Source organism: Thermobia domestica, chromosome 2 (genome assembly GCF_964235325.1).
Source record: "Thermobia domestica chromosome 2, izTheDome1.hap1.1, whole genome shotgun sequence".
Classification (NCBI taxonomy): domain Eukaryota; kingdom Metazoa; phylum Arthropoda; class Insecta; order Zygentoma; family Lepismatidae; genus Thermobia; species Thermobia domestica.
The window spans coordinates 308,029,828-308,174,006 of record NC_137455.1 but is presented as its reverse complement, the minus strand read 5'-3'; positions in this window follow the sequence as shown (position 1 = coordinate 308,174,006).

Here is a 144,179-nt window from a genome sequence, read left to right as displayed (position 1 = left end):
ATTAACTAACTGGAATTAATCACAATAAACTCTTTTGTTTAGTAAAAAAGACATGCTTTTTCCTCCCAGAAAGCAGTTTATTGTGGGCATAAAAAAAAAAAAAAAAAATCAAGTTCAGCTTGAAGCTGTTCTATTTGATGGTGTCCTCATAGATACACTTTTCTGTCTACTGTAATATATCGCAGAACCGAGAATAATTCCTGTCCATTATGAAGAGGTTATTGAAACGTTTGGAGCAAAAATTACTATCCGCGTCCGTTTCTGAGATTGTCCGTAAAAGGGAGAGATTTGTTCCCGTAAGAGAACATATATATTGCCACTAGGGAATCTTGAGGCGGACAACTTACGACAAAACAATAAATAATAAAAAAAGAAAGTATACTCATAATCTAATAAAATTTAGCGAAAGACAAACTGTAGTTTATCATATATCGCTTCATAAAATAGGAAAAGAAAAGAAACAGATGAAAAGATATATTACAGTGAAAAGAACGGTATCTATAGAACATGTCCAATATGGTGCCCAGTTATTTCAATATATACGTCCTTTCTAACAATGCACGAACTTGGACACTTCGCAGCTTTTTCTTTCCTTTCCTTCTTACTTTTCCAATCCCTGTCTGATGAATAAAGACTTTTAGCGAAAGTACTTTCAGTGTACTTGTGACTGGTTATGTTCTCTCTGGTCTCTAATAATAGCTAATATATATATATATAAGTGGTCGAAATGAGACGGTATGCGGTGGTATGCCATACCGCCTCTGGTTTTTCCATGATGAAGGCATACCACCTCTGTTTTTCAGTGATAAAGACATACCGTTACTGGAGAGTAGATGCTAAATATCTTTAATAAAACCAGTTTTATACACAGTAATTGACGAATACCTTTGTACTTAGAAAGATTTAATTTCTTATATAGAAATAATTTCTAAGTTGACAATACAAACATTTTTCTTATTTTTTTCCTATCTTTTGTTTTTTAAATGAGGCGTCTTCAAAGAAGTTCATCTAGTTAATAGTTTGATGTGCCATATTGAATTGTTTCTTTTTTATGTATGTGTGTATCTTCTTGTCTTAATGCATATAAATGTCGTAGTTTGAGCATGGATGGATCTTCCGGAGGTTTGAAATACCCCTCATTCGAGTGAAAGGTCCGGCAATTTTCCCGCAGGAAATAGTGTAAAAACTCATTTTTTTAAGCATTTTTTTTTGGAATAATTCTCTATAATGCAACATAAGGGAATATTTGTAATATTTTTTCAGAGAGTTGTTGACAAGAAATCAAAGCTTTTCCATGTCCCTCCCTCCCCGTAACTACAGAAAAATCTCTTCAATGGTTTTTAGTCACTATGTAAATAGAAATGCAATATTTTAGCCAACATGCCATCACTGTATTTCAACATTTAGATAGCCGGTATGTCGCGTCAAAATCGAAATAAAACATACCGCCTCTGCTTTTTTCCCACTTCGAACAATATATATATATATATATATATATATATATATATATATATATATATATATATATATATATATATATATATATATATATATATATATATATATATATATATATATATATATATATATATATATATATGTATATATAGATTTGTAAACGAAATCAAAAAACGAAATTAAGTATTTGCGTCATTCTTTATGAAATATAAAAATACCAACCAAATTGCACTATCATTCGAACGAACTAAAATAAATAAATAGATAAACTTCACAAATCATCAAGCAGTTTGGACAAAATAAGACTTGTACTTCTCCATAACTTAACTCCCTGGAATCTGTTTCTGAAAAAATATAAGTGACAAGTGCTTTTTTTATTAATCTTAAGATATTGTAAAAGGTAAATACTATAATAATAATAGAAATAATTTATAAGTATCAATGCTGTTGCTTGTAGTTTGTCGTGCACACTTGCAATATAATCACAAAAGTCTTGCGAATTGAACAGATCTACTCATTCGGTCAGTAAACTTGGCTTATATTCCTTTCCTTAGTATTTTAGTTACTTTTACAAAAATTACCTATTCAAAAACTTAAAGCATTTAGTAAATCGATTCAAGCAGTTTGAAAAAAGTAATTTAATTTTTGTGCTAAAATTTTTATTAGATAAAACTAGTTCCAAAAATACTTCATAGGTACTATTGTATTTTGCATCAAAGTGGTTACGTATAAAACCACCAGCAACTTCACCTGAGTGATTTACTCACATTTATGACCGAAGTTATGAGAAGAATAATACCTTATTTGGTGTATTAGGGGATTTTATTTAATTTATTTAAAAAAAATTGTACTTCCTTCATACAGTAGCGTAGCTAGAAATTTTTTCAGGGGGGGGCAATGAAGGGCCCAAGAAAACTTTGAGGGGGCCACCTCCAATGAATGAAAAATTTTATTCACACACACACACACACACACATATATATATATATATATATTTGTGTGTATGTGTGTGTCCAAGGTGAATGTTTCATCTTTGTTATTCATGATTTTACTCTTTCTCTTTCCAAAACAGTGAAAATGTTAATTGTCTTTCCAAAACTTAGAATTTATTACCTGAAACAACTGGGATATATTAATACAATGATTTCTAATATAAGTAAGTAATTATTTAATCACAGCGTTTAAAATATGTGTGGTTGATTGATTTAAGTGGAAGCAGGGAAATACACTTTTACACGTAAAGAAAATAGCTTTATAGGTTTATACCTCTACTTAAAAGAGAATTATCTTTCTATTCTTTTGAGCAGCAGCAAACTTATCAACAACTTCTTCAAGATCTAACGATTTAGCAGTTTTCTTCTCAATATAAAGTAATCCTAAGTTTTTCAACCTATTATCAGTCGTTGAATTGTGTATCTCTTTAAGCATTTCAAACATGAGAATGGCCTTTCACACGAAGCACTAGAAACTGGTATAGTCACAAGGTAGATACCTAGCTTGGATGCAGGTTTCTCAGAAAGCGTTTTTTGTAAAAAAAAAAAAAAAAAAAAAAAAAAAAAAAAAAAAAAAAAAAAAAAAACCGAAATTCATCAAAGAATCAACTTTGGTTTTCTCTCGTCTTGGCAGGTAGTCGAGAGGGAGAACCAGTATCACCAGCAAATAGTAGGTGTTGGTAGTATTCAGTATCTTAATCTTCTCAAACGATCGGAATACGAACAACAGAGAGAATGATTATTTCAGAAATAATAAAAATTTTACTCCCTTCTTTTACTGTATATTAAACAAGACGGCTCGATATTAAGATTTTTGATAATAATTATATTTAATAATAATAATAATAATAATAATAATAATAATAATAATAATAATAATAATAATAATAATAATAATAATAATAATAATAATAATACAAAATTATTTAATGGATGTTATGTATTTATTCTATGTCGCCATAATCAATGGAAATTAATTATTTAGTGTACGAATTATAATAAGTAGTTTACGAAGACTTCTTTCGTTCAACGCAAGTTTCATGTTTACTGCAGTATATGCTATTTGTAACTAAACATCCCATATTTTAGTATGGCTTTCAGCATTCAAGAGAATGAGTAGCTGACTGATTTTGCCTTTTTTTTCTGGTTCTTTGTCGAAAACAATGGACATAACCAGATAAGGAACAGAGGTTAAAAGGAACGTTCAGATGGTGGGATCAATGCAGATGGTGGAGTCAATGCACCTTACAGATTTCGATGAATTTGATCTTGCTGTATTACAAACAAAAACGAGCCTGGAGCTATTTTACCCGGAACACAGGCTATTGCAACACACGTTATTCTGCAGTTGGTAACTGTTATTGAGAGATGTTTCGATAGAGCCTTTCGATCTCAACTATGCCCCTTCTGGTGCTGCTGTCGATATGTGATTTCCTGTACCTCCGTCAAAAGAGGAGGGACAAGTGGTTGCGGCCGAGATCTTTCAATTGTTAGAAGCGGAAGCGTTGCCAGAATGGATTATTTCATGGACTTCACTGTCCTCTGTCTTGTTATCCATTCTAAGTAGCCTACGATCTTCACTCGTCAAGATCAAACGATTGAATGACAAATTGGTAACACAGTGGAGGTAATTCACTTCTCTTCCGTAAGCAAAGGGAGGATTTCCTCTGTTGGATGTCGGAGGCGGTGGGCCGAAGTATAGTTCACATAGTTTCCGAGGGCACAAGTGGAATAGACAGGCTCTAGTAATTTCACTTTTGGCCACTACCAACTCAACGTTTGTCGACTCATAGCAGTATCATTCTGTATGAGGGGGCCACTAGGGGGGCCAAGAATTTGAGCAAGGGGGCCTGCTCTCCGGCCCTCCCTTGGCTCCGCCACTGACTTCATATGCCAAATCAGTATGAGAGTAATTCTCTACTCTCGTTACCATTACAATCCGTCATTTCTTTGAATTCATTCATAATATTTTGTGTTACTTTTTATCCTATTTTAATTATGGCTGATGCAGTCTTTTACATGTTTAACAAAGTTGCTGTTGTATTTTTAATTTGGAAACATGAAACATATAACAGAATTGGGGATATGCATGTAAATTGGTGCCACAAATACTAGACACACACACAAAAAAGAAGTAAATACAATCCATTGATTTTAATTGTTACAAATTGAATGAAAAGTTAAAAATAAACATTAATAAAACGAAGAGAACAATAGTGTAAGAATAATTTTCTAAAAGTATCAGGTAACTCACTAGTGGGCGACTCGATTTCTGCAAGCTATGAAAACAGAAATTATGGAAGGTTAATATTATATATATATATATATATATATCCGGCAGGGTTGCCTGCCGCAGCTATTAATCTTCCGATAATGACATAAAAGCGTGACATACAGCATGTCATGTCTACAGCATGACATAAAGACTAAATTTTAAATTTAATATTAAATTTTAGTCTGTCTTATCTTTCCAAAATATTTTAATTTCGTAGAGGCAAATAACATGTCCATCGGAAATCGATAAGACTAAACATCAGACTTATTATGTGTTTGAATGTGTTTATTCTAATTATATTGTAAAATTCTCTATTTATGTAAGATAGAACAAAACATGGCACACGGGAGTTTGAACTTTCCCATCACCTTTTTATTATAAAAGATCCTCTTGAGTACAGAAATATATTACAATAAGTAGTTTCCTCTAATATTTTAGATAAGAAAGTGGAAGGAACCCAATGACCAAGCGTCGTTGGACTTTTGTGGGTGAGGTTACTCTCTTTGACCAGGCGTCGTGAGAGGGAATGAGAGTTTGTTTGATTAAGTGTCTCTCTGTGACTGGGCGTCATTAGAGAGAAAAAGGAACTCAATGACCAGGCGTCTTAGGACTTATAGGAAAGGTTCCTCTCTATTGACCAGGCGTCGTGAGAGGGATAAGGTGTTTCCATGGCCAGGCGCCTTAGGGTTTTTGGTAGTTTGATCAACCGGGAAAGATTCATGCTGTTTGAGGTGTGCTGTCGTCTTTTATCCTAAAATGCCGGCTACCTTCGTTGATCTCCGTCCTGCCGACTGTTAGCGATGGTGGGCGACTCCTCTTCGTTACTGTCGTCTGCGTTGTGTTTATTTACTGTAAGCACGTGTAGCAGACATCTGGTTACAGCATGTGTGAAGTCATACGGAATCTTACAATATATTTCTGTAGTTATGATTGATTTGCGGCATTTTGCTTTACTGTATGGCATTTAATAATAATGACGAATATGTTATTATCATACTCGTATATAAATACGGTTTAATTGTAATAAAGAAAATTGTAGGATGTTGTTTTCTATCGCATAAGCTGAGTTATAACATCTGATTTACTTTACTACATGACATTTGGTAATAGTGATAAATATGTTATTATCATCCTGGTATATAAATATAGTTTAATTGCAATGGAGAAAACAATATATTTGTAGGATGTTGTCTTATATCGCATAAACTTGGTTTCCATAACACAACATTAAAAATAAATAAATAAAAGGTTTCGTCCTATCTGTCACACAGTAAGTTACAGGTTTTTCTCTTGGTTGTATATAATTAAATATTTTACCAGCAAACTCAGAACATCTCTAATTTCGGAGATCTTAGCCATTGCGCCAACATTAAATAAGTAATTATTGCAGTAGATATTCGATTAGAAGCATTTTAAAACAAAACATGTTTGTGTCATAAGGGACAAAATCAAAACTACTCACATTTAAAAATAGCTACTTACGTTATGTGTATCTTGCTGTAAATGTTAAAGTTTTCATTATTTATTGCACGCATTCGTACATAATTATATAATGAAATGTTTTATTTACATTTAGCGTCTTTTATTTATTTATTAACCAATATTTCCGATTTTAATGGTATTGAAGCCTTCATCTCGGCTATCTTTTTAACAAGAAAACTCAAACTGCTCATCTGATCACATACTTTAACTTTCTTCTTAGATTGCAGTTTTATCCTAAATTTATAGAATGGAGAAAATAAACTGAAATGTTGTATGTTTTCTTGGTATGTCTTAAATTTGCAGAATTTAAGACAATATAATGAGTAAAAGATAAATTTTTAAAATTGTAAATATTATTCCCAGCCTTGAAACAGCTCCATCATATTGATGAGTGTTTTCAGTTCCAAAGTAAATTATTTAGATATATAAAGAGAAGTCCGTTTATTTATTCTTATAGTAGATTTAGATACACAAATAAACTTGAAGATTTTTATTACTTTATGTTTATAGTTTATAATATTATCTCATTGTATGTCTAGAATACCTCTATTTAAGTTTAATTTGGAGAGAAAAAATAATAAAAGAAATTTCTTAAACACAACTATTAGTAGCACTGATAATAGATTCATTTGAATATATAAAGAAAACCGGACGTTTGTAGTTTTTATATCAATAAAAAATCAGTTTATTCATTCAGATTCAAGTCAAATGTCTAGACATTTTCTTCTTTAATAAAATTGTCACAAAAAGAAAATATGAAAAATAATAATAATCATAAAAATCATAATAATAATCATAAAAAATAGGGTTAAAAATGAAAAATGAAATGCAATTTTTTAAGTTTTACGCATCAAGATTATATTTTTTAAGTCAAAGGAGACGGGTGATTAATGGAAATAAATGATTGTGAAATTACATTTTTGTGCTTTCCCAACCAGGAATCGAATCCAGGACCACATGCATCAAAAGCACACACACTAGCCATTAGACCAGAGGGTAGGGTTACTATTAGGATTAGTATATACATTTGAATCAATGAAAAGTATACTAAATCCAAGCTAGATAGATGGAAAAAATGGGCTTTTACAATTTACAGGAACAGTCAAAGGAATTATTCAGATAAGAAAGATAACCAAACCGCTGATAATTTGATAGCTATACCATTATAGCCTGAAATATCGTTCACATTAAAGAAGATAGCACAAAGGCGCGGTTTCAAAGTGGCTTTAAAATCACCTACAAATTTAGAAAAAGACATAACTAAATACAAAATTTACTAAATTGGCGAAAACATTCATTCAAAAATTTACGAAGCAAGTTACCAATGCCACTTCACATAAATTGGTTTGACAAAAAGAAATGTGAGTGATAAAGAAGGTCATATAAGAGACTCCAAAGGTAATTAATAGCTGTATCAGGATTCTCTAAATGTTTAATGCAAAAAAGGCACACTATAAACAAGGTAAAATAGTACAGAAGCCTTCTTCTTCAATTGAAAGATTCACTTAGGAGTCTTATTTATCAGAACTAAAGAAACAAACAAACAAAAATAGAAACACTCTGGACAAACAATGGGATCATAAGGTATTGGACACATAATAATAATAATAATAATAATAATAATAATAATAATAATAATAATAATAATAATAATAATAATAATAATAATAATAATAATTTATTTATTTATTTATTTATTTATTATGAATGATTGCGACCACAGCCAGAGCCATAATGGTCATATATACAATTATGTACAGTAGAATATTACAAGAAGAATACAAGCAAAACAAAGAAATTAAAATACATAAAATCATCACAATCAAGTAAAGAAAAAAGAAAAAATAACACAAGTTGAATTCAAACTAAATTATAAAATAAAATTACAAACATATCCTCAATTCAGTAAAGATTCAATTAAGTAGGATATATTACTAAGAATTTACATATGTTGATCATAAAAATAAACAAATTTTAAAAAATTTAGTAATAAAACACATGAACAAATATAAACTATATAGATAAAAGAAAGAAATGAAAATTCAATAGACAATATACAAACAAAAGTTGAATTTGTATCTTAATTAAATATAACAATCCAAAAACTGTTTTCTAAGCACTGAAAAATTCGAATCAAAGAAATCAATTTTGAGTGACTTTTTGTTTATGTTGTGAACACAAATAAATAATGGCGAACCAACTAAATTACTATTGCACAATACAGAACGGTAAAGCCTAGATTTATACAAGGGAACTTTAATATACAAGTATTCAATTAAGTCAAGTTTCGCATGTATTATATCATGAATAAATTTAATTTGCTTTAAATTAAGTCGAACCTCAAGAGCAAGTAAATCCAATTTAGCAAGAATCTCCCTATTGATCAGATCGTATAGTTTAAATTTATATTTTAACCAGGCCAGGAAGGAAATCTGGACTGACTCCAAAACTTGAGTAATGCTAATGAGATTATGGTTCCAAATCAAGCAAGCAAATTCCAAATGGGAACGTACATATGCACAATATAAAATTTTGCAAGTTGTAATATCATTAAAATCTCTAGCAACCCATTTGATGAGTCCCAGATTCCTTCTAGTCTTGGAAACCATGGTTGAAACATGATGGTCAAAAAGTAATTTAGAATCAATCATAACACCTAAGTCTTTGTTAATTAAAACAGGTTGAATTCTATACTGATTTATTGAGTAAGAAAAATATGATATATTCGTTTTCCTGGAGAACGCTTTACTTTTTATTTTGTTCATGTTTAATGGAAGTAAATTTTGTACAGACCATTGGTAAACTGAGGTAATATCGGCTTGTAATTTAAGGTGATCCTGATTACTAGCTATTTCAGAAAATATCTTCAGATCATCAGCGTACAGTAAAAAAGGACATTTCAAATAATTACCAATATCATTCACATATATTAAAAATAATAATGGACCCAAGTTGGATCCTTGAGGAACACCCGAAGAAATCTTGTACACAGATGACTTAGAACCCATATATCTAACTACGAATTTACGATCAAACAAGTAGGAAGCGAACCAATGAATCAAGGATTTAGGAGTTTCAAAGAAATGAAGTTTATTAAGAAGCATATGATGGGATATTTTATTGAAGGATTTAGCAAAATCAAAATAGATAGCATCAACTTGACCACGATTATATACAACAGGAGCAACCAGTCAGAAATTTATTCAAATGTAGTTCAGTTGATACTACAGGTATGTTCAAAAAACCATACTGTTCAGGTATAATAGAATGTTCAACGGAACTATAAAGATAATTGTAAATAAGCTGATCAAAAATTTTTGGTATTACATCAAGAATAGAAATAGGTCTATAATCAGTTACAGACCTACCATCAGTTTTCGGAATTGGAGTAACAACAACAGTTTTCCATACACTAGGATAGAAATGAGATGCTAAACTCCAATTAAACAATGATGTCAAAATTGGTGCAATTATTTCGGATATACCTTTAATTATAAAAATCGGAATTAGATCAAGACCTACAGAAGCTTTAACATTTAAAGATTTAATAACATCAGTTACCTGTTTGGTAGAAAAGAATATTTGATCACTACAAAATTGACTGGCCATAAAAGTAACATTATTATCATTCACATTAATATCATCTTTATGATAAACAGCTGCAAATTGTTTGGCCATAGCTTCAGATATCAGTTGAGGGTCGGAAAGAAACTCATCATCAACTAATATTGCCTTATGTCCATCTTTACCGTTTATTTTATTACTCGTATACTTCCAAAATCTTTTAGGATTATTTTTAAACTATTCTCAATCTTATTATAATATTTAATTTTATCAATAGTAAGTTGCTTCTTAAAATCAGAACGAAGTTTAGAGAATACATTATAATCTTGAAAAGATTGAGCTCTTTTATACTTCTTATGAGCATTATTCTTTTTTTTTAAGCAAGTAAATTAAATTACGAGAATACCATCTCGGATACTTAGAAATTGATTTGGTTGCTAAAGGAATATTATTTCTGATTGCATTCAATATAACATCATTAATATTTTGAGCAACAAGATCAATATCTGTATTCAACAAAATATTGGCCCAGGGAAACCCTTGGATTTCTTTGTATAAAGAAAGATAATCACCCTTTTGATATAACAAAAAGCTATCTCTAGGTATTTCCCGTATAAGAGATAATAATTTAACAGTAATCTCAATCGGATCATGATACTGATCGGGTGGAACCAGAGATACTGCTGAATTATTAGATTGTACATAAGTGTTGTACAGAATTAAATCAAGACCAGATGTCCCTGAAACAACGTTCAAATTCATATCATCTAAAAAATTAAATAGGATTTTCGTCTTGGTTTTAGAATAATAGTTTATATCGTCTGATAGATTTCTATTCGTCCAGTCAACTTTGGATATATTAAAATCACCAATAATCACTACTTCATAGTTCAAAAAGTTCACTTTGGAAACAATATAATTAAGATAATTCATAAAACTTGTAACAGAATAAGTTGGATGAAAGTAACAACATGCCACTAATAATATTTTCCCATTAGACGTGTCAATCTCAATCCAAACACACTCAATTTCAGATTTCAAATCAAATCTCCTTTGACAATTTATATTTGTTTTAACTCCTAGCAAAACACCACCACCTCTACTACACTGATCAATAGTATAATTCCTATCAGAGCGAAAACATTTATAAGTTTCAGGAAAATAGTCATCAGTATGCTGTTTATAATTAAACCATGACTCAGTTACAGCTTTAATATCAAAAGAACAGTCAGCAACAGAAGAAAAGAATATATTACTTTTTGTTCTAAGTCCTCGAACATTTTGATACAAAATGTGGACTTCCATATTGAACTAGTTGTCGTTATTAACATTATTAATTTGGTTTTCAGGATTAGTTGTTAAAAGTTTGCTATAAAATGGACCAACTAATATGCCACTGGGCCAAATCATGGGATCATTTAATAATCCCAAAGTCAGATTCAAACACTTCAACATAAAAAGAGGCATAAGTATCGTACTTAGTTTTTAATCTAGTACATTTGACATAAGTAACATTTCTGTCACTCACAATAGACTCAACATCACTTTCTTTTACTGATGGATCAAATCTAGTAACAAATAATGCCTTCTTCCTACTTTTAGCAACCAAATCAATTTTATCAGAACCACTACCAGAAGTCAATTTACGTTGATTTTTATGCAAACCAGTACTAAAATTCCCTCTATTCTCTGTCTCTTTTGGTCTTTTGTTCTCTTATCTCCTTTTATTACGTGAAATAACTTGAACCCATTGATCTTTGTTCGCATCAAACTCAACTTCTTCCTGATTAGAGTCTACAAATTGTATATTCTCATTTCTAGTTAATTCAGGGAAATGATCAGGATCACTCAAATCTACAACCTTAGAATTTTTATGAGAAGGTTCAATTGATACCTTCCTCAAACAATTACAGGATTTATTCACAAGTAATTCATTAAGTTTTTCATTTTGAGACCTCAATTGCACTATCTCCTCTTTCAAACTCTCAAATTCCCTTAGAAATATTCTCTTCAGATCATTCAGTTTATTTTCAAAAATTTTCTCCAGAGAAACTTCAAAATTTGACTTTTCCAAATCTCCGAAGTTACCCTCTTTATGAGATGTTTCAGAAACATTTTCGCCATGAATACAATTATTACATAAAAATTCAGATAATTAAATGGAACTACTGTCCATTTTCGAATATGATTCAACGCATGCAAAATGGCACTTAATTAAGCAAATATTACATTTGATGGACTTTTGTCTACCATAGATGGGCTGACTACAAAAAGGACAATTCTCGCCAGTAGGAGCCATAATATATTGTCTATTGAATAGGTTATATAATTACATACATATATACAAGACAATTCTACACACTCCTGGCCCTAATGTGACAAGTAAAGGAAACTGAACAAATTAAACAAAATGAACTAAGAGAGATTAAACAAATTAAACAAAATTACACAAAATTACACAATATTCACAAAAGTTCGTTTCTCGACCTGCATTAGGATCTAAAAAAGAAGACCACACGACCCAGCCTACAAAGTGAGATGTCAATAGAGAAAAGATAGTAGTTCCCTTTTAGCAACTGGGAGCCCTTCTGCGACACACTTCCCACCGTAAAGGTTGGAAGGCCGACTTACTGCCCACAGTGTTACCAGCCCAACCACGAGGAGGCAGGGACAGTCACTCATAGATGAAATTTGGCCAGAAAAGAAAGGAAGACCTTAAAGAAAATGAGCGACCATGGGGCCAATTTAATAATAATAATAATAATAATAATAATAATAATAATAATAATAATAATAATAATAATAATAATAATAATAATAATAACGTTTTTTCCATAGGTATGTAAATTCTTCATGTGCATTTACTGCAGTATTATACACGTATATATAAAATTCGTTTTACATGAAAGAAAACTTAGACTTAGGAATTGGTAACACTACTACCAATATGATGGATCTTCTTCAAAAAGACTTGAAATAATGTTAAGTTGGCAGATAGCTATGGAGAAACGTTTGCTTATAGATTCTATGCATGAATGTTACATAATGAACAATATTTGTTTTCATTTATTCACTTGTATTGAAAATTTTGCGGTTGAATTTCTATTGACCATCGCAACCTACCTGGACAATTCGACTTTAATTTTAATGTTCAAAACCTACAACAAAACCTACATAGTGTTTCATGAGTTTGGTCAATATTTTGTTGTTCTGCTTTTGGTAAAGTGAAGTTCTGTATTGTAATTTTTTTTATGTTTCATATAGTTCACCTTGTGTGAGTTTTGTTATTATTTTATACATGTTTTGTTGATACTTAAGAAGCCGCGTTTCTGATATATATATGTATAAACAAAAGTTTATTTGGCAAAAATTATTTGGAAGTTTTTGAAAGAAAATTAATTAAATAGTTTAAATACATTTGGTCACGAGAAGAGTTTTTTGTTTAAAAAAAGAAAAAATATCAAATCATTTATTTCATGGCTATGCTAAGTAGTCTAATGGTGACTAGAAACTAATCGAAAATTGACTCCATTATTTCTGAGCCCTCCCTGCTTGTCTAATAGCTAGTGCCTTTTGTGGACATGGCTCCGGGTATGATTCCCTGAGGAAGAGCACAAAAAAATCAATTTCACAATCGTTCACTTTAATTAACCATTCGTCTCGTTCGGTATAAAGAACATATTCTTCCAAAGTGAAACTTTTTTTTTTTTAAAAAAAAGAAAAAAAAACAGGATAAATATGAAATACTAGACAGTTATTGAATCATCAGTTTTTGAAAACTAACTTTTTAACTGGATCATTAGAGATCGACCCAGCTTTGATTTTTGCCAGGGACACAGAATTTTAATATTGACTCATCATTATAAGCAATTAGGGAACTACCTGAACTAAGAAATTACTAATTTCTGTCCAGAAAGCCAGAAAGAATGATATTTAGAGCCATGTACTGACCACATATATATATCATACAACTTACACACTGTCGAATCATCCAGGAGTGTCAGTGAACTGAAATTCCACGAAGTTTAGGTTTTTGAATGTTAACATATTTACCAACATGTAAAGGTCTGTGGAAATTTATACTTAAATTTTGTTATTTTAATTGTGTGCAAATGTTCTTTATGGTATGAAAGTAGTAAAGTGATTGTGAAGCAGTACCGTAGTATTTCATGTGTGAATTCTTACTTATTTAATGGGCCTACACCTTAACACAAGGAAACTAGTTAAAATTGTTTATCAGAGGAACCATATCTTTGCTGCTGACGGAGTCAACTCATCTTTAACTTACTTCTTCCGATACGAAGACTTTGAAGGACTCATCATTCGACCAACTTCACTGTTAAGCATTGCAACCTACCAGGTCAATTCGACTTTACATATATCTTCGAAACCTGCAACAAACAACAACCTCCATGAAAACGCCTCTAAAACATGAAATGTACATGTTATCACATCACTTTTAAGAATTTTACTTGCATTCATCATTTTCATAGAATATTATATCCATAACTGCGTTAATACTAGTGGCAATAGGAATATTTCACTATTTTTTGTTTAACCGTGAATACAGAATTCTGCTTAAGTGACATATTATATATACTGTATATATTTTCAGTACGTTATACGTATGAGTGTTCTGTGTGTGTGATCTTTTGCAGACTTTTAAAGAGATTGACACAACAGCGTCCTCTTTAAATATATCTTTGTCAATCAGAGAGAAAAATTCTATTTACACAACCATCATTGACACACCAACAGGAGATGGAAACCCTTTTGTTGATTTCCCAGTGTCAATCAGTGCTCTGTTTTTAAATATTAACTATCGTTAGTGAAACTGCAGCTTCAACCTTGAAGGAAATGACGGCGATAATATTTACCGATTCTGGTTGAATTGAGGACTAACGGCACAAATTCACCTCAAGTTGAGATATTCTCTCATTTTCATCACTCCAATGTAATGTCCTTTTCAGTGTTTTAGTGTTCAATGTTATTATTATTATTATTATTATTATTATTATTATTATTATTATTATTATTATTATTATTATTATTACTTTATTTTAGCGATAAGTGCTTGTGATCTACAGTGCCTATTTTCCGAATCTGACCAATCCGTAAAAGTGCCACTTACATCTCCGTTTTACGAAAGAATGAGCTTTCAGATTACTTTTCTACCTCCACTAGGAAGATGTAGTATCCTGACCGTGTATTAGATATAAACAATAGCAAAAGACCTCAATCATCAACAAGCGATCTCATGATCCCGAAGTATGAATACGTCAACGATAGTAGAAGCAGCAGCGAGGATGGACGAAGAACCCCGAATTTTCAAAGTAAAAACTGATGCATCAAACACCTCGAGGTCAGTATGCTTAAGGTTGACCACTCCACTCTTAGTGGCTTGGATTTTGAGAAACTCCCTCACCTTTATCTCCAACTGATTGGGCTGGAAGAATCCTATTCCAACTCCTTGAGTCAGAATATCCTATTAAAAACTATTTAGTCTTGTACGACTGCTTGAGTCGAAGAGTTATCCCATTTACGAACTTCAAAGATTGTCCAGGTCTGGAGTTCAACAGTACAAATACTTTCAGTACTCCAGTCTTTCTGATCGAGTTACAAGGAAGACCTATAGAAAGGGGCATAACTATGTCAACGGACTTAGTTATGTGAAGAAAAGATATTAGTATAGTGATATATAATAAAAGGTGAACGGTCTAGAGAAACAAATTCAGTGTGTTACTCTACCTTGGAAAATGTTACAATATACTTTAGTTGAGGGACATTTTTTGCATCTAATCGGTAAGCTTAATGGTTTCGAACGAAAAATTTGTTGTTACAAAACTGACAACACTGTATTATAGTTTTGTCATATCGTTTACTAACAGTGATTTTTCTGTAACAATTGTGATTTAACTGCTGCAGTTTAGTAGGACTTCATATTATTTTATTTTCTTTCACTTCTCGTATACATAAGTTTGGGAAGCTGATTTTTGTAGTAATAATCATGATAATAACAATAATAATAAACTTCAGTAAAAACAGTCACAGGGTGGAATGATTTAAATCACGATTTAAATCAAGATTTAAATCACTTGACTTTTTAAATAAAAATCGTTGATTTAAATCAAATTCCGAAATAATTTAAAGTGAAAATAAGTAAAGTCTCGTTTCTGTTCTGTTATTTCGATTATGGAAGATGATAATCATAATACAATGAGACTCAAATGTACAATATGTACAGCATAGTATGAAAACAAGTGTCATGTGGAGGATGATTAGGGAAAATCCCGTTTTGAACGGTAACAGGGCAATCCTGTTTTCCTCTTTTCGTAATATAGGATTTATATTGTAAATCGTTAACTATTCCAACGGGAAATCACCATCGACATTTAAGACGAAGATTCTTTTGTGTGCGCGTTTACATATTTGTTCCCAGATAATAGGGCGTATTTAGAAGTATCCTATTCCCTCTCCGAAATTTTTTTAGATTTTATAACTTTACGCAAAATTTATGCATTTCGTGCCGCAAGTTAGTTACAATTTCCTTAAAAATATGCCCCTGTCAAATCAGTAACTTTTGTGGAAAAAAGTGTCACTTTGTACTGTTTCTTTAACGCTTAACCTTTTAAATTATACCACCTATTTTTAGGTGATACGATAAAATATCATTATTCGATTAAAAAAGTGCCAATAAAGCTTTCTACTTCGTTTTTTCAGGACTGACGGCATTGTAGAGCATGTTACATGTGCTTTCACGCGTCTCTACGACGAGACATAGGATGTGAGAATGTCATAAATTAAAAAAAAAAAAGATATTTTTTGTTGTGCCTATTTTTATTATTTTTTGGCGGGCCTACATTTAGCATTCAGAAGACTGAAATTCTACACACTCGTTCAGTGCACCCTTAGTATTTTTCAGATGATTTCAGATCTCTGCGTGAAAACAGGGGGGTCCAAAGGGGCAAAAATGTAAAAAAAAAAAAAAAAAAAAATTATATTTTTAACAAAAAAGACTTTTCTTCGCGGTTTTCCCGCCTCAGATGGAGACATATGAATAGTACTATCGGAAAGTCTGTTCTATTCTGAAGAGAATTCTATTCTATTCGGATGTACGAACAATGATCTTAGGATAAATAGGGATGTCTCAGGAAACTGTTACCTGAGATCCTGTTTTATACAGGAATCTGGGGTATTTGGGGATATTATTTTCCGCGGGCTTACTTTTGCATCTAGAAGTTTGAAATTTTGGACACTCATTCACGGCACCCCTTAGTATTTTTTAGATTTGTTCAGATTTTTGCCTTTAAACAGAGGCAGTACAGAGGGGTATAAAGTAAAAAAGAGGATATTTCTTAACAGAAAATCCCTTTCTTCGTGATTTTCCAGCCCCAGATAGCCTACACGATGGAGACATTTGAATGGTACCGTTTGAAACTCTGTTTTATTCTGAAGAGAATAATGCACAAATCATGATTCTAGGATAAATAGGGATGTCTGAGGAAATTTTTATATTACATCCCGGTCATCTGGGGTATTCTGGGGATGTTCTTAGCTTATTGTTAAATATTTTTCCCGTCCTTACTACTCAAGATAGAAGCTTGAAATTTTGTACACACATTTAGTACACCCTTAGTATTTCGCAGTTGATTTTAAGATCTGTGCGTTAACACAGGGGAGTCCAGAGGGGATCAAAATTTGAAAAAAAAAAAAAATCAGAAAAAATCCCGACTTCTCTGAAACTTTTCCGCTTCAGGTACATGATAGAGAGAATGTGAATGTTACTGTTTTAAAGGTTGTTCTATTCTGAAGAGAATGAAGTATAAACCATGATCCTAGGATAAATGGGGATGATGCTTGACTGAAAGTCTATAATTTACCCCCAAGAAAAATAAATAAAATAAAAAAGCCATAATTTAAAATTAAGAAACATTGTTTGGGATTGATATACGTAGGTTAACGATTGGAGATTAATTCAAAATTCAACCCCAATACTTTCACTTAAATGGCATAATTGGCATTTGATACTAATTCGTAATGCTTTTTCTTCAGTTCGCGACTTGTATTATACGAGGAGATAGATTTGATTTAAATAAAAAAAATCATCAAAAATGATTTTTTTTTTAAATCATGATTTTTTTCCACCCTGGTCAGGAATATCATGTGAACTATTTCCATGTGTGAGATATGGATAGACAGCATTAGTCATAGTTATCCGTTAAGATGTTAATGGATTGACTCCATTATTGAATTCAGGGGACGCGGTTGCTCAATGGTAGAACGTTCACCTCCGGTGCTTGGGGTCCCTGGTTCGATCACAGCTCGCACCGTGTGGACTTTGTGGTGGACAAACATCGTGCTCGTGGGTTTTCTCGGGGTTCTCCCGTTTCCTCCCACTTTCTTCATTCCATCATTTCATTCATTTCTCATAATCACCGTCTCCTTTAGCCTAACCGGCATAATCGTAGGATGTAAAACTAAAAGATTTCATTTCATTTTTTCCATTATTGAATTCAAAATTTCCTTTCATGTATGGTATATAGATAGGTACGTTAAAGTCGCCGTTACCCATTAAGATGTTAACAGAAGACTCCATTAACGAAATCGGTCGAGGTAATTGCTCAAGTTAAAGTCTTTTCTATTGCAAAGAAAATAATTTAAAAAAAATAGTTTACATGTATGGGATAACAGCTATAGATAGCCATCGTTAAAGTGGCTGTTATCCATTAATATATTAAGGGGGCAGACTATTAAAGATTATACAAAAGCTAACCACTTTTCCTTTGCCCGTTTTTCGTAAGCGAAAAGAGATAATGAAATGTAACTTACCACAATAATAGATAATGCTATTTTACACCCGAAAATACGAATCGGAAGAATTTTCAATAATGCCATCCACAGAAATTTAGTGTGGCCAGAATATAAATTACCCAAAAATTTAGGTTAAGGCAGTGACTAGAGAAATGAACTCAACAGTAATAGATGACTTACCATGTTATATTGGCTCGTTGTTAACTACTTATTTTTTTTTTCATTTATTTTGTAATAAACAGAAAGTGTAATTTTAACTATTTATTTTAATTATTAAAATTACACTTTCAGTTTCGTTAACAAACTCAGAATATATACACGCTCTAGCTGTCTATTGCAAAAGACCAAATTCAAAAAATTTGCTTACATATATGAGATATGTACTATAGATAACTACATATAAAGTCATCGTTATCCGTTAATAATTAACAGATTAACTCCATTATCCAACTCTGTCTAGGTAATTGCTCTAGCTGTCTGTTGCAATAAACATTTCAATAATTTACTTACATATATGGGATATGAGCTATAGAGAGCCGCCGTTCTCCGTTATCCCTTAACACATTACAGGATTGATTTTATTAACAAACTCGACTGAGATATTTGTTCTAGCTATCTATTACAAAGAACAAAATTAAGAAAATTGCTTACATGTATGGGATATGGGCTATACAGAGTGTTCCAAAATATTGTGATTTTTGTAACTAAATTCCTCATATCAAAATAAGAAAAAAAAATTCATATGGACCTGTGCTCAAAAGTGGCGAAAACGTGAACTTTAAAAGTTCATAGCTCCACTACTATAGGACTTATTGTGGTCGGGTCAAGGTATCACTGAGGATCTGGTATGCGAACTATCCAAATATCCATGTTTAACAATTCTCCAGTACTTGCACACGGATTTTTAGAGAAATAGGTGAAGAGTGATCAAGTATTCTCAAACAACCTCTCTAAAATGACTGTGCAAGTACCGGAGATTCTGAAGGATGGATACTTGGATACTTCACATATACTAGTTCTTCAGTGATGTCTCGACCCGACTACGATTAGTCCTATAGTAGTGAAATTATTGACCTTTAAAGTTCATTTTTTTTTTTTTACATTTTCAGCTCCCTATAACTACGAAACTATGCACTTCCGACCACCGGTCCATATGAACTGATTTTCTTATTTTGATATGAAGAATCTACTTCCAAAATATTATGACAAATTTTGTAACATCCTGTATATAGCTACCGTTAAAGTCACCGTTATCCGTTAATATGTTAACGGATTGACTTCGTTGGGAAACTTCGTCGAGACAATTGCTTTAACTATGTGTTGCCAAGAAACGGAATTAAAACATTCGCTTACATGTACGGGATATGGGCTATAAATAGCCATCGTTAAAGTGACCGTTTTTGTGTATTATCCCCGCAGAACGTAAGTTAATATGAGTCGTGCGAGATTTCATTTTTTCTTTTTTAAATCCACTTTTGTTAGTCATTGATACTCAGCTGATAGGAATAATCAGTCACTGTCAGTCACTGACTATTAGTGAGTGTTGACCTATTACTTAATGAGTTATGACATTTCAACAAGAAGCAAGTCCATAACTATGACTATATTGTAAATTTTCATAAGATGTCCCAGTTTCTTAGTCATGCGAGTCCTAAAAGTGACATTAGTTTTCTATTAGTAATAGGAAATGAAATGATTTTTACAGTTATCCACTTACATATTATTATTAATGGTTAATATACATATAATTCAATGCGCAAATGCTGGAGGATTATGGAACACGGATACTTAAACAGAGCGTATACTAGTTTCTCGGGTGGTCAACTCTAAAAAATAAAATTACTGACACCCGTTCATAATTTCTTAAAACACATTAAAAATAATTGTATTTTAAGCCTTGAAATATATTGAATCTGATAAGAAATTCCAGTTAGTTGGGAACTTCACTGTTCCCAAGTAATTTCTTCAACCAATTGCGATAGGTCTCATAGTTCTCAAATTGTGTAGATTTAAAGTTTATTTTCTGTCGTTTTCGCCAGCTTGTAACTTTGGAAGACTTATGTTCTGCCTAATGTTTATTAGGCTTTTTTTTTTTTCGCTTCTTTCGAGATCCCTTACATAATGGCAACTCCGATGTTGCTATTATTGCAGCACCTGATATGTCATTAAGCTCAACAGATCTCTTTTACAGAATGAAAAGCCAATTTCAATAATAGCCCATAACTTGTTAACGAAAATATAGTAGGTCTAATCATATAAGAATAAAATTATTTAAAAAAATCACCTTACTGTTCGTCGTTTTATAAAACAGAAGATAAACTAAAGTAGCATTGAAAATAATTTACCTTTATGAGATAATTCAATGCACGAATCCATCTTCTACATTCAACAACACGAACAGACAGAAACATAACTTAAAATTCGCATCACTAACTTCGAATGATATCAATATGCTCTTTTAGTTTGATATTTGATTACAAAAGACAGCCATGGCGCCAGCGCAATAGATGTAATTTTTAGTTAACCTACTTTACATGCGCATTGAAAAGTTATTACCACGTTCACAACATACGCGAATTATTTCATTATTTGAATTATTTTGTGTATTATTACAGAAAAGTAATGTAAATATGTATTTTAGGAAATTAATTCAGTTTATTGTAGTTATTGCAGCACAAAAGACACTACGCACCAAGATTTACCTGGTTGCTCGGATGACAGTTTTTTCCTGGCCCCTTTGGATGAAAATAACACAACTCGTAAGACAATTGGCCACAGCACCAAGATAGCCCGTAAACTTTTGGATTAAACACTTCCTTCAAGCTTGCATTTCTGGTGGTGTCTATGTATGAGAAGTTTCAGCTCCTAAGTAAGAAGTTTAATAAATAAATAAATAAATAAATAAATAAATAAATAAATAAATAAATAAATAAATAAAAGCTAAAGGGCAGAGGACTACTGGAGTATTTTCTAATTTATCCCGTTTTTCCTTCTGCATTATTTTTCATTATTTAGAATACCCGTTATTCGTACGGGGAGAATAAATTTCACTTTGAACATAAAGGGGTGAATTTAGATATAAACGGCATCGAAAGTGTTACTGTTTATCTCAGCGACCCCGAAAACTATGGATTCGACATTAATATTGGTCATTTTAGATAATTTAAAATATCTCCTCCTTCCAGTCCCTGAAGTTGTACCGTTAAAGATAAAAATTATCCCAGGCCCAAACCTCATCTATGTTGAAAATCATCGTGTGCTTCAATAGTTATTAAGTTCTCTCTCTCTCTCCATATATATATATATATATACATAAATCCCTCCTCTTCTCCCAAGTTGCACCGTTAAAGTGAAATGATAAAAGTCATCCCAGGCCCGAACCTCACCTATGTTAAAACTCGGTCGATCGATCGGACTGATCAAGATCAGTCGAGTTCTTCAAGAGGTACGAAGTCTCAAACATAGTGACTTCCATTTATATATATATATGTTATATAAATATATGTATATATATTCTTTAAGTTTTTAATTATTATTTTTAATTTATTTATAAAATTTTATTCTTCAGTCCTTTCCGTTTACATTATATATTTTTCTTCATTTAATTCCTTCGCATATCTGCTTTGTTACGACCCATCATTCCATTAGCTTTATTTTCCTTCACTAACTCCCATCTAGTTTCAGCCTGGTAATATTATTACGCGACTACGTGATGTGCAATCCAAATTGGCGTCAACTTTGGCAATGCTTTTTCTTTCTACTTCTTCCCCAATTATCTAATGAAGTAGTATAGCGAAAACGCTTAGCGTCTTTTTTTCCTTTTCGTGATTATGTTCTCCCTATATACACAATAGCTTATTTAAGTTTTACTATCTATATTTGTGCCTTATGTGTTAAAAACACAATGGATACCTCATAGTAAGATCACTCACTTTTCTTGCATGTTTGCATGTTCAAAATATACTGATGACAACGGAGAAGTTGTAAATGGGTTAAGTGGCACGGACCGGATAGACAGACTTAATGTTAAGTTATGGTTGCAATGTTGTTCTTATAAACACCTGAAAATAAATTAATTAAATAAATTGTTGTTCTTAGAAGAGAATAGTTTCTTTAGATCTTTCGTCTCAGAATTCTTATAATTTAATTAGAGAATGTAATAATAGACTAAATTCGCATTTGAAATATTCAATAGTGTTTTCTATTGAGTGAAATAGAATTGATCAAGTGAAATTGAGTCCCTTTGGTTCGCTGAATTTTATGACAATCTACAGTTATTTTAAATGGCAGGCCAAATCTTCAACTTACAGATTTTAAAACGAAAATAAAATCTTACGCGAAGCATTTTCTAAGTAGTTGCCACAATTCTACGAAATGATTAACTAGACGTTCAGGTAGTAAATTGCCATATTAATCATGTTTATTTTATTATTGAAAAGACGTTTAAAATGCATCTGAAATCAGTGACCGTTTTTTGTGTAAGTGGCATGTGTGTAGAGAATCCCAAAACCATCTTCATCTAAGTACTGTACATTCGATTACACAAAGATTGAAAGTCAAGCAGATTATTAACATCACAATGAAATAGTTAAAGAAAATGTATAAAACAAACAGAAATAAAAAATGTCTAATTGGTGCCTGAGATTTTCTTTAGCGAAACAGGGATTGACCCATAGAAGATCTAGAGAGGATAGCGAATCAATGAGCAAGAGCAACTTCATTGAGCTTCTGAATTTGATTGTAAGATCTGATTACAAACAAATTGTTGAATGTAACTATGTTTGCTAAAACTTCCCGAAGATTTCAAAATTATCTAAGCTCTTGAAAGGAGGAAATGCTTAACGAAATAAGGCATGATATTTGAGTTCTCCATTTGTTGTAATATTACTTTACAAAATAGCAGGGGTAGCAACTTTGAACAATTTACTAGTGAAAAAAATTATTTTCATGATTCTTAGATGTACTGGAACTCGATCAGCTCAGCCCTGATTAGTATTGGTCGAGCATCTATAGAAACAGGATGAACGTTCCAAGATTAGTCATTTAGGTTAAAGAAGACGGATGAGTATGAAATAATTCGTGGAATGATAAAATAGGCGTAAACGGAAAAGCCTTGGGAAGACTCATGAACGTGCTGTTTCCAATAATAAGCGCATGCTTATATTAGCTTGTGTTTGACAATGTTGAAGGATGTATTACTATTCATGATCTGTTACCCGATCGGCAATAGCACCACATACCACTGATAAAAAAAAAAAAAAAAAAAAAAAAAAAAGAAAAAAAAGAAAAAAAAAACACTTTAAGTTTTACATCCTACGATTATGCCGGCTATGCTAAAGGAGACGGTGATGATGGGATATGGATGAAATTGTAGAATGAAGAAAGTAGGAGGAAACGGGAGAACCTCGAGAAAACCCACGTACACAGTGTTTGTCCACCACAAAGTTTACTTGGCGCGAGCTAGTGTCGTAGAAAGGACTTCATGCACCAGAGCTGAACACTTTACCATTAAACCACCGCGGCCTCAGCACTGATTCACACCAACATTTTAAATTAACTGTGTTACATCCTCTTTAGTATTTTGGAAGTATTTCATTCTTTTTGTCCACCAAGAGTAAGCCATCCTTTTTTTTTTTATTTTGCCCATGAAAATTACTCATACCGCACTACGGGGTGGCAATGAAATATTGAGATATGAAATATACACAAAATTGTTAAATAGCTTTCGAGAAAATAGTAATTTTTTGATTCTCACCCTAGACTAAACTATCATTAATTTCGGCGGGTTGGAAGAAAATTTGAACTCCCTACATAATTATTATTCTTTCTCTAACTGATCTTCGGTGGTTTGTTCTATATATAAAATTGTATATATATAATTGGGCAACTATTACTACCATGTTACAACATACATTATATATCATTATTTAATCGCTGAAAGCTTCAGTTTACGAAACATACCTTTATTTCTTAAGAATGGAATACAACCATGTTACTACCATGTTACAACATACATTATATATCATTATTTAATCGCTGAAAGCTTCAGTTTACGAAACATACCTTTATTTCTTATGAATGGAATACATTTCTACACTTCGGATGCGTAAGTTACACAACACTAAAACATTAGGTTTCTAAAGAGCTCAAATTAAAATGTTGTTTCTCTAAAGTTAGACATTATAAATCAGTAGCAAATGTATCCTTGTATGTGTGGCAGCAGCTAGTGTGTGCATGTGTTTGTAGGTGTGGACCCTTAATTTTACTTTTCACATGTTTCAGCTTTAATTTTAGCATTCATTTTTTAAAAATTCTTTTACAAACAGGTTACGTAATAACCATCGCAAATAACCAAAATTTAAGCTCTCACATACGTAGACATCTAAGGTACTGGTATATAAAGTACCAAATTATTATGTAAATTTTACAACGCTCTAAGAGTTGAATAGACCTGAAAAATATATTATTGTTACTTTACTTTAGTTAATACAATTTTTAAAGTATCTACAAGTGTTTCCTCTCCCTACTCTATGAAAGGATGCTTAGGTATACTTTAGAAAATGTATTACTGCATAAATATCTGCATACAACAAATAACATGATAATAAAATATTATGTATATTAGAACACAATTTGGCATACTTATTAATGCTTGGAATTGAAAAGAACCTTCTATCTAAGTTGATTCATCGCTAATTTAGCTATGAAAAGTTGTAAGAGCCTGTTTGGCTTTTCTTATGTAGGATAGCTGTTTAACATGAAAATTTCAGCTCAATTTTCATAGTAATATTGAAAATATTATCTCGATTTTGTTAAATTACTCAGTAAATATTTACTGAGGAATGCCTGATTGCTTAAAAATGTATAATATTTGTCAAGAACAAAGATTAGTAACTAGGGTTAGTAAACATATCTACTTATTCTACACAGAAATTCCAATATAACTCTTTAGAAACCTATGGTGTAACTGTATTTTTACAATGTACCAAAATATAATTATAATTACTAGCCAATAAATACTCAAGGACTACTATTTCCTTCAACTTTTTTGAACTAAACGGATTGCTTTCTGTATAAACATGTTCAAACAAATATGTAATGCTCCTTTTCAAGAAGTGTACGAACGTGACATGAAAACCTTAATCTATTAGAAGATTAACATATACAATGAATATGGGAATTTTCATGTTTCCAATTATATTATAGCTATGTACTGCACGAGAACCGCGTTGGTGGGCAATTACTATCAGGCATAAGTTTGGGAATGAAATGCGCAATCTAAAATAGTAAAGTAAAACGTATCAATCAAAATATTACATAATATCAGTTTTACAGATGAGAAATATATGAATGAATAATCTTTTCTGACTTGAGTCCAAAATATATTATTCCTTATCATCACAAGTTTCTGTGTAATACATTTAAGTACTGAAGTTAGAAGCGAATCGTAGTTCAGGATAACGTCTATTGACGTAGAAAGGTTTCTTCAATCATTTACATCTAGAAAAATTGTATAGTGTGATTGTGGAATCCTTTCTAGACTTTTAAATGCTCTTTATACTTTCACAATTTAATGGTATAATAATCATACTGTTAATGTTTATCCCTACAATAAAAATAAAGTAATGATGAATATTGAGAAAATTTAAAGTATATGTGAATCAGACTTTATGTAGAAAATCTAAGTCAAGCTGCTAGTAACTGCAAACATTAATGTTTCACCATTAGTATTTTAATTATCCAAACTCTTAAGAAACAGAGACTAATATTTCCACAAAAAACCACATCTTGGTATGAAAGCGTCATTATGCCATTAAATGTGCTAAAACACACTTCAGAATATTGTATGCTTCACACGGCATTTTTTTTTCGACATTTACTTTTGAAAATGTTAAAATAACTTTACTGACTATTTACAAATCTTTGCTTCACACTACATTTGAGATATAAAATGGAATTATGACCTTCATGAATCTTTTAGTGAATTCATTTCATGTAAGAAGTAATTGTGCGTTAAAATTCAGTAAATACTTGCAATTGTTACTGATATGTTAGGTATTTTTTATATTTATATTTCTTTTTAAAAGGTTGATGTTGCCCTTCATCTTTAAGTATAATATAAAATATTTAGAGACCAGGAAATAAAGCCCAATTACCAAAGTTGTAATAGAAAGAGACACAAAGTTTACATAGAGCCCTTAAGTATATGGAAAAGTTAACATCTTTTTAATTGCAGGTATTATTTATAATATCTAGAAATGAATATTTTAAGCTCTAAAAGGAGCTTCATGTGGATATATTGAAGGTGAAACTTGTTAAAAATGACTAAAATTGGACTTGATTTTTTTATGCACTGAACCAGCGATATGTTAAACATTTTACAAGAAAATACCACATTAACTTTAAATTGTCACTACTTGCAATGATTTATAAGCGTTACAAGTCCTTCTACCATTTTCTATACACTATTGGTTAAAGATAACTTATTCTAAACCACACGAGGACAAAATCTAAATGTGTCCATCACAAGGACTGAAATATTAATATTTACACCCATGTATTTACGATGGCTTTATTCAAAGAAACTAGTTCCTCAAACAAGAGTTACGCATTTTATTTTTTGGTCTTGCAATGAAGTATGTTCTCGTTTTTCTTTAATGAAAAAGATCTTGAGTTCGATTTAGGTGTTTAACTGATAAAAGAATGGAAGACAATTACCTCTTCAAAAATATGTGCCTTCATGCAATGTGATATATTGTATTAGTTTTCTCATAAAATGAAATATATTAAAACGTGTCAGACGATCTTCAAAGGGGCACTCATGTTAGCTACTTAGATACTAGTTGAAATTCTCACACAAACAAGCAAAATTTATTAAAACTTCTGTTGATTTGAATACTTCTGTTGATTCATATGTACACAGTTTTAGTTTTTTGAAATTAAATATTAATATTAAAACCTCATGTGCACGCACACATAGTTTTATCATGTTAGAATAACAATACTTAGGTGGTCTAAATACACACAATTTGTTTTCCTATTAGGGTCACCGGCATACAGAGTCTTCACAATGAAGTACTTTATTTTTGGTTGGTACGGAGGTTTGAATTGGTAGATATTATCCGTCAGTTTTGATATTGAATTGCTCAATAATTTGTTGTCTTTCTACATTGGACGGCAAATATCTGTTTAATATATAACTTGTATGACTTACGTTGATCACTCATATATGTATAGCTTTTGTTGATCACTCTTTGTAGCATATTTTAATTTATGTAACATAGTATGTTGTCTTGATATGATATGATGAAATGCTTCCTCGAAATTGAAAAGCTGTTAAGTAGCACAATAAAATTTATCACACTTTTGAAGAATATTAATACTATGCTTCTTATACATATTGCATCATACGATGGAATGAAATTTTAAATATATCGGAAAAGTGAGAAGATATTTGGTTATTTTACTATTTTTTCGCGGTGTATTGTGGTGGAAATGCGCCATATCTCAGAGAAAGTTTATTTTCTCAAATTGTACGAACACATAAATTCGTACCAAACTTGCTTGGGTCAATTGTCTTTTCTTTTTTTTTAATGCAACTATTACGAAATCGTAGAGATGTCTAACTATATGGATGAATTGGTCGATCATGCTTTGCTTTTCGATATCAATTTTGTTATGTTTACAACGGTGTGATATTTTATGAAAATAATATTGAAAGTTGAGTTAAACTTAACATGTGTTTCATTAATATATTATTGGAGAAGAATGTAAAACCTATGGTAATTTTTTTTTCAAAAAACGACAATGGTATTAACACGTCTAAAATGAGTACGACCTTGTTAATTGTCAATAAAATTCTAAATTACTAGGAAGCCAGATTTACAATACATCTTCAGTATGTTTTGAATAAGTGTGAAGTTTCCTACTATCAAATTTCGTTGGTGGCAGAATTTATATATGTAAGTTGCATATATTTTCATTCATCGTTTTAGAAATTTAGATATTAGAACTTACATCATTCTTGGTATTGAGACCTTCAATGCATCTCAAACGATTTAAAAGAAAGTTTGTTTATCACACTACTTTGATGTTGACTATCTTTGCTGATTCTTCTCCTTCATTATTCTCTTTCAAATCTCACACTACATTGTAAATTTCTCTATGATAAGAGTATGCAACTAGCGAACTGTCTAACTTTTACTTGTAGCGGAAATATATGAACAAAGGTCTTAATATAATAAAGTAGAAAAATTCTAGAACACTCATAAGGCTTGCTCCAAGGAACAGACCAAATACACCTCCAACATTAACTGAAAAGGAGAAAAAATTTACTTGTGACATAATTCAAGATTACTATTAATAGCATATTAATCTTTCAAGCATAAGATTTTGAAATATTAAATACTAAAATATTATTTTGAGTATACTGTTAGTAAACTCTAGTGAATAAAGTATAAAATTTTTCTCTTAATTTGTTATTACAGAAGATGTAATTTAATAATTCATATATAGTATAAACATATCTTAAGCAAACAATTAAATTGTTTCCAAGGTAACATTTTAGAAATGAACTCTAGAATGTCATAGTATTAATTTATACACATAGGAAGGTAAATGTAAATTAGTAACAACATTTAATTGACCTAAGCCAACTTCTAAATGTTAAAGATACGCTTTAATCTTTCCTGCATCATCATCATGGTTCAGCAGTGAAGCTATCATATGCAAGACATTTTTTATGTGGTCACCTAACATGTATTTTTGATGGGGAATAACTGTCCGAGTGTTCTTCTTGTGCTCTTTTTTAACCAATTTTCAAAGTAAAACAACTACATTATTTTCATCGATCCTAATTAAATATTATATTCCATAAGTAGGTCGGAATATTAGAAAATCACTTTTTGGTATCAAACTTACTGTTAATTGATAGTGTCACTAAAAGGATTCTAGATAGAAGTTATCATATTAAGGTATGATTAAGCTGTTCCTCCAAGAATGGGACTGTATGTTGTCAAGCAAGCTAGCCATAGTTCTCAAACATCCATAGTGGACGGAATGTCTCGTGGTTCTTGATGAATGAAACCTGGCTTTAAAGCACATCACGATCTAGTTCAAGGTAAGGTAGGTTTAATAGAATAGATGACGGAGACAAGCTTATACCAGTTACTTCAAAGTTAACTACTTTGGTCTTCATTCTACATTCCATTGCACCTATGTCGCCTCGTGGTTTGATCACACAACATGATCTACTTCCGAATTACCTCTGTGTGCTTCCCTTCTTTTCTCTGCTTCCTCATATATCACTGTATTGTGTCCCTGAGCTATTTCAGGGTTGTCCCGTTTCTTCTCAGATTCTAATTTCGAAAATTTTGGTTTATAATTATTCGTTTTTTTAATCATCCGTCTCATTCAACTTATAGTGGTGTATAAAACTGGAAATTTCTTTTCGTTTATTTTTTACTATTTTGACATAAATTTTGAAACAACGTATCCCGTAGAATACGCCATTTAATCAAATAGACGTTTCAGCTTGAGATGGGTACTACGTTCTAAAAGTCATTTCAATTGAGTCAGCGACTTTCTTGATTCCGCAAACTATGAAAGCTTCAATAATGTCGGTTATTTGTATTTGGAAATTTTACTTTTCATCCTTTTTCACCCCATGCTGATGGAACTGCATTTGAATATTGGGGGTGTAACTATTCACCTCAGCGACACCATAAACTGTGGATTCCATATTAATGTCAGATTATTTTTACATTTCTTTTACAACCCACAAAATAAATAAATAAATAAATAAATAAATAAATAAATAAAAAATAAAAAATGAAAATAGTAATTAGCGTTTGTGAAAATTCCACTCCTAAGGGTGGAAAGAAGATCATTTCCGTAATTCCCGAATTTTCCTTTTTCATTCAGGAAATGACCAATCAGAAGATTTGTTCAAGAGTGAAGTGTGAAATTTAGCATAAAAACTTTTGGTTAAAAGTAAGGGAATATGATTTTCGCCGTTTTCGACAACTATGATCCTATAAAAAAGAAGGGGAAAACTTAAATTTCTCTTTCTTTAATTAGAAAGTACACAATATTGGGATTTGTTTAAATTGGACTTTTGCTCTTCATTATATAATATGGCAAAAGTGCAAAATCTCGTATCTCCACTTTTTATGGAATTTTAGATTTTGATTGCATTCAATTCCCCACATCTGGATTTACATATGTGCAATAACTCGTAAAAGGAAACCCAATAAAAAACGTGAAAAACTAACTTTTAAAACCTTGTATCCCATATAAGATAATGTAAAAGCAGAACTTTTTTTTTTTGTTTTTGCTCTCCTGAAAAGTTTGGTTTTCATGAGTTACGAGGTTTTGCACTTTCGTCGTCAATAAAAATATTTGATTCAGCGTTTCCAAAAATTCCGAATCGTAAGGAAAAAAGCGGACAATTTCTACAATATTCAAGTTCCCGGTTTTATATTTGTTATACCTTATTCTTCTCTTACTTGATATAATTTAATGGTAATTTATTTTCTTCTACCATGATTCGCGATGGAAAATAAAGAATCAGTTTCGAAGATAAGCACGTTCCCCATTGATGTTTGTTTAAGAGTATAAATTTGAGACAAAAGGGAAAGAAGTTGAGATATTGTTAAATACGTACTACTATGCAGAGGGTATATTCCTATTAAATAATAAGCATGTTGCTCCACAACAGAACGAAGAATAGATTTTCGTAGAAAGGAAGTCTGAGAGACGTAAGGATTTATTTTAACTTATTACACTTAATTTCTGAAAGTCAGTCTAGGTTTTTGTGAACAGAAGTGTACTAGCAAAGAAAACAGAGGCAAATTCTCGAACAATGCAGGGCCGAACCATACCTTCTTAGACTAAGGTCAGTTGGGACGACAAGAGTGGCACCTGAGCAACGTTTAAACATACTAAGTGGTGCACAAAGACCATCTTAAGGGATTTTGAAATATGTAAACCTTATTATTGAAAATTTGATTTGGAAGTGGGCAAAATACGATTTGCAATTTTCATTTAAAGTAATTGATCATGTATTTCTTTGCGTTACTTCACATGTTTTACATATAAAACGATACAACAAAGTTGAAAGGTAGTCGATGTTGCTCTGGGACGACTTAAATTGTTTTGCCGAACAAAAGTTGGGTGATAGGGGAAGATGGGGTAATAAGAGACAAAATGGCTGGTAGTTTGATTTATCATAAGAAAAACAAAAAACAAAACAAAAAAAAAATCACAGCTTATTGTATCTTTCTGTGTACAAGCCTTAAAAAAATCATTGCTTTTAGGCAACTTCTTTACCTTCTTTTCTGCCTTTCAAAAAGTGTCTACCGAAAACTTAGGTACCTAAAATCAGTCTTTCTGGTGAAGAAGTTTTTTTTTTTCAACTTAGTTATAAATGTTTCTATAAAAAATGGTTGCATAAATTTGTTTAGTAATACTTCAAAGTGGAATTGTTCCAGTTTTTCTCTGATAAATGAGCTTGCCAGAAAATGAATCTCTTACTACCCCATTTTTTTGTTTTGTTGGGGTAATAAGAGACAGTTATTTGCCCTTTCCAGGTTCACTAGCTCAAGATTAAAATTCCACTGGCCTCCTCTTGATGATATTCAGGAAGTGAATAAAGTGTTTACCTTTTATGGTCCTATAATCTTATTAGGAAATGATCCGTTCATTGTTAAAAAAGCAGAACTTCTGAATATTAAGATGATTTATTCTGTTAAAAGGAGAGAATGTTTGGTTGAGGAAGTTTTGGTCTAGGCCTATTTTCTATTTTAGGGCTTAAAGTTTCATTCCATTACTGTTAAAAGTATTCACGCAGGCTATTTTCATTTGGTATAGGCTATTTAATTTTATATAGCCCAGTGCAGGGATGCAAATAACCACTCACCCACTCGCCGGGGGCGAGTGGTTCATCGGAGCGGGCGAGTTTTTAATATCACTGCTAATATACCGAAGGTAAGTAAATGATTTCTACTGTAGGATGTGGGCTAGTGGCTTTTTTCTTGGGCTAGTAAAATTTTGTTCCTTATTTGTATCCCTGGCTTAATGTGTAAGAAGTCACTGTAGTATAAGAGTTGTTTTACGTTGTAGGCCCTATCTTTTTAATAAAGAAAGGTTTATATGACTACATGTGTAATTTTGTCATTCCAAAATTTGCAGAATGAGTGAGAAACTTGACAAATTATGAAAGGCTGTAATTTGTATATTGTAATTAAAAGCATACAACTTTCAAGTACGACTTTCACTAACCTTAATTTTCACATGATAATTGACAGAAAAGTAGCCAGGATAAAAACATGTAAAAACATAGGGCAATAGAGTACATCTTAGGCATATTACTTGTAACCCCAGTTTAATAACAAGGCACAGTATGAAAGAAATCTGGGCAGCGTCTCTTATTACCCCATACTCGATAATAAGAAACAATAACTGAAATTTAAAACAAATATTTTTTCGTGTTCTGTACATTTGAAAGAAATAAAGTAATTTTCTAATTTTCTGCCCAGTAACAATGTATATATGCACAAATAATTAGAAATGTGACTTGAAAACTGTTAACATTTTAAATTACTTTTATCTCTTATTACCTCGAGTGTCTCTTATTACCCCATCTTCCCCTAATGCATGAAATGTGCAACAGCCACAAAAAAAAAAAAAAAAAAAGATAAACGTTATTGAGACCATGAAAAAAACGGGGACTTCTTCCTTTTGTAGTTGTATTATTAAGACGAAAAAGCACTGAATGTTACATCATACTACCAGAGTAGGAACTAAACTGTTTTTTCCGACATAATATCTACCTTCAACTTGGTTTTCATCATGTCATTTTATTAAGAATGCGTATTCTAAGGGGGAACATGAACCTCAAATTCTGTCCAAAAGTGGAAAATCTAATTGAAGTCTCAAATTGTGAAGATGAATCTAGGAATGTAAATTTCCTATTTTTACTACTACTACTACTACTACTACTACTTCTACTACTACTACTACCACCACCACCACCACCACCACCACAACAACAACAACAACAACAACAACAACAACAACAACAACAACAACAACAACAACAACAACTACTACTACTACTACTACTACTACTACTACTACTACTACTACTACTACTACTACTACTACTACTACTACTACTACTACTAATAATAATAATAATAATAATAATAATAATAATAATGTTTGTGTTGTCAGTTTTATGTATTTAAAAGAGAACATAGAACCAACAAATTTGGTATATACACAGACCTTTACCAGATCTAATCGCATGCGATGACTTTTTCTCTATTTTGGTTCGGGAGATTTTGTAGTGGAATGAAATATATCCACCTTTTTTGGTGTTTTCTAACAATTTGCTGTTTTCTGGCTGCATTATCTGTTACAACAGAAAATGCAAATTTTTCGTGGGATAGTATCGTTTGCCCTATCTAACAATGGAAGGTATGAGAAAATCACTTCACTGATTTTAATAATACATTTAGAACTGTGAATCTAGGTTAAATAATGAAATAGAATACGTTTTCAAGTGCAGTTTACGCAACACGACCAAAATAATGTAACAAGCACGGCGTACACAAAACTGTTAATTATATATTAAGCTCAGTACTAGAAATTTAAAAATCACTTGAAACTTTCAAATTTATTGCAGGAGTTTATCACTTTAATTAGACTTATAGTGGAACCTGTTAGTAATACTAGGTAATGCAGAAGAAAACAGTGGAATAGCAATAATGGTTGAAGTTTGCTTATCGTTTGTTGAGAGCAAGATTGTAACATAAATCATATGAATCAATACATGGTCAAATTCTTTCATTAAACATTTATACGTTGAGAGTATATTTGATCCATTCTTAAAATTTTGAATTTTTAATCGTTCTCTAGGACTCTGGTAAATTTGGATTATCTAACTTAAGTTTTTCACGTTTAAAAATTGCCAAAATTCAAATTCGAGGATATTTTTCTAATATACCACCTCATATGTTGAAAATTAGAAACAACTTATGGCTATTTTTTTTTTTTTTTTTTTTTTTTACAATTTCAAAATTTAGAAGTACCCCTTCCAAATTTAAAAAGCATTAATATAACCATATCCATTAAAAAAGAATAGACACGTGTACTCAACTATTAAGCATATAGCACATTAAAGCCTTATTAAAGAGGATACAATAGGTCAAAAATCTCCAAAGTTTGAATTTTTTACAATTTTTTTACCCATTAAAGAGAACGAGTAGTAGCAATAAAATTTACAAAATTATATATTTGAGTCCTAGAGAACATTTACCAAATTTTATTTTTATCACAATTCGCAAATTTAAGGGGTGTGGCAATCTATCTCTTGCAAAATTTGAACGGAGCGCATCAGCGTAATTAGTTCCTATGAAAAAGAAAATTGATCTTGTACTTAACCACATAACCATATCGGCGTATGAGAACCAAAGGAACGTAACTCCAAGAATGAAATTTTTGTTTGCTTGGATTATGAACATAATTCTGAAAGAACCACTTGGTGTTATTTGAGTGTTACTGAACTTGACTCTGTCATTGACTTGTCTGCTATGCAATAATGTTTTTACCATCTTATTAAAACAACATTTGTTTAAGAAAAACAACTTTTTTTCTCTCTCTCCTGTAAACCTACGAAACTGGAGTTACGTTCATCTGGTTCTCATACGACGATATGGTGTAGTAAACTTTCATTTGAGAAGATAAGTTAGGTAATAACCTCCAAATATTGAATTTTTGCCAATTATTTACCCATAAAGGGGGATAAACAAAGCAACCCAAATTTACATAAGTATATATTTGAGTCCTAGAGAACGTTTACCAAATTTTGTTTTTTGACAATCCTAAATTAAAGGGATGATCCTATGTACACCTCCAAAATTAAAAAAAAACAAAAAACAAAAAAAAAAAAAAAACATGAAAGTACACATGTTCTATAAAAAGAAAATAGATATCTGTGTAGCATGTTAAAGCTGTATTAAGGAACATAAATTAGGTCAATAACCGATTACATGGCAATACTAATATTTGGCAATTATTTACCCACAAAGGGAATAAGTATACCCACCTAAATTTACAATGATATGTATTTAAGTCCTAGAGTACGCTTTTCAAATTTTATATTTTGACAATTTCCAAATTTAAGAGGTATTCCTCTAAAAATTAGAGAAATACATTAATGTATTCATGTCTTATAAAAGAGTATGAACTCTTATACTAACTCATATAAGATAATAAATCCTTATGAAGAAGGATAAAATAAATTAAAAGCGGCAAATTTTGAATTTTTGACAATTTTATACCAATGAAAGGGAACGGAATACATCAACCAAGCTAACAGTGATATATATTTAAGACATAGAGAACTTACCAACTTGTATATTTTAACAATTCTCAAATTTAACGGGGTGATCATAGGTACTTCTTCCGAAATTTTAGAGGAGTGCGTTAATGTACTGGTGTCTTATAAAATAAAATGAACAGAAATGTTAACTCGTATAACTATATAACATGATAAACCGTTATCGCAGACTATAAAATAGGTGCAAAAACTCAGAAAGGTAAGTTTTGCAATTTTAAACCCATGAAAGAGAACTAAATGGACCACTCAAATTTACAATGGTAAATATTAGGGTCCTAGGAACATTTTGCAATTATTATTCTTTGCCAAATCCCAAATTTAAGGCGTAGTGCTATATTTCCTTTCCAAACGTTATGAGAGACATCAATGTACTTATGTCCTGTGGAGGAAAATGGACCCTATATTCATCCATATAACAATATAACGTACTAAAGCCTCATGAAAGGGGATACTTAGGCCAAGAATCTCCAGATTTAAAATTTTGGCAATATTCTACCCATGAAAGGAAATGATATGGATCGCCAATATTGGCAGTGAAATATATTTATCAGCAATATCATAGCCACGGGAAGTCAAACTTTTGTTTAGTTTTTCGAGGCTAAAGATTCTTAACATATTTCAGATTCTGTCGACAATGGAATTCAAAATTTATATTTTAAGGTGAAATGCCACGTGTTTATTCAAGAAATTTGTGTTTCAGTATATAAGAAAGAATATTTTGTCTATCTTTCAATAGCTTGCACTTCATTGCAGTTTATTTTAGTATAAACCTTTGCTTAATTTATCAGAGTATTGTTCATAATACTTATCACATTATCTTCGACATTTCCAAGTATAAATATATTAAATTTTCCATCTACTTATGTAATGAAACTTAACAGCATAGTGATATTTTGAACTTTAATCTCTGTTTGTTTACAACTAGAGACGAGTATTTTATTCTAAAGAAAAAATAATTTTACTTATGTATTTACTTCAGAAATAAAGGTTTTGGAAGCCAAATGTGTCAACCGTACCCAATGAAATCCATTTCGTTGAGGATAGTTCTTTTAAACTATAATGGAAGAGAACATAATGTGGTTTGGAAGTATACCTATTCTTTGTTTTTATTGATTAAAAATTCTATAACTTTATAATTTATATTTATACAGAAAATCAAATCACATCTAAAATTGTAATTATATTTTTCGTTTTGCTATTGTCTTATATGATCAGTTGAAAACAAAAAAAAGGCGCAAAGAAGAATCAGATACGGGTCCTGGAGATTTGAGATACGTACAGATCTAACGAAACACAGTACATCATTTAGCAGAGCTCGTGTACTCTGCAAAAATATGATAATAGCCTTAAGTTTCAAGTTGTGAAAGAAAACAGTTATACTTTCTTCTTTTTATTGTTATTTGATTTTTTTTTGTGTGAAGTGCAAAGAGAAAGATAATATTTTTTAAAAAAATTTCTTAGGGATTGGCACCTAATCGTGATTTTGCAAACGCAGATGTTCTGTGGTACAGAAAAAAATTAATGCTATATCCTAGTAGTAGGATGATGTGTATATATCCACATTTAAAATACATATTTTTATGTTTCTCCTGAATTTTGGATAAATGAACAATGCACAATGAAGGAATTATCATCTTGTTTAGTACGACAAGGAAAATGTTTCTGCAATTCGTGCCTTTCATTGAATGTGTGATGATTTTTATGAGCCGTTCTTTAACTATTAATTTACATTAAATAAAGTCAATTTATTCTTAACACTTGTAGAATGGACGATTACATTTCGATGAAGCTAGATTTTTGAATTAAATTCATAACTTGTTGATGATTTGAGTAATTAAAAATAGTTTGTTTCATATTTTTATTTTTTTGCTTTTCTATATAAATGGCACAGATATGCTTCAGAGTTGACAGAAATGGACAAAACTTCCAGGACAAGCTACAACCAATTATTATTATCACGATTAAAAGATAAATCCAGTAAAATGATATAACCTAATTGTAAATATCAACAAATATAATGAATAAACCCCAGTGTACGGTGGTCCGTTACAAATTTCAACGTATGTTTTCAGTACACTATATGATACGAAGATTTATTAGTTATAAGAGATTAGGTTTGTACTAGGAGTTTAATCTGAGTCTTCCTGAGCACAGGTATATACGGTAACAATATAGCAATTAGTAAGTTCTACACAAAGTAACATCAAAGCAAGTTCAAATAACATTAATGGAATTATTGCAATTTGGATTCCTCTCTAACAAACCCGTCTTTAAAATTAAAATCGTCCTTCGACACTATGTAAAAGGGCCCTCTGAACGAACGTAATGAGAGGAGGGATGACCCGTATGGGTACCTCACTGTGATGAGTCATACATATATTAGTTGTACGAGGTCAAACTCTTAGGCACAAATAGTTTACCCCTCGCTCTTGTTGCTGAAAGATTGCATTGTTTTGAATAAAACAGGGACTAATAAGAGGCAACATTTGTGACTGTTCTAGTTATTCTAACTTTAGTTATACTTTTCGTTTTCCTTTTTAAATTAAAGGTATTCTACAACTTTTTCTTGCAAGGTTGTTGCACTACTGGATTCGTACTCAGTGTTGCCGTTTATCCAGCTAAAAGTTAAAAATAACCACTATGAAAATTAATTTAAAAATTTAGAATTAAAATCCTTTCAATACTAAGTTTCAGGAGAGATAGTCCTAGAACTTCGAATACGAACCACACGATCTTCCATTTAGAATTGAACTAGGGTATTAAATCTCATAGGCTATTGTTCATATAGCAACGATGCATTTTCTCTACGAAGACAATATTCAATCACAAGTGAGTGTACAATACTCTGATAATATATTTTGAAAATTTCTGTAATAAAACAAACTTACTGAAAATATTTTTTGTTTCCCACTTACCAGCAATATCAGCAATTCCTCGCACAATCCTCATTCGTCTTCTTGAGAGTCCTACCTTAGCAATGAATGTAACACGTGCATAGCTACCATGTTCTGCAGTCTCTTTTGTCCTACAATAAAATTTATGTATTTAGATTACGCGTATCTATATCGAGATACAAATAGAATTTGGACTTGCAAATTTCAAAATATTTATTCACATGCTAATTCAGTAAAATAAAAATGAAAGTACATGTTATATTAAAAAATTGTATCTGCTAGTCTTGATCTTTATTCATGTTTCAGTCATATACAGTAATGCTCCTTCTAGTGCATATTCTTCACCAATATTTACTTGCAAACATTGATCGTACAATTAACAGCAAAAGTAATTCTCCTTGACTGTTGTGAGTCCAATACGTCAGGTACAGTTTTCTTGTTGGTATCACACACGCCTGGACAGATCCAACCCAAATTACATGTTAACACTTGAACCAGGAGGCAACAGGCCGTAGGCTTGTAAAGCATTGAAACATGCTTTCGCTGTGCAGTTGACGCACGGAGTAGAACTCCATTTTATGATTAATCTCTATTGTTTGGAACGTGTTGTCCAATGTGTCCTATATATCAATGATGATATAATTGGTTACATGTATAACATGTTATTTCCCTACATGCTATATGTAGGTCTAAGAAGAAACAAGAAACTTTGACAATGCATGAGTTACAAAATGGTTAAAATTAATTGAAAATATAAAATCTATAATACAAGGGTCGTTCAAGGTTGACCGGGACTTTTATTTCTTCAGAGGAAACAGATAGCACAGGAAGCACCAAACTATGCCAGCTTTTCAAATATTCTCCGTGCACGTCGAGGCACCGTTGCCATCGTTGTGGCAGCACCCTGATTCCTTTGGCGTAGGAAGAACTTGGTTGTTGTCGTAGCCAGTGGAGGACATCGTTAGGCAGTGCTTCATCTGTCGTAAATTTCTTCCCTCACAGATGGTCTTTAAGGAGTGCAAACTAATGATAATCACTGGAGGCTAAATCTGGACTATAGGAGGGATGAGACAGAACTTCGCAGCGCATTTCGGCCAGAGTTGTTGTCACATTGACCATGTGAGGGTGGGCATTGTCATGGAGAAGAATGACACTTCCAAACAACATCCCTGGTCTTTTCTTGTAAATGGACTTTCGTACAGCACCACTCAACAATGTGGAGTAATACTTCGCATTAATCGTGCTTCTTTTGTCCAGAAAATCCACATGGATAACACCCTTCATTTCCCAGAAGACACTTGTCATGATCTTTCCAGCGGACGGCTGCGTTTTTCTTTTCTTGGACGGCGGACAACCTTTATGCTCTCACTCCATGCTGCTTCTTTTGGTCTCTGGGGTTGAATTGTGCAACCATGTTTCATCACACGTGATGATGGATTGCAACAATTCATCACCTTCGGCTCGAAACCAATTCAGAAGCTGTTCACAGACCGTCATGCATGTCCACTTATGATCAAATGTCAGGTGACTGGGGAACCGACCTTACCCAGATTTTGCGGAAGTGTAAGTGGTCGTGAATGATTGTCTCAACACTCCCGGCACTGATATTCACCTTGGCAGCAATATCTCGCACTGTTACTTGCAAGTTCTCAAGAATCATTTGCTCAACACGCGCGATATTCACTGGTGTGACTGCAGTCGGGCGAATGTGTCCATGCGCTTCATTTTTCACCAGTTCTTGTCCTTCGCGAAACTTTTCACACCATTCGTACACTCTTGTCCGTGACATCGTTTGTTCATCTTACTGTGCTTGCAATCTTCTGAAAATCTTAGCTGGTTTAACTTTCTCCTTCAGAAGAAATTTGATTACACTCCGCTGGTCCACAGCCACAGACATACTACTTGCCCCCATGTTCGCTAAAACTGCTGCGCATGCGCCAAATACGTCATGCCGGGTGCTAATTACTCGAAGAGGAATACATTACGTCACCCGCAAGTTTCGTCATGATCTGGATATTCATAGATTATTTACGTACGAAAATCCCGGTCAACCTTGAACGACTCGTAATTGAACAAGATATATTTGTAAATTTTTATCTCTGCTCTTGGATCTACTCCAGTACCTAGTATCTCTTCTTCAACAGAACAAGATCAAGATGAGCTCCTTCGTGGCTAAGCGCTTAGCGTACGCGCCTTTGCCGTGGGGGACACGGGTTCGATTCCTGGCGGAGCTCATTTGTTTCGGATTCCACGTTAATCAGTAGGTCCCATCTCATATAGCCTGGCTGCTGAAAAGGACGTTAAAATCAAGTCAACTCAACTGAACAGAACAAGATCTTACATGTGGATAAAATGGGGTGGTAGGAGAACCCACTCTTGCGAACTATATTTTTAAATGAAGTTATCTATAAAACTTACATAACACTCTTTACAAAATATTGCACCAAAATTTCTATTATTAAATTAGAATAAATTATGAATGATTATAAGATTATTGGAGTATTTTTTCCTATATAACATTCATAGATTTGTCATTTTGAACCAATAATTTTACATATTGCATATGATATAAGAGTAATGATTATACCATATAGAACATAGAACTTTATGACATTTAACAATAACGAATTTACATATAGAATTATTACACTATAAATACAGTGAAACCTGTCTACCTTAGACACCATCGGTTTCATTGAAAAGTGGCCAACTTACCGAAAATAAGTGTGATTGCTGTATTTTAGAATATATTTCTAGTATTACTTGAATGTAAAGTTTTAATAAGCAATGGCACGACAGGTACTTTTAAATAATGCATATAGAGTAATCATAGGAATATACAGTAGAGTGCTTCAAAAAAAAAATCATTTTTTCATTTCCGGAACGCTATAGTGCGCAAAAGTTGCCGTCGGGGTAGACAAGAAAAAAACCCAAAAGAAAATTTTTTATTTACAATCTTCAGGTCCCGCATCACCGTTAAAATTTGAAAAATTCGATAAAAACAATAAATTCTTAATATTTTTCTAAAACGACTAACGATATAGGACGACGACCCTATATAGCCTGAAAGTTTCTTCAAGTATGTAAAACCAACTTTAAAATAAATAAACTATATTTATGTAGTATCTTCTGGTCGCGCATCACTGTAAAAAATTTGCAAAATTTGCGAATTTTGCAAAATTTAAGGGTTTAACGGTTTTTCTTATTTTCTTAAAACAAGTAAGATAAGGACGCTACTCATCATGAGGGGGTGGCTGCACTTGGAATTCCACTACCCAACCAGCCATCCAATTATTTACTGTTATATTAACAAGTTTATAATTTTAATTAATTCGTCCCCTACAAATTTTCATTTTCCCCTTTATTTTTGTTGATTATTAATAATTTTAAACTGATTTATGTGGGGACAGCGGAAGCTCAGTGATAAAGCGTTTACTTCTGGTGCATGGGGTTCTTGGTTCTATCCGAGCTCGAACCAAGTAAGTTTTGTGGTGGACAAAAAACGTGTGCGTGGGTTTTCTTGGGATTCTCCGGTTTCCTTCCACTTTTTACATTTCACCATTTGATTCATTTCTCATCACCACCGTTTACTTTAGCCTAGCCAGCATATTCGTGGGACATAAATGGTGAAATGTACTTAATCACTTAAAGATTTCAATTTTTTCATTTTTCTGATTTATGCGAAAATGTAGGCAGGATGATGTTGACAATAATGTAGCTCTGAAGAAGCCGTCTCAAGCACTGTGTCCACACACAATACCAGTTATTGAATTTGAACCTATCAATTGTGTGATTCCTGAAGTAGACAGGCAAATACTCAGCAAAGACCAACTGATACCTACTGGACATATCAAAAGTCATCCAGTTAGGGCACTACTCTGATGACTTTTCAGTTCGTGACTCTGTCCCTTTGTCACATTCAAGATGGCTCACTACAGCTAATAGAGTTCTGCGGTTATACATTAGTGTGGAAAGTCCTTCAGATAATGAGGTAAATTGTTATCTTTATCTTAAAGTCATATATGCCTATGTGGTTTGCCATTAAGTTGTGCAACAATTTGACCGAAAGTCCACAATAGGTTTACGAAACTATTTAGATAAAGCGGAATTTTGCCAGAAGAGCTGAAGTAAGTTGTAGATCTAATTATAGAACGGAATGCTTACTTTGCTAATCCCGAAAACTTGCTTTTGCGATTAGAAACTTCATTGGCGACAGAAACCACATTCGAGAGCTTAGGTACAGACGACTTTGAAGGCAAGGAAAGTAGCTTTTGAAAGGGATTCTATTAGACATTTTATGAAACTAAACCTGGACTTTGGAACTAAAGATTATACAGAAATAATAGTGTACAATGGGATACTTGTAATCTTACTTCCTCCCCTTTATTAAGAGCATTGACTAATGAAAAATAAGACAGTTTATAAGTAAACACTAAGCCAGTTATGAATTTCAAGAAGTTCCCATGTCATACTATGCTACCGAAAGATGCGATAAACTTGTGACGGAAGAGTGTGTGGACACAGTGCTAGAGACGGCTTCATCAGGGCTACTTTATTGTCAAGATAATCAACGCCTACATTTTCGCATAAATCAGAAAAAATGTAATCTTTAAGTTTTACGTCCCATGGATATGCTGGCTAGGCTAAAGTAAACGGTGGTGATGAGAAATGAATGAAATGGTGGAATGAAAAAAGTGAGAAGAAATGAGAAAACCCCGTGAAAATCCACACATCCGGTGCTTGTCCACCATAAAACTAACTAACTTGGTTCGACCTGGGATTGAACCAAGAACCCCATGCACAAGAGGTTAACGCTCTACTACTGTGCCATCGCTGCCCCCGCATAAATCATATTTTAAAATCATTAGTAATAGACAAAAATAAACGGGAAAATGGACATTTGTAGGGAACAAATTATGTAAAATTATAAATTTGTAAATACAATTGTAAATAATACACCCTAATCATTGGATGGCTGGTTAGAATTCCAAGTACAGTTATCCCCTCGTGGTGAGTAGCGTCCTTATCTTAATTGCTTTAAGAAAAGGAAAACAAACATGTTAAACTCAAATTTTAAAAAATTCGCAAATATTGCAAATTTTTGACAGCGATGCGCAACCAGAAGATACTATATAAATATAGTTTATTTATTTTAAAGTTGTTTTTACATACTTGAAGAAACCTTTAGGCTATATAGGGTCATCATCCTATGTTATTCAGTCGTTTTAGTAGAATATTGAAAAGTTTTTGTTTTTACCGGATTTTTCAAATTTCAACGGCGATGCGGGACCAGAAGATATGCAAATATTTTTTTTCTTTTTGGAATTTTTCTTGTCATACCAACGGCAACTTTTGCGCACTATAGCGTTCCGGAAGTAGAAAAATGATTTTTTTTTCGAACCACCCTAATGTACAGTACTAGAAGAAATTACTACAGTATGTTTAATACTCTTTTGCTGTCTGTACAGTAAGGAACTTACATCTGAACTGATTAAACAGTGACAAATATTTTCTGTAGCTATCTTTCGAGAAAATGCGAATCAGTTATTAATAAGAAATTTATTCATAGCAGTTCACTCTAGACGTACAGTATTTCTTTTATTCTTTTTGATACATGTGCATATTCTAATTTTGTAGTTAAGTACCTCGTACCTCTTGTTAATGAGCTACAAGTTCCCTCGGAGCAAAAGATGTTTTGAGAAAATCTTAGAGGAATTCATATCTCAAAATCTCCGCTACCTTTCGACAAGCCGCCAGGTGCCAACAGTTGACAATTAAGATGGTTAGTTTTAAAATTGAGAATTTTTCGGATTTACTAAAGCTCCCTACTGATGAAAGGAGCCGATATAGCTAATGGTTTTACCAAACCAGACGGGGTAAACAAATACTTACTTACTACCATTTTCTGAATTCATGTACGTGCCTTCTCTTATTCATATCTTCCTTCACCACCCCTTTATCGAGATAGTGTTTTGGTTATTGACCTCCAAGAACAAATTATGGAAATCCATGTTTCTTTGTTTCCTGTCACAAATACAGAACATCTGCCTCTCATATGGAAATACGAACAGTTAAGAAAAATAACAAGACCTACTTTGCATAGTCAAGATACGCAGGTAAATTTATCATTTATCATTATTATCATTTCTTCAATGAGGCCAAATTTTAAGATAGACAGGTGGCCAACTTATAGAGTAATAAGTAATGAATGTCTTATGGGAAAATGCAGGTTCAAGACGAACCTGGCCAAGATAAGCAGATGGCCAACTTAGAGAGGTGGCCAAGTTGACAGGTTTTACTGTACAAACATATTATTTTTATGTCTTATTTGCCTTATAATGACGCCATGGCAAGATGTTTATACCATCTTTCAAAGCACATTTTTATCATATACAAATTATTATCAGTTTATATACTTCTATGCTATATAACTCGTTCTTATAACTTCTAATTAAATTCATCTTCCTATAATATTTATTTTGATTGAACAAATAGTATTTATATTCATTAAATGTGAGCTCCTTGTATACTACCTCTTTCCTTATTCTCTTCTCCTTTCTTCTTTACCGAAACTACTTTCTAAATCTTTATATGTTAAATCGACCTGTGTTGCTTTAATGAAATGCATTTTTGATCTTTTCCAATAAAATCTCTTATAGTCGTTTTCTAACTTGTTCTTCCATTTTACCAAGTTTTTTTTATTTTTTTGAGATAATTTATTTATATTACTTTGGGGTGACACCTGTATGGAAGTAATTAATAAAATTTTCGTATCTTCGCAAACATCTTTCGTTTGAATATGATAAATAAAACATCCATGTCTGTGTAGTATAACATATTCTATTTTGCTTTGATAATAACAGTTCCACCACATTAAAATAGAAGTCAAACGTTAAATATTTTTACAAATCTAAAATCGATATACTGAGTAGATTATTTATTAAATAATATTTTGATATTGTTGTTATGTAGAGCTATTAACTATTCAGAATACACTGTTGAGTTTTTTTATTCGGTTTCGTTACGAGCTTTTCACATTTATTTTCCCCACTTATTAGTTTAATGTTAACTTACTTTCTAATATTTTTCATTGTTTTTCAAACACTAAGTTGTTCATAAACTTATGATTTTTAAAATCATTTGATGCTTTTGTTCTCACCTGTGTGTGCTACTTTTGTTCTTATCGTTATATAACGAATCTGTTGAAACTATATTACTGAAGGTATTTTAATTAATTTTAATCCTGGTGGCAAACATTGTTTTAAGTTTCGATAGTAAGTCACATATTTTTCTTCATCATGTAGAGCTACTAACAGCTTAGATTGTTTTGATTCATGTGGACACATATTTTGAGGAGTTAATCGATAGTCTTTGTGGTGGTCATGTAATTTTGGATATTCAAGATCTACTTTTAATATATAACCAGTATTATAATTGTTATGTCCGTTTGTGAAATTTATTGTTTCTGTTTCTTCCTCATACATACAGATTGTATCTAAATATATTAGGTAAGAATCCTACTAATTTTCGTTACAATCCTCTATATGTTTGTTAGTTTCTTTTACATAAATTTTGGAACTTTAACTTTTTCTATCATGAAAATCTTATCATAATCACTTAATAATTCGAAAATGTATAATTCTATTCTTCTCGTTTTCATGATTGCATCTCAAGCTAAAACTACAATGGTCATACAACGAATGGAATCAAGTACATACACATCCAGACATGTGGTTCTAAAATCTTCAAACATATCTACTAGTAATAAAAAATCTGTTTCAAAAACAAGTCCTGATATTGTCCAAGATTTTTGATCGTACATTTACCATTAGTCTTATTTCAAATTCATAGTCTTTATAATTAATTTCTGTGTTGTTAAGCTTGTTGAAGAAAACCTTTTCTGTTGTATTTGTTTCTTCTCAACTTATCCCAATCATTAACATAATCGTATATATAAGCACATTTTCTAATTTCAAGCTTAAATTGCTCTTGGTCGGTATAGAAGTGTTATATACGAAGCATTTGTTCTGTTGTTACGCTTGATGGTAACTTGTCTAAACTAGAAGACACAAATCTATAAATTTTAACTTGATAGTTCATATATTTTTATTCAGTGATATATATATATATATATATATATATATATATATATATATATGCATGGTTTTTCATTATGAAGTATTAAAGTATTAAATCTATTTTTATTTGTTACATAAAAGTTCTTTTATAAAGAAGTGTGTGTCACATCATGCCCAGTTATGTATTATGACTGTAGCACATTTTGAAACTTTCATTTTCATATTACGATTATAGAGGAGTTACAACTCTCATGTTATATGGTGACGATGCATAAACTTATAATTTTGCTCAATATATTTTTCATTACAATAAGAACATGCAGATTTATTGATCTCTTTTCTCTGTTACAGCTAACTCATTATTTTCTTTACAAATGTTTGATATTTTCTTGGCTTCTTTCGTTAACATTCTTATGAATTTCTTACCTGCATTTTTACTGCTATAAATGACGGGATTCATTTTAGCAATTTCATCACTTTTTACAATATAATAACAAAGTTCACACGTTTTATGTGGTTATATTTTTATATATGACTCGTTTTTTGGATAACACTCTACAGCTAATAACCATGTGTAATAAACTTTCAAAATCAGTATGAATCACAAATGATATTTTCATAGTATATATATATACTATGAAAATATTATTTGTGATTCATACTGATATCATATATATATGTTGGTCTCAAATTTATATATTTTCTTTGGCATTTCAATTTTTACTGACTCACTTATGTTTACCTAATGCATTTTGTGAGTGAAAGTATATCAAATATGTATCGCATAGATATTTTTAATCTATGTTCATTTAATTAAGTGAAACCTAATCTGATCAAAATTTTAATCCAATGGTAATGTGATTTATTGTTTTTTAAATATGATAAATTAACCTGATTGTCTCTTTTGTTTTGCGTATGATGTAATATATAATTTCTTTTTCTAGTATAGTCTCCTTCACATTGATGGATATATCAATAACTTTTTGAATGTGTATAGTATCACATATTTTAACAGGAAAATAAATATTTTTTATTTTATCTTTTACGTTTTCCAGTTTTTAACCGTTTTCAGATACTCGTTCGGCATTAGATTATACAGAGTATAATCTTTCATATATTGAATGGAAGAGGCAATTTTCACCTTCATTCTTTACATTATTAGCGGCTTGTTTACGTTATTTTTCATTGAAATTTCTTTCCATTTCATTTCGTTATTTAATTCTCTTACAAAATCTGCTGATAGTGTTGGGTTCATTGAATTCACTTCGTGTTCAAATTCCTTTATAAAATATTCTGATAAGGTTTCCTTCCGTGAAACTTCGGTCCAATCCATTTTATTTTGAAATCATTTAATAAAGTTTTAGGATGGTTTATGATAACCAAATAGAGTTATTAAATTTATTTTCCTAGCGATGAATACGCTAATTATAAAATCGATTATTTTTTATTATAATTTAACATATACTTTGCCAGCTTCCTTTCTTTAAGTTTTATCCACAAGATAATTATTGTTGTGTTTGGTTTTTAGTAATTCTGCTTGATAAAATTTTCTTTTTACTTCTTCGTTGTATTGACCTTTAATTCTATATACCTGTGATTTTGAAAGAAATAACGTCACTAATAACAAACACTTCTGTTGACCAGTTAGGTTTATAGCCTTTTCGAAACAAACTTTTGGTTTTGCTTATACGAACATAATCACCAATTGAAAATTTGGTTTAACACTTCTCTATTTTTATACACCCTTTCCAATATTAATTCCTCATTTATTAATTTCTACGGATTTCAAAAGAATTGTTCTATAAATTTTATTGTTATACATATTAACCAATTCTTAGAATATTTATAACCCTTTATAATTTTCTTGAGTAGTAAATTTCTTCCACATTTCAAGAATCCTGTTGGAATGTTCTACGATAAAAACATTATATCAGTATAAGTTTAATAATATTGATATTATTATTTTTCATCAATTCTTCAAAACTTTTGATACAAAATTCTTTCCCTTTTTCTGTTTGTACATTGTTTGGATGTTTATTTTTTAATGCCGATTCAAATGTCTATGCAATATTACCGCCAGTCTTATCTTTAACGGGAATAACAAACGCAAATTTATAAAACACATCTATAATATCTAGTAAATACTTAAAACCTTTATTTATTTTCGAAATTCCTTTTAATACTCCATTAGCTATTTCCACAAAATCGCCAGGACATAAATCGTCAGTTCCTATTGTAACAACTTTTCATATTTTGAAATATTTCCTTGATACAATTTCTTCTCTAACACGTGTACTTTCTTCTGATCGATCCATCTTTGCAAATTGTATTTAATAATTACATATATCACATATAGCAGTGATCGTTAGCTACTTGTATCTAGCGGGGGCATTTTCGGTATATCGCGTTAACGCTCCGTTTGGCTATCCTTGAAAGATTAGTTTATAGGGAATAAACAAATGGAGTTGTTTTTTTTTTAAAAAGTTGGTAGTTCGTTTGGTTGGTAGCTCACAGTAGGGTTTAAAAACGGTACGGTAGCTTAGAAGGTTCATAAGTTTGGCAACCACTGACAGAAAGCGTGCCTTCATCAACACTTTGAGCAGTTTCCTCTGTTTGTACTGTTTAGTATTGCGTCAGTAGTTTTACGAACAGTGCCATTGAACAACTACACGGTAGATACATCACGTGCAAACGAAGTTGTTAACTAAGGAGAAACAGCCTAAATCACGAAACCGTATATGAGCAACATACAACAAATAGTGTTTAATAATAATGTCACTTTATTATGTTAAGCTTCACACTTATGTTAGCTTAGTGAAGTTAATTTTTAAACTTTCTTCTTTGTTGTAGAAAATGTATTATACGAAACTTGTAAGTAGAGAATGCAAATAATTAAACTCAAGTTCAACAAAAGATAATAATCGAAACGTTTCAAGGATTGAGCTTTAGTTTAACATTTAAAATTATTTCATACATATATATACATACATTCGGAATTTCTAAAAAATATTATAAACGAAATGATGCATACATCTAAATATTATGTAGATGGTACACTTGTATCACAGAACATTTACTAATTCAAGTAAAATATACATTCCTTATGCTTCTCATGGTCTCGTGGCTAGCAGGTGTTCCTTTAATGCATTTGGTTAATTTATGGTGGGAGAGCATTAAAAATGCACTTTCAGAATCATTCACTTTCATTAACCACCCTTTTTTATCCTAAGGAACATGAATATAGGATATTAAAAATAATTTGGATTTTATAAAGACATTATTATAATTATTATAACCATTATAGCCATTATTAGTCTTACTATTGATGCAGGGGCTATATACGTGCTCTTAGTGCACCGGATCCGGGGTTTGATTTCCGATGACAGAGCCTTAAATAATCTAAACGTATTGTAGTGGCATGGATTCAATCTTATACTTCAAATTCGTGTCTCATATACCCTCGATAGTGGAGAGAAGAGATGAAAATCTTCAATAGAAAGATAAATAAACAAATTAATAATAATAATAATAATAATAATAATAATAATAATAATAATAATAATAATAATAATAATAATAATCTAAGTCAAACCTTCCCTTTTGCTCAAGTTGCTAGCATGCGCGCAAGCGACAAAATAATCAAATAACCAACGTGTATAATTTATACCCATTCATGCCAGTCTTGCATATTAGTTCTTTTTGTTTTTTTTTTTTTGGAAACGCTCAGGATGGAACACCTATTACAACTATTCACTTTCTTATTAGAAATAATCTGAAGGCTTCACCAGTGAGTTCCTTTCTTTGCTAACTATTTAATACTTTTCATTTGACATATAAAATGTCCCTGTGATACCTGCTAATATACTGAACCTGACCTTATGGAGTTATAGTAGACAGGGGAAGATTATTTTTGTTGTTGACTGTACAATGTTGATACGCATGTTTCACACAAAAGGGAAATGATGATTACATTTCTTTAGGAATATTTTATATAAATACTTCATACCAACTACAAGAGTCACACTAAGTAATAATGTATTTACTAATATCTGATTACTTCTAATGACCTTTAACAATAAGATGAAGGATATATTACATATTTACTTAAATTATTATTATATTCGACAAGACTAACATTATAATGAATTGCTATATATTGTTTGTTTGAAAGAAATTTTTGAGGAGATGCTAAAGGATTTATTATATTGTTATATTTTATTGGTATTGATAGTTAAAATAACATCAGTACAGTATCATGTGTTATAAACCCAATTCAAGAAAGAATGAAATGTGAATCGTTTATATAAAATATTGTATACAATACTCGATCAAATGCAACTTGTATGTATGAAATATCTTATACGAAGATATGATTATAATATGAAACAACTTCTTTCATATGATGAAAAAAGATTATTGTAATACACGTACCTCCGAGTATATAAGAATCCAATCTCACTCTGAAGACAAGACAAGTAGCATTTACAGTTCAATCCATATTCTTTTGGTTCAAACGTATTCACAGGTTCCAATCGATCTTTAAAAAAGTTGTATCATATAAGAGACATCTAGTATTACAAATATAAAGTTCATTCTATCTAATTTGTCTGTAACGTGAAAAGCAATTAAATTTTGAATCAAAGTTATAAACTATCGTAAATTATACCATGATCATTTCTTCTATTTAGTTATACTGAAGCACATGATATTTTAAACATATACAAAGGCCATTAATGACAAACATTACTGAAGTTAATGTTAAATTGGCTGAATATTATGTTCGCGATCACTATTATAACTCAAATATATATGTTAGTTACTCAATATTAACAAATACGAGGTAGCAGTCTTACGTGTACACTAGCAGAAAGAATTTTGTCTGTGTAACGTGATATTTTCAATTATTATTAAAACTGGAAGTGATCGTAGATCTATACCATTTCCTATACTCTTGCAAAACTTAATTACAAAAGGGCACTTGTCGCTATCTATTATGGTTTTATGGCGATCAACATTAAAAGCAGAAGTAGTTGATTTCTTCCAATTCTGCTTTTAATAGAGAGAATTGGGTGGAGGTGGAATATGTTCTGACACATCTAATTTATTGCAGAAAACCTTTTCTCGGCATCTGTTACAGTTTTCACTCTATATTGATCAACGTTAAGACTGGAATATGTTATTTTTGCCACTTCCGTTTTAAGTAGAGAGATTACAGTAGAAATGGGATATATTTTGGGAATTCAATTCATTACAGCAAACAACATCTCACAACTCTATTAGGCTTTTAATTCTGTGGTGATCAAAGTTAAAATCGGAAGCAATTGATTTGTTGTACTTACGGTCTCAACAGATTGTTAAGAGGGAAGATGGTTTCTATTCTTAGGACATTGAATTCGTTTACAAAACACTATTTTATATGTATTATTATTTTTACTCTTTGAAAAACAACCAGAAGTTGTTGATTATTTTTACCACTCTAGTTTTGGTAGAGGGCTGAAGTTGGAGAAGTAATGTATTCTTGTAAATCTTAATAGGATACAGACAACAGCTATCCATTTCTATTACATTTTTACTATATAAGAATCAATGTTAGAACCGGAAATGTTTTATTTTTACTATTTTCAGTTCTAGTATCGATACTGAAAGCAAACATGAACTTTAACTTATGACCATTCTGTCCAAATTGGTAGTGATTAATCAAGCAGTTTTTGCGTTTTGTTCCTAGGATGGATGGGCAGGCTCGGTGAATATATAAAGGAGTTTTGGAAAACCAAACTTATTAAAAGTAGAAACACTAGACGCACGGTAACACAATTTATATTGTCATTCATGAAAAGTTTCCAAAATATTTTTTGGTATGATTTACACGATTTCTTGCAAATATGAATATTAAGAAAAACATTTTAATTAAATATTTTATACATATTTGGCATGATTCTTGGTAGCAAAATTAGTTATTTAATAAGGGCTGAAAACATTTCTTTATCTTTGATTTTTAGGAGGAATGATTTGTACCAAGTTAAGGAATCAATATTGCCATGATCAATATTTTTCACATAAGAGAAAAGTAAACGCTAGGAAAGACAATATTATCCTCCTTTCGATCGTTTCCTAACCAACTAACTGATTCTATGGCTTATGCTACCCGGAGGTTCAATGCCGTGCTCATAAAAGGTCTTTATTGACTTCCATCATTAGGGAACTGGATTCAGTTTCTACGTTGTATTCCTAGTTCTGCGAGATCCATCTTAATATATCCTCCCATCTGCGCCTTGGTCTTCCTAATAGTCGTTTTCTAATTTTACTTCCAGTTAAAACTTTGAAAGCGTTCCTATTTTCTTTTATTCTGGCTACATGACCTGCCCACCGTAGCCTCCTAGACTTGATGACCCTAACAATGTTTGGTAAACGGTATAAATTATGTAGTGCTTCGTTATGAAGTTTCGGCCACTCCTCATTCCCGTTCCTCTTGGGTCCAAATATTCGTCTTGGGATCTTGTTCTCAAATACTTTTAGTCTACGTTCTTCCCTCACAGTAAGCGACCATATTTTGCAACCATGCAGGATATCAAACATGATTATCGTTTTATATATTTTAAGCTTCAAATTCTTCGACAGAATTCGCAACAACAAACGATTTTGAACATAAAAATAACACGAATTCCCTGCTTTTATTCGTCGTTTAATTTCTTCCTGAATATGGTTTTGGTCTATTAATATCGATCCTAGATATTTGAAAATATCCACTTTATAGAATTCATTATTTGATATTTACACATCCATAGTTCACAGCATTACGATCCAGACAAACTTTCATGTATGTTTTCTTCTTCTAAATCCATTTTCCTGCAAGTCTTTAATAAGATCTCTTCATTTCTTTCTATTGTTCTCCTATCATCTCCTTTTATATCTACATGATCAGCATACGACATAACCTCGTGAATACAATTCAGCTCTAGGCTCTGGTTACTATCTTTGACTTTCCTTATAGCGTACTCAAGAACAAAGTTAAATAATAATTGCGACAACTCATCTCCTTGTTTCAGGTCATTATCGATGTGAAAGCTCGTGAACAAGACTTTTCCTACCCGAACTTCACTTCGGGATTCATTTAAAGATATTTTAATTTATCTAACTAGCTTTTTCGGTATTCAAAATTCTGTAGGAATGTTTTTCTCCTAATCGAGTCTTAAACCTTTTTAAAATCAATAAATAATTTATGTACCGAAATATAGTATTTCTATTTCTTTAGGAGTATTTGTCACATGGTAAATATCTGTTCAATAGTTGATCGATTTCTTCTAAATCCGTACTGATAATCTCCAATAATTTGATATGCGTATTGGGTCAATCTTGCTAATAGAATGTTTGAGAAGATTTTATAGGATGTAGAGAGAGGAGAAATGTCCCGATAATTATTACAATCAGTTTTGCTGCCTTTCTTGTGAATTGGAACAATGATTGATCTTTCCACTCTTGTGGTAATTTTTCTTTGTTCCAGATAAGGAGAACAAGTTTGTGTATTTTGTTCCACAATTTTTCTCCTGCAGCTAAAATGAACTGAGCCAGAATTTCGTCTACCCCCGGAGATTTATGTTTCTTTAATTTATTTATATCGATTTTTACTTCTATTCAGTCACGCTCTGGAATATACGCTTTTGTTTTGTGCATTTTTCTTTCCCAGCGAATATCAATTTTTGGCTGCATGTTAATCCAAACATAATATAAATTTTTGCATTTATTTAAGATGTTATCTTTATCAGTGAATATTGTTTCGTCAGCTTTCTTTAGTATATAAGCTCGAGGTTTATAGCCTTTCTTTAATTCGTTTATGCCCTTATACATGTTCCGAATGTTTTCTTACTATTATCTTCAAGTTCCATAAATTTAGCTTTCCAAAATTTGACTTTCTTTGTTTTAAAGTTTTTGAAAGTTTCCCGTCAGACGTATACGAACTTTTGTGTAGTTATTTTGTTCGGATTTTGTAATTTTTAAACTATAACTAACTCATTTTCCAATCAGTAATATGTAATATTTTGCGCTAATAGCGATATCCGTTTCACATAATCGATTAACACAATACTATATTTGTAACAAACCACAGAAGTTTTCAAGTTGTTGATAAGCTTTGACTTCAAATTTTCTTTGATCGCCGAGAACTAGTATTTTCTATTCCTCCAACTACTCATTGCTGACGGGACTGTGTAGAAACAGCCTGTTCTTGTCCATGGAAGTTAATTTCTCCTAAAGTAATTTCTTTCTTAATGAAAAATGCCGTATAATTTTCATTATTTGTTTTTACACATTCACGGTTTCGGTTTGCAAACATTTTAGTAGCACTTGGTCGAAATATTTGACATGTTCAAAACGATTATGAGTATTTTTGAGCACAAGTATGTTTTCGTGACGTATTTGGGGTATGTGCTATTCATTTAGATGATACAGCCACATTTTCAAGTATCATGTAATATTCAATATCCACTCTGAAAACAAGTCATACTTACAGATTTATCTGAACATTACTCGCCCTCGAAGAAATTGCCTATCCGAAATCAAAAACATCAAATGTTCAACATAAAATATGAGGGGGCATTAATACTATATATTAAAACATATCTTCACAGAATTCCTTTCAGAATAACTATTGCAACACTACCTTGTTTTCCCATGAAATTTACACTGATTTACACTTTCTTTGTTTCATATGTTTTGTAATATGATTGAAATTTAGCACATAATATACTTAAATGTATGAAATCATAACAAAACTAATAAAATTGTCAAACATAGCGAGGATCTAATAAAGACTTATCAGTATGGTGCACACACAAACACGCTCTCTCTCTCTTGCATACTCATATAGTATATAATTACATAGTATATATGTACTGATTCATAAAATCTTGAAATTACGGTCAGGTAAATATTTTTAGGGGTCCGATATTCACTTATTTATTTTTCATTATTATCAGGATAATCAATATTTATTCACTTAATTTTAATTTTATCCTTTGATTTCATTAATCTCTCCTTACTACGAAATCTACTTAATTTTGTATAATCATTATTTTCTAAACATTTATTTGAATTATTAATCACAACTGTCGTATGTTATTCATCATAGTTCCCTAATAATACGTAGGTCTTATTATTTTATTCATATTATATCTCCTTCTTTTTAGGTAACGTTCAACACGGCGTAGCACACCAATAATAGACAATACGAAGCTGATGTATGAAATGATTCAAACTACTTCGAGTTTGAAGGTGAGTTATAATGCGTAGAGCAAGTTTTCTCTTTTACAACGGATAATTGCCTATTACTTGTAATTTATTATACTACTAATATACAATAAATAAACACATGATATACAGATAATGGGATTTCATTTAGTACTGAACAAATTCCTTACACAATAATGTATATCTTCGTTGGAATCACCAAATAATAATATCTGACATTTTGCGATTTTGAATTAACACATATTCCTTATATGATTTTACGATTCCTACCACTCACTACACTTTCTAGTTAACTTGGTATCTGAAGAATAAGGCGCATGTCACCTGTGATCTTTACAGAGTCTCACCTTGACCAGTAGATCTCAAAAATCAAATATAGTGCTAGTAGTAACGTCAGAATGCATATTTTGAGATATAATCTTATTGATTATTTCAATAATGATATAACTTCGGAAGGATAATTTTAACATTTTAATATAATTGTATCATCAATTTAAGATATAAAATTTTGATATATGGATCTTTCCCTTTATTGAGTCATGAGCTCAAGTGAAAGATTTTGATAAGAAGTGGGAGGAAAGCCTAACTTCTCAATTGGTCATTTTAAAATTCATTCTTTACAGAGCAAAACAAGTCTTAATTCTAGTTACAATAGATTAGAATTTATCGTGTAAATCCGGCCAATAGCTATTGTTCTTCAATTTACTAATTCATGTAATTTACTAACTGTGTTTAGAAGAGATTATAATAACTTCTTTAACCATATTTTTAAATTTCTTTGGAAATTACCTTGCATTTTTTTTTAGAAATAACTATTCATGCAGAAAATATTTTGTAAATTAAATGGTTTTTGTTCAATGCTATTAACTATGTGGTACAATTTAGCGTTAGTTCCTACTCTTGTCATGGACAAATAGAGTGTTTCTTGGCAAAGTAATAACTAACTAATTAACTAACTCTATGGCCTATGGAACCCGGAGGTTCAGTGCCGCGTTCACAAAAGCTCTCCACTGACTTCTATCCTTAGCTAATTGCATCCAGTTTCTACTTTGCATTCCTATCTCTGCGAGATCCATCTTAATATTATCCTCCCATCTGCGCCTAGGTCTTCCTAATGGTCGTTTTCCTATGGGTCTACCAGTCAAGACTTTGAAAGCGTTTCTACTTTCTTCCATTCTAGCTACATGACCAGCCCACCTAAGCCTCCTAGACTTGACGACCCTAACAATGTTGGGTAAACCGTATAAACTATGTAGTTCCTCGTTATGAAGCTTCCGCCATTCCCCATTCTCGTTCCTCTTGGGTCCGAATATTTTTCTCAGGATCCTGTTCTCAAATACTTTCAGTCTATGTTCTTCCCTCAGAGTAAGCGACCATGTTTCGCAACCATACAGAACAACAGGCATGATTATCGTTTTATATATTTTAAGCTTCAAATTCCTCGACAGAATTCGCGACGACAAGAGATTTTGAACCGAGTAGTAACACGAATTCCCTGCTTTTAGTCGACATTTAATTTCTTCGTGAATATGATTTTCGTCTGTTAATATTGATCTTAAATATTTGAAAGTATCCACTTTATCAAAAGCATTATTTAATATTTTAACGCCTCCACAATTTGCCGTATTACGGTCCCGACGCACTTCCATGTATTTAGTTTTCTCTGCATTTACTTCTAAACCCATGTCCCTGCAAGCGTTTAATAAGATCTCTGCATTTATTTCTACTATTCTCCTATCCTCCCCTATTAAATTTACATCATCAGCATATGCCATAACCTGGTGAATACCGTTCAACTCTAGGCCCTGGTTGCTATCTTTGATTTTCCTTATGGCGTATTCCAGCACAAAGTTAAATAATAATGGCGACAACGCATCTCCTTGTTTCAGGCCATTTTCGACGTGGAAGCTCGTGGACAAAAATTTTCCTACCCAGACTTTACTTTGGGATTCATTTAAACATATCTTAATTAATCTAATTAGCTTTCTCGGTATTCCAAGTTCTGTAAGAACGTTGTATAATGTTTCTCTCCTAACCGAGTCGTAAGCCCTTCTAAAATCAATAAATAGTTGATATACCGGGGTATTGTATTCCCACTTCTTTTCGAGTATTTGGCGAGTGGTAAATATTTGGTCGATAGTTGATCGATTTCGACTAAATCCGCACTGATAATCTCCAATAATTTCATCTGCGTATGGGGTCAATCTTGCTAACAGAATATTTGAAAGGATTTTATAGGATGTTGACAGAAGAGAAATGCCTCGATAATTACTACAGTCAGTTTTGTCGCCTTTCTTGTAAATTGGAACAATGATTGACTCTTTCCACTCTTGTGGCAATTCTTCTTTGTTCCAGATAAGGAGAATGAGTTTGTGTATCTTGTTCCACAATTTTTCGCCTCCAGCTAAAATTAACTCAGCCGGAATTTCATCTACACCCGGAGATTTGTGTTTCTTTAATTTCTTTATAGCGGCTTCCACTTCTATTCGATTGGGTTCTGGAATATACGGTTCTGCGGTGTGTATCTCCTTTTCTCCACGCAGATTAGTTTTTGGCTGCGTGTTCAGCAAATCGTCAAAGAAATCTTTCCATCTATTTAAGATGCTATCCGTATCAGTGAGAACTGTTCCGTCAGATTTCTTTAATATATAAGCACGAGGTTTATAGCCTTTCTTAAATTCGCTGATCCCCTTATACATGTCCCGAATATTTTTATTTTTACTATTATCTTCAAGTTCCTTAATTTTAGCTTTCAAAAAATCCCGTTTCTTTGTTCTAAAAGTTTTGGAAGTTTCCCGCCTTATATCTGCGAAATTTTGTGTAGTTATTTCATTCGGATTTTGTAGTCACCGTAGTTTTGCCTGTTTTCTCTTCTCTGCTAGTTTAATGCATTCTTGGTTGAACCATGGTTTGTTCCTACGTATTTCCGCGTGTCCCAATTTTTCTATTGCTGAACTTTTAATGCTATCTCTAATTTCAATCCAAGTATCCTCAACACTAGTGCACTCCGAGTCTTCTAAGACCGAGAATCTATTCGAAACTTCAATCTGGTATTCCTCTCTTACCTGGCTCTCTTCTAATTTCTTTAAATTAAATCTCTCCGTTTTCGGACATTGAATATTACCTTTATTCAACGATAATCTCTCCCGTATTATCGCTACTACCAGGTAGTGATCAGTGTCACAATCAGCCCCTCTAAACGACCGGACGTCAATTATGCTAGATTGTCTTCTTCTATCTACTAAAACGTGATCAATTTGATTATGTGTTTTTCCGTCTGGCGATGTCCAAGTGTATTTATGAACGTCGCGATGTGGGAATTTTGTACTCTTCACGATTAGGTTTTTGGATTTTGCAAAGTTCACGAGTCTAACACCGTTGTCATTACTTTCCTTATGCAAACTTTCGTTCCCTATAATCGGTTTGAAAATATCCTCTCGTCCTACCTTCGCATTGAAATCCCCTAATAGAATCTTCATATGGTATCGCGGGAGTTGGTCAAATATCCGTTCCACTTCTTCGTAAAAACTATCTTTTATATCGTCACCCTTATCTTCAGTTGGAGCATGTACATTTAAAACAATAATATCACACCACCGTCCCTTAAGAGTAATAAAAGAAAGTCTGTCAGTAACAAATTCAACCCGTTTAATTGCTGGTAATATTCGTTTGTGAACGAAAAACCCTGTTCCTAACTGGTGATTTTATTTCCTTCCCCGTAAAAGAACGTAAAATTTCCGGAATTCTCAGATCCATTTCCTTCCCACCTAACTTACTGAACTCCTACTAAGTCCATCCTGTATTTCTCTAACTCACTCGTTACAGATTTTAACGCGCCTGCCCTATAAAGACTTCTAATATTCCATGTTCCAAATCTCATGTCCATTTTCTTTTGCTGATGTCGTGCCAAGTTATCAATCCTTGTCCGAGGCTTTTGTGAATGTTTCTGAACAAGTACCTTTTTTCACAGGATGAGGGTGTTAGCCTTACCCAAACCCCCCAAGCTGGAGGACCACTCCTAGTCGTCTGTCCGCGACTGCTTATTCAGTATATTCGCAGCTAACCTCTATATCTAGAGGCCTTCTCCTCGATCCGCAACCTGAGGACGCGCCATGCCGTGGTGACAGAAACCCACGTTACACGGCTTGGCAAAGTAATATTGTTCCAAATTCATAGGAAATTGATGGGGTAAGCGCAACAGTGGTCTAACCCACATTTTTAAAAATGGAGAAAAATCAAGTTAAACGTAAATACATGTGGTTTTTTGTACTATACATATATATATATACAATGTATGACACATTCAACCACTTGTGGTTGCTTTTGGTATATTGCACAAAAAGCTTATGTGTTTAACTTGATTTTTCTCCATTTTTAAAAGCTGTGGGTTACACCACTCTTAACTGAAGTAGGGAAGAGAGTACATAGCGGAACATGTTACATCAGTCAGGAAAGATTTTAGCAAAGATATGCCATGTTGAACCTTGTCAGTGAAATGTAGGGACAAACTAGAACATTAGCAACACTTCAGGGAAACACTGGGTGAGAAACTCTATGCTAGGAAACAGTGTATTTTAACAGCTTTTCGGCTATAGATAGTAATTAGTTTCGAGTTTGTAGCGATTGATGTTCTGCACTTTTCTTATCGCAGGTAATTAACGGTTGATACCTTGAATCAATATTTTGACAGATGTTGAGCAGTTTGTTCCTGTAGTTGATGTTCCTGCCGCGCCAGCGCAACGATATCTGTTTTATACTTTGCTTATACATATTGTTTTTGGCATATTGAAAAATTTCAGCCCCGTGTGTGTTCTTTTGCTTCCTGCATACATGAGTTTCCTAAATCAATATTCGATCTGGTGGCAGAATTCAAACTTACGTGTCACATAATTCCAAATGCATGTTATACGTTTTTCGTGTCACTTCAGTTCTATAAGAAGGTAACAGAAATAAATAACAGAAATGTATTACGAATCAATTCGTTATGTACATCAACGTGTATGATCGTTGGTACATTCCAACGTGCTGCAGGATGTCACCTTATAGCATACCAGGCGCTTCATACGATTCAAATAGAGCGAACGGGCAGGCCAGTCTATTCACAGAAAATCCTCTCGTTCGCAGAACTTTTCCATATGTTTTGTTCGATGCGGTCGTGCATTATCATCCGTAAAAAGTCGAGGTCAAACTGCATCTCTGCAAAGACACGTGCTGAAGGAGTCAGCGCAACAATAACATTTTGACCAGTAACTGGTGCCCTCACAAATTTGGAGATAGGTATGCCTATCCAATGTTATGGCTCAGCAGAAAATAACACATAGACCATCAAAACAATCATGCTTGACAATGTTGCTACACTTACTACGTATTTACAGCTCTCGGAGATGCATCTACAATCAGAATCACCACGTAAACTGAACTTAGTTTTATCTAAGAAGAATACGTGACCCAGCTCATCCTCGGCCCAATTTTGATGTTCTTGGCACCAACGCAAACGACACTACCGATGTGTAGATGTCAATGAAATAATAACCGCCGGACAAAGAGGCCACCCGACGCAGCCGACATGCCACTGTGTAGCGTGAAGTTGGACGCCTAGCAGTAATACTAGATATGTTTGCAATTGCAACTCCTGTGTTAAAGTCGGGGCCATGGATAAGCGACTATTTTTCCTGGAAGAAGGAAGACTTTCCTCTACCCCCTGTGGCTTAACAACCGCAAACTGCACTGGAGGTCGCGAAGGACTCAATGATGCCACATTTCTAAACTGAATGAACTGGTTCCTCTCTGTTTTGAAGGTTTCCATTCCAGATTGTCATATGGGAACAGCAGAAGTAAAAACTTATTTTTTAGTTCAACCTAGACACAACTTGCATTATGTTAGTATTCAGAAGTTTTCGATTAAGTGATATGTTTATTTATTGCCCATAAAATATCTGTAGGGAAAATGAGCTAACGAAGTATCTCATTTTTTTTTAAAACGGATTCTATTTTCTTCGGGATGACATTTTTTTAAAGGAAAAAAAGTATGGAAAGGGAAAAATGTATGCACTTAAAAGGTAAATACTTATTGATTTATTCACAATTTCTGCAAGAGCCTAACTTTTGGCGCTATAGTTTACAACTTAAGCAGGTAGTAGGGTGATTTTCCTTTCTTCCCTTTATAGTTTTCCGATGTTTGCATATCATAATAAAATGAATCATATATTTGTAAATTTAAGCATGTTTTTTTTAAAGTTTATAATACAGGGAGGATTGATTTAAATCACGATTTAAATCAAGATTTAAATCACTTGATTTTTAAAATAAAAATCGTTGATTTAAATCAAATTCCGAAATAATTTAAAGTGAAAATAAGTTAAGTCCCGTTTCTGTCTTGTTATTTCGATTATGGAAGATGATAACCATAATACAATGAGACTCAAATGTACAGTATAGTATGAAAACAAGTGTCATGCAGAGGATGATTAGGGAAAATCCCGTTTTGAACGGGTAACAGGGCAATCCAATTTTCTTCTCTTCGTAACATAGGGTTTATATTGTAAATCGTTAATTATTCCAACGGGGAAATCACCATCGACATTTAAGACGAAGATTCTTTTGTGTGCGCGTCTGTATATTTGTTCCCAGATAATAGGGCGTATTTAGGTGTCCTATCCCCCCTTCGAATTTTTTTTAAAGATTTTTACAACTTTAGGCAAAATTTATGTATTTCGTGCCTCAAGCTAGTTACGATTTCCTTAAAAATATGCCCCGGTCAAATATCAGTAACTTTTGTGGAAAAAAGTGTGACTTTGATAAGCTTTGCTGTACTTTTTCCGTAACGCTTAACCTTTTAAATTATAACACCTACTTTTAGGTGATAGGATAAAATCTTCATTATTCGATTAAAAAGTACCAATACAGCTTTTTACTTTGTTTTTTCAGAACTGAAGGCATTGTAGAGCACTTTACATACGCTCTCACGCCTCTCTGCGTCGAGACATAGGATATGATGACGTCAAAAAATTAAAAAAGATGTTTTTTGTTGTGCCTATTTTTATCTTTTGGCGGGCCTACATTTTGCATTCGGAAGAGTGAAATTCTGCACACTCGTTCAGTCCACGCGTAGTATTTTTCAGATGATTTCAGATCTCTGCGTGAAAACAGGGGGGTCCAGAGGGGCAAAAATGTAAAAAAAAAAAAAAAAAATGGATATTTTTAACAAAAAATATAGGTTTCCTCGCGACTTTTCCGCCTAAGATGGAGACGTATGAATGATACTATCTGAAAGGCTGTTCTATTCTGAAGAGATTGATGTACGAATCATGATCTTAGGATAAATAGGGATGTCTCAGGAAACTGTTACCTGAGATCCTGTTTTATAAGGGGAATCTGGGATATTTGGGGATATTATTTTTCGCGGCCTTACTTTTGCATCAAGAAGTTTGAAATTTTGGACACTCATCCACTGCACCCCTTAGTATTTTTCAGTTTTGTTTCAGACCTTTGTCTTTAAACAGAGGCGGTACAGAGGGGTAAAAAGTAAAAAAGGCGACATTTCTTAACAGAAAATCCCTTTTTTCGTGATTTTCCAGCTCCAGATATCCTACGCGATGGAGACATTTGAATGGTACCGTTTGAAACTCTGTTTTATCCTGAAGAGAATAATGTACAGATCATGATTCTAGGATAAATGGGGATGTCTGAGGAAATTTTAATATTACATCCGGGTCATCTGGGGTATTGTGGGGATGTTCTTAGCTCATTGTTAAATATTTTTCCCGCCCTTACTATTCAAGATAGAAGCTTGAAATTTAGTACGCCCTTAGTATTTCCCAGTTGATTTTGAGATTTGTGCGTTAACACAGGGGAGTCCAGAGGGGATCAAAATTTGAGAAAAAAATCAGAAAATATCCCGACTTCTCACAAAATTTTCCGCTTTAGGGACATGATAGGGAAAATGTGAACGTTACCGTTTTAAAGGCTGTTCTATTCTGAAGAGAATGAGGTATGAACCATCATCCTAGGATAAATAGGGATGATGCTTGACTGAAAGTCTATAACTTACCAAAAAAAAAAAAAAAAAAAAGGCATAATTTAAAATTAAGAAACATTGCTTGGGATTGATATAGGTTATCGATTGGGGATTAATTCAAAATTCAACCTCAATACTTGTACCTAAATGACATAATTAGCATTTAATACTAATTCATAATGCTTTTTCTTCAGTTCGCGACTTGTATTATACGAGGGAAAAGATTTGATTTAAATCAAAAAATCGATTTAAATCAAAAAAATCATCAAATATGATTTTTTTTAAAAAAAATCATGATTTTTTCCACCCTGTATATATATATATATATATATATATATATATATATATATATATATATATATATAATATATATATATATAATAAAGAAAGAAGGAAAGACAGTATGTCTTACGTCTTCATCCACGATTGAGTAACAACACAAAAAGAAGTTAAAAGTTAAAAATTTTTTGTATTGTTTTGCAAATTAAAGAAACGAAGAGAAGGAAGTGAAAATCTTAGCTTGGAATGCTTTCTCAAAAAATTTCATTCCTTATAGAACGCTTCAGTTTATTGTTTATGACCATGAATGTTTTTCACAGTTGTCAGTTGGTAAGTTTTAGTTCTCTACTTTCCCTTGAGATTTTGTTCGAAGAGATTGTAGTATGCTGGTGGTGTCTACGTATTTTCTTGTTGATTGGAAATGTCTAATTTCTTTCGGGGGTACCAGAGGATAAGCAACCTAGTCCTTCTGGCCAGAAAAGTCTAAGTAACAAATAAAAGAATCGTGTACTTGGAAGTGAAGCAAAGCAGAGGAAGCAAAACATGAAAGTTTCAGGGGGCTGAAGGTGGTCGAAAGGGGCTCAAACCGTAGCTGCCCCTAGCTAGGGTCTGGTTTCGATATGAATATTGGTTAAGAAATCCGGGCGATATGTATCTTTTTTAATTAATGCTAATTATTCAACACTTATCCCCACAAAGCATTTAAATTTCTTATTACTAAGTGCAAAAATTGACGTACATTACTCTCAAAAGTCAAGGATAAAATTACTTAAAAAAAAAAAAAACATTTTCGAAAGAGAGGATAAAGATTATTTGAGAATCGAGACAAAACGAGACTTCTTCAACCTTAACAAGTCTCCTCTCGTGGACAACACTAGTCGAGGCTGAGTTAAATAGTTTTTCCGCGTTCCAAAACCAGTGACCTTACTTTAATCAAAGGAGATCACATATCGGAATAATATAAAATAATTCTAAACAACATTTATTTAATATCACCAGTTTATTGGCTTCAATGATGAAACCATACAGCCAGCCCACGTCACTAACCTTAGGATACGTTTTCATGTAAAATACTTGCACTCAATTGAATTACATTGATTTCAATACAAAAGTAAAGTATTTACAGATATAATTCTCAACAGCTTGTTTTCAATTTTATTTTAAGTTTCGGTACTGACAGATTTATCAACCGAGTGCTAATCAAATTTGCAATTTTACTGACATTTTGCATTAATCTTTGTTTCTAATTACCTGAGGATATTTCTTTAGTAAAACTAAAATTATAATATTATAGAAATTGACCCCATTTCCCCTTCTCAGGAACAGAATTAAAAAAAATAAAATAAAAAGAAAGAAAGACAAAAAATCCGAAGGTCGCGGAATGTAATTTTTTGTAATGAGAAGTGTATGTGCTGAATTTTACGCCTTCTTAAGCGAATCCTCACATTCGGCATTTTCTTAACAAATAATCGGTAATTTGATTATTAATACAAACCCCCTCTTTTCTCCTATAGGAGCGAAGTTTTCGCAATCATTGAAACGTGTTTTCTGTTAATTTTAATGAAGAATTTATCCCTTAGTTCCATCGTCTTCACCTCAAGAATTTATGATATATTCTATTTTTAGTTTGAGTAAAGTATTGATGAGTAAGTCACTTTAGATATAATCTTTTTTAATTTTTTTTAAATATAATAGTGTATATATCTTTTTAAAAACTCATAAATAATTCGTGTTCAGTTTTGGTATTTTCGCCCTATTTGAATTTTGTTGGCACTCGATCATAACATTTTTCTTAGATCACTTTTTATTACACAATTCACGAGTCAATACGTTTCTACTACGGTTTTCTCAATGGCTCTCTCTAGAAGAAAGAACATATGGTGTCCAGACATTTTCAAGAAAAAAATGTGACAACCTTGTCCCTCAGCACGTGCAGAAAACACTTTTGTGGTCACTTGTGGTCATGCTTGTGGAAGGAGCTGTTTCTTACTAAGGGTATGGTTAAGGGTCGCTTAACGGTGGCCACGACTGTACGTCGGTCCCGTCTTGCCCGAGCAAATGTGGGAGGTTGTAATCTGCTGTAGTTAATCGTGGTCGATGAACACCTCTCCTTTGCACAACATTGACTGTGGTTTGGACAACTTTCAATGTACGTGAAAAAATGTTATGGATCATGTTCGACTTTTGGGTGACGCACAGTGGGCCAAACCAGGCAATTCATGTCAAAAACTCGAAAACTCGATTGACTCCATATAATTTGTTATAATGAAACCTTAATACTGTACACATAAAATGGTGTGCAGGAAAGGAGGTGATAGCAGCTTATAATGAGCTCATGGCACGTGTAAACTTAGTTCGCCGAAGCCGGAGAGACGCTGCTTAGTGACAGAAGATAGGAAGTTGACTTTGAATGCGACTATCCCTATATGGCGTATAGATATTCAGTGGCTAGTAAACATGGTGACACGACCCACATATAGACTTATGTATCGTTTTGTATATTTAGAATGTTGATGTGATGTATAGTAGTACTACTTAATATTATATTTGGAAAATGCTGTAGTATCGGCGGAAGCATATAAACTATGGTCAAACGATAGAATGGCATTTTAGTAGAAAATATGGCATAATGTGTCTATGATTTTTTAATATGTCGTAGCGGAAACATTGTTCTTACTGTATGCAAAGAGAAAACTTGCAAATAATTGCACTTTTGGGAAATATAATGCATGAAAATGTTTGGGTAAAAAAACATTCTGGATGTAGTGCTGCTTTTGAATTTAGCTGGGATGAATGTGAGAGTAAGTGTTAGGTTATTAGACGTGAGATTCCCCTGCACACGCTGACAAAGTTGAATATAAATCGATTCTGGGAATTTTACCCTCAGGCCTCATTAGGGGCTTCGCCTCCAGACCCCATCTTTTCTCCAACATCTAGTCATACTTCTCTGGCATTCACCAACTTAAGTAAACTCTAGTCTACCATATTTGCTTAATGGTGGCGACATTTTGAAACGCCAATGTTTGCTAAACAATCTAGGGATCATAAGGTGGCACCATATTAAAAATGATGTGATCAATTCAGTGTTTTGTTTTCAGTGATGCGTGCAAAGAAATGACATTGGAATCAACTGTAATGAGTCTATGCTTGCTCCAACTCAGAATATTCCAATCAAAGCCCTGAAATGAGCCCATGTATTGCACGATGCAATATATGAAATAACCTGAACAGGTTACCGATGCATGTAAATCATAATATGTTTAATATATATCTGATAATATATTCATATCGAGTACTTTTGATGAGATAATTTTTATGTATTGAAGCGTCCATGCATCTTTATTATCATAACGAATCCTCCATAACTTTGAAATTATTTTGAGAAACAAAAACTTCTCTTTAATTTTATTATTCTTCAGCTGTAAATTGAATAATTACACTTTTTCCTTTCATGCTCAAAAATGTAAACCAATCGTAAATTGCCAAATCAAAGCATATTGCCCATGCGTGTGTTTATACCAATCATATAATCTGTTATATAATTTAGCCGCGAATATAAGAAATATTTCCTTTCGTGATGTTAAAACTCTATATTTTTGATGAAATGATGCTGAAATAAGATAAACATTCCGGTTCATGAATTTTCTTTTACACTTTCAAAGACATGTTCATACAGTGCATCTTCGTGCGTGCCACCTAAAAACTATATTTTTTTGTTGTTTGCATGTAAATGTATGTCCAACTCTTTCTTCTACATATTGAATATATTATTGTAGACACTGCACACACCGAACTAATTGGTTTTCTTACAAATGTTTGCTATATATTGCGCATTTCTACTTTTTTTGCCAAGAATTCAGTGCTTTAGCCCCGCTGTGCGATGTTGTCTTTCTTAAGTTTCTTGAAGATATTTCTCCGTGTAAAGTAATCCAAATGTTGTCTCCTAATCATACCGTTATTAACATCACCAGAATACACCAAATCTGCGATGCAACTGACACACAGCCTCGTCCTTTTTATTCAACTGGTTCGTATTGAGAGTAGTCATTTCAAGTACAGTAATGCTTACGTCATATCATGCAACGCCTATATTCCTTGTATGTACTTGAGACTACTAGTAACATTCTGCCAGTCTTTTATTCATTTGCACCGTCTACGCAAATGAATATATTACTTTATATTTCTCGTCCTTAAGTTTTGTACATCACACATATATATAACCTAAAGTTGTAATTAGAAAATTGATTTTCGTATTTATGAATGTAATACAAACATTGTATTGGAGTCTATAAATATGTCCGAATAGACAAAAACAGTTTGAATCTATGTTGTAATCATTTTTCAATATGTAACTACGATTTAAATTACCTTGAACGTTTTTTATGCATTGCTTTCCTGCATCATTGCATAAAACTTGAGGTCCTGTAATATAAAAGGAATATATGTAAATTATCAATGCCACTATATTAACTGTATCAATCTTGAATATAAACCTATTTATTTTGTAATTACGCTACTTGTAAACGTATTCAGGAATATTACAAATGATTTTCAAGATTAGAACTTTCATGGATCATCTTGAATGTCACTCAGGTACATAATGAGAAATCAATAGAACAAGAAACTAACAACATCTTGTTCATCAAAATTTTTTCTTCTCGAGGATTTTCAAATGTAATCCTGAACAAAAAGGCTTAAAATTCCTGCCTTACACATTATTCAATGATTTTATAATACATATTCGCCTAAAATGATGGTAAAAATAAGTTCGGTTTTGAACTCTATCATATTTTAACATACACAGAGGATAGAATTCACAGACCATAATGTGCACGATACAATAATTCTTAATGAAATCATTGTTGAGTTTCTGTGAAAGTTTGGGCTCGCCTTCTAGTATGATAGATGGATACTTAAATGTTGGATTCTACAGCGGCAGGAGCTACATGCATTATTTGTAGTGTTGGTTTCTTAATAGGAAAAGAATGGCATTTTGTTTCTCATGAGACATGAGATAACGTATATTCACTTTTGAGATCGCATAGTGCTTCTGTAACCCTGCTGATTCTCAAGGATCAGAATCTAACATTAATTCTAACAATCTACTTAAGATGTAAAATCTAGACTTATTACTGAGAGTACAGATTCAATAAAGTTATCGGTTTTCATTATTGTGAGCATAATAGTTTATGAAGATTAGTTTCCTTTAATAGGTCTTGCAAAATTTTTTAACAGTGGGAATTAAATCTCAAATCTTTGTACATGATTTTCCGTGGAATCGGCTTTGGAATGTTAAAAGTCCTTAGGAGCTCGAACTGTAGATTTATCTTGACTCAACCATAAAGATATACGTACACTCATGTCCAAAATTATTGTCGCATGTCTATAAATATGTTGTAGGAATATAATTTGACAGCGAATTCGCCCGGTATTCCTTATTATGTTAGTATGTTAGTAATCGGCAAAGACATCTATGTGGCAAATTTCATGTCAAAAGAGCGGTAAATAAGAATAATAAAATGAAAATAAAACTGTCTTGTTCATTTAGCAACATTTTGTTTTACTCATTCTAATATTCGTATTTACAACTCTTTTCCTATGAAAATTACCACAAATATACATTTCTCGATTATACACGTAGTATCAGTATTAAAAGTTCCCTGAAAAATGATTATCAAATTATATTTTTACAAGAAGATAGTTATAAATATGCGACAACCATTTTGGACATTGGTGTACATATTTCGCCGTTCTAGGAAATGCTAAATTTAAGCAGTATTCTTGGATTGTTGTGTGTTGTATAACCTGTGACAACATTCAAAGGTTGAAAGTTCATGTACTAAAACAACCATGTTGGAAAGCATAAACATGTATCAAAGAAAAGACACATAAATGAATCGAAAATAAGATTTTCTAAGTCATGAGAGTTTACCACGGCAATAGCATATTGAAAGACTATAAAAACCACCATGAAACTGAATAAGCCCTCATCATGGTTCACAATCAGTACAATCAAGTTAAAACATCCAAAATAAACGATTTAGAAGTAGGTAGATATCCAGTTATTACAGGAGATACAGTTACAGAGATCTGCATAAACTAGTGTGTATAAACTTGTAAGTTCAAGAGATATACTACAGAAGTATAGAACGTGAAATACAGTTTAAAATGTAATCTGGACCATTGTAGAGCTTTCTCCTGAATCTCATATATTGCACATTGAAGTCTACGTACTAGCTTCTAGACCAACGATGACAGTTACGAATTTGGGATGAACGTGTGTGATCATTGATACATATACATGTTAAAGCACTTACGGTTTATTGGGAAGCCCCTAAGATTAGTGTCTCCTTAGGTGTATATGCAAGTTTCCACATATTCTTTTCAGCATTATCTCTACTATATAAATTTATTTTATTAATTTTATAATATATATATAATTATACGCTTTTAAAGTTACATTTATCTAATTTATACATTCATCAAATTAATTAAAGCGGCAATTCGTATTTGACAATATTTATTTAGATACGTTTTATTTCTTTTACAGGAAGTCTGGAAAACTTAAAGTACAATGGAATTATTTAATATATGCGAATTATGCAAATAAACAATATGATATTTTGACAGAAAACTCTTCTTTAGCTATTCAAAATTGTGTTTTCCTTAGATCACGATTGTAAACAATACCTACTGGTTCCAAATTCAAAAGTGTTAATTATGTTACATTCATTTAATTTGTTACAATAGTAAAATAGTTCCTTGTTTATAGTTCGACTAAGCTGGTAACGTCACTAGGATATGTTAGTAATACGGTGGAGCGTGTATGACACTTTCATCTGATTGGCTGAAATTGGCGGGAGATGATCACGTGATTCAAGTTATTGACCTGGTCACGTGGTATGACGTCATGGAGCATGTAACCTCCGGGTTAATGACCTTGTTCATTTGATGTGATGTCAGAAGGTCATGAACTTCCTGATTTTGGGATGGTCTATGATGGATTATAAATTGGATCATAAGAACTTCATCGTTCCCTATGATGACAAAAAATTGCTACAAGTTTACATTTTCGGGATTTCTGCTTTAATTGTTCTCTATGAGCTAGATGGGTAGCTCTCTCTGTTTTGTGGCTATTAAGGACAAGTTACTTACCCCTATAATGATGATAGCTCGTTCCCTTGGATGGGTAAAAGTTTCCATTTCATAGCTATTAAGGATCAACTACAAACCTTCATAGTTGCTTGGTGGGCTAACTTTGTACCTCTATGTTATAAGATGGGTGTTTGTGATCCAATGGTTACGTATAAGTGCTTATGATTTATAAAGTATCTCACTTTTTGATGGGTATTTAGGATCAGTTATGTACTTCTATGTATTCTTGAAATGGATCTAAGGTGGCCTACTTTGTAAACTCATGTTTCAAGATAAGCGCTTGTAGTCCTATGCTTGCTTATAGTCTTATAAAGAACACCTAACTTTTTTCATGATTATCAAGGATTACATATCTATGATACCTCTATAGTTACTTTTAGTAGGTGTAAGATGGGTAACCCTCAGCAAGGTGGGACGATCCTCATGTTATAAGGTGGGTTCTTATGGGCTTATAGATGGACCTCTCTCCCTTTCATAATTATTCAAGACATGACCTTTCGTTCTGATTCGTAGGTCACATGACACATGTGAAAATCATTCTGTGTACTGTCACATGCTTCAGATCACATATGTATGCTCTGAAATCTGTGGTTCTTTTGATAACGTCGTTATTTTGCCTAGACTGAGGGTTTATATGTTGCGAGTGAAAGGTGGTGCTTTGCGGTTCCAATGTGCGATGTCATGTTTCGTCAGGGTTGTTTCGATTGAGGATGTACAAGGTTAAGTTTGAATGAAAATAATCTCATTCGTATGAAGATGAAGTTCTATAATGGTTTATTGACCTTATTTCTGTATAGTTTTCTCATTGAATTTGAATATGAGACGTTTAAAGAGGAATTTGAGTCCTTCAAGGATCTAACTATTTTTAGAATCACATACCTTCGAGTTTCCTTCCCCGGAAGAAACTAGTCAGCCCCCAGACACCAGCTTGACAGCAACTAACTGAATTTATTTATACATATACATATTATGCTTCAAACCTATTACGTCGCATCGCTTCTTATTTGTTACTTTCATTACATGTCCCCTACGACTCTTCTTATCATATATGTTGTCCCATAGTTGAGTACTTAATAGCCAATAGAATATTTTTTCTTAAACAGATTTTTGTTAACATATTCTTAAAAGTTAAAAAAAATAAACACGTTTATTTTATTTTCTAACCGTATAAGTAAGCGATTCACCGTTTCTTTTGCTTTGAAATTGTAAAAGTAAAACAGTTAACCGTTTAAGTTTGACGGTTAACCATCTTACTTTTCCGAAAAAAATAAAGCTTTTAATATGATCATTAAACCGAATAAAATTTACACTTAAAAGAAAGCGCAGCATAAAGTAGAACCTGGAAAAGGTATTAAGCAACTTCAAGAAGCGTTAAATGCAGAAAATAGTAAAAAAAAAGATCTACAAAGTTAGAAAATAATAATAGAAAATAATTCAAAAAATTAAAATAATCCATTGCTATTAAATATTCTTTATTTGAAGTCTTTATGAAGGCAAACCAATGAATGCGTCATACTATTACGATCAAAACTAACTTTATACTCGTATTAGAAATTAATTTGTTTCGCTCTGCACAGAACTCTTTCTTTAACAAACAATAGTAAAGAATTGTTTTCCTGCTTTTACGTTCATTTTATAATTTGTAAAACTTTTATGTTATTTTGTGCTTTTCAGTGCTTTCTAATGTCGGATAAAATTGTTTATGAAGCAAGGGTTTTATTTTAAAACTTAAATCAAAGACTTGGAATTGCTGACATATGTAAAGAAAGTGCATTTAGATATGTTTTAGAAACATTGCTGAGAAAAGTAGGAGAGAATTACCCATCAATAATTGTTGTACAGACTATTTGCTTAAAGAAAACAAGTACAGCTTTTTTTTACAGGCTTTCATGAGAGGTTTGATTGACGACTGTATATTCCAATTTACCTACGTAATAGTATCAATATAATCGGTATTTTTATGAGGTATTTCTGTAGTACACTTAACATATCATATTTTAGGAAACATGGGTTTTATCATTGGTTTGAAGTTTAAGGTCCACTTTTAGCATCGAGCCTTTACCAGAAGAAGACGTATCTCTTAATGTAGATATGAAACCATTTGAGATCCCTAAATTATTACAGCAGTATTTAGTATTTATTAAACAGACACCCTTTGTTCAGCATAAAAACTGTCATGATATTGTCGTATTGAATTCGCCAATCATTGCCTGAAACACTTTGTTACTTAATGGATTGTGCTATTTGGGAATTAAAATATAAATGTACAAAGATATTCCGTAATACTAGACATGAACCGAAAGAAGATTAAGAGGCCGTTACATAGTATATCAAGTTGCACTCATTTTGACATTATTCAGCTTATAATTTTGTATCATTATTATTTCGTATTTTGTTCACTTATCTATTCTTAACATATTCTCACATCGGCTGTATTCTCTTCTTTAAACTAGAACACTTACTCATGAAGCTTACTGAAGCAAGAACATGTGGCGATTATGTTGCAAAACTATTCCTAATAGGTGCTGGTTTGGAAAGAAGTATAGAAATCAGGAATCTTTGACACAGGAATCATGGATTTAATTCGAAATTTGACAATCAGTATTGTATAAAAATTAATAATTGTGACTTTGATTTACTGATGTATGTCATATGTAAATTAATTCATCTAGTTTAAAAGCCATGAGATTTTAATGTCAAGAATAAATTTAGGGTTTGAAAATTTAAAGCTTTGTATGATTAGATTAACTTTAGAATTAATTTCTAATTCTCTTAAAATTAGGATGGCTTCTGTAAGGTTTCCTAGATATTCTGTACACCTTTAAACCTTATAAATTGTACATATTTTTCTACCAGGGACTACATACTATGTTTATATGGAAAGAAACCAAAATTTGGAAAGAGTAATAAGGAAACTGTTCTTGAATTTCAGCTCTTACACCCGCTTACTGGGAACCTTACGAGAATAGCATCATCCTGTCTTCTGTCATTGTGAGATTTCAAGTTTAGAGTGAAGTTGTTCCCTACTTGTGATCATTCTGTGGTATTATAAAAATTAATATTTTGGAAGAGCAGTACGTGTAGATCGAACTTAGTTTCCAAGCTAGAAATACATTTAGATAAACTTGGCAGAATGTATGAGCCAAACTTAGAGTTGTTATCGTTTGAAAGCAAGGAAAGCAACTATCCAAGTTGAGGAAAGACCTGAACGCTCATTGAGATCATGCTATAATGTTCATAATCAAAATATGTGCTACATTTTAGAACAAAAATGTCGTTTGCAGGTCCGAAAAGGCGCTGAGGAAAGAGAATTTAGCAAAACGCCCTGTCGTGTGATTTTAGTTGAAAAATTAAATATTCATATTGTTGCTGCTAATTCGTTTCACATTTGTTAACAAATTAACAAAATGAAAAATGTTTGGAAATCTGAGGACCTTTTGAATCATGCAATTAAAGACGATAGCTTCTTGAAAAACACGAAACAGTACAAGATTTTGGCCTATTGTTATGACGTTAGAGCAAAGGCATATTGTAAAAATCTAAGGTAAATCCTAAAACCACGATAAAGTAGCTTAAACGTTGAAGTGATGCATGCTGTTTTTTAAAGTTTGCGTTGCTGCACATTATAAAGAGGTCACATATGGTCAAACTTTAAACAAATAGTACTATTGTGACGAGGCGCTCGTGGAATACTATGAGATAGAAGATACCGGAAACTTGAATAAATGCAGCACGGACTATTGATTGAGGTAATGCTCTTAGCAGCTTTAGGCACTTTTATTTAGGTTTTAACAATACTACTACTGCATCTCAGGCATCATAATTAAATGATTTGACATCTGGACGTTTTCCATTCCCAGAGTGAAATCCGTTTCTAACTCATAGAAATGTAACAAAACATTGCTACCAGATCTTCTATCTATTCATAAAAGAGTCTTCTAGGAGTGTAAGACGCGCTAGAAACTAGATAGATATTAATGTTGCAGGAATCATTTTGAAGGAATTAAATCTGAATAATTTCTGCAAATAGTAAATACACTTTATATTTAAAAAGTTTGCTTTCTTTTTGGACAGATATCGTACAAATAGATTAGACAAAAAAACTATGTGACAAAATCTTACCTTGATTTACTCCGATAAATCTATCGGTGCAGTTGCATAATTTCATCTTTTGCTCTGATTTACATTGTGCAATACATGCTGAGAAACTGTAGTATGGAAACGCCCACATTCCTTCATTCTCATCAGGGAACTTACATTTCCTGGATTGTAATGGGAGAGCTCTTACATCTTCATCTGCAACTTCATCAAAGATTAACCTCCTCATAAAAGTCTCTTTGGTAAAGTTATGGACTAATGTTGTAGCACTGAAGACATAAGGACGTTCTAATGGAACACCATATTTATTCATAAGGATAGTCTAAAAAGATATATTTCTTTGTAATAACTGTGAAAAATTAATAAAACAAGCTTTGAGTATGAATTATGGATAACTTAATCTATATAAATAACTCCTAGCGTCCAGAAAGCACGTACTATTGCTACCACCACCGCTACTACTAATAAAATTATTATCTTTATTGTTACATAAAGTCATTATATTATCATTATTATACATTTGTTGAAGTAAAACCACATGTTTTGAACTACTTTTTCCTAGAAGTTTATTCAAAGAAGCTATCGTAGCAGTTCTTACAAAAATTCTGCGACTTTTCTCGTAATTTCATGTTAGTAATATCGAAACTGGTCCGTTATATTTGAAACAGCTTATAGACAGCTACATGTGTCATATATGTTTCAGAGAGTAACGGAACTTGACATAGACATGTACCTGTGTCCCCATGTTACGTAGTAGAGTTAGGATGTTGTATTGAGCAAAATGTCGCCAAAAAGACGCGTTTGGGAGGAGTAGGTAGTAGCACTATTCCATTCAAACTATAGCATTTCCTGCACAAGAGAAAAATGTCGGAAAATGTCTTTCTGGTAGAAAGGGAAACTATATTTTAACAATCATGAATCTAATACTTTATAGATCATATTGGAAGTCTAATACGTATGAAGACAGTTCAGCTCAAAGGTTACTAGTTTTACGTACCTGCACCTCCAAATATTATTTTCGGCGTCTTCAAAAAAAAAAAAAAAAAAAAAAATGTTTGCTAGAATGGTTTCTCAGCTTCTATGAGAATCATCATCTCTCAAGTGTTTAAACAATTCTTAGAAATACTCAGTGTATAGAAGTATCATTTCACATAGGATCATAAAATCTATAAGATATAGGCCCTATATAATCAAACTAAACACAGGACACTCAGCAAAGCTATGTGATAAAAATATAAAATAACACAAACATGTAACAGTTTAAAAACACTATGTGTTATTACACATTTCGTATCACAGAACCTTCTATATGTGTTGGTGTGTTTAGTTTGAAAATATGGAAACAAAGTCTGATAGAATAGTTATAAGAGATGTATAAATGCCATTTTAAAACGTTTCCTGTCGTGTACTTAAATCATACATAGCATCACAGAAAGTATCGTTAAACAGGCCATTCTGCAGCATGTCAAAGTCGTAGCACACAAGTACCAGGTTCATACTTTACAAGGTAGCATAGAAGACTTAACTACTTAAGCAAGTGAAGATATGCTCAGTAAATCTATGTATTCAACGATGAAGAGATATATCAATCATATGGGAGTTTTGAAAAAAGTGTGAAACTTCTAATGCAATCGGAAAGGTATTACTAATTATAGAATATGTCAATACTATGAAATGTCGTTACCATATACGTATTTTCTGAACAAAATTACAACTCTCCATAATGTATACCCTTGATCAGAAAGCAATATAGAAAGAGTACTTGAAACCTCTGTTCTTTGACTGAGAAAAATCCATTTATACAAAATATTTTACAGGTATAATTGAACCTCTTTTTTCTTCCTTAAGATACATATTTGAATTAAAATGAGGTTATAAAAACGCAGCTCTGCTCAAATCTAACTAACTACTTTCCAAAATTAATCTACAATAGACCAAAGCTTTCCCGCGATAGTGAAGAGAAATAACGTTCATATCATTTTTATATATGGAGAAAAATATTCTTGAAATCGCCTTTTCTCCTCTACCTCTTAGAAGTGGAATTTTCTGGAATACTGGTCACATTCATTATTTTAAGGACTTCATATATCAAATCGGAAACCTCTAATATGAGAGTTCGTAAAACTCTATTTTGGTATACATTTTGAACTTCTTTGTTTTCCTTGGAATACTCACAGCATTTTAATCAGTGACATGACAAAAATCCTGGTTAGATATATACGCAGAATTCCATAACCTTTCAGCGCAGTTCTCATCGGTTCTGTTCGTCGCCATCAAACCATTTTACACGTAATTCCTTTTAAGTATTTGAGACAGTGTAGGGAATTTTAAGGGAATAATAATAATAATAATAATAATAATAATAATAATAATAATAATAATAATAATAATAATAACCAGGATTCCTTCATAGTGTGACGTCAGCGGGAGTAGATTGTATCACTGAAATAGCTCAAATGAAAAATAATAGCACGGTGATAAATAAGGTTATAGTGAAGACTCTTTATTCAAAAGAAGGAAATATTTGTTTCAGCGTTTACGAAATGCCTCTCCTAAGGAGGAAACGGGCATCATTTCTTCAATATTCAAAGAGTGCGGCCAAATTTAGCCCCAATTGCATCTCCCGATGAATTTGACAGAACATAACTGCAATCGATAACCTCCGATGCGTAGAACACACCTCTGAAGGAACCAGAGAGATCACATACTGTACATCGTTCCTGAGATATCGCGTTACAAAGGAGTGGGACCCTACAAGATGGCGCCAGCATTGAAGTTAAGATGGACGTGGCACTTTAATTTATGAAACTCAATCAGAAACATCTTTATCATAGGAAGCATTTTCAGTGTGAAGAGAAACGTTGGACATCGATGACCGGTCACAACAAACTCACTGTTCTGGCCGCAAGAGAAGTACCAAATATTGGTGGCCATATGATCTCGTGGTATCAAACACATTTGGAACGCGATATCGGAGGAACGGCTCATCTGACCGCTTTGGTTTCTTCACAGGCGTATTCTACGCATTGGAAGCTATCGCTTGCACTCAAGGTTTGGCAACTTCATGGAAAGATAAAATTGGGGCTTCAGGCTAATGCTTTGTTGGCCGCACTCTTCCTCTTTCGCTATTCAGAAAATGCCAAATGTAAAGATTTGCCTAAGTTGGAGGTATGGAATTCGGCATATAACCGTTCAACTAAAGTAATGAAATATGTTTAAGAGTTTCAAAGATTTTTTTCTTAAGCGGGTTATTTCTAAATACAAATTTGCTTTCTTTCCTTCAATTTGAAAGCACGGAATGTAAGGGTTTGTTTAACATGTTGGTGTAGATTTTCGTAAATATGTTTTTTAGTTAAAAATAAAGAAAGATGTGTTTCAGTGTTCCTAAAAGTTCTGCTTCTAAGGATGAAAAGTAACTCATTTATATACCAATCTAAGGATGAACAAGTTGAAGGTGTAAAATTCAGTATATACTCTCTTAATTAATGGCAAGGAAATATTTTGTTTGGAAACTTCTCCATAAGGAAGTAAAGGGGAGAAACTTTATAAAATATTTAAATTTATTTTGTTATTATTACGAAAGTGCTTAATATTGAGATTTACTTAAGTTGGAAGTCTGCTCTGCGGTACAAGAATCTATTCATTAATTATACGTGATTCAGCCGTTAAAAAGTCCATATTTGAAGGAGAAAAAGAGGACAATTTTTACAATTTGCACATTTCTTTTTTATATTTATTACGTCTTCCTGTACACAGAAAGAATACTTTTGTTGGTGTTGATAAAAATTAGGAATTCTTAAACAATGACTTTCTTTGCCTGCAGTGGTAATTGGGGAGGAGCCAAGACTCTCTTATAAACAAAGTTCCACGTCTTTCATTAGTACATGTGGAACTTCAATGTTCCTTGCAGTAAACTACAGATTCTTTACTTGCAGATAAACTTGCCTAGCCGGTATTCGAACTCATGTGAATAATAAATATTAGCAGATGAATTCATTTCGTTATCCACTAAATCAAGTGGGCATGACTATTAGCTTATGCCGTGTGTTTCAGTCACTATTCTATTGACGGTGTAGTTCCCAAAGTCTTTAATTTCGTATCACATAGTATGCCAGGTTTTACATTTATCTTCTTGTCATAATTTATGATTGTTTCTTACAAACCACATGAATGTTTAGTTGCAGGCTATGTCCAGATGATGTATTTGTATTAGAGAGTACACACATTGCTCTGTAATAGAATGGAGGGAAAGACATATTGCTCTGTAACGAGATCCAAAGGACGTACGGATCTTGGTTCAAACTCTCTGAAAAACGGTCCCACTTTTTGTGACCAGAATGGTGCCGTTACTGAGTTAGGAAAGTATTCTCCTACCATGTGAACCACTGTCATGACGAATGTAAAAATGTATTTGTATCTTTGAGTACTGTTTATAAAGGCAATGAAGACTCTACTGAAGTCCTGTTGAAGGTGTTAAAACATATCCAGATGGCATGTCTCGCAACTTATCACCCAGATACTAGAATGATGTTGAGCACCAAACATTTTCTTTCAACTACAATATAGTTCCTTTCAACTATAATACACTTCCTTTCCACTAGGAAATAGTGAAGCAACTTATCATTTATTCACCCGTTGTATTCTTTACTGTAAACGTTATTTAACTAACCACGTTCTCCATGTTCGTGCATAATAGTTCCGCAACTCTTAACCACTTGACATATGTTTGTTCAAGTTCTTGTTCTCGCATATCACTCTATCGATTAAATACACGTCAAGGTATATTTTCATCTATAGTTCTTAAGCATAGAGGCGTCTGTCTAGAAGTTTGATAGTTGAACCAATTTTCTTGTAGCTCTGCGATGTTGTTGGGTACACATACGTATTTTGAAGATCTCAGTGCTCTAGTATCTAGCAAATTCATGTCGAGGAATAGAAGTTTCAACTTGCACACACGAGTATGAAGACTCACTTTCAATTATGTTGTGTGCGTTTAGATTTCTTAGAGCAATATTTTCTTTAGCATATGACAGTTCGTTCAGATCCTTTGTTTGCTGGGTTATGTTTTCTATCACTATGGGCGGTGTTATTCTACTATCAAGAAGAAGGTAGTTTATTTACCCATTTCAAGTTCCTGTCCTTTGTAAATGTTTTCCACCTGACACTTTAAGGATGCGGTTAAATCTGTTTATGATAGATGTCTTCAGATTGCAATAGGATGAGCAGTGTTTTTATTTTACTACTTTCCTTCTTGATTTTTGGGAAGTTGATATTTTCTCAATGCCACAAACTTTCTGCGTATGAAGTTGACGTCTTCCTGGTTGCTATCAAATTAGCGAAGACTATAGTTATCATGAACGTTTCCGATATAAGAGTAAGTGTTTACGCGTAATTTGAGAAGGTTTCTGTGAATGTACGTAGCTCATGCACTGAGTTATTGATTTAGTCATTTCCTTCTTCCTTATATTAGCCTTCTACAAGTCCTGTATATCTTCAGTCAATAATAGAATTTACTGATAAAACCTGAGCAGATTTATGAAGATCGTCAATATTTTTATTTCGGACGTTCATTGGAATAGTGAATAATAGGAAAATTGTCTGAAAAATAGAGACGTCGACAGAATGAGTTCTTAGATGTCAAACGTCTTCAACATGATAACACAGGTCATGTATTGTAACTGGCGGAGTTCTCAGGAGTAAGAAGCATCGTGTAATCATTCATGTTATGAAATCGGCGGAACGTGTTGACCAAGAAAACAAAGGAAGGTTGTGTTTAACCAGGAAGCGCAGAATAGTACCTACAACATAAAAGCACGTGTTCTGCTGCTAGAATGAAGTACCAGGCAGAACTTTCGCTAAAGGTAACTTGTATAGGTACAACACTAGATAAGAGGCATGAACGGGCACATACTAAAATTGCACCGCAGAAGAAAGCACCCGGTGCCGTACCGACGTGCTGGTATAAAATTCAAGGATCATCCAGTCTAGTGCCACGCTGGAGTCCGATGCGGATGTCCCAATTATGATGGTGCAGACAGAAGCGGGGTTTGTCTGGAAAGTGGGGTTTTGCCTCGTTTCTCCGTGTGTAACATTGTAGTTCCTCATATCTAGAACGCTGTTTGGAGAAGCTACAGCAATGATCGACGCGCGACGTTGCCAGATGACGTAAAGCTGTTCCTGGGTATTTTGACCTCGATGCAACAACCTGTAGTGATCCCTTAGTGCACCAGGTGTGACTGTTCGTTCCTCAGAGGGCTACACACAAACAATTTGTGTTCGTGGTCCGTGGTAAGGTTCTATCTTTAGGCTCCAGTGCGCCGTACAGGGATCCATTGAGTTCATATGCGTTGCTAAGTTGTCACTTTCCGTCCAATACAGGCATAATAGTGCGGAAGGATAAACGCACTTAGGGTACGACATTATTCATTCTAACGAAGGGCTTAAAGTGCTGGAAGATATGCAGAATTTGACAATGCCCTCATAAACACACTCTTGTCACACCAACTGAGACTAACACTGAACTGTGCCTTCTGGCTATCCTCTACTTGCTGTCATTACACGTGATACCGGCACCTCTATTGGTTCACTGCGCGGTTGTAGTAGCCTACTCTTTATCCTTCCATACTTACCTGTTCTGCAAATTTGGACTTTTTGCGATATCCTCTTCTTGGTGTTCCACTTTTAATGGCGAACATAGCACACTCTGTCACTGATGTCGACGAAAAAAGCCCTCGTCCGTTTCTAGGACGAGCAAATGAACTTTCTCCTCACCAATTTCCTTATGCTCTAGATACGGTTGTAGGCATAGTCTGGTAGTTTCCCTCTGGGGTTTACATATAGAAAACTGATCTGAGGTTGGCACGTCTTAAAAATTATTCAAATTATTATATTGCTAGTATCAGGGAAAATGTGCCATGTCTACATAGAACGCAATCTCCAATAAATTCGATAGTTTTCAAACCTTGCAACGAGACCAAAACCATTAAGAAACTAATCGGTTCAATAATATAAGATCGCAACTGCAATGATAGTGAAAATTTTCCTTCAAGGAGAAGAAAAGCATAGAATGTCATTTCCAAGGACAACAACTGCCATTTCTGTTATATTTTTCACTGAAGAGAGATGAACGGTGTCTCACTTGAAAAGCGCTTATCTCTGCTGTGTGGGGTCTTTGGTTCGATTACTGGACAAGTATGTTTGTGGTGGACAACGCAGTATCCTTGGGTTTTCTCAGGTTACTCCTGTACCTCTCTATTCTCATTTTATCAATTCTTCCATGGGGTTTCTCAAGTTACCCATGTACCTCTCTATTCTCATTTTATGAATTCTTCCATGGGATTTCTCAGGTTACCCCTGTACCTCTCTATTCTTATTTTATCAATTCTCTCATGGGATTTCTCAGGTTACCCCTGTACCTCTCTATTCTCATTTTACGAATTCTTCCATGGGATTTCTCAGGTTACCCCTGTACCTCTCTATTCTCATTTTATCAATTCTTCCATGGGATTTCTCAAGTTACCCCTGTACCTCTCTATTCTCATTTTATCAATTCTCTCATGGGATTTCTCAGGTTACCCCTGTACCTCTCTATTCTCATTTTATGAATTCTTCCATGGGATTTCTCAGGTTACCCCTGTACCTTTCTATTCTCATTTTATCAATTCTCTCATGGGATTTCTCAGGTTACCCCTGTACCTCTCTATTCTCATTCTATCAATTCTTCCATCATCATTCACTTACCCTAATCATTTGTCTTTCTTAACCTAAAGGGCATAATCGTGAACAATAAACTGAAAGATTTAATATTTTCTTCACTGGAAAACATAAGGCTGCATTGTAGAAGAGTAAGGTTAGTAATGTACAGAGATGATATAAAAAACAGTAGTACCTTGTGTACATTATCATGTTCAGTGTAAGCTGGAGAACATGTAAAATATAATCCAAGTCGATTCACACTGTCATTTATATTTTCCACTAGTCTATTTTCGTAACTCTATTTCGTTAGTTTGTATTTGCTTTAAAAAGTAAATTGCATTCAGACGACAATAATACTAAAATTTAATTTTAGTTCAAGCAAATAAAATTAGTGAAAATTAATTACATGAAATTCGAGAGAAACAAAACTGCCCAATAATTTGTTCGTAATTTTCTAACTGCTGACTGTAACTTACCTGTATTTCTTGACCATCCCATTTGAAATAAAATGATGTTTCAAAACGTCCACTCTTGTCGAACGTAAGCAGAGTGTTCAGTTTTGAATTTCTTTTCCTAAATAAAAATTTAGTATGAGTACTTGAAGTCTTCATATATACAGTACGGCTTATTTATTTTAAATTTTCCATATACATTTTAAACTGGCAAATAGAAAAAACGATGCAGTTTGCACGATGCAAATATCTACGTGCAAAAATATAACACTTCATCATTATCTGGAAAACACATTATGAACACTGTTATGAACACAACATAAATTTGTTTCTTTAAAAAGAGGATTACGTCGGGTTATTGCGGATTTGAAATCTACGCATTCAGTTTAAATTCAGAAATTTAAAATACAACAATCATGTTTTAATGTTATTAACTAAGGATTCTGCAGCATCGTACACAGCTACATTCTAAATTTCTCTACAGCATAAACGCCGCAATTACAATGGACAATGGATTTATATTGTTTTTGTAATCCAAATTATTGCAAGAATAGTAGAAAGAATTGAAATTATTCATTGAAAACCAATGAGGTTACACCTTGTTAGTGATACCTACTAAAATAATAGAGAAATATCTAAATATAGAGATTATTGGACTAAATCGAATTTTAGAAGAAAAGTGCCTGTTGGTATGTCTGTCGTACTTTCATATTCGTTTATCCTAGATGATACCAAAGTTCAGATCAGAGTTAAGATCATGTCCTTGAAATACAACGGATTTTAATGCACGCCAGGGAAAGCGCTTCCTATTCAGTCCATTACTTTCATTTTCAGTTTGTCTACCTCTTCGAGGTTCGTCGAAACTAGATGTTATGTACACTCCGCATCAAAAAAATTGCGACCCCTAACGCCGTGCAGCTAGGCCACCCAATATACACCTTCTTATCCCATAATCGTGTCTGGTAAAGAGCTCCCCTCTCTCTTCTCCTTTCTTCTCTCCATAACTAAAATTAGCTAACAACATGAACGCAATTCTAATTTCAAACTACACATGCATTAGTATCGATGAAATGAAATAACAAAACCGAGACGAAACAAGATTCATAAGTTGATTTAGGGAGAAACTGAAACACACACAATGAAAAATTGAAACCAATGGATGTATATTACACGGAGGTTCAGAAATGAGCCAGAGAGAGAGAGAGAGAGAGAGAGAGAGAGAGAGAGAGAAAGAGAGAGAGGCAGACAGAGAGAGAGAAGGCGAGAGAAGAAGAAAAAGAAAACGAAGAACAGATAAAAATGTGGAATTTTAAACTTAGTAAGAAAACAACCTAACATTATAAAGTTCCGTTACCAGAAATCCAACAGTAATATAAAAATAACGTTTGTTTTTATATTTTTCTTCAGGACTATTCGAATATATAGAGGATGCGTGAAACATTCATTAAGTCACTTTCAAAAAGGGTAGCATACTCAATTTCCAGTAGAACTATAGATCTCACAGACGAATCTAAGATAATGTCAACAGTTTAACACACATGCTTTGTTTCCGCGTGGTTCAGTTGTAAATTCGGTAGTGTTCATTTGACGTACTGAAGCAAACCACATTCTAATAAACCCAGTAGGTAGCGTAGGTCATATCTTCCATTCCATACTACTAATGCAAAGTGAACAAAAAAAGAAAAAAACGAAAAGAAAAAGGAAGAAGGAAAGAAAGATAAAACTGAATAAGTGCTATTTTACTGGTAAATTTTTATCAGAAATATCCTATATTAAAAGTCCAAACCGTATCATTATGAAAAGTTAGAAATGTTCAAATGGAAGATTGGATGTTCCTTATAGATGTAGCAAACCTTGCATGTTTCAAATTTCAACGTGAATAAATCACATTAAATTATAGGAGGAAACAAATTTGAATCGAACTAGTATAAATAAAATTTTGTTTTCAAATAACCAAAGAGGATGCCATTTTCTAGTCTTTTCCGAAGATTTATCTGTTCCGAACATCCAGCATCACTTTCATCTCTTGCGAATATAACGTTGTAATTTACACAGATAGAATGAACACGCTAAAGCTCAAACGGATCATAGTGTCAGTCGGATGATGTTGGTTAGCTTATGGACCACCACTTGATCGAGGATTCAAAGCCGTAGTGACCCGGTAATTCGACTGAGACTTGCTAACCCAGATAATAAAAAAGATATTTGGCTTATTCCTTTGTGTTTAAACAGTATTTCTTTCAGAGATGACCAGGACTGGAGATGTTTACCCCAGAGCACGAAAACTTGACGCTGAAGTTGGCAGTTAATTACATTTTCCAGATTAGATATATCGGTCTCTTGCTCTGTTTTATCTTTGGACAGTCACACACATATGAAGTGGGTGTGTACGTGAGAAAGAGGGGAGAGAAGTGAAAGATGCAAAAAACAGGATAGGGAAACGTCAAGAAAGAGAGAGAGAGAGACGAATATAAATATGAAACATATTTATCATTACAGTGTATGATGAAGAACACACACACTGTTTATTCGAATTCTCGCAAGTGATGCTTTGTAAGTTCTGCAACAGAAGATAAATCTCTGTTTGCAGCCATTATTTTATGCGAAAAATTTATATTAGCTGACGGGGAATCGAACCTAGTTTTTCCGCTTGGAAGTCTGGTACTTTACAACTACACCACCGATTTCTTTATCCAAATTTTCTTCAACAAATGCTTTAATATTTATTTCTGAGAACGATAACACGAAAAGTGTTTACTGCAGATCAATGAAGTGTTTCGAATATCCTGTTCAATCCCTTGCCCTTTCCCAACCAACATTCGTAAATCGTCTCTATCATGATAAAGGTCTTCGCGTCTACATTTTTAAGCAGTGCATGTCTAATATGAGAAATTTATTCTTCATTATCACTTTGTAAAAAATGCAATCTTGGTGTTAACAGGATTCGAACCTATGCCTGACAGGTTTACTAATCGTAATTCCATTACGTTACCGCTACACTACCATTCCACTTGAAGCTGAAACGGAAATATTACTTACTTTAGCGTTGATCTTTGGAACGATCAAGCTTCTTTCTGTGAGGTTATTTGCACCTAAGTGCACAACGAAATTCATTTATTCGACGACCTAGAGAGAAATTAGTGCCCACTAATAAAGAAAATCACTTTCAATCCAGAAAAAAATACAGAAATAAAAACATGTAATGCAGCAATTTTACCGTGGAAATTCAAAGGTACACGGATAATAATAATAATAATAATAATAATAATAATAATAATAATAATAATAATAATAATAATAATAACCTATATTATAAAATTGAAGTGACTGTGACTTATAGTCTCTTGAACCACCCGACCGATCTCGATGAAATATTCAGCATTTATAATGTTCGGACCTCGGAGTATTTTTATCTATTCGTTTGAATGGTGTTACTTAGAGGAGGGCGAGAATGAAAAAATATAAAAATAAAGAAAACTGAATAAGTTTTGAATCAAACGACCAATCTGGGTGAAATTTGCAACATAGATTACATTTGTGCATGGAATGCTTTTAACCATTTCACCTTGATGGAGGAATGTAGGGAAGGAGGAGGACGGGGAGATATACAAAAATCAATGCAAATAAAAATAAAAGTGACTATGTTAATTAGTTAATAAGTCTTGAACCACCGGAGAGATCTGCATCAAATTTTCAACATGGGTGATGTTCGAGCCTGGAGTAGATTTCATCATATCATTTTGACGGTAAAACTTAGGTGAGTGGAGGGGAGGGGAAAGATATATAAAATAAATGAAACTTAATAACTCTCGAACCACGCGACATATCTCGATCAAATTTTTAGCATAGATGAGGTTCGGGCCTGAAATGGCTTTTATTATTTCACTTTGACGCTAGAACTTAGAGAAGGAGAATAGGAAAGGGATATATATATATATATATATATATATATATATATATATATATATATATATATATATATCGAATTTAATAAGTCTTGAACCACCGTACCAATCTCGATAACATTTTCAACCTAGATGAAGTTGGAACCCAAGATGGTTTTCCTAATATCATTTTAATGGTGTAACTAAAGGAAGGGGGAAGGAGAGCAACATTTAAAAGAGAACGAAAAATGACCGATATTAGTATCGAATCTGAAATTTTTGGATTCGCTGAGATGAACAGTGACACATCTGATGCCGTTTAAATCCAAATTCCGCTCGCAACATGGAGGAGGGGAAGACATATAAAACTGATCAAAATAACCAATATCATTGTCGAATTCATAGTTTTCCGGGTGGCTGAGATGAGCAATGACACTAAAGATGCCGTACTCCGCAACGTGGGAAATATAAAACTCATCGAAAATGACCGATATCAAAGAGCGCTTTAGTAATGGAAAAAGTGATTGATAACGAAGCATATTATTACTTTTTCTCAATTTAGCCCAGCAAAGCGGTCAATTGATGCAAATAATAATAATAATAATAATAATAATAATAATAATAATAATAATAATATTTAATAATAATAATAATAATAATAATACTTTTATTATTCGTGTACTTTTGAATTTGCAGGGCGAAATTAATTCATAATATGTTTTCATTTCTGTAATTTTTCCTGGATTGTATGTTATCTCCTTTACTAGTGGGCACTAATTTTTCTCTAGGTCATCAAATAAATGAATTTCGTTGTGCACTTAGGTACAAATAACCTCACAGGAAGAAGCTTGATCGTTCCAAAGATCAACGCTAAAGTAAGTAATATTTCGGTTTCAGCTTCAAGTGGAATGGTAGTGTAGCGGTAACGTAATGGAGTTACGATTAATAAACCTGTCAGGCATAGGTTCGAATCCTGTTAACGCCAAGATTGCATTTTTTTACAAAGTGATAGTGAAGAATGAATTTCTCATATTAGACGTGCAATGCTTAAGAATGTGGACGTAAACACCTTTATCATGATAGAGACGATTTACGAATATTGGTTGGGAAAGGGCAAGGGACTGAACAGGATATTCGAAACACTTCATTGATCTGCAGTAAACACTTTTCGTGTTATTGTTCTCAGAAAGAAATATTACAGCATTTGTTGGAGAAGGTTTGGATAAAGCAATCGGTTGTGTAGTTGTAAAGTACCAGACTTGCAAGCGGAAAATCTAGGTTCGATTCCCCGTCAGCTAATATAAATTTTTCATATAAAATAATGGCCGCAAACAGAGATTTATGTTCTGTTGGAGAACTTACAAAGCATCACTGGTGAGAATTCGAATAAACAGTGTGTGTGTTCTTCATCATACACTGTAATGATAAATATGTTTCATATTTATATTCGTCTCTCTCTCTCTTTCTTGACGTTTCCCTATCCTGTTTTTGCATCTTTCACTTCTCTCCCCTCTTTCTCACGTACACACGCACTTCATGTGTGTGTGACTGTCCAAAGTTAAAACAGAGCAAGAGACCGATATACCAGGTCTGGAAAATGTAATTAACTGCCAACTTCAGTGTCAAGTTTTTGTGTTCTGGGGTAAACATCTCCAGTCCTGGTCATCTCTGAAAGAAATACTGTTTAAACACAAAGGAATAAGCCAAATATCTTTTTTATTATCTGGGTTAGCGAGTCTCAGTCGAATTACCGGGTCACTACGGCTTTGAATCCTCGACCAAGTGGTGGTCTATAAGCTAACTAACATAATCCGACTGACACTATGATCGATACAAATTTGTTTCCTCCTATAATTTAATGTGATTTATTCACGTTGAAATTTGAAACATGCAAGGTTTGCTACATCTATAAGGAACATCCAAATTTCCATTTGAACATTTCTAACTTTTCATAATGATACGGTTTGGACTTTTAATATAGGATATTTCTGATAAAAATTTACCAGTAAAATAGCACTTATTCAGTTTTATCTTTCTTTCCTTCTTCCTTTTTCTTTTCGTTTTTTTCTTTTTTTGTTCACTTTGCATTAGTAGTCTGGAATGGAAGATATGACCTACGCTACCTACTGGGTTTATTAGAATGTGGTTTGCTTCAGTACGTCAAATGAACACTACCGAATTTACAACTGAACCACGCGGAAACAAAGCATGTGTGTTAAACTGTTGACATTATCTTAGATGCGTCTGTGAGATGTATAGTTCTACTGGAAATTGAGTATGCTATCCTTTTCGAAAGTGACTTAATGAATGTTTCAAGCATCCTCTATATATTCGAATAGTCCTGAAGAAAAATATAAAAACAAACGTTATTTTTATATTACTGTTGGATTTCTGGTAACGGAACTTTATGATGTTAGGTTGTTTTCTTACTAAGTTTAAAATTCCACATTTTTATCTGTTCTTCCTTTTCTTTTTCTGCTTCTCTCGCCTTCTCTCTCTCTTTCTGGCTTATTTCTAAACCTCTGTGTAATATACATCCATTGGTTTCAATTTTTCATTGTGTGTGTTTTAGTTTCTCCGTAAATCAACTTATGAATCTTGTTTCGTCTCGGTTTTGTTATTTCATTTCATCGATACTAATGCATGTGTAGTTTGAAATTAGAATTGCGTTCATGTTGTTAGCTAATTTTAGTTATGGAGAGAAGAAAGAGGAGAGAGAGAGAGGGTCTCTTTACCAGACACGATTATGGGATAAGAAGGTGTATATTGGGTGGCCTAGCTGCACGGCGTTAGGGGTCGCAATTTTTTTGATGCGGAGTGTACCAAATGTGAGTGTACCAAATGTGTACCCTACATTTTATTTCTTTTCGCTGCTTTAAATTTCAGCATTTCGAAAGGCTACTGTCTGTTATTCCTAAAAATGATTCTATAGAGCAGTGTACAAAACAAATACTGTATTGTATAACTGAAAGGGGAATTACTCTGCTTTGCTTAGATAACCCAGTTTTTCGGAAAGAAAAGAGGATTCCAAAAGTTATGATAATTGAAAAAAATCGCTACTTATGCAAACGTTATATCACAGACAGCGTTCAATGCTCACTTCATTTTGTTCTTCACCTACAAGTGCCACTTCTTGGAAATATGCTTCAATTTAGATAACTGATATTCCACCTTAAATTTTATTTCCAAAAGCTATCAATAAGGAAGCAATATATCCGTCCGCTGCTTAGTTATGTAAACAAACAAGACTGGACTTTTTGTTCATGGGGCTGGTTCAAATTTATCGCCATCCTATAGTCTTCCGTCATACATTGCTTTCATGAAACTAAGTAAACATAGAAGTTACCGTCTTTACGACCCTGTTGTTGCTCAGATTAAACATATATATATATATATATATATATATATATATATATATATATATATATATATATATATATATATATATATATATATATATATCCATGAGTTAGAATCCACCATCAATTACACTAAAATACAATAAGGTGTGAAATGAAATGTTGAAATACCAGAAGATAGCAATTGCCTTATCTTCTAAGATTCTCCAGCGACTCGAGCTTCGCGAACATGACTCAACTTTAGTGAAATATTGACAGCCTAAGGAGAATGTAGAAGGGAATGGTAAATTATGAGAAAAATAAATTAACTTCTATCCTTTGACTTCATCCTGTGTAAAGAGTATGGTAGCTCAAAGATAGAGAATTCAAATTTAACGTTTGTGTCTTTTTGGTTCTCTTCTCATTAGTTTCATAAAAACAAACTGGCCTACTTTGAGTCAACACTCTACATATAAAAAAAAAATAAAATATAACTTTATAGAAGAGGATAGCAGAATAGTAGAGTTCTCACCTTCGGTCCGACAGCTTTCATCATTGTCCTCTCTTTAACTTCATAAAAACGCCAGCTTTCTCTGCTTATGAGTTTATGGTCTTTACAGTATATAGTAAATGAATTTGAAGTTTTAGGAGCAAGTAGTGTCCAGCTTTGGTAATAAATACTTGTTTAACTTTGTGAAAATCAAACTGGTTTCTGTATCTCTGAGTTGATTCTCTACGTGTAGTATATGGATTTCAATTTTCAAATGTTGATTCTTTCTGTGATAAAATATTTTCTATTTTCGTGTTAAAATGCTTTTACCTTGAGAGTCGATACCAAATTATACACGTAATATCACCTAAATTAAACGTTATTTTATTATTATTAATAGTGCTTCTACATGAAAGAGAAGATAGGATGAGAAACTGGGTTGTTTAATTTTTACTATGTAAAGCACTTTTCTTTTCGTTTAAGGGATTTAACTTAAACTTAGAAACAGCACAAGTATTAAGGTTTTATTTGTTTCATTTGATAACTTCTATATAAATATCGTCTTCTTTTGATTGAAGAAAATTTCTTTTTATTTTGTTTGATTTATGTAGATTCTTAACTCGTTTCCATTGTTCAAAAATTGTATACAAGGATTATCTCGTTTTCATTCTTTAGAAATTTTCGTTTGTCTTGACTTAAATTCCCAACTTAACCCTACAATCACACCGTGGGGTCACCGGCGACCCCAGTAAATATAAAATGCGTTCTGCACCAGCGCCGTTGTGAGAGGGAAACACAACACTTCGTCTAGCTTCAGTTCGGAGCATGGTGTTGACACTGCAAGTTGCATTGTTGTGTTGGCGTGGAAAGTTCTGTGTTTTTTGAGTGCTCGGGTCATGTATGACCCCACGGTGTGATTAATGAAACATAGTTTGTTTTGAATAGCCATAAAACAAATCATTTTCTAGTGGGAGATTTTTTTTTACGAATGGTGGCATCAAGGAAGTTTTCTAACCAGGAAGATATTGTACGCGTTTTAGATGAATCAGATGATGATCTGTCCGATGCTGATGAACTGTTAAGTGAAAATGAGGATAATAAAAAGCAGGATGATCAATCGGAGGATGAATTTGAAGCTGATGTTGATAACGATGATGTTCCTGACTTGTTACAACGTAAAGTCATTTATGGAAAGAATGGCAGTAAGTGGTACACTAAACCTTCTACCAAAAATCCACTAGAACGTTGAAAAAAACATTGTTATTCATCTCCCAGGGCCCAAGAAGGAAGCGAAACAAAGAACCGATGCAAAGGACAATTATCTACTGTTTTTTTTTCAGATGACATTTTGAACACAATTGTGATTTTTACCAATGAAGAAATAGAAAGACAAAAGTGTCTTCAAATCAGATTAGAGTTATCTATCCCCCACTGAGAAAATTGAATTGTGTGCCTTATTTGGTTTGCTTTATCTAGCCAGTGTTCTAAAAATTCTCACCTGACAGTAAGTGATATGTTGTCTGAAGCGTTTGGTCCACCTGCATTTAGGAGCACTATGTCAAGAAATAGATTTGAATTTCTCATAAACTGCTTGCGCTTTGACGATAAAACTACAAGGGACCAAAGGAAATCTGTAGACAAATTCGCTGCCATCCGTGAAGTGTGGGATATCTTTGTGCGTCAGTGCTCTGAATATTATACTCCTTCAGAATATGTCACGATAGATGAACAATTATTGGGGTTCAGGGGTAGATGCCCTTTCAAAATGTGCATTCCCAGCAAGCGCGATAAATATGGGACAAAGGTTATTATGATGTGTGACGCCAAAACATCGTATGTGTGTGCAGCAAAACCATATGTTGGAAAAGAGAGAAGAGATTCACAGCTTGCTATTCCAACTGAATATGTGTTGAATCTCACACAATCCATCCATCACACAAACAGAAATGTAACTATGGACAACTGGTTTAGTTCCTGTGAGGTAGCTTACAAGCTCTTGGAAAAAGGACTCACCATGATTGACACTATGAGGAAGAACAAATCAGAACTTCCACCATGTGTAACTGAAACAAAAGGGAAACCAGTTTATTCCTCATTATTTCTTTTTCAGGAAAACAAAACTGCTGTCTTCTTTGTACCATGAAAAAACAGGTGAGTAGTTCTGATATCGTCTATGCATAATCAAGCTGACATAGACAATGACACGCAGAAACCAGAAATAATCTTATTCTACAACCAAACTAAAGGAGGCGTGGATCAATTTTATCAATACTGTCATTCGAAAACAGTTGTCAGGAAGACACGTAGGTGGCCACTCAGAGTTTGTTATGGTATGTTAGATGCAGTGGCACTAAATAGTTTCGTTATCTTCAGGCGCAATTCGGGATCTAGTTCAACCCTGAAGAAGCGTTCTGATTTCTTGAAGGCTCTTGCATTGGCACTCTGTGAAGAACACCTGAAAAAGAGAGCAAATAACGAGAGGTTGCCAAAACAGCTAAGGAACAATATTCGTCATGTTCTCGGCATCGAAAAGAAACCGGTACAAAGTGTGACACCAGTTGGACGACCAGGTAGATGTGCTTTCTGTAGCCGGAAGAAAGACAGAAAAGGAGTAGCAGTGTGTTACTTGTGTAAGAGAAGTGTGTGTGCTGAACACCGACACAACATTTGCGAGAATTGCAAAATGCAAACAATGGTAAACAATGAAAACTGCTTCATTTATGTCCATGTAAAACAATGAAAATATCAAACAATTGAAACCCAATGAAAAAATTTAATATTGTTATAATGTAGAACTCGTGTATTTTAGACTAATTGGATCGGTAAAGAAACGAATTATGTCAACATATATAAAATGTGATACGTGAAATGTATAAGATTATATAATCTAATGAACCGAACCTAACATCACCTCATTTAACCTTATCTAATACATATAGATATAATCTAACATATATATACATATATACACATATATGCATAACCTACATAAACATATATAATCTAACAAACCACATATTATCTACCATAAGGTAACCTAACCTAATATTATCTAATCTAACATAATATAACCGTATCTAGTCTAATGAAACGACTCTCCAGACTGGGGTCGTATATGACCCCACGGTGTGATACATGTTCTAATAAAAGCACGGTGTGGTTGTAGGGTTAAATAAATTTCTCGTCCTGGTTAATCAATTTCGTGGAAATCATTTCTCGTTTTATTAGTGAAGGATTTTGTTTCACTTAGATTCTTGTGTAGAGTGAAAGAAGATGAGAGGAACATTAAGATTGTCCTACCTCGTTTCGTAACTTTTGTACAAGTTTCATTTCTTTCCATTACATTAATAACTTGCTCTTATTAACACGAAATGAGAAACACATTTAACACGAAAATGTACTCTGTAAAAATTGAAATAACATGAGACCAACAGAATTTGAAATAGGAAATGTATCTGTATTTCTGATCTCGTCAAATATTCTGAATAAGTGTGTACAGCATTTGAAAATCAGTGCTAGATAAAAAAATCTTTTACAGAATGCAGACAGGCTAATTTTTGTTTACAAGAAATAAGTTAAAATTTTATTTCTCGTCATGTTTTATTATTGGTCATAATCATGGTACGTTAATTATAAACTCATTTTATCTCACGGGTATAGAAAGAACACAACATAAAATGAACATTAACTATTTCGTTCTGTTTGGTATCCTTATTCAAGTTTCGTCTTGGTTTGATTGAGGAAAAAATCTTTTTTCTATATTTGTTTTAATTATGTACATTCTTGTCTCGTTTTTATTCTTAAAAATGTGTAGAAATCATCCCTGGTTTTCATTTTGTATTTTTTCGATTTGACTTAAGTTCTAAAGTTTTAACTTAAACAAATTTCACGCGTCCTTTAACAACTTTTGTAGAAGTTTCGTTTCGAATTCCTTCGTAAAGAATTTTCCTGTCTTACTTACATTGCTATGGAAAGTGAAACCAAGTGAGATGAGCATATGGTTTTCTTCCCTTGTTTCATAACTTTTGTAGAAAGTTTCTGAGGGATAAGTCTTCCGGAAGACACTACTGAAATAATCATTACCTACATTGCATTCGATCGTGCTTAATAACAGTTTCAAATTAATTATACTTTTCAGATTTAATGTAAATATGCATTCATAAAAGGTTATGAGTCCTTGAACAAACGCCAATATTTATCATAGCATTATTATTGTATACACATATTTCAAAGTCATTTACGATTTCACTGAAACAGTTTAAACATACAATCACCTATTCCAGACAATGACGATAAACTTCACCTTTCATAACGGTACAAAGCTAGGCCTCGATTCAGTCTGTGTCTCATGGTCCAACTGGTGAAGAATAAAGTATCTCTCTCTCTACTTTCATTTCTTTCGCAGTATCAAAATAACAGCACAATACACTATGCACTGAAAGAGGTCTCATGTGTTCATGTAACCCTTGGTTTCCTGTTACTGTCTTTCGTAAACGATCTCAATTATTTAAGCTCCCACCAGGAATCAAAATCAGACCTCCCTTGTTCAAATCATATGACAGCACACCATTTTCACTACCGAGGCTAAATGTTTTACCTTTCGATTTTTCTTGTCTTATGTGGTGGACAAACACCGTGTGCGTGGGTTTCCTTGGGGTTCTCCCGTTTCCTCCCACTTTCTTCATTCCACCATTTTCACTCATTTCTCATAATCACCATCTCCTTAGCTTAATCGACATAACCGTGGGGCGTAAAATTCAAAGATTTCATTTCATTGTTACTTGTCTTGTCTGAAAATGATGTCTAATCAAAACTATTAATGAGATAATGTCAATTCAAATAGCTAATAGATATACATTATTAATTAGTGTATTGCTCGCGTGATAACACAAAAGCAAAAATAAGGTTTTCCCGTTTTGACTTGTGATTTCATGTAGAAGTCTTGTCTTCCGTGGAATCTTGGGGAAACTTTTTCGTCTCGTGTCAAACTGGAAACGCTTTCCTTTCTCGTCCTAAATGATTTTTTATAATAATTTAAGATACACAAGCTTTATTATACTTGTATGCAAACTCTAATAAATAGGTAAATTAAATGTCTACACTAACATGTTATTGTATTTAAATGGTTATGTATAATCCATGGTACATGATTATGGTACTCACTTTGTTTGTAAGGAGTTGAACATATAACAATTAGGGTAGTCTGAAGCAATATATTCCCAATATTCACAGCATTCAATCGAAACATTATCGATTGAACAATTCTTAAAAACAGTATCACAAGTGCTGAAATGTAAAGAATATAAATTTAATGAAGCTGAAAAATTAAAATTGAAATAATTTAGCATACATTATTTCTAAAAGAAGGAAAAACTTGTATTAAAAGAAAATTTCAAATACAATAACATAATTTTCTTTCTTGCTTTAGTCTGAAGATATTTATTCAGTATAGTTTTTCTTAAAGGAAAATGTCACACTATAACTCTGGTTTAACGAATTAAGTGGGATTTATTTTCTCTCCTTGAAGATTTTTTGCCAATACTGGTTTGGTATAAAAGAAGTGCGGGTCACAAAGAAGAATTTTACAAGTGCGAATAATATGAAATTTCAATATTTTAATGTATTTTGTGCATTTGAAGCATATATCTGAATGATATTTATTTGCCCTCTTAAGGATTGTTTCATTGAAAATATTACAAAATTAATATATTCTAATTACTATATAAAACTTGTTACTCTTAAATGATGAACAACTGACTTTAATTACTGTTTCTAAAAATATGTACACTATTAAAAATTAATACACCTAAGAACAAAAACTTGTCTTCTTAGGTGCCATACAAAAATGTTCAAACATACAAAAATGGTCAAACATAAAAAACTGAGAAAAATATGAAGAATTTGTTGTATTAATATTTTTGAGCTGTTTGTGTTAATCGATAGTTACGAAAATATTGACCCAGTGATTGATAGTCGTTGAAATTCCCATATAGAAATGGTTTTACTTAATCAAATAAATATACCGTTCCGTCAGCTATGTATAAGAATATTTTCTGTTTATGTAGTCTGTATATATAACATCTTTTTCAGAAAGGTCAACGAATGACTTTATTCAATAGAAGAATAGGTCAGTGCTTTATGTGCCTCCTGATGACAATGAGAATTGATTAAACGTTTGTGATTATATGACTGATTAAAAGTCCTCGAGTATCCGTTCTTGCGATTTTGATATTTTTACTGCCGACAAGAAAAGTTAGTTTAGTTTGTAATTGTACTATAAATAGTGTTTCTTCCGTACTTTTTTCCGTTAAACATGGGAAAAATACTAATATGATTCTCCTAAATCAGAAATGAAATGTACTCTGTATATAGCGTCATTTCTCTGGACAAAACTAATCTTTCGTTAAATGTTTGAATTTGTTAAATGCAGGAACGTAAAATATGGGTTACACCGTGCTTTTTGCTTTCATTGTATTTCTCAACGCGATGCCCATTACATGTATCACAATTGCAAGTATTGCGAGGAAGGAGATGGGCCGCAGAGATCACCTCTATCTATGGAAACTGGATGATTATTAATCTATCTTAGATGTGCTTGAGAATAGGCGTGCTGACAGAACAGTGAAAAACGCATCATTCGCAGATGTTGCACTGAACTCTAAACCGTAGACTAATCTTTGAAGGTATTTCGTCGAACACATGCGTTTGCACTTGTACGAGGGCTGAATCACGGCAAATGAAATTACTATCTATTCTGTGAAGAGAATTTTGGTAAATTTTTACGAGTGCGATATTCATTTTCAAGGGGTCTTGTATCTCAGTGTCTTTTGCATTATAACAGATCTAGAAATAATTTTTTCTACGTGCTCTTCCTCAATTGGCTCTAAGCCAAGGTGTTTCAGTGAATATTATAAACCAGAATATTTTGTTAATTTCTATTACTCAGATTCCAATGAGTTAGAGAAAAACCTGTGTATGTTTGTGATCTATCGTACTATTCTAGAATGTTGTTAAATGTTTGAAGCTCATTATATTTATCTGAAAATCCAGATGGTCTGGTCTTCTCGCTCTGGCTTTGTGACTGACCATTCGTTTCTGAATAAGAAGTTTTGTACACGAATTATCTCCCAAACAGCTTTAAGTACTATTTGATTTCTTGCATTTTAAGATATATATATATCAAACACTGTACTTATAGGTCTCTTATAATGTGAATAAATAATAGTATTAAAAGGGTATGTTTTTATTTCTATTATTCGAACTATAAAGCAAACACTTTGTTGCTTTTATCCGAACTACGTACTGCAAATTGCAAACTATTGGTGCCAACCGAAGTTTGTGTTCGTGTCATGATATATATATATATATATATATATATATATATATATATATATATACGCAAAGTACAATTTTGTAATTTAAAATAAATATAATAATATTGTTAAGTTTAAATAACATGTACATAAACAGAACAATCCTAATGCAAATCACATACTAGAGATAACTTTATATACAATATAATCAATTTTGTAATTATATTTTTGTAATTAAGAAACCAAATTCAGTACTAGTTGGGAAATCAAACATGGTTTCCGTTCTGTAAAGATTCGTAGGATTGAACTCAATCTACCTCCAGCAGTATACGGTGGCAGACGTTTGTGTACTAACTAATCCCCAGCATTTTGGTACTAAGTAGTCTTACCTCACATATTTTTGGGTAGTGAGTTATGTTATCATGTGTATCGTGAAGCACATATACATCTCATGCTGAGTATTGGTACCTTCAGAACGTACGGAATATTCAGTCATGAGGGAACGTTTAGGATTACCTAACATACTAGTCAAGTTTGGGTATTTTGTTTTCTACTAACACTATTCTCTCTTTTTCTCTTAAAATTGATATGCTTAACATTAACTGAGGTTCTTGCAAATTAAGATAATTTAAATTGTAACTCCCCCGTCTGCAGCATGTCAGACCAGGCGAGGGAAACCAATCCAACCAGCTATAGATTGAGCTTTATACGAGGAAGAACTACTAGAAGATGTGGTCAAAAGTATTAGTCGAAAATCCAAGGGGGGAATATAAATCACACGAAAAGTAATATAAATATAACAAATGATACCCCACAATTTCCATGAAATATGTTTATTACAACAAATTATAATCAGTAATTCTTCAGGTCAACGACAGTCTGTTTAGGATCCTCTCCTAAATACGGTAATTAAATTAGATAAATGCAATTCTTCAGAATTAAGTCTCAAAATTTTCAAATAAATGACATTAATTTCAAAGTTCATTCAAATTTTCAAAGCTAAATTCAATATTTGACAATCTAAGGCCAATCAAGAACCTCTAACATATGAGCCGATAAAATTAATTTCAATTGTAACACTTCTCAAGTACTATTATAATTGGATGAAGATTTCCTTTAAGTTCTTAGCCAATAACTTTCGCTCAAAAAGGCAGAAAAATTTAATACTTTCTAAAAAAGTTTTACCAAATTTTAGGTTTCTATTAGACAGCTTAACTAGTCCAAAACAAGGCGTAATTAATTTTCTCAAGCCTATAAAATTTAGGATTACTAAAAATTATCCTCTCAATCTGGTAGCAAACACTAACCTCGGACAATATGAACATGTCAAACAATTCAAACACGAATATTCTATGAGTTCATTTTACCTTTCCGAAAAATATATTTAACTAATATAATCGTAACTGATCCAAGAAGCATACCAAACACACAGTTTGATCGAATTATCAATTTTCTCAGCATTGACCTCAAAAGAAAAAAAATCACATTTGCATTTTTAAGGTTTTGGGTTTAAACCCGCCACCTTTTCTCCCTTGGATTTTCCGCCATTCTTGTTTCATCGTTACTATTACTTAAGTTCAATTTGTTGATGCATTATTAATGTTGCATTTTTACTTTGATATTTATAATTTTTGAGTTTTTACAAAATATGTTCTTTTCATTAATTATAGCTTGACGTTTATAATATTATCGAACTTGTATTCAAACTAAAGTGTGTTAGAAATCTTTTATCTTATTTTTATTACGAAAGTTTCATTTTCTGTGTGAAACATCCACTAGCCATTATCCTTTCCAATGGCAGAGGCAACTATCTCGTCCTTTTCTAAAATGATAAACTCCCATATTTTCATATCTCATAACCGTGTTCTAAAAGACATTTATTTATGTAGCCAATCATGGGCCACTTCCTTACAATGGGAGTTTGTTGTAAGCAACATTTTGTCAACTGTTTCCTTCAGGATCCTCCAGTTTCCTCCTGATTCACATTGCACCAAGAGACATAAACAAGAAAGTGCTTTCCATTTCATTTTATAAATATGATATATACTACATAGTCGAATACTTATATATTTAAGTGAGAGTACAGATTTTTCTTGAGAATTTACAAAGATTAAAGGTAAGTACAAGTTTTACAAATAAATTATGATGTATTATTGTACTTCTAATTTCTTCTGAAGCATCTTTAAGGTTAACCTAAATAATGTATTGCGATTAATATATATATATATATATATATTTAAAAAAATCTTGAATTGAAATTAGAGTAAAATCAATAAATATGTAACAGTAGTTACCTAGCATTCCATTCTATGCCTCGGGAGCACCATGCCGCAGTTATAAAACTCACGTTAGAACTGTTGAAACCAAATTCAACTTCGTACGTCACTGAACTGTGCATGTGTTTGATCCATATATCTTTTGCCGTAAATGCAGCAAACACTGCCATTGTAATCCATAAACAAAACCAGAGGCACCTTGAAGAAAATACATACAGTACATCTATGAAATTAACATAATATAAGCTAATTTTAAAATAACATAGTAATCATCGCCATGTTAACTACCATCGTTTAAATAACATATTAATCATTACTATTGCGAAAAATCTAATGTATAATGATAAAATACATTCCTCTTTTTACAATAGCATATTTATGTATTGATATTGGTGTCTATATGTATCGCTGACCAGTTTTACGAACCAGACTTGCAATGAATGAAGACAAACAATATTTTAAAATAAAGTTATCTACTTTTTGTAAAGAATATCTTAACTATTCACATTTTCGTGCTTGTAACCTCAGTCTGTAATGATTTAACAAGTATTGAATGTAACGCCAGTTCTACCTTTTTGTGATATGGTATTTACATATGTATGTTATTTTAAATGATTCTGAAGATTTTAGTACTTTATTTGAATTCGAGTACGTTAGCTCAACATTTGGTTTCCAATAAACTTAAACTATAACTTTCCTATAAGATTATACATTCGTATTATTTAAATAACATAATTTTCAACGACATTCTTGAATAACACTATTAATATGTAAATATATTATATAATGTAAATGTAATCTACTCCTCTAAGTTTTGGTCAACACATCAACATTTCTAGTGAATAGTCATAGAATTTATTACGAATTCACGTAAAAATATTCAATTTCTTTGACATATGCTCGTAACATCTAGAAAACTATACCATGAAATTACTCTACGTTTAGACAATTTTAATAGTATTGCATATGGTCCATAATTTAAATACCTCGTCTCGTTTCTTTGCAAATAATGTCAGTTTCATAAAGAAATTCAAAAATTTATAGGATCGAATGTAGTTAAGTAGTGGTGATATAAGTATATAATACAGCAAATAATTGCAAATAGTAAAATCATTTTCAAACTGATAATCGGGACAATTTTTGCATCTCTTATTTACATGCTCCTGGCGAGAGTCCATGTGATTCGGATTCTTGTTTAGCTGTAAGTCCACATCTCATATAGCCTTACTTCTGAACTCAAATTCAACCCAGTCAAATTTATATGCAAAAGCAACTAGTAATTTGGTTAGGTACATTAAGAATTATGAAGCCAAAATACCTTCTAGAAATCGGAAACAAATATAATCAATTCTCAAAGGGATTCTGATGTTTCATTAAGAACAACAAAAGAAACGCCATCTACAAAAATTAACACATGAATGCACTTACGGTACCAAATTTATTGTGAGAAAAGAAATATGTTTTCCAAACTTTATCCTTGTTACTTAAAAAATATTAAAATTGCATATCACTAGAGGAAAATCCGATTGATATATATTCATATTCTACTATAGTCGAAATTAATATTAAATTTTGCATCTTATATTTTCCCTCGGACGTGTAGCTGACTCTTGATATAATAATACTGTCCTTAACCTTCAGGCCTACGTACACATACCGAATAATCATACTTACCTCAATATGAAATTAGGTGCTTCATAAATATGAACAAGACCATGCACAGATGATAACATAAAATATTCCTTGATGGCATTACTAACTGATGAAAAGAATTTGATAATTTTGCACTTCTTTCTACAATAATACCTGCAACGACATCCATAATTTTCATTTTAATCTTGTTTATTACGACAAATATTTAAGGCCGTGTCTAACGTTTTCAGCTAAGATAATCAATTGCTATATAAGAACATGTCGAACTTCTTTCCAAAGTATTATTAAAACTATTTGTCTTATGCAGCTCAAAATTTCTCCAGATGTTAACATACCCCAATACTACATATTAGTTTTTTAAAGTTTTAATCTAGCTCTTATAGTTCATTAATATTCCTTTTTACAAGGAAATATGACAGCGCTCTAAAGCACATAAGCAGTTTCTTCTCTTGTTCGTGGAGCTGTAAATACCTGATTCATTCACACCATTGTTCTTCACTAATCTTCAAGAAGTTGGTAGGGAGGGAAACAAGTTACGAAATGAGATAAGATTATTCATCTAAAAATGTGGAGAATGCTTATCTTTCAAGTTATGTTAGTTGACAAACTGATCATATGATCGGAAGAAAAAAGAGTTGCGGGAAGCAAGACTGACTGCTGTCAGAAATAAGACAACCTTATTAACTACACATCTTTCTACTTGTATTTTAAGAAGCCTTCTTGTCAAACTGACTTTCTCTATTTTCCTATTTCAACTATTTTCTATCCTAAATCTTGATACTTTCGCGGAGAATAAAAGAGACACGTCAGGGGAAACGTAAAACTAAAAGTATTATTATCAATATTTTGCTAACCACAATAAAGAATGTGACTTTAAAGAATAAAACTTTAAAAGAAATATCTGGGAAGGTGAAATAACAAATAATGACATTTTATATGTGTGCGTAACAGTAATATACAACATAAATAAATAAATATTACAATATACCTGAGGGTCTAGATCATTTGAACCCGATTTTGGTAGTCCAAGGATAGGCAAGTGAAATATTTTCCACTTGATTTTGACTGAAAACCTGATTTACAGAATTAATCTATATCTATCTATCTATCTATCTATCTATCTATCTATCTATCTATCTATCTATCTATCTATCTATCTATCTATCTATCTATCTATCTATCTATCTATCTATCTATCTATGTGTGTTTTTGTTTGTGTTATAGTATTTTGACTCAGTTTCCTGATCAATGTTACGTTACATGTTAGGCATCTATAATTACGTCACTTTTGAACGAAGAGATATTTATACTTGGTCGTAGTTCATAACGCTTCATAATTTTAGGAAAACATATTTGGCAACGTATATCAGTTTCACTCTCTTGATTCATTTAAAGAGCCAATTGCTTGTTGGTCGCAAACTAGAATTATTATTTTCGGCTGAGGAATCTGATCAAACTTTCAATCAAATTTGGCCGATACATGAACCTTGTCGCAAATTTGAATGATCACAAATTGCACGGAATCAATAAAAATATATCCACAGAAAGCTATATTAGACCATATATCCACATTCATGGATACTTCTGTTTTGTAGTTGACCATCCATCAAAACAGAGTTAATACTTGATTTATTGATGATTTGCGGATGAAACATCTCAACCAAAATATTGCGGCCTATAATCTCATCTGGCGAAAACCTGGATAAAGTGTAACGCATGTAACTGAGATACAACACTGAAAAGTTTGCTCCATCACCATGATATTGTTCTATGTGAACAATGCAATGAACATAAGTATTTAGTAATATTTTGAAGGATAATTTACATTTATGCACTAATAGGGTATAATTATAACAAATATGTTTTAATTAGTGGCGCATTTAGGAGGCTATCGGGCTTAAGCTCCAGCTTTGAAATAATAATTCATTATTATTTTTTCGCATTATACGTACAACACAAATGATTCTTACTGATTTTCAAGCCTTCCCCCCAAAACAAGATCCTAAATACGCCACTGGTTTTGATAACGTTTAAGTAGAAATACTTTATAGGAAGTTTAAACCTGAATTATCACAGAAATAAAAACACATAAGGTTTTCGTAACTGTAGTCGTATTGTCGAACGAACTTCCAAAGGATTGACCTCTAGAATGATAATATCAGAGATACTTGTTAATTTGCATTTGAAACTAACGTCTCTACAAGCGCTTTAGCAGTTTATACTGGAAAATATTTTACTATGTCGTAAGAAAAACAAAAACTGGATATTGGTCGATATTCATGATGTATTTAAATTTTAGCAATTCGAAACATATATATATATATTTTAAAATTTCTAGTTTGCGTAATGATTGGATAAACTTCTAGTTTACGCGCATACACACCGTTGCTAACGCGCCTACTCCCTACAGACGCACCCTCGCGCTAGTCCATCAGTTCATCCTATTCTGAACGTAGTGTTTTTCACGAGATGAGATATTTCTCGTCTTGTCTTGATTATAATCTCGAAAATCACACGAGAAATACCTTTCTAAATTCGAGACGAGGTAAGAAACACAGTTTCTAGAAATTTCTAGTCATGTAGGCAAGACTAATTCACCCAAGACTTGATCTCAAGCACTGTTTTAGTGTTACATGATTCACATCTATGGTACGAAAGCAATGAAGAGTAATGACTTGTATATCTACGTTTAAAATATACAAGTCATTACACAATTTTCTCCAATAATAAGTATGTTTTAAATGTTGTTTTATCACACTATTCGTGGACCAATAGTGACGCGCGACAGTTGAGATAACTTCCAGATAATTAAGGAAAAAATAGGGCATAATTTGTTTTTACATAAATTATCAAAACGGTACAATAAAATTTCGAGACAAGAGCGAAAGAAGTCTTCGAGGATCGAGACGAGACGAGATCTTTTTAATTTAGGACAGAAGACGAGAACACTTTACTTAGCCGTATCGTCTCATCTCATTGGGAGCAATATCTGAACGAAATAGATAGCATCCTTGCTTGTAGTAACTACCTGTACATTTTTTTAGCATGAGTAATGGATTTTATGGTATATCAATCTGCAAGCATATCATCAATCTGTACGCTATTATTTGAGCATTACCCAAGAGCAAAACACTTAGAGGTGCCGAGACATTGCTATTAAACATAATAATTGCCATCCTTCTTCTTCCCTATTCAGTAGAATTTCCAAAAAACGCTTCCTTAGTGGAATCCTACATCACAAATCTGAAGGACTACATATTGGCCCTGACCCTTCTTGCTAGACCTGATTTCCTTGTATTATAATACCAACTTGACCATCATTGAATAATAATCACCACTCAATTTATCAGAGATTTATATAGGCGGAGAGGCCAGTTTTTTCCTTAAAGTGTAACAGTTTAATATAGATGGATATCTGTTCCATCTATAAAGCGCGCAATACGTCCTGCGTAGAAGTGAGTACTTGGTACAGATCACCATTCGCAATTCTCGTACGATTAAAACAGCAGAATTTAGGTTCGTAAAGATGCGCATACATTATAAAGGATCCGAAGTTACAACTTACGGTAAATATCATTCGTTGAGCACAGATAAATGAGGATACTATGACTAATAATGTACACCCATCCACAAAAGTATCTTCCCCCTAAGTGCTCTAATTCCATTACTTGGGGTCCAGGTGTTTTGCAGTTATGAGAACGCCTAGACAGATGCAACCCAACTTACACGTAACTTTTATATTTTGTATCATTATATTTTGTTATATTTGTAGTATCATACTATAAACAATACAGGAACATGTAACACCATTTGGTATTTCCCTTGCTAATTGAACATTACTACAAATTGCGCTGATCTTATGAGCACGCCAGTTCACGGTTTTGGCCGCCGTGGTCTAATGGTAGAGTACCAAATTCTACTTAGTAGGTTAAGTACTTGATTGTATCATACGTTCTTTAGGTAACTACGGCTCAGGGCGTATGGATGATGGTAGGATAAATTGGTGGAATGAAAACAGTGGAAGGAAGCGAGACAACACCAGAAACTCCCACGCGGACGGTGTTTGTCCACCACAAAGCTCACATAGCACGAGTAGGGATTGATCCGACGACCTCTAGCACCAGATGTGAGTGCTTTTCCTAATGGGCCACACTGAGAAAAGAATTGTAGGTGGCGTACTTAAAAATGTAGGTTACATGCGTAATTCCTGTAGTTTTTGGACTTTACGTACAACAGACGTATAACTGAAAACGCATGTTTTAGAATACTTTCCGCATAAGAGTTCCATCTATACGTACTTTTCGTATGAAATAATATAGGCAGACAGGATCTCACACACAAATGGACGTATATAACATATAGCTGAGGAATGTAACATAAGTATCTCCATGTGATATATGGAAGACTGTTAGATGTCGGACATCCTGCAACGGCATGATGTAACATCGAAGGGGAGTGCGTATGTACCATGTGCATAACGTATGCTCCATACTGACTTCTGTAGTAAGCAAGAGGATTCCGTATATTTGTACAACATACAGCTGTCCGGAAAACGGATTTCTCTCAGTGCGCTGTTGTCCTTCGTAGATCAAGCATCGGTTCACATTCTACGCAGATCGGCCATAGTAACCAGTATTTCTCCTTTTCGTCTGCACTTAGAAGGTAAATTCGGTAACACCAGACATGCCAACTCTGACGCGAAGTCGTAGCAGTTGTAGTAGTATTAGCAGTGGTCGTAGTAGTAATAGTAGAAGTAGTAGTATTGGTAGTAGAAGTAGTAATAGTAATAGTATTACAGTACTTTGCAGTCTTGAATAAAGAGTCAGTTTTCCAAACCCATTACGATTAGCATAGGGTTACATTAGTTTCCGATCCGTCTTTCAGAGTGTCCGGGCCGTGCTGGGCTCTGCTTGGTAGTACTGAGTCAAGTCTGTATGGGAGTAAAATTGTGAGTAGATTAGGCACGAAACATTTCTCCGTTCTGAAATCAATCTCTCTGGTTCAAGGCGTGTTGTCCAATGAACATCATATGTTAATCTTAATATTGATGTGCATGTAATGTATTTTTTCATTATATATTGAATATTCAAAGAAATAAAAACACTGATGACATTTGAATCAGAAAATGCTTGAAAGTAGCTGAAAATGTCAAATCTAGAACAACTGCTGGAAATAACTTCGTAAATGATTGCCTAAATTGAGAGACCTTCTCCAATTCTCCTCATTCCATCCTTTTCTTTCTGGAGGAGAGAAGATCTTGCTTGTTATAATGAGTATGGATTGAAATTGAAATTGAAACAGAAAAACTTGAAAAAGTTTCAGCCTGGCCGGGATTCGAACCCGGGTCCACCAAATAGAAGTCCAATGAGCTAACCATTTTTTAATTCTTTATTAACAGTTCTATCACATGTACATTGGACAGTTATAAAAGCAATACAAGAGCCAGTTGATTAAAAAAAACTGGTTACAAATCTGAAAAGTTTACAGAATTGTTATGGAGCTAAGACAACAAAATAATTTGCGAAGTGTTCTTTATACTGCACATTCATTTGCTGCAAATGGTACCTTAAATAAGACAAATACACATCGACATTATATGGTCAATGTGTGGTGAGAACATAAAGAAGCGTATATGCAGCGAGCCAGACTACACTGTTATTTTTTGCTTTAGGAAAATAGTTAAAATCTGGATATATCAGAATATCTTTAGCAGTAATATGAGATGGTGAAGAATGACAAATCTTACTTATGAGTGTACTAAATTTATTCCATATATGTTGAATCTCTGTACAATAGTGTAAGCGATGCTCAAGAGTATCTATTTTATGACAGTAGTCACACAGATTACAAGACACTATACCGAGCCGATATAGGCTGTATCGCGTTTCGTATTTATTATTAACGATAAAATACCAAAGAGATCGTTGCTGGGTAGTTAAAAAGGGAGCATTAATATTTTGCCAAATATAATTCCAATGAAGTTGTGGTTCTTTCAATTGAATGTGGGGTGTGACGATATGTTGCGTTCTGAGATAATGTCGATAGAGTGCTTTGACAGGCATTAACTCAATTTGTGCTCGTTCAATTAATGCATAAGCGATATCTAAGACAGGTTCACACAAGTGTGGGAATTTAAGTCCTTACGGAAAAATATGAATCGGAGCTTCAAGGTCAAAGCAACCTAAACATGTGGAGAGAACAGATGACGACACACTGATCCTATCGGTCGTAAACAACTCGATACTTCTTTTCAGCAGTAGTGATTTTGCCTGGAGGGCTATGTTTACATAAGCTACGCCACCCTGAGCTGGTAAAAGCACAAGTTGATCACGTGCAACTCTCAATAGCTTGTGTTGCCACAGAAAGAACAAAGCGTGACTATTGAGGAATTTATATGTTTTTGTGGGAAGAGAGTAAATCTGACAGAAGTACCACAAAAGACTCAATGATTTTTGTTTGAGAAATGAATTCCTACTGATCAAGTTCATATTGCGAGGCTTATGCTATATTAGAAGACCACGTATTTTGTTTGCAATTATGTCAGAGTTGTAGTGAATGGTTTGTTTGGTGTTATTGAACCATTCAATACCTAGGATTTTAACTGAGTCCGCAATCGTATAGTGCAAACTGTATGTAGTCAGGTATTCGGGGTGTATACATAGTAGTTTTGTTTTGTCTTTATTTAAAATCTCTCCAGAAATTTGTTGATACCTGTGTAAAAGGCTCTGAATATCTTCTAAGGTACAAATATTGTTAACATAGAAATGAACGTCATTAAGATAACTCGCGACGGAAATGGAAGCTTGATAAACTTGTATGCCAGGGAGTCTGGTTTGTGCCGCGTATATGAGAGGTGCAACCGAGAAACTGAATAAAAGGCTGGACATGCTATCACCTTGAATAATACCATTACAGAAAGGAATGACACAACTGAGACTACCAGTGAGTTTTAATTTAGTTGTCCTGTTATGATATACTCCTTGGAGCATGGACAGAAAAGCGCCATTGAAACCAAATTTTTGTAGAACTTTAAAAAGATACTCGTGTGATACCCTATCGAAAGCTTTCGAGAAATCTGTAGATAAAATAGCAACGGGCGTAGGAGAGGCAGTCTCATGATAGGCTATAAAATCTCTTATGTTAGCTAAGGCTTCATGAATTAAAGCTTGTTGCCCATGTCCATATTGACAGGAACTTAATAACTCTCCCACATAGAATTTCATACGAAGCGCTAGACATCGTGTTAAAATTTTTAAGTCCGCACTTAAAAGGCTGATAGGACGATAATTGTCTATGAAATTAGAGTTATGCAAATTAGGGATTAATACAGTAATACCCGTGGATAGAGATTCTCCTAAGGTATAGGTATCTTAGAAGAGGTCCGTAAGAAACGGGGCAAGAATATCAATGAAAGTAATATAAAATTCTAATGCTAAAGAGTCAATACCAGTAGATTTACCACGTTTCCCTAATTGAATTGATCTCTTGACTTCATCAAGTGTGAAGGGACTGTTAAGATACTCTTGAGCATTTACATCTAGGTTTAGAGGAATAAAGTCCAAAAGAGATTCATCTTCATTATTTACATTAGGTTTTGCATACAATTGTGTATAATACTGAACAAATTGGGGAAGTACCTGAAAACCTTCATAAATTTGGCCATCCTTGCCCTTAATAGAAGAAATTAACTTTTGTTTGCCTCTTAGTCGTTCTTTTTGAATTTGTACGATGGTAGCTTGTTCCGTGTCATCGGCCTGGACAAGTTTGCTTCTAACAAAAAAACCGCGCATGCGTTGTTTATGCAACGACAATAAATGTGCTTTGATTTCTTAAATTTGAGGCCTGACCGGACGGCCTCGCAATTGGTCTTGCGTGTATTCTTTGAGAAGAGTCGAGTAATAGTTGTAATGAGTATTGTATGCCTGGGTCCGTTGAATACAATATTGTTTACTTATGGAGCGAAATCTCGGTTTAACTCGCCTGTCCCAAAAATACATAAGTTTGCCCTGATAGCGTGATATTAACGGAAAGAAGATCCGCCATTCCTCTCGAATTAAATGCTGATACTCAGGGTCCGTAAGTATAGAGGTGTTAAAATACCAAAGGGGACTACTTTGCAAAAATTTGGATATTGGTAGGGTTATTCTCATAATTAGAGCATAGTGATCACTGAAACAAACAGGTTCGAGCTTAAGATTGCGTACTTGTGCAACAAGTGAGCGGCTTATGTAAAAACGGTCCAAGCGACTGTGATTGTGAAGTATGAAATGAGTGACCCGGTTGAGCGGGTCAAAAATGACGCCACACATCCACTAAATCATATGTATTTAGTATGCGCTGGAGTACGAGAGAAAAGTTAAAGTTCGGAGTGTGGTCAATGGGTTGTAAAACTGAATTAAAATCTCCACCTAATATACAAGGGTGAGTGCCATTAAATAGAGCCTGAGCAAGGTCAGTGTTGAAGAAATCTTGGCGCTCTCTCTTGTTATGAGAACCAGAGGGGACATAAATATTACATAATTTGATGCGTTCAAGCATATCAAGGGAGATTCGTTCATTTGGGTAATCATTAATTGTCTTAAAAGCTAGATCACTACGATAGATAATAGCTGTACCTAGCCCATTCTCTGTAAAACGAGAATAGCATGTATGATTGGAAAGAGAACCATATTCTGGAAGGGCCACTTCTTGAGCGAACAACACATCAATATCTGCTTTGTAAATAAAATCTCTTAACGCTTCTTGTTTAACAAGAGAAGTAAATCCATTTAGGTTAATGGTGGCAAAACTAAAACTATACATAAACAAAAGGAAAGTAAAACGAAGTTGTAAACACTGCATGAAAGGCTGAAAATGATACCACAGTAATACAAGGAAGATAATTATAAGTCGTCCACAACAGGGGTACCAGCTTTCAACTTTTTCAAGGTGGCCCGTGTTCGTGCACCTGAAACAGGTGTAACATCTGAAGAACGACCTCCTTTAGAAGTTTTTGAAACTCCAGTAACAGTTGCCTTTAATTTGGAAAGTTTACGTTTTTCATATACAGGGGTACTGAGATCGCATTCACTGGCGGAATCACTTCTGAGTGATTGCACATTCCGGTCACGGGTGGTATTCGAGTCGGCTCGAATCCATTTGTAAATCCTTTACTGACTGTTGGTCACCTATCTGAGCTAGTTGTCCTTCCTTGAGAATTTCTTGAGCCTTGCATTCAGGAATAGACTGGGGTACTGCAGTAGATTCCAGGGAGGCAATAACATCCGGGTCAGTAGTACGATCTTCTTCCATTGGTAGGTCGGGGCGAATGACGGGATCATGGGATGTTTCAGGTGCTGGAACGTCATGACTTGAAGAAATACCAGGGTGAGCAGAAGTGAGCAGAGCAAATTCCGTATAGTTATCAGTATGCAGAGACACCTTTTCATGTGGGAGATTATAAGGGGTACGAAGCGGTGGCAGTTGAGAACTTCGAACTGGCGGGTGAACTTTGAAGGGCGGGCCTTTTTTCGGGGGCATTCTTGAACAAAATGGTCCTGTGAATTGCACAACGCGCAAGTTTGGATTTGACCGGAATAACTACAAAAGAGGCGCAAACCACACACTGTAATAAATGAAGGGATATTTTGTTTAACCTTCATTTTAATTAATTTACGTCCAGTACGGGTGACATATACATGGTCCGCAGAATACTGTTCGTCTAGGATTGACTGTATTTCACCATACTGAGAAAACACTCGTGTTAACTGTTGATTACTAAGTTCCATGGGACACAAAGACACCTTAACGACGGTAATACTGTTGTCAGCGAGATCAATAGGAAGTAAATGTTCCTTGTCACTATCGGTGAATTTGACTTCACCATGAGTAGAAGAGAGAATTCGTTCACACAGAATCTTGTTGACTAACTTAATATACAGTTGTTTCTTGATATAGTCCAGTTCAATGCTATGTATTTGATCTATTGTTAATTTGAACGTGTTTCGTATCCATTCATGGACAAAAATTGTAGTAGGCTTTTGACTTACTTGACCAAAATTTATACCTAAGGTATTTTCACGCAAACAATTCATGTCGAATTTTCGTCGTAGAACGACCACAAAATCACTCGAAGAAACAAATATATGAAGAGCTAGAAGACATTAATAAATTCAATATCCCACTAAGATAATTGCACAGTACAGAAACTTAGATCGACTCGTCGTGTGTTACAACACTAACAGTCAGCGAGCGAGAGACGATGTGAATAGCAAGAAGTCTCACGAACGTGAACCATTCACTTAACGCGCCATTTAAACTTCCACCCGAACTAATACCTAGTTAAAGTCATTTCATGGAAAAATATAAACAAGATACTCAAATATAACAAAAACAAACAAATATAAACAAAATATAAATAAAAATATAAATTAGAAAATATAAGCAACTTGTGTGAGTGTCTTAATGACACTCGAGATTTCCTTGTTTAACTCAAAAACAAGTTATATAGACGTTGCTCAATAAGGAAAATATCACGAAATGTTTTTCAAGTTGAGCCTACGTCATTGGCAGAGCCGTAACTTGTTGGGGGCAACTTCTCCCCCAGAGAAACTCCCCACCGTTCGAGGGGGCCAATTTTGAGATAAATTTTTGTTACTCCATATACAATACGAACATGAAATTAGAAATGAAGCATCAAATAGTGTTGCTACATAACATAAACAAAGCAGCACACAAAAGGTAAATAGAACAAATATGAGTCGTGGACCCATTTCAGTAATATTTATTCATATGGCTTTGAGATTTATCAATATTGTCCCCTTAATAATTTTGTCATGTGTGGAATGGGCCCAGGGAGTAACTAACGGAACCGCAGACCTTTCCGTGCGGGAGGGCTCACAGGCTCCGGGAGGCCCATAGAGATTAAGAGAAAGTTGGAGAGAGGGGGCCCAATAATTAGAAAATGAACTTTTTCTAGGGGGCCCAAATAAGCTTCTTAATGTTTGCCCCCAGAAAAGAATCTAAGTTACGGCTCTGGTCATCGGTTGCAGGGATGGTCCCGATTTACATTACATTTCGTTTTTACCATAACTTCTAATTTCCAAAGAAGCAAAGACGACAGAAATTATTTTCACATTCTTTGGATGGTATCAACACGTGTCGAAATAGTCAGTTGTATGTTTATGTTCCATAACTACTAGTTTATTTTCTTATATTCATATCAGGAGTTTGTGGCAAATTCAACCGGTGCCACTAGCAGAGTGATTCCGGACGATCGGCCTCTGATCATGAGGCGCAGTCCACTAAGGGTTCGAATTTCCCTGAAGAGCAGGGTCGGAATTTTAATTGTCCTAAGTATTTCTGTGTTCGTGTTCCTGTAGTGTTTAGAATACGTCGAAAGGACATGAGGTGCCAGTGGCGAACAGTACTTCAGTTGGGGCGATTTGATTAAAAAATTGTGAAAGCAGGAAACTCTCATTGCTACTTGGGTTCAAATCCCGTCGTGGTAATTAGTAACTTTTCTGAATGGGAAGATAATGTTAATGTAAGTGGTATTTTAATTATGTTATTCCTTTACTATTACTATTATTATTATTATTACCACAATGGGAAGAAAAAGTAACATAGTTGAAGGTATTCATAGGAACAGAAAAGATATGGAGTATATCAGATATTTCTTAGACTTACACATGAACGGAATAATATTATTACGTTTAAGGATTTACACATAAAATTATCATTTTGACAACAAGAAATGGAATATAAAGATTTGTTAATTGATAAGAGTAATGCATTTTGTTTCGCCGTTCTTCTAAGTAGAAAGGTGGGGTGACATCTTAAATAGGATCATTCTCGATCACTATTTGCTATTTGTGCACAGCTAGGAACAATTTCTTGGAACTTATTTTTGGCCCATACTACAGCAGTAAGGTTGTATTTAGTCCTTACGTGTTCATCAATTCTTGTCCAAACACGTTACTTGCCAGACAGTTACGAAGGTTGATACGGATGACTTAATTTTGTGTTGTTGGCATTTCACCTGTAAAAAAGTTGCCTCAACACTTAGAACCAGAGAAATGGAATATTTTTCATGTTAGTATACATCAGAAGTATCAGTTTTATAGATGAAAAATTTCCTGAATTGCCACACCCGGAATCGAACTCGCATCCACAACATTATGAAAGTAGCGCTTAAGCCACTACTCTAAGACATCACTGTTCTGGGAGAAGGAAAAAATTGAACTGCAGTGAATTCAGTAATCACACACTTTTACGATTCCAGTGTAATAATGCTTAAACTTTCTGATTTGTCATGATAAAATAGTAAAGTATTACAGAATGAATAGTTCAGAGAAGTCAACTTTAAATTGACAACTCGTATGTACGGAGGCGCTGCAGTATGCTCTCGCCTCGGACCCTGATTTTTCATGGCAGGGCATTGGACAGAAACTTATATTGATTGGAATCTGGTGTTTAAGGCACTGGATTATTTTTTTAAGATTATTAATTTAACGAGGCTTTCTTAGTACTTTGTTTCAGTATTTTGATGCGTTTTACTGACTTTTACAGTTTTTCCACTAAGTCTCTAAGAACAGGGACAAAAGCACAGAAACATGGAGGACAGTAAAAATCACAAACACAATTCGCGCGTTCTTCCCTTGCCTGAAGTAAAACAATAAAATATATTGAACATTCAATTTTTGGTCTTCTATTTTTCTATGTTGTGTCAAATCCAGAGTTGGAGTGTGTCAGTGGGTCAAATTGATCGAGTTTTCTGAGTGGGTTAGTGGGTCAACAGCATGTGACCCACTGCGATCCATCATGCACCGTGACCCTCTGCGACGCACCACCCACCGTGACGCACCACTCACTATGACTCACTCTGACCCATCGACCCTCTCTGCTCACCGCATTGTAGACAGCATCTTCTGACGCGACAAAACGCCAATGAATCCAGAACATTACTCCCAAAATATGTCAAAACACCTATGTGTGATTTGTTTACATTAAGGTGAGTCTAAAAAGTACCAAAAAGTACCTCGGAGGGGGCTCGAACCACCAACCTTATGATTACTGGCCGGGTGTTCTTCCGACTTCGCCACGGAGGCGATGAAGGAGACGTCGCTTGTACAGGGATAAATCGTTGAGATCATTTTAATTTGGTCAATCAGAGTGCTCCTTTAACCGTATATATGAGACGATAACTGTTTGGGATAAGATAAAATGCGTTCGCCATGTAATTTTATAACAAAATGACGCGTGTCTATTTACATTATTTCATAGTTCTCCCATACTCACTTTCTTATGATCGACGACAGTTGTCATCTAAATTCATACAATTATTGCACTCAAGATATTTCATTTCATGATGTTGAGGCAGAGGTTATTCTTGACCCCGGACCTCACTTTAGGAACAATTCGTCAGGAGAAAATAATATATAATAATAACCGCATGCACATGACTGGCGATAGTTCGTGCTGGTCCCTTTACGATTTTCCGCGACGAATCGAAGGAGCGCGGACCAAAACGAAGTCCTTGCTGCGACGCGGTGGTAACTTCAACACCCCGACGCGAGATATCTGTTTCGACTCGACGAAACCCTGCCACGAGTGGGATACTAGCGGCAATCCTTCGACTTGTCACTATATTGGCGATCGACTTTAACCCGCAAGTGGGCCACTAGGGGTTGGCGACGTTTACGGCATGGGGTAGGTACATGTTTCATACAGCCTTGCTGCTGAAAGGGACCTTAAACTCAAAATCAACTCAACTCAACTCAACAGAAAATACAGTACTTCGCATCATATATCCATATATGCTTACCATGCGCTTTATAATAATTGCTGAAGCTTGTTTATTATATGGAGCGCTTAGAGCACAGGGCAATCAACCCATAAAGTTGTGAGAATAATATACATAAAAATTGTAATTTAAGCTTCTGTATGTTGGTCGGGTTACATGCACAGGACCGACACGGCGTAGGATCGACACGGCATAGGATCGACACGGCGTAGGATCAACACGGCATAGGATCGACACGGCGTAGGATCGACACGGCATAGGATCGACACGGCACAGAACCGAAACGGCACAGGATCGACACGGCATAGGATCGACAGCAGAACTTTCATACGATCGAAATAATAAAAAATACATTATTTTATAATTACGCAATATTAAGTAACAATTATTTTCTCAAGGATATATAGGAGAGAACCGTCATACGATCGAAACGGCATAGGAACGAAACGGCGTAGGATCGACACGGCATAGGACCGAAACGGCACAGGGCCGACACGGCATAGGACCGAAACGGCACAGGATCGACACGGCACAGGACCGAAACGGCATAGGATCGACACGGCACAGGATCGACACGGCACAGGATCGACATTCTGTAGGGTGGTCAACACTTTCTGAAAATATCAATATCGCATATCCCTCACCTTGAATTTGTGGATATAAAAAATTGTAAGGATAAATAATTCTAAATGGTCTATTTTTAAAAAAAATTATATATATATATATATATATACAAATTGTATAAAAATATTGTGCGTAATATATCCATGCCGTAATAAATACACCTTTAATTTTGTGATATTAAAAAAAATACGCTAAATAACTCCAATAGTTGATTCGAGGTTTTCAATACCGAATAAATAATATTATTTGTCTGATATTTTTATAATGCTGTAATTTTTTATGTATACTAAGTTGAAGTATGTACATGTAACTGCAATTTTAAAACTGTAGGCTTAGAATTTGCGTTTGGATTTTTTTTTTTAAGCGAAGCAATGCACCTATGTTAAGTTGCCTCCTTTCAAATTTCGAATTGAAATCGGAAGCCAATCGTTTGTTTTTCGTTTGTTATTGACTTTTTTGAAGAAAAATAGTAAAAATCGTATCTTTCTTAAAACATAAAGAGATGTTTACAAAATAAAGTTGGTATATGGCCAAATTTACCCTTGTTCCTCCACTTAAAATTTTGATTGAAAATCAAAATCAATTGTTTGATATGCGTATGCTACTAATTATTTTGAAAAAGAATAGTCTGTTTCGAAAAACATAAAGAGTCTTTTCAAGAGAAATGGGTGATGGAATTTCATATTGGCTCCACTTTAAAGTCTCGAATCAAAACCGAAGCCAAGCGTTTCTTATTGGTTGTTTTTAAGAGCAAATCGCTTGTTTCGAAAAAATAGAGAAAGAGATTTACAAAATAAATTTAGAATGTGATCAAATTCAATCTGATTCCTTTACTTACAAATTTCGATTCAAGACCAAAATCAATCGTTTGATATGGATTTGTTGTTGCTTGTTTGGAAGAAAAGTAATTTGATTCGAAAAACATAAGAATATAATTAAGAAATCATGTTGATGAAGGTGATTTGTTTCGGGGCGGTTTGCTTATTTTGAAGAAAAAATCACTTGTTTCAAAACAACCAGTAAAATATATCTATTTCCAGGATACATTTGGTGGTCAACTTCATACTGTTTTTTCTGCTTTTAAATATCGATTCAATACTCAAGCTAATAACATGTTTTCCTTTCTTATTGATTGGTTTGAAGAGGAAATATTTTGTTTTGAAAATTATTAATAGTCATTTACAAAATAAGGTTGGGTGGGCCAACTTTTTGGTGGTATTTCAAATTTCGATTTAAAATCAAACTCAATCATTTATTTTTCGTTCGTTATTGATTGCTTTGAAGAAAAACTAAGAACCATTAAAGAAATTTTTATAGTAAAGGTGGTTACCTTCACAGGGTTCCTGCACTTCAAATTTCGTTCAAAGCATAAAACGGTTAAAATAATAAGAGAAACACAATCAGTACTCTACGCAAATGTTTAGGGGGTTCAGGGGCTTTAGGAACACAAGTTTATATAATATCAAGTGTTTATATATATAAACGTGCTAATATGATAAACGTGCTTAATTTTGCATAATACCTTGCTCAAGGGGGGTTTTAAAGTCCTTAATCCCTTTACTTCAGTACGCCACTAAACATCAATTATAAGTCATTCGTTATCCAAATTGTACTTCTTGTACTGATTCAATCCTTAATTTTAAAGTTCAAAATTATATGAGCACTTATTATGCTATTGGAAAAGAGCACATATTTTATGACAGTGCAAGGTAGTTTCTTGTTTTAACAATTGAAAGAAAGGAAAACATCAATAAAAGTAATAATAATACCTGACACGAATTCCGATAGTAAATCATATTTTATTATCTTATTTGAAACTTTGAGAAAATTGAAGCTCTACACCGAATACAAATTGGATAATAAGCAATGCTTTATAATTGCTTGATAAATTTCAAATTCAGAACAAAGAGAGTGATACTGTTTAAAAGAAAGATTGGATAAAAACAAGAATTTTAGGAATGATCTAAAAAATGGATCAAAGTATTATGATCTTGGCTAATATTAATTTTTGGATCAGTTACCATAAAATATTCGAACGGTCTCTAAATCGAGTTTTCTCCAGATATGTAGTTCTCCAGGTATAAGGAGTACAAGAAAAATTTCGATTAATTAAATATTTTGGATTTTTTTTATAACGGGCCACAAAATTTTTGGACGGTCCCTAAATCGACTTTTCATATTTTTTACGCAATAAGCATATCACACTGAGTTAAGTGATATCTTGGGTTGGGTTACACTATATGTAGTTCTCCATATATAAGACATACAATAAAATTATTGATTGAATGAAATATATTGGACTTTTTGGATCAGGGGCTACAAACGTTTGGACGGTCCCTAAATCAAGGTTTCGTATTACTTTCGGAATAAGCACATCATGCTGAGTTAAGTGATAGTTTTGGTTTGGCTGCACTATATGTAGTTCTTCAGATATAAGACGTACAAGATTTTTTTTTTATTGAATGAAATATATTAGATTTTTTGGATCAAGGGCAACAGAATTTTTGAGTGGCCCCTAAATCGAGCTTTCGTTTTATCCAGGCACTAAGCACATCATACTGAGTTCAGTCATAGTTTAGGTTTGGGTACACTATATGTTGTTCTCCAGATATAAAGCCTACAAGAAATTTATTGTCTGAAATATATTGGATCTTTTGATCCAATAATAGTTCTTCATCCTCCATTTATACATTAAGCAAGTAACAGTTTAACGTGTACATTACGTGATACAATTTGTATTTTATGGTGTGATGTTTAATAATAAATTATTAACAGAATACCCGTTCTTCGCACGGGGAGAATAGTTTCATTTTGAGCATAAAGGGCAATGGAATCTGAGTATGGATTTAAACTGCATCGGGAGTGTTACTGTTCGTCTGAGTGACTCCAAATACTATTTCATCGACACTAATATCGGTATTATTTTTTATCATTATATATATAGTGTGTAACTTCATTAATGTAATGAACGTCTGGAGGTGATTCCTGGACTCGGAAGAAGAATTTAAATGAAACGAAGTCTTTAGCTTATCATAATTATAACTTCTATGGCAATGGTAACGGATGATCAATCAACGGCTTCTTGTTCAACTTAAGAGTGTGTAAAAATGAGAAAAAAATAACTTTGATCCAGAGTAGGTTTATAACGACTGTGCATAAGACAGTCAGGGGCAAAAGATCATGTACGATGAACTAGAGTATAAGGGATTCTTCACATAACAACAGTGATTCCCACAAATTATGTGAATATAATTTGAGCCAAAGTAAGCTAGATTAAAAGATTTCCTCCCCGTAATGCGTAAATTCGTGGAAGATAGTAACTACGAGTACAGAAGGAATGAAACTCGACGATACTCAAGGTTTTGCGCGTGTTGCACAAGGAAAGAAAGAAATACAATTTCAAATTATCGATTTATTCTGTTTCGGAGAAGGTAGGATAACTGAAATACTCAGAGGTACCTTGTACAGTATTTGTGCAATGCAGTATGTGTACACGAGACAGCTATGAAGAATAACAGTTCACAGTCTGATATTGTCGACCGTTGACCGCATTGCAAAGATGACATCGGCGAAGCAAATTTTTCCGCGTGTGATCAATCACATCTGAAATTTCGTAGATGATTGCCGCAGCTATATTACATCGAGCTATAAGTTCTTCGACTGTCGTGGCCGGAGTTTCATACGTATCCCCGAAATAAAAAAATCAAGCAGCGTGAGGTAGAATGAACGAAGTTGTCATAACACAGGTTTTTCTCTCCCAATCTGGGAATGTTTCATTTAGGTAAGTTTGCATATTCCTGTCAAAATGTGCAGGTGTACTATCATACTGAAATCACATCTGCTGTCTTATGTTCAAGGGCACATGTTCTATCAATTTTGGGAGAAAATTACGTAAAAATAAAAGATACGTACTCCCACACAGGCAGACCGATAATAAATAAGATCCTACCACAAAATTATCCACCACACCACACCAAATTTCTGCTGCTGATCGTTTACTAGAGTTGCATGTGGGTTTTTACGCCATACACATGATAGTTTCAAGACGGTTTTGATCATTCGACGTACGCTGTCTTCAAGTTCAGCTGTCCATATGGGGCTATTTCCTCCGATTTCACGTACGAGAAACCGAAGGGACCCCTCTCTCGAAGTCGAATATGGAGGCGTGGAAAAATACAAGGAAAGTTACTCTCTTTTGAGGGCGACGGTCACGATATAAACGCCTCACTTCTGGGCTATTGCCCTTTGCTACTCCATAAATGAGTTGCATATCTGCCAGCTCGTGGACAGGGTAATCTTCCATCGCGCAGGCGTGTACAGGTTAACACAATCAATTTTACTTAAACACCAACGTCTACACTTTTACACGACCTTAAATACCTGGACACAACCTTCTACCGTTGAACACAACATTTCCCATCCTGTTATACAGCAATTACACGTGTAACAGTAGAGCATCTGACTATGTATATCACTCACAAGTTGCGTAGATGCTTATTACAACTCAGCCATGCTAACTGAAGACATTCCACAATAAAACTTCAAGACAGCCTTCTGTAAGCCACTCGCAATTGGCACACAAGAGACGATAGTTCCGTAGGTATTCCTCCGTGTAGGTATTCCATACAGCTCTAAGGTATGTACATTAGAATGTCGAAAAAAGACTATCCTTTTTTTAAAATGTACTTTCAACGAGCTTCCTTTGAGAAAATTTCTCCGGCAATGATAAAATCAAAATGTAAGTGGTCTACACTAGGATAGTATTTTGGTATATTCACAATAGCAATGAAGTTTTTCATAGCTCAGGGAAAAGTTGAGGTTTGCCAACTCGAAGGAAGGGGAAAACGCCATCAAAAGTATTCCTGGGAGAAGATTCATCTAACGGATAAATCAAGTATACTATTCCAGCGCACTTCTTGGTATCGTTATGCAACGTGTACAACATCCCTTGTTTCTCCACTTTTGTTGCTTCTGTGCACAGAAGTACCATATTCCACGGAATTACATATTACGAGGAAGAAACCGTTTAATGCAGCTTACTTTTGCCCCATATCTATTCACACAATATTTGGAATCCCTGGGTCATGTGGAGAATTCCTTGTACACTCGTTCATCACATATGATCTTTGCATTTTTCGATGTTATATTTATTTACATGCCGCCTGACTGTCCTATGCACAGTCGTTTTAAACCTAATCTGGATCAAAGTTATTTTTCCTTTTTCACACACTCTTGGACAGGAAGCCGTTCATTTATCATCCGTTACCATTAGCCTAGAAGATATAAGTGTGATACGTTAAAGACTTCGTTCCATTTAAAATCATCTTCCGAGACGTCATTATGTACTGAGACAAAATAGATGAATCACACATGTGTATCTCTCTTTCTTTCGAATTCTGAGTGTTCTTCTAACTTGAACGATGCACTATTATTTTTTAATGTTAAATCTTGTACTTGATTAATCATTTCTTCATTCAACGTTTGATAAAATACTCAAAGGAATACTCCAGTTTCTTTGGAAGTCATCCTTGCATCGTCACTGTACACTAATCGAATCTACGACTAAAAACAATGGACATTCTTTTGCCCGACTTCAATCCGACGTTTTGTTCATGAGTTATGGCGGTTTATACATTTTTCCGACAAATTTTCGGGTGTTACACCCAGGTTGTTGTATAGTTTTTGTTTTATTTCGGTGTCAGGAATCACCTAACGACGTTTGTTATATTAATTAAGTTACACCCTATATATATACGGGCGCCATTTTATGTATTAAAAAAAAACAAATTTGTTTAGTAACGTAAATAGCTAAACTATGAAAACGTATTTACTAGAGAAACACTTTTTAGTTCTTGTAATAATTTTCTCTCAAACAAACTGAAGGTAAATATATACCAATAAATCAATACAGCTATATTTTAGAAAATGAAATGAAATCTTAGAGTTTTACGTCCCACGTTTATGCCGGTTAGGCTGAAGGAGACGGTGATTATGAGAAATGAATGAAATGGTGGAATGAAGAAAGTGGGAGGAAACGGGAGAACCCCGAGAATATCCACGCACACGGCGTTTATCGACCACAAAGTTCACTTGGCGGGAGCAGAGTTTGAACCCGAGACCCCATGCACCAGGGGTGAACGCTCTACCACTGACCCACCGCGGCTCCAGCTATATTTTAGAAATACAATAGGCACTGATTTTTCGAAGACTGCTCTAATACATAGGAACAATCAAATTTGTAAATAGAGAGTTTTCTTTTTAAATAAAACAAACTGAATTGCTTAAACTGCGCTATAACGATTGGTTTCAGCATCTGATTTTTTAAAAATAAATAATTAGCAGCACGAAAAATTCCTATATTATCTTCGAAAATAGACCTACATGTTAATTGCTTTACTGGCTTTATACATTTTTTTTGAAAAAGTGATTGTAGGGGAAGATGGGGCTAGTTGCAACAATTTTCAGGTCTGTTTTTTTACTCGAAAATTATTATAGATATAAAAAACTATATTGAGTGTACTAAAAGGTACATGCCTTAACTACATACCAAAAAAAGAGAAGTGCAAAACATCGAACGGCCGACTGTTGACACTTGCCCCACCCATGGGGTAAATTGCAACATCATCTGGGGTAAGTTGCAACAATCGGACTTGATTCAGAAATTTAATGCTATCAAATCTACAGCTTGAACATCGCTTCACTCATTTTCACTGTGGCAGTCAATGTCTATAATCTATACAGATGTAGTACGGATTTCTCTCGGAACACGACCAATGAGACCACTTCTCACAACATAAACACTGTACCCAGTCTTCTTCTGTATCCTGTTCTTCGTACGGTTCTTCAGAAACCAAACAGACGACTTGAGAATAAATTCTTCTCAGCTGCTTTTAGATGCTTCTTTTTCATTTCGAAAGTACTTTTTTTCTAGAGTGGCTGTGAGAATAGCACATCTCTTCCTTTTCCGAGCTGTCAGTTTTCTAGTTCCAGATTTTGGATAGAACCATACATGTTCAGGAGATCATCTGAAGGATTCTACACTATCTTCTTAGATGCATTTGCAGGTGATCCATGAAGCTCACTTTGACCTGCAGTCTGAAGTTCTAACTGAGAAGATGAAAGGAAACAACTACTACTAGGCACTGCAAGCAATAAGCCATCACTGTTGTCCTATAATAATAATAATAATAAAAATAATAATAATAATAATAATAATAATAATAATAATAATAATAAGCTGACAACCAGCTTTTTAGTTTTCCGGAAGGAAACTAAAATTTTCCGTTTTTTCCAGGCATCAAGAGCACTAACTGCAACACAATTTCTTTGGCTTTGTACATCGTAGCGCCCCCCTCCTAAAAACGACGGCCCCTCCTAAATAAAACTGCTGGCTACACCACTGTGGTGAAGGCATTTTTTTTTACATAACACGCAACTGATTTTTATTTGCCTGATGCAATTGTTTAGATTATCCACAGACCGTTTTTCAAATTATTCTGTATGAGTAATCATTAGATTGAATTAACAAATTACTTTTATACATATTTCCAACGTGTGAAATGATATAGTGGATTATGTAGAATCTAGGAAGCTCAATCCTCGTGGCTGGCAATCGTAAGAATTTTTTATTCACACAATCCTTTTATCTCATCTAGGTAATAATAAATTATATCGAATAATAAAGCTATTATTGGCTCCTTATCTATGGTAATTTTAAAAACAGTTAATGAGGGATAATAATTAATCAAAAGTTATTACTTATAGGTATTTAGAACTCTTGTGGATTTTTTTACACGTAACAGTAATTGGAGTATTTTGTTACATAATCAGCCTAATCCACCTTGAAAATTGGCAACACTGTACAAATTTTAAAAGCAGTTAATGAGGGATAGTAATTAATCAAAAGTTATTACTTATAGGTATTTAGAACTCTTGTGGATTTTTTTATGCGTAACAGTAAGTGGAGTATTTTGTTACATAATCAGCCTATTCCACCATGAAAATTGGCAACACTGTACAAATCAAGCTACAAAAAAGTTTATACTTTGCCAGGTAAAACTTCTTTCTGACAAGGGAGGGTCACGAAGTGACTCAGCTGAGATCCGAACGAGACTATTGTGTTTGCAATTGATATGTTATAACTAGAAGAATCCCAAAGTTATACGTGCCACCGGGCGGAATATCGTGAGTTACAACATATTTTGTAATGTAAAAGCTGCAAAAAAATTACCTGGCAGAATAGTTTGAACCGAGTCATTTCTTCGCAATGGTTGGGTCAATGCAAAACTCGGCGAACACGTATCTCATCATTTTCAAGGGCACAGTTTTTGGGGATAAAGTTTGCCCCAGGGTCCCAGATGGGATCCAACTCAAAAGTTTCAAATGACACGAGGAGGGGGGTTAAGTACACATTTTTTGAAAGTTGTGAAGTGGAAGAAAGTGGAGCAAGTCTCGACTCTACGAAAAACCTGTGCAAAATGGCGGCGGGGCAAAATGTAAACAAAAACTTAATTGAAAAGTTCATGGTTACCCCTATAAATCGGAAACGGTGAGACAAATGTGAAAACAGGAAAGGACGTGTAGCATTATTTTCAAAGTACAACGATTTAAGTTGAAACGTCTTGTCCCAAGACCCCCACAAGGTCTCAGGTAAGGTCCAACTGAAAAGTTTCAAATGGCACGGAGAGTTAATTAGCACGTCGTGTGAAAGGTGTTGTTAAATGAAAGAAGTTGGAGCAAGTCTTGACTTTCTACGACAACCCTGTGCAAGTTGGCGGCGGGTCAAAATGAAAAGAAAAGCTTAATTGAAAAATCTATGGCCACCTTAAATCCAAGATGGCCGCTTAAAACCTATGCCGAGAGGATAGGCATACCAGACTGTTGAACGTAGGAAAACCAAATTTGGCATGAACGTTGATCATTAGGTGACGAAAAGATACGAAATGTTCAAAAACGCGACATCTTGAGTTCAAAATGCCGCACTATGTATCGGATGCATGTCAACTTTAAACAGTGATGTTGGAAAAGCGAAATGTGATATTTACGTTTATGGTCAATAGTAGATATCCACAAAATATAAAGAGTAACACCTGCAATCCAATATGGGTGACAGCGTGAAAAATGAGTTTGTATATAAATATGCTATTTTTTGGAATATTGTGACCAAACAAACAAAGTTTGGCGCAGCTCGATGTACTGAAATGATTTACACGTTGGTTTGGTACTGCTCGCCAATCTTGCAAGTGAACGTTTATTGTATATATATATATATATATATATATATATATATATATATATATATATATATATATATATATATATATATATATATATATATATATTTGTTATTGCTTGAAATATTGCGATCAAACCAACGAATGGCATACAAATGTAACCATCACGAATACGTTACAATATCGTAAAACTCATCTAATTTGTAATTTATAGAAAGAAAGCAGAAATAAATGAGACCGAGTAAAAGGAAATAATCGGAGAAAAACTCAACTATTCCAAATTAATTTTCATTGCATAGAAACGATTACTTTTCTTACTTCATTAAATCGGCTTTCAACATTAGCCGGGAAACAGACACGCAGACAGAGCAGAAGATTGAAAAAAATCAACGAAACTGCAAACCTAAGATAGGGATGCATTGAAGAGACCGTTCTCATCGCCAGGAAATCAATTTGCTGAGATATGGACGCTTCATCGCTATCCGTATGATAAAATATTGGACTTTTGTTTAGCAGTATGAATAGGAAATCAGAGTTGTGTGTTCATCACATATTCATTATATCATAGGCGCCGACTTTAGGGGTGCAGGACACTTTTGGCACCCCCAATATTTAAAGGTGGGGTCCTCGCCCCTCCAATATAATCCAGTCGAGGAAGGAGAGGATGAAGCGGAATATCGGACCGAGAACTTGGAGGGGGGAAGAAGAAGGGCTTCATCAAACAGTTGATAGAAAACGGCTGAATATGATTATGTTCATTGTTTGCCCCCTCCCCCCCAATATTTTCTTCAAGTCGGCGCCTATGCATTATCTTAACACAAATGATATCGAGAGACCCGTGACGAACGTACATTAGGAACAAAACATATATGTGTTGTTACGGAATGAAATAATAGTTGAAGTGAATCGAAATTCAGTTGTTATTTAGTATTCCTATTGTTTCTAAATACATAATTTTAAAAAGAAAGAGATTTAGATTTGTACTGTTATGAATGGCATAGGTTTTAAGCGGCCATCTTGGATTCAAAGTAGCCATAGACCTTTCAATTTGGTTTGTGTTTATACTTTAACCCGCCGCCATGTTCCACAAGATTATCGTAGAGAATCGAGACTTGCTCCATCTTCTTTCATTTAACAACAGCTTTAAAACGATGTGCTACTTAACCTCCCTTGCCATTTGAAACTTTTGAATTGGACCTCACCTGGGATCCTGTGGGGGTCCTGGGACAAGACGTTTCAACTTAAATCGTTTGAACATAATGCCACACTTTACAAATAATGCCACACGTCCTTTCATGTTTTCACATTTGCCTCACCGTTTCCGATTTATAGGAGTAACCATTGACTTTTCAATTAATTTTTTGTTTATATTTTAACCCGGCGCCATGTTCCGCAAGATTATCGTAGAGAATCGAGACTTGCTCCATCTTCTTTCATATAACAACAGCTTTCAAATGATATGCTACTTAACCCCCCTTGTTATTTGAAACTTTTGAGTTGAACCCCGTCTGGGACCCCGTGGGGGACCCTGGGACATACTATTTTACCTCAAACTGTGTGCCCTTGAAAATGGTGGGATTCGTGTTCGCCGAGTGTTCTACTTATCCAAGCGTTTCCGAACAAATTACTCGGTTCCAACTATTCTGGTAGTTTTGTAGCTTTTACACTAAAAATATATATTGTAACTCACGATATCCCGCCCGGTGGCACGTCTAGTTATTATAACATATCAAATGCAAACACAATTGTCTCCTTCGAATCTCAGCGGAGCCACTTCATGACCCTCCGTTGTGGTATACATTCCCTTTAACTAGTTTTTGGGATAACAGGAAGTGCTGATGCGTCGAACATAGCCACCTGCACAGGTGTGCGATAATTAAGTAGGCAAAGACATTCGGCGAAACTGAAATAGGCGAAACAGGAAAATACAACATGTTGCAAGAAATGTAATTTCCAATTATTTGTCACAAATTCTATAGTATCTGGCTGTGGAACACAAAACCACTTTACACAAAATAAACCTAAAGTAGCGAACACAATAGTCCAAAAGTTTGATAAATAATTTGTTAATCGTGTGTTCAAGACACGGAGAAAGTCATATTTGATTTTTTAATTTTCTTTCTAACTTACCGGGAGACTGAGAACATTTTTTAAAAGTAATTCTTTATTCAAGTGTTTTCGTTTCAAATTTGATTAGAAAACCATATTATAAGAACTGTAAATGTAAAATGCCATAGCTGAAAACAGGATGGTAAATATCTGCACTGTTTCAACGGTATTACTGTAATTTCTTACGCGAAGCACCAGATTTCGATTATATGTAGACGCACATGTGGTGCGGGTCCCACGTTGAGTTGTGTTTCCATATCTCTAATTGAGTTGATTTTAACACCCCTTTCAGCAGCGAGGCTATATGAGACATGGACCTGCTGATTAGCGTGGAGTCCTAACCAAGGCTAAACTCTAATTAATCAACTATTACTTTTTGATTTGTAACATAAAATCATTCCTAAATGCTTTCTTGACAAATAGAATAATTCACTGGTTTCTTGCTATACATCACGAAATGGCAGAATTATAACTTTTGTAGATAGAACAAAGAAATATTTAGATTACTCTGTTACAATTGCCATGTATAATATCGATTTCAGCGGAAGGAAGGTGCTTAATTTGCTCATGTAAAAATAGTATTGAAAACGAACATGAAATCTCAATTAATTTATTAATCAATCAATCGAACACAGTATGAAACATGTCGCAGTGGGGTGGGGTGGAATCCACTTCATCGTTCTTGATTGATTTTAAATCTAACAAAGGACATCACTCAATTGTCCGGCTCTGTTTTCAATGATTTTTTTTCTGTTAAAGGACATGTATGCACTATTTGTGATGATAGAAATATTTGCCGTGGTGCATGTTTCTATTTTTTATAATTTTTAAGAGTTGTGATGTGGTTATTAGAGATTACTGCAGAAGTTCCTTACTACCCTTTATAAACGGAGCGTTAATGAAAAAAACAACAATGTATATATAAAGCTTAGGGGAAGTCGTATGGTAGGTATGACCTTGACGGCATCCATCTTGAAATCCGCCATTTTGAATTAAGGCCAAGTTTTTAAAATAGGAATAGGTAATACGATACATAATTTCGGGCTATAATTTAATTAGGAAGACAATGGTGAAGTTAGTTTTAAGATATGCCAATTTCGCTAAAAGTTACAGGCATATTAATTGTTTACTAGCTGAACCTGCGCTCTCTACACAGCGCATCATTAGCATATGAGCATAAATCTCCTTCTCATTCCTTACAACATCTGTACATGTCCTTTTACAGACACAAGTGAAAGGCGTATTGAGTAAAAAAAATCCAAGAGGTATCATAAATGGGAATTTTTTTGATTATTTTTTCTCAATATCTCGCACCGTTTGCAAGATTTGAGCCTACTTCCGGTTGGAGTTTCTAATTCATGTATGACCAGTGTTTTCTTTCTTCTTGCATGCAGTATGTAATAAGACAATACATTACATACACAATTAATTATAATGTCAGTTATATATGGTGTTCATTGGGCAAAACACTCAAAAAAAAAATAAATAAATAAAGGTTCATCTTAAACTGGAGAAATGGTTATCCTTGCCTTTCCATTATTATTTGGTCATGAAACAAACGCCTGAGACATATACAACCTCTATATACAATTATGTAGTGTTGGAATGTATAATGCGTAGGATGTGATGCTTTAGTTTTTTTTTAATTTCAATCCTTCCAATGTACCCGTAAAAATGTAATAAAGAAATAGTATCCATGTTTTTTACATATTCAATTAGAACTGGACAATCTACATGAAATTCGCTATCGATCAGTGAAAACGTCATCTTTCTAGAGCCTGCAGTTTCCGAGATCTCATTTTCGAAAGGATTGACCACAAACAGATAACCGTCCACAATATCTATCTATTAAAATGCTACAATAGCAATTAAAAGCGTTTTTTTTAGTGCTCGCCATAGGCTAGCTCCCTTTTTGAGGGCTACACTCTCTCTTAAGTGGGAGAAGTGAAGGTACTATGGTAAAGAAGTAAGGAATGGGTGGGCTAAGAGTTATTTATTTATTTATTACTAAAACTAGGACATTATGATCTTTTCGATCATAATCATACTTGAACGGTTGGTGTAGTTTTAATAACATAAGAGCAGTAACATAATAGCGAGTATAATTGAATACAACATAAATAATAAATATGGTAATTATATAGTGGTTTTCAAAGCTAAACCAAGTTTTCTTATCAGCAGTAAAACTGTCATATGGTTGTTAGCAGCCACGTGCGGTTTGTCAACCAGTTGGATGCTGCCGGTATTACAAAAGCTTAGCCGCTCTCCCTCTCGCCAGGGTAAACAATGAAGTCTCGAACTATTCTTTCTGAGTGTTGCAAACCAATAAGCAGATACATAAAACCAGAATAACAATTTAAAACAGGGATAAAATACGTACAAGTCATTCAACAAGTAATTTTCTCTCCTATTAATATAATAATAATAATAATAATAATAATAATAATAATAATAATAATAATATGATAGTTTTTACGTCCGAGCCATTTCGGGTACTGTGCATTTGCGGTAATGCTCGGAAAATAGAATAGAAACTGGACCGCACGTTGGACCGATATTATATTTTTACCCGTATGAATCGGGTTTGCCCGATTGAACCGTATGAATAGGGATGACCTGATAATCCCGTTTTTATGAAAACAAGCTTAGTCTGTCATTATGGTAAATGATGTGTTGTTTCACTTTATTATCATAACACAAATTGTTCTAATTATCATGTACGAACTCATAACGAGTCTATCGGTACAAACGGTCCAATCAGGACAAACATGGGTCAAAGGGGTTATCAGGTCTAAGGATCGAGTATACCAAACGCAATGGGTATCGGGCGGATAGTTTACCCGAAAAGTTCAAGCACTAATTATAGGTTAAAGTCAATACTTAAGAGCTCTAATTGTTTGCATTCACTTTTTTCTTTCTTTTTTTAGGTAGCCGACCAAAGAACTTGAGGATACATAAATATAAATGCTCAAATCTAAATTATTGTATTATATTATTGCAATGAGCATCAACGTGATTTACTATTAGGAGTTAGCGTGATGCACTAATATTAGTCTTATAAATGTTATTATTATTATTATTATTATTATTATTATTATTATTATTATTATTATTATTATTATTATTTGTTTATGCCCTTCATGCAACTTAGAATCAATCTCACATAAAGTACTATATCAGACCTGATTGAACATTATTTTGAAAATTCTCATATAAATAGATAAAATTAACAATTGGAACTTAACACTTCAAGAGTTCAAAACATGTCCTCGTTTTCGTTTTCCTCAGTTTCTGAGGACGATTGAACTATCTCGATGACAACATGATCTTTGTCTCCAACAAAAATATTTTGCAAGACACGGTAACTTTGTTCAATGTCCTGGGAAAACATTATTATTATTATTATTATTATTATTATTATTATTATTATTATTATTATTATTATTATTATTATTAATAATAATAATAATATTAATATTATTATTATTATTCGACAGGCCATCTGTCTATAATGACAATTTAAAACTTTATTTTTAAAGAAAGAAATGATTAAAAAGCATTCTATTAAGTATCTAAATCTCATATGTATTAATGTATGCAGGTTAATATCTGAGTAATAAAGCTATCATTATTAATTTCCTGTGTATAGTATCCTAATTTGTAGTTTGTCCAGTTTTTATATACGTGACGAATCACATTAGAAAGAAACTGATCAATTATATAATGACCTCTATAACTATATCTTAAAGTTAGAAATAATATACTTACAAGCAGAGCACATAAACGGGCAGAATCTTTATTAAGCCTATTACTAATATTACATATTAATATTAGCAATAATAATAATGATAACTAAATTCATGGCGCAACAGCCTTTAGAAGGCATGGACTTATGGCACTCATTTCTGTGCGGTAATGTGTTTATAGGTCTGCACGGGCTCGGGCTACTATGATAACCGTAATCGGGTTAGCCATACTGAGAGCTTTATACAGTTCTACCTGAGTTAGAGCGGCAACGCCGGAATCTGGTTACAATGAAGGATTTATGGTAGGGACAAGTAAACCCTTAGGTCTTTACTTACTATATATATATATATATATATATATATATATATATATATATATATATATATATATATATATATATATATAGGTAGATATAGATATAGATATATATAGGTAGATATAGATATAGATATAGATATATATAGATAGATAGTAGATAGATAGATATCGAGTGTTGCAAAATAAGTGTTACAACTCTTGAGAGGTGACTCCTGCCACTGAGACAAGAAAAAAAGTTCTCTTGAACTTTCGGCTATCGGACATAGTTTCGGATCTACAAAGCGTGGAAAAATGAGTTTCGGACGCCAATAGTTCGGAAACTAACCAACATAAAGAGGGCGGGTAAAAAATTCACTGAAGAAGTCATACCTGCTCCATTGAATTTTGCATGTTTCACAATCCTACCATGCACGCGCAAGGGTTCCCCAAAGGAACGTAGGGAGTCCCGGATAATCTTCCAAGTGAAACTTGGTCTAAATGGATATGAATTGATAGGCTTGTACCAGGTAACAATAATTCGTTTGTATTAAGTCGATATCTGGAACAAATATAAAATGGCGGACACCATGCCCGTTGTGTGTGGTTGCATAATCGCCAGGTATGGATGCCGGACAACAGTGATGTTCTGAGTATTAAGTATAGCGAATTTGTACTCAAATGCTCTAGAAAGACATCTGCAGTGTCGGTAGAGCATAACAGTGAAGCAGGGTGATTCAAATGTGTGGAAACACTTTACGAAAAATCCCCAGAATGCACTCATACTCAGTAAACGTGAGTTCAAATCGTCGGAAATGTAAGGATTAGCGTCAAGAACATGAAAGCCATTGCCAATTCATCAATAATATTCCCTCAAACTGATGCAATGTGATGTGCACGGTTGTATACCAATAAGGATGCGATAACTGAAGCCAAGTTACTTTACATATATATGATTGTTATTAGTAAGAAGATAAATAAGAAAATAATCAGGCAGTATATTATAAGGAAAGAACATTAATGATCATAACGAAGGATTAGGTATAGAATGCACGATACGTATGATATAGTAATGGGAGTGAATGATGTGGCGAGATGCATACACAGGACAACACGTGGGTGATATTAGTTAGACAAATGAGCTTATCTTTAGCCTAGAGGCTGCTCTATTCAATGATGAAAATGAATGAGTCCCATGTTAGTAAATAATGGTAATCACTGTGCTGGAAATGATGGGTGAATGAGAGGAAGATGTTCATGAATGACGTAATCGGCGATGATAAGTAAAGAGGGATCTAACGGTGGTAGATTATAGGAGCGAAAGTGGAGAATGATAGTAACGGTGAGGTGTTGGGTGAAGTGCTAAATAACGCATTGTATCCTGAAGTAAAGGATGTCGGTTTTCGAAACGTCTGGTGATATATGTTAGCCGAAGTTTTTCAAGAAAGTATTGTAAGGTCGGAAAGGTAATTTGGCGGAGTGTGCAATTAAAACAGTTATCGTGGAATATGAAAAGAACACGAGAAGCTGACTTCCAATACGAGGCCGAAACGTGTAAGTAGCCAGTAATGAAATTTAATGCATAAATGATATATTTACTCTTAAAACAATTCTAAGCGATATAGCTCAAGGCTTATCCTATGTCTGGCGTGTTATTTCAAATCATTTTGCTAATATGATAATCTTTGTAAGTCAAACAAAATATCTATTATTATTTTAAACTCTGTTAAACTAACCTTTGTGACACACAGAGTTTGACCCTGGTTTAGCAGATACACAGTAGTGACCAACAGATTCCCTTTTGTTGTATGTATACCTTATGTAAATAAACTATCATCATCATTATATATTTTCTCTCTTATTCCATTTTGCAATTGTTAAATAAGATTAACAAAAGGTTGTAAGAACTAATAGCGTTATATTAACAAAGGTTCACCAAGTAGTTTATAAAATAATATCGTCCTTATTTGTAATGGAATTGGAGGGGCTTATCGCCCAGCCTTGTTAGGAAGAAGAAGCATATACAGTTTATTGCATTGCAGATAGCATACCCTACAGGGAAATAAAATCATAGGTCACACTCTATCACTGTACTACCAAACCAAACTAGTAATATTCCAAGAGAAGAACCATTGTCTTGTTCTAAAAATAACACTAGACTAGTAAGTGATAACACAATACGTGTACAGAAACCAATACATAGTCATTCAGGGTATAGCCAGCAAGTTTTTCTAGAGGGCCTTCATTTTTACAAACTAAAAACAAATCAAAAGTTTCTTTCAAGATTATGAAAGAATTAATAACACATAGATACATATGTATTTCAGAAGTACATATTATTATTATTATTATTATTATTATTATTATTATTATTATTATTATTATTATTATTATTATTATTATTATTATTATTATTATTATAATATTATTATTATTATTATTATTATAATATTATTATATTATTATTATTATTATTATTATTATATTATTATAATATTATTATTATAATATTATTATTATTATTGTTATTATTATTATTGTTATTAATATTTAGTAGTAGTAGTAGTAGTAGTAGTAGTAGTAGTAGTAGTAGTAGTAGTAGTATAGTAGTAGTAGTAGAAGTAGTATATTTCATATATGCTACATTTCTGAGACTTGAGTCTTGATAGTACGTGAAGTTTAAATCAAAGGTTATGTTACGGACGGCAAATGATGGCTTAACACCAAAAACATATTCTGTCCGGGACCGGAGGTTAGTCTGTTTTATGTTTATTAAACGTGTTTAATAATTACAGCAAATGAAATATGTTTATAATAGAATGTGAAAGAATACAGTTTTAAAAGAATTAAACTACGTCAACATGTTAAAATAATTAAAAGAACCTAATTAATCAGCCACTTTGTACTCTCGTTTGCTTAACTGGATGAACCGAGGCCTAAAGGAAAAAGAGTTTTCTGCCCAAATCTCATAAGCAGTGGGATATTTTAATATTATAGAAACTGACCCTCCTTTCGCTTAGAAGTGTAATTTTCAAGACGCTGAAACATATAGTATTTTATTACTTTTAGTTAAAAGTTCAAATGCCGAGTTTCACGCATCTAGCTTAAACAAATCCTTCCTTAATTTATTTACATATTTTCTGAGTAAGTAATGGGGAAATCGAACATAAAAAAATGTGCTCCCTTTGCTCTTTCCCTTTTATGTGTTCAATTTTCAATTTTCAATTTTCAGTATTTTTTTAATAGGAAAGCTTATATGCCAAGTTTTATTTTACTAGCTTTAGAAACTTGCGAGATACACTACCCTTTAAAAAAATCTTACCCCACCCTTTTTACGATACTTATTTCCAAAAATTCTTTCTTATGTACTGCTTTCATAAGAAAATTATATTTTATAACTAAAATTTATCGCCTCTACTTGTAGTAGTATGCCCAAAAATCACTCATCTTTACTCTTTTATATAAGAGTACAGAAGATAAATACAGTCAAACAAATGGACTTCCATGAACAGTTTCCGATTTCTTATAACTAACTTATTCGTACATTTCCCACAAGCTGTGGTTTTAAATTTACGCTCTGTCAAGGTCCAGGTTTCAAAAAGGAAGTAACTGGAAATACAATAATATTATGTATTTATGTACATGTGTAATATGTATAAATTTATTGTCTTATTGAAGCTTTCGTAATCTGAAAATAAACTTTTGATTTGCTTTTAATATATAAAAATCAAGCTCCCCTAGAAAAAATTGCAGGCTACACCCCTAAATGACTATGTAGTAATTTCTGCAAAAATGGCACAGGACCTAAAATTTAGGTCTAGTGCCTATATTTTTAGGACTTGTGCCGTTTAGAACTTATGAATGTCACCTAATGTATTGCATAGTAAATGTTCTTTTTTCAATTTTAAATCTACTGCGTTCTTTATGTATACCGTTGGTATTTAATGTTCACTCGTGAAATGTCTAGTGAGCTTTTGTCTTAATTAAGTAAACTTTGGTGGATTTTTGTCTTACTTTTAATAAAATTCGCTCCACACAGTATATATTGAAATTCTGAATGTTTTCTTGCTTTCAGAAGTCTGGTAAAATATGCTTTTTAAACATTTTTTCAATTTTCTATTTATTTATTTTTGTTTTAGGAATTTGTCTTGGGATTCTCGTATCTCCATTCGAAAGAAACGAATTTCTTAACTAATTATGTAATTAATTCTTAGAATGAAATAAGTTGTATTATGTAATTCACGTATAAGTGCAGAACAGATAGTGATAATAATAATCTTAGTAGTACAAATATAGCTGTCATTGTTGGAATTAGCTACGTTCGTGACATTATTGCCAACTAGTTGCTGCATCGTCGCAATTTCGTGGGGTGGTGGCGAATTTCAGAACTAAAGCAAGTGAATGAAAAAGGCACAAGACCTAAACGGCACAAGTCCTAAAAGGCAGAAGTCCTAAACGCCAGAAGTCCTAAAAATCATATCGCGGCACAAGTCCTAAACGGCAGAAATCCTAAAAATCATACCGTGCCACAAGTCCTAAACTGCAGAAGTACTAAAATTCAGGTCTAGTGCCTATATTTTTAGGAGTTCTGCCGTTTAGGACTTCTGGATGACACCCGACACATCATGCTGCCTCAGTGATGGTTTGGTGGGGGGTGAGCTACTCAAGCACAACCCAGCTATATTTTTGCGAACAAGGTGTTAAAACATCTGCCAAGGTATACCAGAACACAGTGCTAACACCTATAGTGTAACCACTATCTGCTACCATGTTCCCTGGAGAAAGGTGAACCTTCCAACAGGATTCCGCTCCAGGCCACACAGCGAAACCAACTTAGGACTGGCTGGCGCGGAACGTCCCTCACTTCATTTCTACCACTGATTGGCCTTCTAGCAGCCCGGATCTTAACCCGTTGGACTACAAACTTTGGGCAGTACTTCAGGCAAAGGTCTGCCATAAACGGCATCCATCTGTCGACAGTCAGAAACAATCTTGGCCCGAGCAGTGAACAATTTTCCCATGGACAGTTTTGGGTAAGTTACATGTAAAAATGTAACGCGTTACAAGTTACTTTACTTTTTCCTAAAATGTAACGCGTTACTTGCCCCCAAAAAGTAACTGTTACTTTACTTCGAAAGTAACGCGTTACTTTTAGGTCTGAAACTTAGAATATGTGAACAAATGTTATCACTTCAATTTTCCGTACTACTATTACTATCGCTTTTATTATTATTATTATTATTATTATTATTATTATTATTATTATTATTATTATTATTATTATTATTATTATTATTATTATTATTATTGCCCTTTCTGAATTGCTTTATGTAAATGCAAGGACACATTTTTACTTGACAGCTATAAGTTATGAATATTTTCATATAAGGTAACATTGGCTAAAATGCCATACTGCGTTACTCGTAGGGATGGGCTAGGGTAACCAGACGTACTGATTTTCGCAGTACAGTACTGTTTTTCAAAGAGCTGTCCTGCGTGTTGCGAAGATGTCTAGGAAATCGAGAAATATCCTTCTTCTTTAAAATGTCCTGCGAAATGTCCAGAGTTAATTTATTTGCAATATCTTAATGTTTCATTCTTTATTCACAATATTTTGAATCAAACACACTCTTTTCCTGAATGATGAACCTCTGTGTTTTTTAACACTCCTCAGAAGACTAGGGATGGAGAACAATCAACAAACCATTTTTTACAATACATCGCTTTTACTGAGAAGGCCTTGTTGAGATATCGGTAAAGTAGGAAAGGTTTCTTATTGAACTTATGACAGTGATGCTAACCAAGTTAAATAGAAGTTCCTTTGTGCCGGTCTAAATTTTCTTTCATTTCTTAAAATAATACCACGCTTCGAAATTTATTATTATTATTATTTAGCCCATCACGAACTTTGACTGTACGTTCATAAAATAAACCAATTTGTTATTCATCAAAGCATTTGGAGTTGTGTTTAATTCCTTTAATAATTTTGTTCAGTGCTTCTTCTTAACAAAAATGTTCATTAACTTAAGGTTAACATTAATTGAAATAATGATATGCGTATTGCCGACGCAGTAAGATATCATATACAGTACTATTATACTTGTGTCCTACTTTTCGATTGTTAGAATGTGGTCATCCTACGATGGGCATGAGTGAGTACGAGCGAGTATTCTTTGAAACTCGATTCGACTAAAAACAGACATCTTTGAACGCGATTCGAAAAATTTCCTCCAACTCGACTCGAATTCGGGTCGAGTCGGACCAAATCTGGTTTGTAGTTTCGAGTATTCTCTTCAAGTATCTTGCATAGACAATATAGGTTATCAATGATACTAGTACTACTACTAGTACAACTTTTATTATTATTATTAATAATAATAAATAATAATTATAATTATAATTATAACAACACTGTGTTTAAACATGAAAGAAACGCGGTCTGTGTTTGAATACTTAAAAAACTAGTTGATTGCTAACCTCGGTAGTCGTGAATTCTAGGAGTCAAGGATATTGTTCACGAGCTTGTGAATTTGGGTTGAGGGTTTAGGTTGAGTATTCGGGCTCGAGCCAAACATTGTTAAAAGTTATAGGGCACTGGCCAAATATCTTCAAAACTGTTCGGCCCGGGTTTACAATTGTAAACAACTTGAGCAGCTGGGCTCACAGCTCACTCACTATGGACCCGAACCGAGAAGTGAGCCGAGCCAACAGCTCACCGAACCGTGTCAGCAAGAGCCTTCGGCCCAGATGAGCCGAACCGAGAAGATGGTTTATCCAACCAAGCCAGCTCGAGCCGATGGTTCGCCCCAAGCGAGCCGGCTCGAGCCATCGGCTCAGTTATTACTTCCCAACTGAGCTTCTTATTAAAAAAGTCTCTTGTGGTCTCGATATCGAGACGAGAAGACATGCGAGCATGTTTCCTCTAGTGAGCAACATTAAAAGTATTCCATATTATATGACGAACTTACCAAAAGGTAGTCGTCAACCTGGTCCGTCTAAGTAAGATATACAAATATTGAGTGGTAGTATTAGTGTGCATGTAAAAATTATCTTTAATAATTATATAGCATTATTCTCACCTTTTCTATTAGAATGATAACGTCGATGAACGTTGCTAAAATGGTTTATTAGCTGATATACTTTATAATATATTTTCCTTCAAACTGTCAAGCACACAAACTTGCTGACTAGGTATCCATAAACATTTTACATAGCAACAACTATCCCATAATAATAATTTTACATATCTTAAAAACATTCTTCTTTTGTTATTATTAAATTAACATTCTATTAAGTATAGTGCACATGTATGAGCACTTTCTGCCCAAGGTACAGGTAATTATTACTCTATCCAAAGTATTTTGTTATATAAAAATGTCGCCCGACGATGGGACTGAATATAAAAGTCATAAGCGAGCTTGGCTTTTATCTTCAAGAACCACTGGTCCGTTTACAATAGTGCTCTTACACTACTTATGCCTTTCACATTTTGATCAACCCTCGTATATATATAACATTATTTATTTTGATTAGTATAAATACATTCACAATAAATCTTTTATTCCATTATCATTTATCTTTTATTACATTAATATTTATCCTTTATTATTAAAAACGTCGACGCTTATTAACATAATTAACGAGGGTGAAACACAAATTACCATGATTAATAATTTCAATCATTATTGAAACAGTGATGTTATAAATAATGTTTAATCTTTCAGGGCGCATTAAATAACAAATAAGTTAGATGTTGCATTCTAATGTATACGTCGTGGCACTAAGAGGTCATAATAAAGAAGAATCTTGTTCGAATAACATATAGGATAGCTCATAAAAACAGTCGTCGAATAATGAGCTTAATAAAAATGGACCTTATTCTTAACATAATCTTTGACAATTAATTTTTCAACACAAATCAATCTAATATAAATAACCTTTGCTTTTAATCATTTATGAATCAAATTATAATTCCTACATATATTAAAATCATTTGGGAATTATCATTGATTAATGAGAATTAAAGAAAATTAAATTGAATAAAAATAAAATAAATGTTCATGAAAATCTATAGCTGATATGAATTTAACCTAATTTCATTAACGGTAATCAGGTTATGTTCGTACTTGCATACGATTCTAATAAAGTACATTGCACAGCACAATCATGATTATGTCCCGTATTACTGTTCTGTACAGGAATTACTTCGATACCTGGATCTTGATGCAAAGTGCCATCTCTTGTCCTCCCATTACGTCTATCCACGTAGTTCGCTGTATTCCTGGAATTTCGCCATACATTTCGTCTATTTTTAAACCTATTTTGATTATATGGTCTAACATATGGATTGCTACGATTAATTAGGTTAGGCGGATTCCCTACATAACTTTGCCTATTTTGCTCATTTTGATTGCTAGAGTATACTCGGCTTAGGTTATGTTCCGTATTATTCACACTTCGGATATTTAAATTCCGAACAGGTACAAAATGATCTGAATTATTTTTACTTTTACCTACTCCTGCTTGTTGATTCATAGCATGGTATTGAGTTTCATAGCATTGGACAAGCATTAATAAATGGTTGAAACTCATACACTGTGTGGAAAATAAGATCTGTTGCAATTTAAATGGAAGCAAATTTCGAATCGATGCTATTATTCTCGATTCCGATTGCAATGGATTAACGACCTTTAATTCGTTGTATGTATTTACAACAAACTCTACAATAGATTTATGCAATCGAGGATTGAAGTGTTGATTTCTAATGGTGGCATCTCTATTCGCAAGCAAAAAGTCATTTTCATAATTTGCGATCAGTGCCGCTTTGAATTCATCATATGTACTGATGTGATCACGTACTGCTTTAAACCATAATGAACAAGGTGGGAGTAATACATGAGGGATTAATTTCATATATTGTGATCTATCTATACACATAATATTGTATTCGTCCTGGAATTTCTCTAAGAAAGAAGTACCATTCTCGTTACACTTACCACTGAATTTGCTCATGGCTCGAATTTCACTCATCTTAACACTTAATTTTACCTTCCTTTTATCATTCCGTGTACTTATTGGGTGATAGTTCCTATCCATGACGTGATGTGTCGTTACACCATCTATGTTTCGCCCATCTGTACTCTTCGGATGTATTTCTTCCAATATAATATCATCATCAGACACCGGCGAAGGCGAGTTCATCTCTGGTGAGTGGGGAAACTCCAAGCGATCACTACACATGTTATTACGGTATGTGTTGTCCTTAACCTGTAGCATTCTAATTTCTTCCTGTAACGTAGCTATCGACTGCGTATTTGCTCGTATGTTGTTAGCATTATTGATGACCTGGATCTTTTGTTGTTGAACAGAAGATTCGGTTACTTCTAAATCCTTTTTTATATCACTGATTTCTTGGCTCAGGTGGTTGTGATTACCCTGACATTCCTCCGATATTCCTTTTAACTTTTCCTCGAATTGCGAGGTAATATCGCTCATCGTCTGGATAATTAATTGTTTCGTTTCATCCGACTTCTGTTCCATCTTCTGTTCTATCGTCTGCTTCAATTCTTCGTATTGCTTGTTAGATTCATCAGACTTCTGTTCTATTCGTCTACTTAATTCTTCAGAGTTATGCTTCATCGTCTGCTTTAATTCTTCGTATTGCTTGTTAGATTCATCAGACTTCTGTTCTATTCGTCTACTTAATTCTTCAGAGTTATGCTTCATCGTCTGCTTTAATTCTTCGTATTGCTTGTTGGATTCTTCAGAGTTATGTTCTATCGTCTGCTTTAATTCGGTAGACATCTGACTCAATTGCCGCTGTAAGACTAGCAAGATTCGGTCTTCCGATGTCATTCTTGATGTTACACTAGGTTCACCGTTGTCACTATTAGTGGATTCATTCTCCATTATTACAGTGTCCATTTTCCTTATGATTATTCTACCACTTCTCAATATGGTCAAATTTGTATTCATTAACTTAATTGTAAAAGTAAATTCACCCTTACTTTGCTTCGGGGTATAGAATTTATGAAAAGTCCCGGGTGAGGTAAACCAAAATTTTTATGACGAACTTACCAAAAGGTAGTCGTCAACCTGGTCCGTCTAAGTAAGATATACAAATATTGAGTGGTAGTATTAGTGTGCATGTAAAAATTATCTTTAATAATTATATAGCATTATTCTCACCTTTTCTATTAGAATGATAACGTCGATGAACGTTGCTAAAATGGTTTATTAGCTGATATACTTTATAATATATTTTCCTTCAAACTGTCAAGCACACAAACTTGCTGACTAGGTATCCATAAACATTTTACATAGCAACAACTATCCCATAATAATAATTTTACATATCTTAAAAACATTCTTCTTTTGTTATTATTAAATTAACATTCTATTAAGTATAGTGCACATGTATGAGCACTTTCTGCCCAAGGTACAGGTAATTATTACTCTATCCAAAGTATTTTGTTATAATTACTACTTAGCTTACATTTCTCATGGCTTTCGCTTTCTAGTGGAATCAGGCCATGATTTCAAAACGAGTTAAAACGTAATAATAATAATAATAATAATAATAATAATAATAATAATAATAATAATAATAATAATAATAATAATAATAACAATAATAATAATAATAATAATAATAATAATAAAGGAATAACAGAATTACAAAATCAATTACGTAAACAATATCTTCAAATTATGAAAATTGATTGCCACGACGCAGGACCGTAACTTTTAAGGGCAGGGGGCCACTGCCCCTCCATGGAAGCTCACTGCCGTTCGAGCGGTTCCCATTTTAAGAGAGAATTGTCTTATTCAGTATACGATACGAAAATGAAATTTTTTATAAGTGAAGCATCAAACAGGTTCACTACATTATATAAACAGAACAGCACGCTAAAGGTAAATAAAACAATAATGAGTCGTGGGCCCATTTCAGTAAAAAAATGTCCAATATTAGGGGCACTAGAATATATATATATATATTTGTATATTAATGTCAGATTTGTCAATATTGTCCCCTTAATTAATTTGTCGTGTGTGGAACGGGGAGATTCCAAGAATTTCAGATATCCTCTGATCTTATTGGCCGATACAGATAGGAAATCAAGAGTCATGACTTGTATATAGCGGAAATTAAGGCCAACTTCTGTCGGCCCCCATGGCCGAGTGTTGTAGTGCAACGTTCTAGTAATGAAATAGTTTTCGACGTGGATTCAAACCTTTCCCAAGGATTTTTTAAATTTTCATAACACTTTTTTCATTAAAATAATCTTGCAGTTTTAGTATACTGATCCATAATAATAATAATAATAATAATAATAATAATAATAATAATAATAATAATAATAATAATAATAATAATAATAATAATAATAATATCAGTAGTAGTAGTAGTAGGAAGGGGTTAGAAACCCCGCATGGTGTTGGTTAGGTTCTGTTCTCTTGCTCAAATATTTCTGTACATTTTACATGACAAATTTTAAACAGCTGGCTAGGGTACACGCGAATACTGAAACTCTTGGG